The sequence below is a fragment of the Peromyscus leucopus genome, chromosome 11, assembly GCF_004664715.2.
Source record: "Peromyscus leucopus breed LL Stock chromosome 11, UCI_PerLeu_2.1, whole genome shotgun sequence".
Lineage (NCBI taxonomy): Eukaryota > Metazoa > Chordata > Mammalia > Rodentia > Cricetidae > Peromyscus > Peromyscus leucopus.
In genome coordinates, this window is record NC_051072.1 from 856,452 (window position 1) to 1,000,630 (window position 144,179).

The 144,179-nt window shown below is 39.5% G+C and overlaps 3 protein-coding genes and 1 pseudogene across 4 annotated transcripts; 3 read left to right on the plus strand and 1 right to left on the minus strand.

The window, feature by feature from the left end:
- Nucleotides 1-20,425: 20,425 nt before the first annotated feature.
- LOC114686109 (zinc finger protein 728-like) lies at nt 20,426-32,302 on the minus strand. Its single transcript, XM_037209369.1, has 4 exons — nt 32,179-32,302; nt 24,264-24,390; nt 23,654-23,749; nt 20,426-22,778 (listed from the first exon to the last, which is right to left on the minus strand). The coding sequence occupies exons 1-4, from the start codon at nt 32,182-32,184 to the stop codon at nt 22,021-22,023; spliced, it is 987 nt and encodes a 328-aa protein (XP_037065264.1). The 5' UTR covers nt 32,185-32,302; the 3' UTR covers nt 20,426-22,020.
- A 15,119-nt stretch (nt 32,303-47,421) lies between these two features.
- LOC119088705 (zinc finger protein 239-like) lies at nt 47,422-58,784 on the plus strand. Its single transcript, XM_037209368.1, has 4 exons — nt 47,422-48,574; nt 51,805-51,931; nt 52,783-52,869; nt 56,363-58,784. The coding sequence occupies exons 1-4, from the start codon at nt 48,569-48,571 to the stop codon at nt 57,244-57,246; spliced, it is 1,104 nt and encodes a 367-aa protein (XP_037065263.1). The 5' UTR covers nt 47,422-48,568; the 3' UTR covers nt 57,247-58,784.
- LOC114686113 lies at nt 52,802-81,297 on the plus strand (annotated as a pseudogene).
- A 4,706-nt stretch (nt 81,298-86,003) lies between these two features.
- On the plus strand, nt 86,004-107,929 carry LOC114686116 (zinc finger protein 420-like). Of its 2 annotated transcripts, XR_003733531.2 has the most exons (5): nt 86,025-86,155; nt 95,934-96,060; nt 99,076-99,171; nt 101,861-104,089; nt 106,503-107,929. XR_003733531.2 is itself a non-coding variant. In XM_028860747.2 (4 exons), the coding sequence occupies exons 1-4, from the start codon at nt 86,150-86,152 to the stop codon at nt 103,747-103,749; spliced, it is 2,118 nt and encodes a 705-aa protein (XP_028716580.1). In that variant the 5' UTR covers nt 86,004-86,149; the 3' UTR covers nt 103,750-104,495. The 2 variants fall into 2 exon arrangements, 1 of the variants encoding a protein (XP_028716580.1); XM_028860747.2 differs by lacking the exon at nt 106,503-107,929 and having other exon boundaries at nt 86,004-86,155; nt 101,861-104,495.
- Nucleotides 107,930-144,179: the final 36,250 nt, after the last annotated feature.

Here is a 144,179-nt window from a genome sequence, read left to right on the forward strand (position 1 = left end):
CTGAGGAGTTGACAAATGAACAAAACGTGACCTGGGAACACAGAAGAAGGCGCTACCCAGCCACTAAACCAGATCACCAGAATCATAAGTATATAATTCACCGACTGAAATCAGTTGTCCCTGAAGAAACAGCCCAATAGCACCAATTTAACCAAGAACCCCTACTAAACCAAGACTAAAAATTAGAACAAGAGAGGCACTCTCAGACACAGACACCACCTGCACCGCACAGAGGAAAAGATGAGTAGACGCCAGCGCAAAAATACAGACAACAACATAAAGACCTATATGGCACTATCAGAACCTAGTGATTCTACACCTGCAAGACCTAAACATACCATGACAGAAGAAACAGAAGAAATCAACCTGAAAATGACTTTAAGAAGATGATAGAGGCCCTTAAAGAAGAAATAAAACATTCCCTCAATGAGGAAATAAAAACTTTCCTTAAAGAGGAAATGAAAAACTACCTTAAAGAGGAAATAAAAACTTTCCTTAAAGAGGAAATGAAAAACTACCTTAAAGAGGAAATAAAAACTTCCCTTAAAGAGGAAATGAAAAACTCCATTAAAGAGGAAATAAAAAACTCCCTTAAAGAAGTGGAAGAAAAAACGAACAAAAAATGGGAAGAAATCAAATCAAGCCAAGAAAAAGCAATTAAACAGATGAAAGAAACATTCCAAGATCTGAAAAATGAATTTGAGACAATAAAGAAAACACATGCTGAGGGAATGCTGGAAATAGAAATCCTGACAAAACGAACAGGAACTACAGAAACAAGCATAACCAACCGATTGCAAGAGATGGAACAGAGAATCTCTGACACTGAAGACACGATAGAGAAAATAGATTCGTCAGTCAAAGAAAACACTAAAGACAAAAAAGTCGTAACACAAAATGTCCAGGAAATTTGGGACACCATGAAAAGACCAAACCTAAGAATAATAGGGATAGAAGAAGGAGAAGAATACCAACTCAAAGGCACAGAAAATATATTCAACAAAATCATAGAAGAAAACTTTCCTAACCTAAAGAAAGAAATACCTATGAAGATACAAGAAGCTTACAGAACACCGAATAGGCTGGATCCAAAAAAAACAGTCCCCTCGCCACATAATAATCAAAACACTAAACACACATAACAAAGAAAAAATATTAAGAGCCACAAAGGAAAAAGACCAAGTAACATATAAAGGTAAACCCATCAGAATAACACCAGACTACTCAATAGAGACTATGAAAGCTAGAAGATTATGGACAAATCTCATGCAGACACTAAGAGAGCACGGATGCCAACCCAGACTATTATACCCAGCAAAACTCTTAATCACCATAGGCAGAGTAAACAAAATATTCCAGGATAAAACCAGATTTAATCAATACCTGTCTACAAACCCAGCCCTACAGAAAGCACTAGAAGGGAAAATTCAACCCAAAGAAGCTAAACAAATCCATGAAAAATCAAGCAATAGATAATCCCACACCACAGAAGGACAACACAACACAACCACAAAAAATAACAGGAATTAAAAATCACTGGTCATTAATATCCATCAATATCAATAGTCTCAACTCACCTATAAAAAGACATAGGCTAACAGACTGGATAAGAAAACAGAACCCATCCATCTGCTGCATACAAGAAACACACCTTAACTTCAAAGATAGACACTACCTCCGAGTAAAGAGCTGGGAAAAGGCTTTCCAAGCAAATGGACCTAAGAAACAAGCTGGTGTAGCTATCCTAATATCTAGAGAAAAAGGATGTTTCAAAAGAGAAGAAGTCTTGTGGCAATGCCTCAGTGGTCCAGGTAACTACCAGAACTCGGAAATCCGCGACGGAGACTAAGGCAGCAGAGATCTAGAGTGGAGTGCTGAGTTCTGGCAAACAGCTGCATCTTTCTTCCAGTAAGTACCTGAACAGGGCTGATGTGAATTATGTACAGTCCAGATTTTAAGAATCATACTCTCTCAGGGATCTCCACAAACTAGTGGGTGTCCTCCCTCACTGCCCCTGTGAGACAGTCTCTGTACGGGAGAGGCCTCACGTGACTTTGTCTCTGGTGTTCCTCTGGGGACACCTGTGTGAGAAACTGCATGCTCCAGAACCAGCCCTCGTCTCCTTTGGCCAATGCCGGAGTGTGAAATAGTCCAACATGGGAAACAAAAGATGATCCCAATCGGGAATCGTGACATTTTTTTTCTTTTCTTTTCTTTTTTTTTTTTTTTTTTGGATGATGGTCATGTTCTGTTTTGAAATAACCTCTGTGTATTTCATTTATTTTCTTTTACCTGGCGATCTCTGAGCAGGCTTCAGATTTTGACAGTTGATGAAAGATACGACAAGCATTAATGTGTGGGTGAAAAGCTTGGTGAAATTCTGAGTGAAGTTTTAGTTAAAGTTGGTTGAACTTGGGATTGACTGGGAGGCCAAAGATTTAAAAAGCAGAAGATTCTCTCAAGATACAAGTTGTGTGATAATAGTGTGTTTTTTGTGTGTGAATGAGAATTTGTAAATGTTGAATTCTAGGCTTCGACAATCATTGTCAGTGCAGATCAAGCTGCAAGTATTTATGTTTTAAAACTTAAATTATAAAGCTAGTTACGTCTTTCTAACAACTAATTTTAATGTTTATGGGCATATTTTATCTACATTACCTTTTCAGGATGTTGAGAAAGATGCATCACAAGCACAGGCTGGAGGCTGGGGCTAGATGGTTTTGAGGAAGAGGTCTTGGTGGACTCTTTCATAGAGCAAAGGGAAGCAATGCCTTCTGGGAAATGAGCTAAGTTTTAATCTAGTCTTTAAGATTAGAAGTCAAAAACAAAAATATTAAGGAAAGGAAAACACAATTGATCTTTGAAGTATTGTTATGTGGAATTGAGTGGGACTTTTGAGGCCTTTCTTCCAGAAAACAAGGACTTGGTTGTCAGGCCTATATTAGGCCTAAACCTTGGTGCCATGTAGTTGTACTTAAATCATTTCAATGGAAAGTGTCTTAGTGATTGGAACTTCTAGTGCAGTTTGGAGTTCTTCCATTTGAAAAATGTGATATTTGCATGGGATTGTTTGAATCTTGTTTTCTAGTCCCTCCCCATCACCACCCTCATAGTCTGAAGGTAGATTTTTCTCTTGATAAAGGAACAAAAAAAGTGAACATCTTGTTTGTAAATAGGTATCTAGTAACTAGTGGTAAACTTGAAATGGTAGAATTCTTTAAAGACTAATTCTAGGTAGCCTTAAGAAAATGTATCTTAATTATTTTTAAACCTGTATTCACCTTGTTTTTTTCAAATATCTTAAGTTATATTTTCTTTTTCAGAGCTGCTTCTTATTTGGGGCTACTTTTTTTTTTAAATTGAGGTGTAATTCATAAAAGGGTATATTGTTTTGATGAGACTTTTTACAACTGTGGCTGGTTGTCTTTCTTTAGTCTTCCAAGAAGGGCCATTTTACTTTTTTAGAGTTACTTTTTAAAGTCATGAGGTCAACAACTTGGACTACTATGCATGTAAGTGCTAATGCAAATTAAAACACAAGTTGACCTCCAGCAGCAGTTCATTCTATGTTGACAGTGAGAGAACACTTTGCCTGTTAGGATACTGTTACTCGTGGACTGAAATGCTGAAGAAACCCCTCCCCCTATTTTGTTTTTTGCAAAAATCAAGGTATATCCTAGGGTTTCCTGGTTGACCTCAACAGATAAACTGAGATGATAGTCTTAGTTCAGAAATGATCTGAATGTAGATTTACAGTCTACGTGTACAGTTGGCTAAGTGAGATCGCTTTCACAGTTCTGCATGTATCCCATCAGCTCCCCATTAGTCACTGAACTCTTAAAATAGGTATTGTAACATTATCACAATGTTTTGCGCCAATTTTATAAACTTTACAGTGCAATATGTGTTCCTTTTCTGAGGCAAACCAAAGGTATATTTCTCAAGGTTCTGCTGCTAACAGCAGCGCTGATGGAGCATTTTTTATACATTTGTAATAGATAGAAATAAACCAGAAAAAAAAAGTGGTGGAGGAAAAGGTGAACACTGCAAGAACACTCAAAAGGGCTGAGAGTTGCAAATGCCAAGAATAGCTTTGCATAGTAAATGGAATAGAACAGCTCTGAACTATAGCTTACTTTTCCTGGTTTGGTCTGACAGAATGATTGAATGCTTTTGTACAAAAATCAGAGCCTTAAAAACAAGGATTTGGTGAGATTGTAAAATGGTGTGCCACTTTGGCAAAACAGTTTGGTGGTTGGTCAAAATGCAAAACATTGTTACTCTGTTACTCAACAATTCTACCCTTAGGAATATATCCTCAAACTACTGAAAATGTGCACCTATGAAACATGTACATGAAAGTTTACAGCAGTGTGTTGCTAATAGTAAAAAAGTTAAAACAACTCCAATAGCTATCAAATACTGGAGAGAAATAAAATGTGGCTTATTCATACAATAGAATATTATTAAGACATAAAAATGAATGAGAAACTGACAGATTAAATGACTTTGGTGAACCTTCATAATTTCATTAGTAGATCTTTCCATTTCTAATTTATAAATACATTTGGGGTTATAAATTATAAATGTACTGCCTCCTGTCAACATTGTATACTTCTATTTGATGATTTCTGTGTCAAACATTATATGGAAATGTTTCCAAGTATTTTCTGTATTAACTGTGAATGAATAGAACAAAATAAATTGCCTGTGATGGAAAAAAAAAAAAAGACATAGGCCTGCAGCTAGAGTTTTTCTGGTCCTGCCTGGCCCACGGTCAGGACAAATCTCTCTCACCTGCTAGTCCTGCAGCTGCTCAGACCCAACCAAGTAAACACACAGAGACTTATATTGCTTACAAACTGTATGGCTGTGGCAGGCTTCTTGTTATCTAGTTCTTCTATCTTAAATTAACCCATTTCTGTACATCTATACCTTGCCACATGGCTCGTGACTTACCAGTATCTTACATGTTGCTTGTCATGGCCACGGCTGGCAGCGTCTTCTCTGCCTCAGCCTTGTACTTCCCAGAATTCTCTTCTCTCTTTGTCCCACCTATACTTCCTGCCTGGTTACTGGCCAATCAGTGTTTTATTTATTAACCAACCAGAGCAACACATTTAACATACAGAACATCCCACAGCATAGGCCAGATGAAGGGATCAAGAAATAAAATCCATTTTTCACTTGTCTACAAGAAACACACTGAAGAGATTTCTTCTATGGACAGGTTTTCAAAATATTACCTGAAGATAGACTGAATTTCTTTGGAATCCATGACAATGTCTCCCTGTTCATTTCTGATTCTGATCATTTGGGTCTTCTTCCTTTAGGTTAGTTGGACCAAGAATCACTCAACCTTCTTTATCTCCTCAATGAACTTGCAGTGAATTTGTTGATTCTTTGAATCTTTTTTCTTTGTTTTAATTTCTGTTCTCATTTTTATTATGTCTTGCCATGGACTAGGTTTGGATTAGGTTTGTTCTTCTTTTTCCCTGTTGCGTAGCTTTATAATTAAGTCATTTGCTTGTGCTGTTTCTCATTTTTTCATGCACACAATTCATGGTATAAATTTCTCTTTTAGAAGTGATCTAAACAGGTCTCAGAGGTTTATTCTTGTTGTGTTTTCATTTTCATGCACATGTACCTTTTATATATGAATGACCAAAATTAAAAAAAATATTAAGTTAACCTATAAAGTCTCAAAACAAATGAAGAGATGGAATTGTGATAAAAGGTCTTACTTCCAGCTTAAAAAAAAAAAAAAAAAAAAAAAAAAAAAAAAAAAAAAAAAAAAAAACATGGCCAGATATTCAAAACACAATTCTCCAAGACTTTCAAAGATCTAGAGTCAATTCTTCTCCAAATATTCAAAACATATAGAAACAGAAGAAACACCAGCACACTCCTTCTGTGAAGATGGTATTGCTCTAATAACAAAACCATGTAAAGACACAACAAAAACACTGAAGGAAAACTAGACATGAGCACAGATAACTTCATCCAAAAATATGCACTGGAGAGAAAAAAACATCTTCAACAAATGTTTCTGGGAAAATGGATGTGCACTTGCAGAGACTGAAATTGGACTCGAATCCATCACCCCATAGAAAAACTATCACTAAATTGATCAAAGACCTAAATGTGAAACCTGAACACTACAACTGATAGAAGGAAACAGTCAGTACCCACATGAAACAGGTATAGGAAAGGACTTTTGGAATAGGACTCAATTTTCTCTATAGTTAAGATAAAAATTGATTAGTGGGACTTCATAAAACTAGTTAGGTACAGGTAAAGAAGCAATCAGATGAAGAGGAAACCACAGAATAGAAGAGAACCTTTGCCAGCTATATACGTGAGAGAGGAGTGAACTCCAGAATATACAAAGAACACAAAAAAGAAAGAGTCCAAACACAAAAACTAAAGAAGGATCCATTTACATAATGGGCCTGGGACCTGAACAGAGAGTTCTCAACAGAGGGCTAAAATATCAGAGATACATCTCAGAAGCTGTTCATGTGTCGAGCAACTAGGGGAATATGAATCTGAACAATTCTGAGAGTTCATCTCACCCTAGCCTGTGGTGGTATTGTGTTCGCCAAAATATTGTACACCCTAATAAACTTATCTGGGGTCAAAGAACAGAACAGCCACTAGATACAGAGGCTAGAAAATGGTGGCACTCACACCTTTAATCCTAGCATTCCAGAGGCAGAAATCCCTCTGGATTTCTGTGAGTTCAAGGCCACATTGGAAACAGCCAGGCATGGTGACACACGCCTTTAATCCCAAGAAGTGAGCCTTTAATCCCAGGGAGTGATGGCAGATAGCAGAAAGGTATATAAGGCGTGAAGACCTGGAACTAGAAGCATTTTGGCTGGTTAAGCTTTCAGGCTTTTGAGCAGCAGTTCAGCTGAGATTCATTCTGGATGAGGACTCAGAGGCTTCCAGTCTGAGGAAACAGGATCAGGTTTGAAGACTGACTTGGAAGTTCCGTATTCAAAAGCCCTTCTTATGATGTCATTGCGGTTGGAACTACATTTCCCACAAGTCAGAGTGAAGGACATCCGGGAACCCACTGAAGGTGATTTGTACAGTGCCTGGGTCCCTGCCCAACTGTGTGCAGGTGAAGTTGGAAGGAAAGGCTTGATCACAGGGACAGCCACAGGGGCTTCGGAATGTTGCAATCCTGCAATCTCAGCACCCGATGTTAGCCTGTGAGTTGAGCCTTTCACAGTAATGTTTATTACATTTGTTGTGCCCTGATCTCGACCCCCAGAGAGACCACTGAAGACGAGCATGCTGGAATGCAAAAGCAAGGTTTAATTTGGGATATCCAAAAGCATATCCAAAAGCAATACACGCCTAGGCAGGGACTTTGTCCAATACATCCAACACAGTGGAGGCTGGAGGAAGTGCCCACCTCTCTGCAAGCTCAGTTTTTAAAGACAAAAACCACAAGGTTACATCATTTAGGGTGCCAGTATGGGTGCAATTCTGATTGGCTCACTTCTAGGGGCTTTCTAGAAATCATGGCTTAATCTTACTTCTAAGGGAGTGGTTACCCACCACCATTTCTCACTGGCTGCCCTCAGGTGGGGACATTTCTGTGGTCAGTTACCCTGGAAACCAGGGAGAGGACATTCCATAGTCCGGCAGTCATTACCTCATGACTACCTTGTGACTCTGTATTTTTACACTAGTAACTCATGGCCTGTACCTAAAAAAAGATATCTCAGGCCTTAGTTTTAGGGTGAAAGCATTTTGGTCTTATTTCTAAGATGACTCATTTTGGTCTCACAGTTACGTTTGACATTCCTTATTGAATTCCCCCTCTTCCTCCCCTCCCCCCGACCCTGACATTGCTCATATTTGACATGATTTGAATGTCAATGGTATTGACCTTCGCTTGGTTTTTGAAGCAGAACACCAAGATGACTCTTCATTGAATAGAAAGGTCTTAGAAATGTGTTTTTAGGAGTATCAAATAAGCTCACTGTAGTGAAGAAGCTACATTGGAACCATGGAGGACTGAGAATGCACATCACTTCTTAGGGATATTTCTGTGCAGCTCATGCTTGTGACAAAGATACAAGCCCCATTACAAGGAAGATTTCATGTTTCCATGATAGACACTGATTCACTGGAAGCTGTTTCTGAGCAGAGACCATGGGGAGTTCATAGTAATTTCTTTATTCCAAGCAGTGTGTTCAACCTAGTGATGAAGAACAGCTTCCTCACCTTGAGAAACTATTCCACAAGCAGTGTGTCCCCCTAGACATTTGATTCACAAGTCTGTTTAGAATGAGGTCATGACTGCTCTGTCCTCCTCCCTAGTGCTGCAGTGAAGGGCGTTGTTGGCAACCTTAAGACTTAGCATTCCTGAACATAGCTAGGCTTCCAATGTGTGTGTGTGTGAGTGTGTACATGTGTCTTGGTGTTTGTGAGTGTATGCACATGTACTTGTGCCTGTTACATGGAAACATGATTGTGAAGCTGCTGATTCTTAAGGATGCAGTACTCCTTCACACCTCTTCTGCAGTGTCCATTTCTTTCTAGTGGGGTTGTTTGTTCAATTCAAGAGGAGGAGGAGCTATCATAGTGTGGGTACAAACTCAGCATTCAGGACCAGGACCCAGAGGCTGGATAGCTCAGAAACTTGGGATAGAACCAAACATGACCAGAAAAAAGTCAATGAATAATTCTTAATGATACTGTGTTATAGTAGCATAATCTTCATCAGCAACTGATGGAAGCAGATACAGACACACAGGCAAACATTAGGCAGAGCTTGGGGAATCCTGCTGAAGAGGGCAGGAAAGACTGTAGGAGCCAGAAGGGTCAAGGACACAAGAAAACACACAGAATCAACTAATCTGGGCTTATATGGGGTCACAGAGACTGAAGTGACAATCTTAAATAGAGCTGAATTGGCTACGTGTTAGTAATCAAAGCAACACTATTCAGAAGAAATGAAGAGCTTTGCACTTTGAAAAATAGGACATAACTAACTATTGTAAATATTTATACACCAAATCATAAGGTCTCCAATTTTATCTAGATAACATTGTAAGGCATGGAAAGTTCACATTGTTCAAGTACAATATTACTGGGACACTTCAATGCTGTATTGTCATTTCTAGACAGGTTCTCTTAATAATAATAAAAAAAAACAGAGAGGTAGACGGGCACGGCGGTGGAGACAAGCAGACACAGGTAGGCCTGCGGAGGCGGACCGCAGAGGTAGATGGGTCTGGCGGCGGCAGCCGACAGGGACATTCAGGCCCGGCGGCAGCCAGCAGAGACATACAGACCCAGCAGGGGCCCACAGAGGTAGACAGGCCCAGCGGTGGAGACAAGCAGACTCACGTAGGCCTGTGGCAGCGACCTGTGGAGGTAGATGGGCCCGGCGGCAGTGGCCAACAGGGACATTCAGGCCTGGCGGCAGCCTTCAGGCCCAGTGGCAGCCCACAGAGGTAGACAGGCATGGTGGAGACAAACAGACGCAGGTAATCCCGCAGAGGCAGCCTGCAGAGGTAGACGGGCCCCGGCAGCGGCAGCCGACAGGGACATACAGGCCCGGCGGCGGACTGCAGAGGTAGACAGGCCCAGGGACGGAGACAAGCAGAAGCAGCTTAGAACAGGGACGCCCCTAACCCCAACACCTGGGGAAGAAGCTATCTCCATGGGTCGGAACCAGAACGAATCTGAACACTCCGTCTGAGGACAACCCAGGGCCCAGCTGCTGATCCTGTGAAACCCAACAACTTGGAGGTGTTGGTGAGACTACCCTGCTCAGTTGAAAACCATCTGGGAGAGGATTCAGATGCCTACAGTTTAAAGTCTGAAGAAACAAGATCAGCTAAGGAGTTGACAAATGAACAAAACGTGACCTGGGAACACAGAAGAAGGTGCTACTCAGCCACTAAACCAGATCACCAGAATCATAAGTATATAATTCACCGATTGAAATCAGCTGCCCCTGAAGAAATAGCCCAATAGCACCAATTTAACCAAGAACCCCTACTAAACCAAGACTAAAAATTAGAACAAGAGAGACACTCTCAGACACAGACACCACCTGCACAGAGGAAGAGATGAATAGATGCCAGTGCAAAAATATAGGCAACAACATAAAGACCTAAACGGCAACATCAGAACCTAGTGATTCTACACCTGCAAGACCTAAACATACCATGACAGAAGAAACAGAAGAGATCAACCCTAAAAATGACTTTAAGAAGATGATAGAGGCCCTTAAAGAAGAAATAAAACATTCCCTCAAAGAGGAAATAAAAACTTTGCTTAAAGAGGAAATGAAAAACTACCTTAAAGAGGAAATAAAAACTTTCCTTAAAGAGGAAATAAAAAACTCCCTTAAAGAGGAAATAAAAACTTCCCTTAAAGAGGAAATGAAAAACTCCATTAAAGAGGAAATAAAAAACTCCCTTAAAGAAATGGAAGAAAAAACGAACAAAAAATGGGAAGAAATCAAATCAAGCCAAGAAAAAGCAATTAAACAGATGAAAGAAACAGTCCAAGATCTGAAAAAATGAATTTGAGACAATAAAGAAAACACATGCTGAGGGAATGCTGGAAATAGAAATCCTGACTAAATGAACAGGAACTACAGAAACAAGCATAACCAACCGATTGCAAGAAATGGAACAGAGAATCTCTGACACTGAAGACACGATAGAGAAAATAGATTCGTCAGTCAAAGAAAACACTAAAGACGTTTAAAAAAGTCGTAACACAAAACATCCAGGAAATTTGGGACACCATGAAAAGACCAAACCTAAGAATAATAGGGATAGAAGAAGGAGAAGAATACCAACTCAAAGGCACAGAAAATATATTCAACAAAATCATAGAAGAAAACTTTCCTAACCTAAAGAAAGAAATACCTATGAAGATACAAGAAGCTTACAGAACACTGAATAGGCTGGATCCAAAAAAAAAGTCCCCTCGCCACATAATAATCAAAACACTAAACACACAGAACAAAGAAAAAAATATTAAGAGCCGCAAAGGAAAAAGACCAAGTAACATATAAAGGCAAACCCATCAGAATAACACCAGACTACTCAATAGAGACTATGAAAGCTAGAAGATCATGGACAAACCTCATGCAGACACTAAGAGACCACGGATGCCAACCCAGACTATTATATCCAGCAAAACTCTTAATCACCATAGGCGGAGTAAACAAAATATTCCAGGATAAAACCAGATTTAATCAATACCTGTCCACAAACCCAGCCCTACAGAAAGCACTAAAAGGGAAAATTCAACCCAAAGAAGCTAAACACATCCTTGAAAAATCAAGCAATAGATAATCCCACACCAACATACACCACAGAAGGACAACACAACACAACCACAAAAAATAACAGGAATTAACAATCACTGGTCATTAATATCCATCAATATCAATGGTCTCAACTCACCTATAAAAAGACACAGGCTAACAGAATGGATAAGAAAACAGGACCCATCCATCTGCTGCATACAAGAAACACACCTTAACTCCAAAGACAGACACTACCTCCAAGTAAAGGGCTGGGAAAAGGCTTTCCAAGCAAATGGACCTAAGAAACAAGCTGGTGTAGCTATCCTAATAGCTAATAAAATAGACTTCAAACTAAAAATCAATCAAAAGAGACCTGGATGGACATTACATATTTATCACGGGAAAAAATCCACCAAGATGAAGTCTCGATTCTAAACATTTATGCTCCAAATACAAAAGCACTCACATTCATAAAAGAAACACTACTAAAGTTTAAAATGCACATCAAACCCCACACATTAGTAGTGGGAGATTTTAACACACCACTCTCACCAAAAGATAGATCTACCAGACTGAAACTTAACAAAGAAATAAAGGACCTAACAGATGTTATGACTCAAATGGACCTAATAGATATCTACAGAATATTCCATCCTAACACAAAAGAATATACCTTCTTCTCAGCACCCCATGGAACCTTCTCAAAAATTGACCACATGCTTGGACACAAAACAAATCTCAACAGATACAAAAAAAAAAAAAATGGAATAACCTCCTGTATCTTATCAGACCACCATGCCTTAAAGTTAGACCTCAATAACAACAAAAATTATAGAAAACCACAAACTCATGGAAACTGAATAATGCCCACTTGAAACATCAATGGGTCAAGGAAGAAATAAAGAAAGAAATTAAAGACTTCCTAGAATTCAATGAAAATGAAAGTACAACATACCCAAACTTATGGGACACTATGAAAGCAGTGCTAAGAGGAAAATTCATGGCTCTAAATGCACACATGAAGAAGATGGAGCAATCCCATACCAATGAATTAACAGCACAACTGAAAGCTCTAGAACAAAAAGAAACAAACTCACCCAGGAGAAATAGATGCCAGGAAATAATTAAATTGAGGGCTGAAATCAACGAAATAGAAAACAAGAGAACAATACAAAAAATCAATTAAACAAAGAGTTGGTTCTTCGAAAAAGTCAACAAGATAGACAAACCCCTAGCCAAATTAACCAAAAGGCAAAGAGAGAGCACCCAAATTCACAAAATCAGAAATGAAAAGGGAGACATAACAACAGACAATGAGGAAATCCAGAGAATATCAGATCATACTTCAAAAACCTGTACTCCACAAAAATGGGAAACCAGGAAGAAATGGACAATTTTCTGGATAAATACCACACACCAAAATTAAATCAAAACCAGATAAACCATTTAAATAGACCAATAACCCCTAAAGAAATAGAAACAGTCATCAAAACTCTCCCAACCAAAAAAAGCCCAGGACCAGATGGTTTCAGTGCAGAATTCTACCAGACTTTCAAAGAAGAACTAATACCAATGCTCTTCAAAGTGTTCCACACAATAGAACCAGAAGGAACACTACCAAACTCTTTTTATGAGGCTACAATTACCCTGATACCCAAACCACACAAAGATGCAACAAAGAAAGAGAACTACAGACCAATCTCCCTCATGAACATTGATGCAAAAATACTCAACAAAATATTGGCAAACCGAATCCAAGAATACATCAAAACAATCATCCATCACGACCAAGTAGGATTCATCCCAGGGATGCAAGGATGGTTCAACATATGAAAATCAGTCAATGTAATACACCATATAAACAAACTGAAAGAGAAAAACCACATGATCATCTCCTTAGATGCTGAAAAAGCCTTTGACAAAATCCAACACCCCTTCATGATAAAGGTCTTAGAAAGATCAGGAATACAAGGAACATTTCTAAACATAATAAAAGCAATTTATAGCAAGCCAACAGCAAACATCAAATTAAATGGAGAGAAACTCAAAGCGATACCACTAAATTCAGCAACAAGACAAGGCTGTCCACTCTCCCCATATTTATTCAATATAGTACTAGAAGTTCTAGCTAGAGCAATAAGACAACAAAAGGAGATCAAAGGGATACAAATTGGCAAGGAAGAAGTCAAACTTTCACTATTTGCAGATGATATGATAGTATACATAAGTGACCCCAAAAACTCTACCAGGGAACTCCTACAGCTGATAAACTCCTTCAGTAAAGTGGCAGGATACAAGATCAACTCAAAAAAATCAGTAGCCCTCCTATACACAAATGATAAAAGGGCTGAGAAAGAAATCAGAGAAACATCACCCTTTACAATAGCCACAAATAATATAAAATACCTTGGGATAACACTAACTAAACAAGTGAAAGACCTTTTTGATAAGAACTTTAAATCATTAAAGAAAGAAATTGAAGAAGATATCAGAAAATGGAAGGATCTCCCATGCTCATGGATAGGTAGGATTAACATAGTCAAAATGGCAATCTTACCAAAAGCAATCTACAGATTCAATGCAATCCCCATCAAAATCCCAACACAATTCTTCACAGACTTGGAAAGAAAAATACTCAACTTCATATGGAAAAACAAAAGACCCAGGATAGCTAAAAGAATCCTATAGGATAAAGCAACCCTTGGAGGCATCACCATCCCTGACCTCAAACTCTACTATAGAGCTATAGTAATAAAAACAGCTTGGTACTGGTATAAAAACCGACATACGGACCAATGGAATCGAATTGAAGACTCTGACATTAATCCATGCACATATGAACACCTGGTTTTTGACAAAGGAGCCAAAACTATACAATGGAAAAAAGAAAGTATCTTCAACAAATGGTGCTGGCATAACTGGATGTCAATATGTAAAACATTACAAATAGATCCATATCTGTCACCATGCACAAAACTCAAGTCCAAGTGGATCAAAGACCTAAACATAAATCCAGTTACACTAAACTTAATAGAAAAGAAAACAGGAAGCACTCTTGAACGCATTGGCACCGGAGACTATTTCCTAAATAAAACACCAACAGCACAGACCCTGAGCACAACAATTAATAAATGGGACCTCTCGAAACTGAGAAGCTTTTGCAGGGCAAAAGACACAGTCAATAAGACAAAAAGACAGCCAACAGATTGGGAAAAGATCTTCACCAACCCCACATCTGACAGAGGATTGATCTCTACAATATATAAAGAACTCAAGAAACTAGACATCAAAGTACTGAAGAGTCCAATTAAAAAATGGGCTAAAGAGCTAAACAGAGAATTCACAAAACAAGAAATACAAATGGTTGAAAGACATTTAAAGAAATGCTCAACATCCTTAATCATCAGAGAAATGCAAATCAAAATGACTCTGAGATACAACCTTACACCTGTTAGAATGGCTACGATCAAAAACACCAATGACAACCAATGTTGGAGAGGATGTGGAGCAACGGGAACACTCCTCCACTGTTGGTGGGAATGTAAACTTGTACAACCACTGTGGAAATCAGTATGGCGGTTTCTCAGAAAATTAGGAATCGAACTACCTCAAGACCCAGCCATTCCACTCTTGGGCATATACCCAAGGAATGCTGATTCATACCATAAAGATACATGCTCAGCTATGTTCATAGCAGCACTATTTGTAATAGCCAGAACCTGGAAACAACCTAGATGCCCATCAACGGAAGAATGGATGAAAAAAATGTGGTACATATACACAATGGAGAACTACTCAGCAGAGAAAAACAATGAAAGCATGAAATTTGCAGGCAAATGGATGGAACTAGAAAAAAATCATCCTGAGTGAGGAAACCCAAACCCAGAAAGACAGTTATGGTATGTACTCACTCATAGGTGGGTTCTAGATATAAAATAAAGAACAATCAGACCACAACCCATAGAACCATAGAGGCTATATATATATAGCATGGAGGTCCCTAGGATGACTGTGGCATATAATAAATTTCAGTTTTACTCAATTATTGAAAAAAATAGCCAAATGAATGGAAACACATGAACTATGAACCAAAGGATGAGGGGCCCCCAGCTGGATCAGGCTCTCTGAATAGGTGAGACAGTTGATTGGCTTGATCAGTTTGGGAGGCAACTAGGCAGTGGGACCAAGTCCTGTGCTCATTGCATGAGTTGGCTGTTTGAAACCTGGAGCTTATGCAGGGACACTTGGCTCAGTCTGGGAGGAAGGGACTGGACCTGCCTGGACTGAGTCTACCAGGTTGATCGCAGTCCTCGGGGGAGGACTTGTCCTGGAGGAGGTGGGAATGGAGGGTAGGCTGGGCATAAGGGGAGGGGGGAGGGGGGAGAATAGGGGAACCCATGGCTGATATGTAGAACTGAATGGTATTGTAAAATTATATATATATATATATATATATATATATATTACAAAATAAAACAAAAAACAAACAAACAAAAAAAACAGTGCAAGGAATCCACAAGATAAGTACCCCAAATAGTAACCAGACTAAAATTGTATCCACAGTTGAAAAGTCGGGAGTACACATTCTTCTCAGAGACACAGTGAACTTTCCTTAAAATAAATCACATTACATACCACAAATCAATCATTTATAAAGAGAAAAAAGCAGAAATATACTCGTAGGTCCAATTAGAGAACCCTAGGCTAAAACAGAAATGAAGACAGACTAAGCTTAGAAAATACAGAAATACTTGGTGACTAATTAATATACCTTTGAATGAACAGTGTATTTCATTTAATATCTAAGAGAAAGCAGTTCTAAGTAGAATTTTTATATGGACATTGCTTAATTTAAATATTAAGTTCTTCAGTAAGTACTCTAGTGATTCAATTCAAAGGCAGAGAAAAAAGTAAAAGCCTAACTTAAATACAGAGTTGACTAGGATTTGAAAATAATAAAATCAGGATAGAATTCATGAGGTGGAGACTTCAATAAAAATATAAAAATTAATTAGACAAATTGGTTCTTTAATAAGTTCAACAAGATTCTTCAACCTTGGCCAAACAAAAGAGAGAGAAAAAGAAACAGAAACACTGAGAGAGAACCTAAATTGATAAAACTCAGTACAAAAGGGACTGGTTAAAATGACTCCATGGAAATCCAGAAGATTCTCAGGATAAACTTTGAAATCTTATGTTCTAACAAGTTACAAAATATAGTAAAGGATAAATTTCTAAATATTCATCAACAACTAAAAACACACCCAGGAGAGAAAACAACCAGAGTGGTCCCATAACAACAACAACAAAACAGTAATTAAAGACCTCAGCACAAAGGAAGTCCAGGGCAGATGGATTTACTGCTAAATTCTATCAAACTTTCAATGCTGATCTAATAACAATACTAATAAGAACACTTCCATAGAATAGAAAGGGCACTGTCAAATTCATTCTATGGAACCAATATAACTCTACTACCATACCTGGATAGTCAGGTGTAGTGGTGCACAACTTTAATCCTAGTATTCAGGTAAGTGGGAAGATCTCTGGGAGCTCAAGGTCATTTTGTCCAACAGAAATATCCAGGCCAGCCAGAGTTACACAGAGAGATATTGTCTAAAACAAACAATAATGACAACAACCATAAACAAAATCTGGATAAGAACATACTCCTAAACAATATCCTCATTGAACATAAAAATTTAGAAACTCTCAAATTAATTTGACTTAGATCAAATTTACAACCAAGCTGCTTTAATCCCTATGACAAAAGGTTGGCTCATCTTTTGAAAATCACTGTGTATAATATACCATATTGAGAGAAGAAGAAATTACTCAGTTGTCTCAATAGTAGTAGAAAAGGCAGTTTTCACACTTCAAAATGTCTCCATCATAAACCAATAGAAAAGCAGGGGTAGATAGAGAAACTTTCAACATAATAAAGGCCATGCATGACAAGTCCATAGTCGATCCTCAGTAAATGGAAGGAAAACTGAAAACTTATCCTCTAAAATTTGGCATGAGGTGAAGTTCCCTATCTATCCTCTTATGCAATGTCATTCAAATACTACATTAAAGAAATAAGACAGCAGAAAATAACAAAAGATAGAAATGGGAAAAGGAAAAGTTAACCTATCCATGTTTGAAGATTATGGGACTCTATACTTAAAAGATCCCACACTCTCCAGTAATAAGTCATGACTCTAATGGGTACTTTCAGTAAAATAACAGTTCACAAAATCAACGTATAAAAACCATTAGCCTTGGCCAGGTGGTGGTGTCACACACCTTTAATCCCAGAACTTGGGAGGCAAAGACAGGTGGATCTCTGTGAGTGGCCTCTTTGAGGCCAGCCTGGTCTACAGATTGAATTCCAGGATGGTGGGGCTACAGAGAAAAACTCTGTCTTGGAAAAAAAAAAAACAACAAAAATCATTAGCCTGTACATACATCAACAACTAACAGGCCGAGAAAGTCACCAAAGAAACAACTGTGCTTTTATAATAGCCTCATAAGAAGGAAAAAAATACAGGAACAACTTTAACAGAGGAGGTGAAAGACTTCCATATGTATAAATAAAAATAAATAAATTACCCAGAAAGACATTATAGGAGAGAAGAATATTACATGTTCCTGGATTTGCAGACCTCATGTTGTAAAAATGACTTCATTAATACTCAAATAAAAACAAATATGTACACCAATGGACTATAAAGTTAACAAAGATAAATCGTTAAGTCAATAGATAAGAAATTTTTGACCAAGACATCAAAACCATATCCTGAATTAGAAGCTTTTAAGCAAATAGTGTTGGCAAAATTGGATATCCAGTTGTGTAAAAATGAAATGATCACCATGCAGAAAAATCAATTTGGAATGGACAGACATTTTGCATTGAAAATGCAAAAGAGTGATATATTAATTAATACCCCCCCACACACACAAACACATGAACACACAAACATCGAAAGCACACACGTAGTTTGTACATTTTGCAAAAGAAAAACATCATTCACAATCCATAAGCTTATGCTGATACTACATCTGTGTTTGTTTATGTAGATGTGTGTATAGATACATAGGTAAAAAGTAGAGGGAACACTTTTGGAAGAAAGGGAGGTAATGAGAAGGGACCAGGAGGGAGGATAATAATGGGAATAAGGAGGAAATACTATGATGCATATGTATTAAACATTGATACTTTCATTTGGCATGGAACTTCAGTAACTGCTCCTATTGCAGAGATAAAATGTGCTCACAAGAGCGACTTACAGGAGAAAGGGTTCAGATTGGACTGTGGTCCAAGGTCACTGCCTACCACAGTGAGAAAGTTAAGACTGAAGGAGATGGTCATGTTCCATCCACAGTCAGGAAGCAGAAGGACACAGAAGCATTATTGTTTTCAGGGTACTTTCTTCTTATATCACACAGGATCCCAGTCAAACAGATGCTTCCACCCATAGGCAACAGGTCTTCTGACTTCAATTAAACTAATGAAGATAAGCCCTGCAAAGGAATGACCAGTGACTTGCTTCTCACATGATTCTACATCTCACTGTGTTGACAACTGAGATTGAACCATTACTTCTTCATCCCTTGTATACATGAAACACAAACACAATTTTAAAAATATACTTTAAGTTTATTTTATAGTGTGTGTGTGTGTGTGTGTGTGTGTGTGTGTGTGTGTGTGTGTGTGTACCCATGAGTGGAGGTCAGAAGACAACCTTCAGAGGTAACCTCTCTTTCTATTATGTGGGTACTGGGAATACAAATATGGTGTACATCTTGTTGACAATAAAGTTTTCTCCCAAAGCCATCATGCTAGCTCCAGCTACAAAGCTTGAAATCATAACATCCCTTCCCTTCCCCCAATCTTACACTCATCTCAGAAGTAAACTAGGATCCAGCTAGACAGGTCCACACAGCACTTGACAATTTCAAAAGTTTAAAAGACCTCAGTGCACATCTCACGTGAGACTCAAGGCAATCTTAAGTGAGGTGCTACAACATAAAAACAAATGGCGCACTTCCTCCACACGGTGACACAGAACAAACATTCCCACTCTGTAACAGAATATTCAGAGCACAGCAAGGAAGGGTAAGATCCAAATCCAGGAGGCAAACACCACATCTGATAACTCCAGTTTTGATATCTGAGACTTCTGCTGCACTGATGACCTAGGTGACCCCCACCTTTCCAGCTTCACCCGAAACATGCATAGCCTCTCTCCTAGGCATGCTCCAATCATGGCTTGCAGCTTTCCTTAGCAGGTCCTGCTCTTCCTTCCTTCAAACTCCTGGCATCTCCACTATCTTGGGCCATGCAATAATTTGGTTTTGTAACAAGTTGCTATCCTCAGACTTGAGTGGTCTGAATGATTGTGATATCTATGACTTGTTTCTTTCTATCACATTAAACAATGTTATATTGATTCTAAGCAATACTTCATGTTTTAACATTCCACTTTGATAGTATTGGTTTCCCACATTAATTCCCTTATATTCATTATATTCACAAGGGATGACAAGACTCTGCTACACAATTTGACTTTACATGAAGCTTTCTGCTATAATTTGCCCTATGAGGTTAACATGTTGGACAAAGTTTCTGCCAGAGTTATATGTGGAAGGTCTCTATTTCACATGAATTCACTCATTGCTGTGGGATGGTCTGTATGTCAAATTGCTCTGATTGGTCAATAAATAAAACACTGATTGGCCAGTGGCCAGGCAGGAAGTATAGGCGGGACTAAAAGAGAGGAGAATTGAGAGAACAGGAAGGTGGAAGGAGACACTGCCAGCCGCCGCCATGACAAGCAGCATGTGAAGATGCCGGTAAGCCACAAGCCATGTGGCAAGGTATAGATTCATAGAAATGGATTAATATAAGATATAAGAACAGTTAGCAAGAAGCCTGCCACGGCCATACAGTCTGCAAGCAATATAAGTCTTTGTGTGTTTACTAGGTTGGGTCTGAGCTGCTGCAGGACTGGTGGATTAGAGAGATTTGTCCTGACTATGGGCCAGGCAGGAAAACTCTAGCTACAACTCGTTGTTGTTCTGGCTCTACCAACCTGGGTACCCTGCGAGCAGGGGGTGAGAAGACACAGAGTCAATGACACAGACTCTGGGAGATTGCAAGCAAGCTCGTTTATTAAATAAAGGGCTGAGGTATTTATGTATGCGCTGTTTGGCAGGCTTTGCTTCTGTGGCTATTGTGGTGTTCTTGATTTGGCCCTGGGTCTTACATCAGCAGTTGTCATCTTGGGGGTCCAGTTTCAGGCTCCTCTGGGTCAAGGCGCTATTGTGCATGTCACAGCTTTTCTTACTTGAGGCTTAGCCCATTCATCTGGCATATGGGCCTTATCTGCCTCAACTCGTCATTTATTAGAATGTTGCTTTCCAGTACATAGGCTCTGATGATCACTAGGATATAAAGAAGAGTGGAACACTGTTTCTCATTCTTTACTGCCTTAGTTTGATTTCTGTTGTTGTGATAAACACCACAACAAAAACTACTTATGGGAGAAGAGAGGTTATTTCAGTTCACTGGCTGCACTTCATCATCCATGAAAGCCACGGCAGAACACAGCAGAAATCTAAGGCAGCAAGTGAGGTGGGAACAAGAGAGGTGTGCTACTTTCTGGCTTGTGCCCTTCAGCTTCAGCTCAACCAGCATTCTGCTACTATCAGGACGAGCTGCTCAGGTGAGGGTCATCCAAAGTGCACTGGCATCATCACAATTCTTCTAGATTCTCCTATATCAGTGAGTATTCATGAAAATACCCCATTGACATAGTCACAGTCGATCAGATCCAGATTGAGACTCCATCACATTGTGTGAAATTGAGAACAGAAACAAATAGGACATCTGCATTGTAGAGCTACTCATCAATGCAGATTCCTTGGTGCTGATGGTGATTAAAAATATTTTTTATGTTTTTTCCACATCATTTGGGCATGTAGAGTTTCACTCTACTATAGTGTCTTGGGGACACTTTGAGGACACTTCTGACATGGAAGTCAGGTAAAGGGATTGCCACAATCTTAGCACTTGTAGTGTGCCTTACCAACATGAACCCTATGATTCTTAGAATAAAAAGCAGCTAAACACATGGCCATATTTTATACATTTACAGAGACTGTATCATGTGTGACTTCCTTGAGGTTCAACAGGGGCTGAATAAGCTTTTCAATATTCTTCACATTTGTAAGGCTGTTGCTCAGAATGAGTGCTTTCCTTTGTTTAAGGAATGAGGATCCTTTAAAATCATTGGCACTCCCTCCACAATTGTGCTGCTTGTCTCCAGGATAAATTCAGGTCCAGAAGCATTGATTGACTGGGAAAGCTCTTCAGCATATTCTTCACATGTGTTTAGCTGTCCTCCTCTATCGACTCTTTTGTACTGGGTAAGGTCTGAATGCTTCCAAAGGTTTTACCATATTCTCCACACTTGTAGGGCTTCTAGTCAGAATGAATTTTTTTTTATATCTTTTAGGATCCAAAGAAATATAAGACATTTTATGAACATTTTACCATTTGTATTATTTCACTGAAGTTGAACTACCTTGTGTTGAAGAATACTACAACGTTTATTAAACAGTTGGCAACACTTTTCATTCTTGTGGCATTTCTCTCCAGTATGAATTATCAAGTGTTTTGAAAGTTCTTAGCTAGTGCAAAAGACCTTGGCACATTTGTCACACTTGTGTTCTTTCTCTCACAGATGAATCCTTTGATGTTGTTTAAGACCAGAAGACTGGTGGAAGGCCTTGCCGCATTCTCCACACTTGTAACGCTTCTCTCCAGTATGAATTCTCTGGTGTTTAGAACGTGCTGTGTACGTTCTGAAGTCTTTGCCACATTCTTTACACTTGAAGGGTTTCTCTCCAGAATGAATTCTTTGATGCTCCTTAAGGTTTTTCGCACAGTAGAACAGTTTTCCACATTCCTCACACTTGTAAGGTTTCTCCCCGGTGTGAGCTAATTTGTGTTGAGAAAGGTATGACTGAGTAGAGAAGGCTTTTCCACATTCTTCACACTTGTAGGGTTTCTCTCCAGAATGGACTCTCACGTGACTAGAAAGTTGCCAGGGAGTTCTAAAGACCTTGCTACACACTTCACACTTGAAGGGTTTCTCTCCAGAATGGATTCCCAAGTGAGTAGAGAGATGTGAGGAAGACCTGAAGGCCTTGCCACACACTTCACACCTGTAGGGTTTCTCCTGAGAGTGACTTTTCTGATGTTCCTTAAGCTTTGAGGAATAATAATACATTTTGCCGCATTCTTCACATTTGTAGGATTTCTCTTCTGTATGAATTCTCAGGTGTACAGAAAGCACAGATGGAGTGCTGAAGGCCTTCCCACATGCTTCGCACTTGTAGGGCTTCACTCTCGAATGAATTCTCTGGTGTTTAATGAGGCGTGAGTTCCAATCAAAGGCTTTGCCACAGTCCGTACACGTGTAGCATTTTTTTCCTGGCAAGTAAAAGTTGAATACAAATAAAAGCTGAGCAACATTCTTTGTGTTTATAATAATTATTTTCAAACTGGAGACATTTACTCACAGTTAAATTTTTCTATATAAATGAGCTACATTCAAATTTCTACACCTGTATTCAATGGAAACTAATTAGAAATCACACTGGGTAGAAATTGTGTAACTTTGCATTGAAATAAGAAGATCATGACAACATAGAACATAGAAACTAAGCAATATTAATCAAAATCAAACATGTAAGGAAGGCATAACATCAACAATCAAGAAAACCCTGAAGAGCATTATGTTAATGAAAAAGGGTTCATTGAAAAATATAGAAATTTTATGACTAGATAAACAAAAAGTATAATAGTCAAGCTTGGAAAGCATATATATATATATATATATATATATATTATATATATATATATATATATATATATATCTCCATCCTAGATACGATTTTTAGTTTTGGAAGGTAAGAATGTTAAACTACATAAGAAGAAGACTGATTGTCCATAAAAGTAATAAATTATATACTTCAAGGATTTAAGAAAGGAAGCTTTGTATATATTTTATGAAGAGAACAAATATCTGAGAAAATTTATGAAAAAATAAGTCAAGTTCACTTAAAAATGACAATTTTGGAGGAGTTGTAAGCACAAGCTGACCTGAAGGGAGAAGAACAAAGCCTGGGAGACTCAAAGCATCACAAACATCTGACAGACATCTTCCACTGATAGCAAAAGACAGAGAGGGAGATTTTTAAAAATGATTTCCACCAGGACATCGCATCTCAACGCATATAGCAAGCCCTAGCTCTGGCAGGTCTCTGGCCTCCCTCTCTGTTCTCTGTCCCCTCATTCCTACACACCTGCTTGCGTGGCAGCAGCCTCTTGTCTCCTCACATCTGAAGGTTCTTGTCTTTGCTCTAGAAATGTGACCAGGTATGGCTTACAGGAAGTAAGACCTGTTAGTGGAAAGGGGCAACACTGTTAGTGTGCTCTCCTGGGAATAGCATGCCCTCTCCAGGATTGTGTGCAACAGGAATGAGGAGATAACACAAAGGATAGTAGAGGATTACCTCCTCATGTCTTCCGTGATAGGCACATCAGAATCCTTAGGAGGTGCTTAGGTCTGCAGATCCTGAGTTCCACCCCACTCATTTACAAGAAAAAAATATTAAAACTGAAGAGTGTGACATTCTCTACAACATGTATGCCCTTGTTCCTGCGACTTAATTTCTAACATAACCACTGATGTGGAGAATACGTGGAACAAAATAAAACAAAAAGCCAACAAAAGGCTATAAGCACAAAAGAAATGAAACAGTTCTAAGGTATAATAATAATTGCCCTAATTTCTTTAAAAGTAGCTCTATGAACCTCATTGTTGGAAGCACAAGCTCCCATGAGATATTGTACAAAGAAAGCAAATTTTATGCTGACAGTTAGTTAAGAGTTCACCACAGAAGTGATCCTCACCCAGGAACACAAGGTTGCTGAAATTCTCCAACATCACATCCCTGTATAGGTTCCACTGAGCAGGACCCAGGCATTCCCACTCCTCTGCAGAGAAATAAATGGCCACATCCCAGAATGACAGCATGTCCTGAAATAAAGAAAAAAAAAAAAGAATGAATATCACACATTGTGTTAAGACTGTCAGTAATTACATAAAGAGGCATATGTGCTTCTGCACACAAATCTAAAGGGTACCCAGATTTAGAGCTATGCAGCTGATATAGGTAAGTAATATCTCTAAAATACGTCTGATGTACTAATGTGATGTGACACAGGACTCGTGTTTAAACAGAATAAGCGGTGGAAGAGCCTAGAAACTCCTATGTAAATTATACTTTGAAGAACCACGAAGTGGAGAAAGAGTTTATCTACAAAACAGTATTCTGGGGCTGGAGAGATGGCTCAGCCGTTAAAACACTGGCGGCTCTTTCGAAAGACTTGGGGTTGGTTCTCAGAAGCCCTGTGGCTGCTCACAACTTTCTGTAATTGCAGCGCCAGAAGATCAGACAACCTTTCAGACATGCACACTAGCAAAACAACTACACACAGAAAATAATCTACTCTCTGGTGACTAAGAATTCAAGTATATGAGCCTATGAGGGCCATTCTCATTTACTTTATCACAATTATCATGGCTGCCTTGGTAAATGGATCCTAGATATGTACAAGTCTATTCAAATACCTTAGTATTTCTTACTAAGGACAAACACAAACAAGTAACATGAAATCAAATCACTGTGCTCAGTACAGATTAAAATGTCTGTTTCCAGAATAATGGAGAGTAATGTGAAAATGTACATAGAGTTGTGGTGATAAATTAGGTAACCCAATAAACTTATCTGGGTGTCAAAGAAAAGAACAACCACTGGATTAGACATGGAGGCCAGACTGTGGTGGCACACAACCTTAATCCTACCATTTGGGAGGCAGAGATCCATCTGGAACTCTGAGTTCAAGGCCACACTGGAAACAGAGCTAGGCATGGTGGCACACACCTTTAATCCCAGCAATGGGAAGCACACAGGCCTTTAATCCCAGGAAGGGACGGCAGGGTGGAGAAAGGTATATAAAGCATGAGGAAACAGGAACTAAAGCAGTTCCGCTGAGATCCTTTTGAGTGAGGACTCAGAGGATTTCAGTCTGAGGAACCAGGATCAGTTGAGGAGTTGGTAAGGTGAGGCTGGCTGTGGCTGGCTCTGCTTCTCTGATCTTTCAGCTTTTACCCCAATATCTGGTAGTGGGTTTTTTTGTTTGTTTGTTTTTTTATTAAAAGACTACCTAAGATTCGACAACATAGAGTAGTTTCTATCAATCAGAGTGAGGACGGTTTACTACTTCATTGTAGGCCTAAGGATTTTCCAGAACTCATCCTGAATTTCCTGCAGTTCTCACTCAGGAGCTGGGTCCTTCTAGAAGCCACAACTGTGTTTCCTGTGGCATTGCCAGCATGTCCCCCTCACAGATACTTTTTTCCTCCTTGCAGTGTTTCTACTTTCCTTACAGTAGGTGAACCCTTAGGGGTTTGGGGAGTTTTTGCAGGTGTCCACTTGTGTTTCTGAAACTTGAATTTTTCCTTTCTTAGACACTGAGAAGTGGGCTCTTGTAGAGAAGTAGGCTCTTCTAATACTCTCCATTGTTGTGAGTTTTTCTCTGTTCTACCTGCCAGCTCCCACATAACCATACAGAGATTTATTATCAATTATGAAAGCTCAGCCAATAGCTTAGGCTAGTTTCTAACTAGCTTTTATAATTTAAATTAACCCATTTCTATTATTTATGTGCTGCCACATGGCCTGTGGCTTGTTACCTCATCTCCTACATGACCTGCTTCCTCTGTGTTTGGCTGGCCACTCCACTTTCCTTCTTCCCAGCATCCTCTATGCCTGGAAATCCTGCCTAGCTATTGGCAATTCAGCTTTTTAAAAAACAAATCAGAGTGACATCTTGACAATGTACAAAAAAATTATTACACAACATTTCCCCCTTTTTGTGTAAATAAAAAAGGAAAGGTTTTTAACTCTAGCACAGTAAAACTATATACAGTAAGAACAATTATCAAGTAAGAATTACATTCATAATGTCCAATCCATTAATATTTGGCAAATTAAGAGAAATAATTCATTATCTACCCTCTCTTGATGAGTGTAAAGCTTTGTTCCTCATTCATTTTCTATCCTAGCTTATACTGCCAACCTGAAGTTATTGTTTTAGACTTCAAAACATTTTTAGATAAACAACTTAAGCTTTAATGCCTATCAAACTTATACACTTTACACCTCTTTTGTGAATTTCTTTTCTGAATTTAGTAACAAGGAAAACTATAACTGTAACTATTTAATCTTCAACTCCATCCAAAAAGGCTAAGACCCTCTCTAATCCCCACCCTAGTATTTTCTGTCTCTGTCTTCAGTCCTCTGAAATCTCTATGGTTAATTTTTGTCAGCTAGTAGCTAGCTCTGTCCTCTGATTCAAAGCAAATTTGATTGAAAGTTCTGGGAGCATCAGAATGTGGTGCCATTTGTAGGGAGACTTTCTGTCCTACCAGCCAGCTTCCAAATTATGACACAGAGACTTATTATTAATTATAAAAGCTCTTCTGAATGCTTAGGTTTGTTACTAACTAGCTCTTACAATTTAAATTAACCCAATTTTATGAATCTACTTTTTTGTTTCATGGTCTTATTACCCTTACTCTGTACTGCCCATGTTGCTTCTTGTCCATCTGGCTGGTAACTCCTCACGACTCCACCCTTTTTCTTCCCAGTGTCCTCTCTGCCCCCCCCCCAAATCCTGGCTAGTTATTGGCTGTTCAGCTTTTTATTAAACCAATCCAAGAGACACCTCTTCACAGTGTACAAAATTAACACTCCATTTCCACGGCATTGTGCTAGACTGGGAACTGAATGGATTTCCTTTTCAATGTTGTTTTACTAACTCATGCACATACAGCTTATTCATAGAGCCTTTCACATAAAGCTTATGCATACAAAGGAATAGAAACACTGTCACATCTTAAGATTCCATAAAAACCCAGCTACTGCCCATGGAAATGCAGGGCATTTATGCCTCCCCAGAAGATAAGATGTGCCAGAATAAACCTCAGTGAGAAACCCACAGATTGTTGGTGAGTTTCGGCACAGCAGAAAATGGTAATCTAAATAAGAGTGCATTGAAGTAAAAGAAGAAGGGGCTGGGAACACAGCTCAGTGGAGAAATTCTAGCTCAGATGTGTGAGGTTCATTTTCCAGCATGGAGAAGTGGACTGAAGGCAAATTAGAAGTACTGTGCTTACTCATGCCCCATTCACATGCACCAGCAAGGCAGGACTTGCTGGACAGTCTCCAATTTTCTGGCTTATTCCTCAAGATGTTAAGAGTAGAGCAGACATCTATTGTCTATCTCCTTTCAGGCTGACCAGGAACCTAATTCTTACCAGTCTCCCTCAGAGAGCCAATGAGAAGGGCATGGTGTCTTGCATGATGGAGTCAAGTCAATGAAAAGAGGTCACAGCCCAAGTGAAAGGTTCCTGTACTATACTAGACAAGTCCTTGAAATTCTAGCTGGACGATACTTAAAGCCCAATATCAATAAAGCGTTATAAGGACTATGAACAGTAAATATGGATACGAAATAGAAAAAAGAAAAACAAACAACAAAACTATAAATATGCTCTGATTATAAGACCTATGCTAATTGTCTGACTGAGAATTCAGACAAGTAAACCAAAAGTCATAATAATAATTGGAAATGTAATTAAGAGCATTAGAAATAAAAATGCAGTAATGTGTGACATGCACAGGATGTGGCTGAAAACACTGAACTGAATGGCAAATGATAAAGACCTAACAGCACACACTTCAGCAGAAGGAAGCCTTGGCAAACAGAAAGGCTTTTGAGTCACAAGTTCATGAAGACATTTAAGAATTCTAAAGACTTGTGGGATGGTTCAACGAAGAAGGTGCTTGAAACCATGCCTGACGACCTGAAGTGGATCCAGAAAACTCTCATAGAGCAATGAAAAAAACAATCCTCCAAATGATGTGCTCATATACAGCATGGCATGCATTTCTACACCCAGCGTGAGCCTGAGCAGACTTGCACTGACAAGCTCAAAGAGTTTAAGAACTGAAACTAGACAGTGGGCTCTGCTCCTGCCATACTCCATAGGCATGGGGTCTCAGGCCTCTACTCTGATACTCAGTGGCAAGGTGACTTTGGGACTGTCCTCTGTGTGGCTCTTGCTGACTGCACCTTTGCTGAATTACACGTGGCTGCTTATCCGTGCTATCTGATGCTCTCAATGAACTTCTGGACCTGCACCAGTGCCATCTTCCCAAGCTGCCACCACGAATAACTTCACAGCGGATGTGGGTCAACCCTGCAAAGCACCCTAACTGGAGAAGATGCCCAGTGGGAACCTGGAGCATTTCCTGTCCCTGTTCCCCATTTAGCGAGATGTCTGATTACCGTAAACTTTATAATGTGACATTCAAGGAATGTTTGTGTGGACAAACCAAAATATTCAAAAGACATATCTCATGTGAGCATGCTGCACAGCACCTCACAGCCAACTGGCCATGCACTCCACAACAGAGCAGAAGTCATAAGACACCTGTATTTCCTTTTTGTGCCTCAGAGAACTTTTTTAGAGGAGCCAGACAAGCCTGACCACCAGAAGATTATGAGACTGCAAAGAGCAAAACAGGGCTGGCTTCTTGATCAGCCTCCCACAACTATGACTTTCCATTCTAGACCTAGTGTATCTATTGATCGCAGAACACATTAGAAAGATCACGAAAAGCCAATTCACAGGTCTCTGTCCAGGATCTCGACCCACAGAAACGTGACATGAAACAGTCATTTATTCTTGTCTTAACAAATTTGGCAATACTTTGACTCACAGCAACACATTTGGTATTACTTTGACTGAGAGCATATGACTGCAACATTGAAAAGACAATGGAGATCATTGGGAAATACTGTTTTTGAAAATGGACTTTAGATTTGACAGTTTTTAAGCTTCAATTTTAGGTGTCTAAACATAAAGGTTAATTTTAACTACTCAGATGGTTAATGCCTGTTCTTAATGAAACAGTATGTGGACTTCAACCTGGAAACCACTGAGGTTTACAGACTCTTACATCTGACTTGTTTTTCCATAGCTACTACAAACAAGAAAACAACTGAATATAGGTTTTATAGTCTGTCCAGACAAACTGGCACATATTTTTCAACTCAAAATATGTCATTAAGGTTGAAAACTGTCATTTGACTCACTGACAGAAATATTTTAACTTAAAAGCAGAAAATGACTTCAACCTGTGCTTCTCAGGTTTATTCCTTACTCATTTTTGACTCTCATGAAAATCTCTCCAAATACTGATTGTGTCTTCTCTGCACGGCCTCTGTCATGGACACAGTCATCACCAGGAACTGAATGTCATCACCCAACACAAGGTCCCTTCAGAGTTTTCCAAAAACGACATGTTGAGCATGACAAGGTCACTGCCAGAGTCTATCGAAACCAGAAACTCCATTCCCATCATCACTCACACTAACATTAGGGTAACATGAAAAGAGCCTGGGAAAAGAGGGGCAGACTGCACACCGTGGGGAACTGGACTCCTCCTTGAGTAAGGGAAAGGAATCCCACTAACAGTTTGCTTTACTGGCTGGCTGGTGGCCATACCACATGTGAAGGGCAATGGTAGATGTAGTTGTCATTTACCATTTGAAGAGCTGAATCCTGTTCTGGTTGACTGTAAGAAAGCATTATGGACACAACTGAACTAAGGTGTAAGGACTTGGGGTGGCATTCAAGTTTTAAAGGAACAGGCAGGAATATAAACCCCAGAGAGCTGTATGAGGAAAGGACAAGTGCAGAGCTGGAAACGGGCAAATGGAGGATGTCTCTGATGAGAGGAGAAGCACAGACTGGAAAAATTCTGAAGAAAAGACAGCATGATGTGGTCATGACAGAAAAAAACAGCGATGAATATGCAAAGATAATTAGCATTCCCTGCAATTTCTGTGGAATAGTCAAGCAAGGCAATGAGGAGATTCCTCCCCCACAGTAAATGCACACACGCATCTAGTCACCAACACGCGATGTCATTAACAAAAGGACACTAGTGAAATCATTGTAAATTAAATTTCAAATACAGTCAATAGAATTACTCTAAGCATGTATGTAAGTTTCAAAACTTGGTAAGGTATCCGTTGGATAGCTCTCTGTCAGGTTGCTGGTGCTCAGAAGTGAGAGGAATTAGAAGTAATTACCACACCCAATAAACTATGTTTTTAAGAAAAAAAAATTTTTTAAAAAAAAAAAACACAGGATCTCATGTAGCCTAGGCTCACGTTGAATTTGCTATGAAGCAGAAAATGACTTTGAACTCCAGGCTTCCTGACTCATCCCCAAAATACAGAGATGACAGGGATGAACCACAGAATAGACTTAACTGCACCTTTCAATCATAGGTCTGTTTAGTTCAATATATATATATATTTGGGGCCAGTGGGTTATCCATGGGCATGGTGCTGTATCATCTCTACATTGTAAGGAAGCTGTTTTGATGTACAAGGCAGTGTGCTTTTCCCACTTCACAGAATGTTACTATTTCACCTACAGATTAGAAACTTCAACTATGAAGTGTGTCTTATTTTATATATAGTTGGAAACCCACTGAGAATTCTAGTAGATAGAACAAGGTGGTTTGAGCACATGTTTCCCTAAGAGTAGACTTCAGTGTCATGAGCCAGTCTGCAGCGCAAACACTTGACTTGACTGAAAGATGGCAAAATACACAAGAGCATAAAAGATACCAGGGGGAACCCCAGTGAGCCAAAGCCTTCCAAATTCATCTTTCATTGTCTCTAGCACAGCACAAAAACTTGGGCAAATCTTCCTAGAACTATCCAGGGAGCATCAGTGGACCTGGAAACCACATTTGGTGACAGAGTATGTTTGAGGGAGTCTAGACACTGCTGATAAAAAGATAAGAAGACAATATACAGCCCGCCAGAACATCACGACCGTTTCTCCCCTCCCTTTCAGAGACAGTCAAGTCCCCTCCTGGCAATCATGAGGTCCATTTCTCTCATCACATCAAGTCCTCGCTCATATCTGGAAAGTAGTCCAAATATATGACACCACACAGTCTCAGATAGAAATGGATGCAGAACTGCTCTCTAGTATCTTTTCACTTTGCAGTATAACATTGGTAATTCTGTGGACCAAGCAGAGCAAGGATCACACCACTTACAGGGTTATGCTGTGGGTACATGGGAGGGTTAGTACGGGGATTCGGGTCAGAGGGGTGTACAGAGGGTCCATTTCAAAGTAGTTGTCCTGAACACCATCATTTATTCCAAATGATTGGGACTAACATCCCTTAATCCCAAAACCCTCACAAAGCAATCTGTCTCTGTAAAATAGGGACTTTAGGAACTCCTGTCAGCTCACACCAGGGGTCCCGAGCCGGCTTTAAATACAGGAGTGGCCAGAAACCCCACGAGTCCTGAGAAATCGGACTACAGCCCTGTGAGCGAGGGTCAGTTAGGGAGCATGTTTCCCCAGCCAAGCAGGAAAGTGAGCTTCCTTCAGCTCCTCAAGCACCAGAAGCACAGGTGGACACGGGCAGCAGCAGAGCGTCCTGAGAGACTGGACACTCACAGCATGTGGCTTTGGCACGACGCCCCCTCCCCTGACAAACCCGCAGGCAAGTGCAGTGGCCCAGCCTAGGTCAGCACAGCTCCTCCAGGTCAGCTTCTCCTGCCTACCAACCAGCCCAAGTCAGCTCCCTCCCTCCGCGCTGGACCCGCCACCATGCACAGTCCCTCAGATCTGCAGGACGGCGCTGCACCCTGCACCAACCTCCATGTCAGAGATGCAAGCCCAGTACTGAGCAGGACACTCGCCTAACTTTGGGGAGAAGCTAAGTTTGAAGACTGATGCGGAAGTTCGGTATCCACAGCCCCTTCTTGTGATGTCATAGTGATCGGAACTACACTTCCCACAAGTCAGAGCGAAGGACTTCCGGGAACCCACGGAAGGTGATTTGTACAGTGCCTGGGTGGCTGTCCAGCTGTGTGCAGGTGAAATTGGAAGGGACAGCCCCAGGGGATTCGGGCTGTTGCAGTCCAGCAATCTCAGCACCCGATGTTAGCCTGTGAGCCGAGCCTTTCACAGTAATGTTTACCACGTTTCCTTGTTATTTCTGCTAAAACGTTGTGATTTTAATGCTCAGGTCTACTTATTATGAAATCTTAATTATCGCATGAAAACTTAGATTGATCTATTTTACTTAAAAATAAGGAAGCAGGAAGCTAATATAGGACTGAGCATCATCTCAAGATGTTTTTTTTTGAAACCATCCTTGGTGACCCTGCCTGTCATCCAGCGTCTCAGGCACTTAAGAACCAGAAAACAAGGCTAACAAAGACAATTTAAAGACTGTTATATCTATACACAATGTAAAGAATGGACAGGACAAGGGCTAGTTTAGGGTAAAGCATTTGGCTATAATAAAGGTGGCTTTGGTTTAATACCCAGTAATACAAAGAAATAATCCTTGTTCTCCTGTGCTGACACACAGTGCGAGTCACACATGTTCAGACTCCACAGCTGGAATAGGGTTCATATGAACACAGGAATCCGTACAGTGAAGGACATGGGTCAGAGCCACAGAGACATTTAAAATCATTGAACACAGTGAAAACTGCAGATCTCTGACGTTTACTTGCAATAACTTTCAGAATCCATCCAAGGATCTTTCCAACTGTCTGTAAATTCTTTGTCCACACTTTAACCTATTAACCTGTGTAATAAATATAAATTTTGTGTCCACAACCACCTCACCCACTTCTCCTTGGCTTTCACAAACTCAGGCAAGTACTCACCACCAGGTGTTCTCTGAGCAAATACGATCACACTGGAGTGTGCACTGACTCCTGGTCCATCCTGCATTGTAGAAGTTCCCTCTGAGTTATGTTTGACATTCCTTATTGAATTTCCCCTCTCCCCCGATCCTGACATTGCTCGTATTTGACACCGTCTTGAACATCAACGGTATCCACCTTGACCTTCTCTCCATTATGCTAAGTAGAACACTGAGATGACTCCTCCTGGAAAACAAAGGCATCAGAAACATGTCCTTAGAACCCTTGATTGTGCTCATGGTAATGAAGAAGCTACATTGGAACCATGGAGTACTGAGAATGCACATATCTTCTTAGGAATATTTATTCCTGTGTGGTCCATGCTGGAGACAAAGATACAAACCCCATCACAAGGAAGATTTCATATTTCCATGACACAATTCACAGGAAGCTGTTTCTGAGCAGAGACCATGGGAAGTTCATAGTAATTTCTTTATTCCAGGTAGTGTGTTCAACCCTTTGACTCAGAACAGCTTCCTCACCTTGAGAAACTACTCAACAAGCAGTGCATCCCCTGGACATTTGATTGACACATCTGCTTAGAATGAGGTCATGACTGCACTGTCCTCCTTGTCGGCACTTCTGAGCATGGCTAGGTTTCCATACGTGTGTGTGTGTGTGTGACTGTGTGCACATGTGTGTTTGTGTGTGTGAGTCTGTGCACATGTGTGTTTGTGTCTGTTACATGGAAACATGACTGGAAAGGTGCTGAGTCATACAGGAACTACAGATGACACAGCATTCCTTCCCACCTCCTCTGCAGTGTCCATTTCTTCCTATCTAATTCAGGAGGAGGAGGAGGAGCTACCATGGTATGGGTACAAACTGAACATGCAGGATCTAAGGGGGAGCCCATGCAGCAGGATATTAGTGACCCAGGTATAGTTGCTGAAAATTCTACTGGAAGTTGAGTTCTCAGGTCTAATGTGTTTCATTAGACCCTGCTGACAACTTTAACACCTCTAATAAAAGGTTTTGTATACATCTTGATTATTTAATTTCCTCTCATGGAAACATTGGGCATTAGATGTGATGTTTGGCAAAATCACCTTAAAGTCTGAGCTCACAGGCTAGAGAAATGGTTCAGTAGTTGAGTGTTCAACGTTCTGGCAGAGCTGTGGGTTTGTTTTCCAGCCTGCACATGGTGACTCACAAGCACGTGTAGTAGCCGTTCTAGACTGTAAGAATCTCCCCTCTGCTGTTACTCATGTACAAGATATTTGCACACAGACACACAGTCTCACACTGATAAAATGAAAGAAAAATATATAATTAAAATTTTTTAATTGGGTGTAGTGGTACATGCCTTTACTACCAGCAGTCAAGGGACAGAGGGAGTTGGCTCTCTGAATTTCAGGCCAGCCTCTAAAGAGAAAATTCCAGGAAAGCCAGGGCTACACATAGACACCTTTTCTGGAAAAAAAAAAATTTTTTTTCAAAATCTCAAGTTTGAACTTTAGAAAAGGAATTGTTGTGTGGAGGTAATACTGTTTTCTCGCTATTTAAATATACAAACAAAAAATGTTAACTACCTGCCAGTAGCTATTTACAAATATATATCCTTTCATCAGTGATAAGCAAAAGTTCAGTGAAATTGACTCAAGACCCTGTGCTCACCACACACTGGCCTAGTACCATTTCCCCCAGATACATTACACGCCCTTCATTACTGAATCCCTCACAGTGAGGCACATGAGCTGTGTAGACAGTTCCATACCTTCTCTGAAGACATACTCAACTGTGTCAGGAGGCTATATTGCAAATGGTGACTCTATAGAAGATTGGTTTCTGAATTTCAGAATATGATTTTATAATACATCCAAATACTTCCTTGTCCCTCTCCACAAAAATAAATGCTTTACTATCCACTTGTGCATATGGGGAAAGTTTTCTCCTTGCCTTCTTGAACATGTGTCTTTTGTGTGTTCACATTTCCTCTGTGGTTAATCTTGTCTACTTTGAACTGATCTACTTCTGCAGCTTATGAAGGTATCCTTGGGACCCTATGGCCAACAGAATTACATAGCTATACACAAACATGGGATCCTGTGTGCATTCTAGTTCAAAGAAACAGGATAAGGACTGAAAATCAGAGCACCCATCTCAGCTTTGTGGGTTAACAAATGTTAGTTACAGACACATTCTGTTGTAATCATGTTTATATTTCTTTTAAAATACAAGTATGTGCTGACCAAAAGCAATGTCGGGGAGGAAAGCATTTATGTGACTTACATACAGGTCATAGACCATCATTAAAGGAAACCAGGGCAGGAGCTCAAGCATTAAAGTGGAGACAACAACAGAAGCAGAAACTATGGAAGAATGTGCTTTGAGGCTTGTCCTGATCCTAAATGGCTACCTCAGTTTCCTCATTACTCAATCAAGGAATAGTTTGCCAGGGACAGAAATTCGAACAGTGATCTGAGGACTACCAAAGCAATCATTAGTTAAGGAATTAATTCAGACTCATCCACAGGCTAATCTAATAGAGGTTCATTCCTTAGTCAAAGTTCCTTCTACCCAGATTGTGGGAGCCCACAACTGACTCAGTTTCCTAGTTTAAATCTGAAGTCTATTCTGAGTCAATAGAGATCAAGCTTTCTTTCTCCACATCTATGAGAAAGTCCTGATTAGCCCACAGAGGCTCCTTTTAGGGCTGTGAGAAAGTTCTGATTAGCCCATGGGAAGGAACATACTATCTAGCTAGACACAGGCTGCTGATGCCAGCCGAAGGTACATCGAGATAGAAAATGAAACTGCCTGCTCCTTGACTCAAGGATGGGATACATAGTGGTTGAATGCCTGTGAAATAAACTCGAGGCTGTCCGGCATTGACTGGCAGACCTGTCAACTCTTTTCTATCTTCTTCATTGTCTCTACAATCTGCACACCTCTACCCAGCTACCCAGCTGACTGGTTGGCTGGCCTAACACCAGATTACCACAGTTTCTGTCAAGTCAGCAAATACGTACCAGGACACTCTCAACTTGGCAGTCCATGCTGTTAATTTTAAGCAGACCACAGAAGTTTTCATATGTTGGAGAAGGGAAGATTTATGTATTGGAGTAGAACCTTTGGAAAACCTGCACCTTGGCTGAACAAAGTCATAAATCAGTTCTTTATGCTTGTGCTGATGCTGCATTATTTTCTCCGTCTGCCAACTTTGCTGCCATGATTTGGGATGGTGATTACCAGTTTGGCAAGTTGAAAAGTTCCAGGCACATTGAATAGAATGATGAAAAACATCCTAATTAATTCTATAGATCTTAAATAAATGTGATGTGATACTCACAGGATGTTTCTAGGTTAGGTTAGTTAAGGTTGAAAGAGCTACCCTCTAAGTGGGTGGCTCAACTCAGTGGATGGACTCTTGAATTGATAACAAGGATAAAGGAGTGAGCACAATACTTCACCCCTCTCTATTTCTTGACTGTAAATCAATGTAATGAAGAATCACAAGGCCCTGTCACCATGGATTCTCTTCCATGAGAGACTTCACCCTCATAATGTCTATCATCTGAATAACCCTTTCCTTTTATTTATAATTTATTATTATTATTATTATTATTATTATTATTATTGTTTTTTCAAGACAGGATTTCTCTGTGTAAGAGGCCTAGCTGTCCTGGAACTTGCATTGTAGACCAGGCTGGCCTCAAACCCACAGAGATCCCCCCACCTCTGATTCCCAAGTGCTAGGATTAAAGGTTTGAGCCACCACGCCACAGACACAGCTTCTTAAGGTTCTTTTTTTGGGGGGGATTTTGTTACAGCAGCAAATCAAGTATCACCTTCACCTACTGAATTCTTTTTTTCAATGCAGGAACACATCTGATTCAACTATGAAATAATGAGCATTTCAAGAATATAGAGTCTGACATTTTATAAGAAGTAGTACAGTCACAAATAAATTAAAGATAAGATAAAAAGTATCAGTAACATGACAAAAAGAGACTTGCCCTTCAAATATAAAGAAAATTGAACACAAAAGTGAGTAATTGTGATATGTTAAAATAACCAAAGACACAAAGAAGCAATGCAGCAGATGCATAAAGCACATTAAAAATGCTCAGCATCCTGCCATGAAGAAAGCTCTCAGCAAAACAAGTATAAAAGGGAAATGTACCAAGTAATGGCCAGTTATAAAAAATACAATGACAATATACAAACAGGTTTTAAAACACCAAACACAAACAAATCAAATCCTTTTAGCTAACCTTACCATGAGCATAAAAAACTGCAATCTTTTCCTCATGGATCCAACAGGATTCCCAGTCTAATCTGTACTTTCCTACAAAGCATTGAAGCATGACCTAGAATTTACATGAAATAAATAAAAATAAAATGTGCCCAAATCAGGAGTAGAGAAGTAATGTTATTCCCTTTCACACATGACATTTTTCTATATGCAGTAAACACCAACATTTATAAATAATTAATGAAATCAGAAATTTCAGGATATAAAAAAAATCTACATTTGAAAATTTGAAATAATTTCAATTATTCCAGTATAGCAACATATCTCACAATGAAATCAAGGAGATAATCCCATGCATGGGAGCACCAAGAAGAATACATTCAAATAAATTAAACCAGTGTAGCTGTGTGAGTCACTTGCTACACGGGTGTGTGGGTTCACACGCATCCGTGGAATGAAGATTCAGAGGCATCTTAAGAATGACTCCAGCCTTTCACGGCTGCAGAGGGGTTCAGCCTGGAAGGACTGAAGCACTGACTCTTTGCCCAGGGCAGTTTCATTTCTCTCCAGTACAGTTTAGCCAGCTAATCTCCATATGCTCAAAACAACCTGAAAGGAGTTCCCAACAATACAATGCCAAGTGCAAATTCCTCGATTTATCAGGTACCAAGGTTTTCTGGGTTTCTTGAACCAAGTTTTGCATAGGCCTTTGTATCCTTGGGAAACTCCTAGACAGGATTCACATAGAGGGCAACAAGGGAAACAAAAGGTGTCTGCTAAACAAAGGATGGATTGGGGCCAGGTGCTACTCTCTGGAGCCAAGCCAGGTGCAGCTCAGCAGGAATGCCACTACAGCCAAGAAAGTGAGAAACTGGCAGAAATGGACATTATAAAATATTGATAAAAGCATCAAACAAGACACAAATGGATTGGAAGAATTTGGGGCTGAAATACCCTCACTGTTATCAGAGAAGTATAATAAACAGTTTTACTCAGCTGTCAACATGGGCATGGAATAATAACTGTCTAAGCAAAGTATTCCACTAGTGATATCATAGCACAGTTTATGGGACTACCAACTATTTTCTGACTGGGTTGAAAGCCACTGCAGTAGCCACTGCTCATACTTGGTAGTGTGAGTTTGCTCATAAACCTGTGCCTGGCTAGGGCAAAAACTACTACTATCATTGGTAATGGACAACGTGATGGACTGTCCCCAAGGTCATACCTACACAATAGGCTGTGGTTCTCCTTCCTTGGGATCATCAGCCACTGATCAGCAAGGGAGGAGATAAAAGGATTGGGGAACAGGGACAGCTGTGGATAAGATGGAGAGAGCCCCCCAGGCGATGACTTCAGAGAGACAAATCAACTTTCAGAGAATAGGAAATATATAGGATTGGGAAGCCTAGGGACAAACTCTAATTTGCACTAAATGGCAGATGCCTATTATAAAGGTGGGTTAGTGGCAGCATGGCCCTATGAAAATAAGCTAGAGCTTGTTACTTAATTACCATATGGTCCACAGCGGGAAGAGCATTTGCAGGGAACTATGTCAAGGGTCATCCTTGAGTTAAGTCAGGCATCCAGGCCTAGAGACATCTTCTAAATAAGGGCAGGTAAAGAGCAGTAAGCCTCTCTGGGGAGGGAGTCCTTCATGTTGCTGAGCTTGGAGAAAGCTGCCAGGTCATGATAGAGACTGCAACCTCTGACCAGCAGGGCCTCATAACACTTATCCACTTATCAAAAAAACTTCATTCTGTGGAGTGTGACCCTGATTAGTCTTATCAATAAAAATCAAGAATCAACTATCAGGGTAATAACCTGAAAGATCAGCAAAGCAGAGCAGCAGCCAATAGAGACTTCTTTCTCAGATGGAAAGGGGGCCAAGATCCTGTCTCCCCCCCACCTTATATTCCTTTCTCCCAATTATGCTAGGATTAATGGTGTGAGCCTCCCAAGTGCTGGAATTGACAGTGTGAGCCACCACTACCAGGCCTCTATGGTTAACTAGAGGCTATCTCTGCCCTCTTATCTCCAGGTAAGCTTTATTTGTCAGAACACAAACAAAATATCACACAATTCTGCAGTAGATGTGTAAACACAGAGACCTATAACTGGTCAGCATGCATAATGTAACCGACTGCTGTGTGCTTAGCTCTAAATGAGATAGCTATGTCATATCCAACACTCAAGGCTTAGCAATCCTCAAGGTAGATAAGATGGAAAGGAGTGTAAGAGCCAGGAATAGTAGGTGTATAAAGATTAGCAGTATTTGCAGGGAATGGCTAGGTTGTCACATGCATGAACTCACAGTGGCTATGACTACATTCACAAGATCTACAGAAAAAGCCGATGAAACACCTGCATGGAAAGTTGCAGTGCTTATAAAACCCCACACTGAGCTGGTGAGGTATTGGCAGTGGGTGGTAGGGAAGCTAGTGTCAGCCTGAGGAACTTCCTCCTTCAATAGGCTGTCCTACACCTCAGCTCAAAACCTTAGCAGGAGATGGATTCTGCATTTTAAGGAAAAGCTGATGGAGTTCGTGGAGAAACTGATGGTAGGAATAGGGAGTAATTTGCAAGGAAGGAATGGGGAGGATATTTGACCAAAAACACCTTTTACATCCATCTGAAATTTTGAAAAATAAAAAAACACACAAATTAAGTCCAATATAGCTTTTGAGAATGTCAAGCCTGGCCTGGCCATTGTGATTTCAGTCTACAACTTTGGCTGTTCAGAGTTCGCAGAGGGACATTATCTTACTATGAAGGAGTGACGAGGAGGCAAGAGAGAAGCTCCCTCAGCGTTTCAGGTGCTGATGGTTTCGGATCTCTGCTTCAGTATCAACCCTGGGAAGAAAAAAGGAGATTGCTCACTGGAGATGAGGTAAGAGTGGGCCAGCCTCACCTTGCATCTTCTCCTTAATTTGCCATGAGGAAAAGAGAGGAATTATGAACAGATGCCTTTTCTAATACCCCTTCCTTTCCTTCTGCATCTTAAATACAAATGAGTTGACACTTATTATCAGTTAAAGCAATAATCAGAAGAAATGGAGAAGAGCTCTACATACTGACAGACATGACATAGTTAACTACTGTAAGTTGACGGGAGCCATAAGCCTAAGTGACCCTTGACACACATGCTGCCATATTTGGGTTTCTCTCCTCTTTTCTTAGATCTAGGCCTTGCTTAAGTCTCCATAGCACCAGAACCTTTTCCCACAGATACCAGAACCTCTTCTCAGATATCAGGTGAATGAGCTGCAGTTAAGCAACTAGGCAGTTAGACAAGGGTAGATAGATAACCTTCAAAGCAATATTTCCTGCTGGCTGAACAGCCCATAATTAAGTCCCTTCCTGCTCTCAACCCCCTTTGCCTACCTATATATGCCTTGAGAGAAAAATAGAATTTTGGAGCTTGATCAAACATCCTGTCTTGCTCTCATTCTTTGTGTCTCTTGTCCCTCTCATTCGCCGGCCCTCCCTTTAGGTCCCCATTGAAGACACCACTGGCCAGGGCAGTAAGTATTTATACATCAAATCCTGAGGTCTTTGATTTTTATATGGACAACTTTGAAAGGCACAGAAGTTCACATGTTCAAGCACAGTAAACATGGGACACTTCAATATTGCATTGTCATTTCCAGATAGGCTCTCTTGATAAAAAAACAATGTGCAAGGGGCTGGAGGGATGGCTCAGTGGTTAAGAGCCCTGGCTGCTATTCCAGAGGACCCAGGTTCAATTCCCAGCACAGACATAGAAGCTCACAACTATCTGTAACTCCAGTTTTGGGAGATCTGACATCTTCACATCAATGCACATAAAATTGTTTAAAAAGTTAAATAATATGTTTTAAAATGTGCAAGGAATACCCAGAGATAATTTTCCAAACATTATGTAGACTTAATAACCACTGAATATTTCACCTGAAAAGAAGGGAATACCTATTCTCAGAGGCACAAGGAACCTTCCTTAAAATGGACTTCAGTACAGGCCACAAACCAAGCATTTATACATAGAAAAAAAAATGAAGTAAACCTGTACATCTTACTGGAGGACCTGGGGCTGAAATAGAAAAAGAGAAAACCTTTGGAAAGTGCAGAAATAATTGGTGACTAAACAATATATCTTTGAATGAATAATGGTTCATTGAATAACTCAGAGAAGGCAGTCCCAAGTGGAATTGTTATACTGAAAAGTTCCTAATGTAAATATTAGAATTATGTAGTAAGTAGCCTAATTATGTGATTCAAAGATGGGGAAAACATGGGGGCAGGGCAGCAGTGGCACATGCCTTTAGTCCTAGCCCTTGGGAGGCAGAAACATGCAGATCTCTGTGAGCCAGAGGCCAGCCTGGTCTACAGAGTGAGTCCCAGGACAGCCAGATCTACACAAAGAAAACCTGTCTTCAATAACCAAAAATCAAAGGGGGGGGGGAGAACAAAATACAAGCTAAACTTAGATACAGAGTTGATAAGATCTAATAAATAATAAAAGAAAAAGAAAAATCAGGATAGAATTGATGAAGTATAGACTTGAATATCAATACAAAGAATTAATCTGGGGCTAGAGAGATGGCTCAGAGATTAAGAGCACTAGCTGCTCTTCCAGAGGTCCTAAGTTCAATTCAGAGCAACCACATGGTGGCTCAAAACCATCTATGAGGAGATCTGGTGCCCTCTGCTGGCATGCAAGCAGAACACTGTATACATAACAAAAAAATAAATCTTTGAAAAAAGAACTGATTAAACAATTGGTTCTTATATTTGTAAGTTTAACAAGATTCTTCAATCTCTAGCCAAGCTCAATGTGGAGGGCAGGGGAGATAAAAGAAGACTAAGAGAGAATGAGAGAGAGAGAGAGAGAGAGAGAGAGAGAGAGAGAGAGAGAGAGAGAGAGAGAGAGAACCTAAATTAATAAAGCTCAGTACAAAAGAGAATGGCTAAAACAAACTCCATTGAGGAATCCAGAAGATCATCAGGATAAACTTTGAAATCTTAAGTTCCAAAAACCTAGAAAATATAGTAAAGGATAAATTTCTAAATACTTATGGCCAACTAAAAATATTCCCAGAAGATAAGACAACCAGAACAAATCCAAAACAACCACATTGAAGCAGTAATTAATAGTGTCACCACAAAGCAAAGTTCAGGGCAGATGGATTTACTGCTAAATTCTACCAAAGGTTCAACAGAGATCTCATAACAACACTAATATTACTACTTTTCAAATGCTTCCATAGAATAGAAAGGGCACTGTCAAATTCATTCTAAGGAGCCAATATAACTCTACTATTATCATAGCTGGATAACCAGATGCAGTGGTACAAAACTTTCTTCCCATAATTCAGGAGGTGGAGAGGACAGACCTCTATGAGTTTCAGACCATATTGTTCAACATAGAGACTTCCAGGCCAGTCAGAGCTACATAGAGAGAAACTTTCTAAAATAAAACAAGCAAATCCTTGATAAAGAAAAAGAAACCCATATTTCCAGAACAATATCTCTAATGTATATAAAAATTCTAAAAGCCCTCTACTAAATTCCCAATTATATCATACTTTATAACCGAGCTGCTTTTGAAGTAGAGTAAGGTAGAGAAGAGCAGTTATTACATATTGATTTATTGATTTATTGTACTGCCTATTTGCCAAGCATGACTTCATTTTCTTCCTTGAACAGAATGACCTGGAGGAATAGTTGAAGCAACCAATAGTTACTGGATGGCATTAAAGTCTTTCATGAGTTGCCCTGGCTTCACTCACCTGTGACATCTCCTCTCTTCCACACGCATTGGTGTCAGAGTGCTTTTCTGGGAAGATTCCAGCAACATTTCTTTAGGCCTCTGCGGTAGTTTGAATAGGAATGGCCCCCATAGACTCACACATTTGAATGCTTGGTCATTAGGGAGTGGTGCCACTTGAGAGAGATTAGAAAACATGGCCTTGTTTGTGGAAGTGTGTCGCTGTGAGTGGGCTTTTGTATTTCAGCACTAGCCCAGCCCAGTAGCGTTCTGTCTTCTGGCTGTCTGCTAATCCAGATGTAGAACTCTCGGCTACATCTCCAGCACCATGTCTGCCTGTGTGTGGCCATACTTCCTGCCATGATGAGAATGCACTAAACCTTTGAACATAAGTAAACCCCAATTAAAAGACTTTCTTCTTTAAGGGTTACAGTGGTCACAGTGTCTCTTCACAGCACTAAAACATTGACTAAGACAGCCCCTCATCGAAATCTTCTTCTCCGTGACTCAGTTGCACCAGAATGGCTGCTGCTTTGGCCCTTTCAGTCCCCTGAAGGTCTGTGGAACTGGGAAGTAGTTGCCTGCCCACCCACAGTGGTATTCTGTGGTCCTCGATGGCTAAGGGGTCTGTGAGACCCAGGAGTAGAGTTTATGAGTGGAAGAAGAGACGACTATGCTGGACATCTAAACCAGGTGAGAACCTGGGGGAAGGGAAGAATAGCCAGGAAGTGTTGTGGATTATTTGTTTACAATATGTGAAGATGTGTAGCTGTTTTACTTTGCATGCCTAGGACACTGGATTGGTTTAATAAAGAGTTGAACATCCTATAGCTAGGCAGGAGAAAATAGGCAGGACCTCCGAGCAGAGAAATAAACTCTAGGATGAAGAGAGGTGAAATCACCGCCAAGACAGAGAGGAAGTTCAAATTACACAATGGAGGAGAGGTAAAGAGCCATGTGGCAAAATATAGATTAATAGCAACAGGTTAATTTAAGTTATAAGAGCTAGTTGTGAACAAGCCTAAGCTAAGGCTAAGCAGCCATAATTAAGGATAAGTCTCTATATCACTTTTGGGGGGCTGGCGATCCAAAGAAAGTCCAGCAAGAGAGACCTACTATAAGGAAGAGTGGGTACAGGCTTGATCATTCCTCAGGAGACTGAATCCAAAGCCTCAATGGGATACCGAGGTGGCACTGGTCTCTAAGGAAAAGCTAGAAGGGATACTGAGGCACTGGTATTGGTCTCCGGAGAAACAGACTATGGATTTAAAAGCAGTAACAAATGAATGGTGAATGAGTGTGAATGCTTGTAATGGTCCCACAGCTTTGTGGCTATGGGATCTTATGGACCCTGACCTATGAGTCCACTGAGGTCTTTTTAACTGAACAGGCACTCACCGCTGGCAGTAAGAAGTGGCATAGCATGAGGATATGTATGTCGCCTTAAGTTGAGGCAGTTTAAATTGTGAGAAGATGAGGGTTAAGTCGGAACCCTTGATGAGAAGTGGATCTTCTCTACCTGACCCTGGGCACCACGCTGGGCTAAGCACATATAAACTTGTTGTAGAATATTATTTTAAGGTGTGTAACTTTTGTTTATGTTGCATTTGTTTAGCTCTGTGAAGCTGCGTTACTGTGCCTGTCTAAAACTCTTAGTGGTCTAATAAAGAGTTTAACCGCCAATAGCAAGGCAGGAGAGAGAAATAGAGAGGACTGGAAGGCAGAGAGGATAAATAGAAGGAGAAATCTGGAAAGAAGAAGAAAAAGCAAGAGAACAATGAGAAGAGGATGCTAGGGACCAGCCACCCAGCCAGCCATGGAATAAGAGTGAAAGTAAGATATACAGAAGTAAGAAGGCTTTGTCCTTTTTTGGTTATCTCATTCTGGCTTAGACTTGAGTACATGTTGTTCTCCATGTCCTGCTGACAAGGGTGTTGGAGATTGATTGTCCTTTGTTCATGGCTCTTTTAGAAACTGTTTATTCAGTCTCAGGAAACTGAAATTGAGGCCTGATCTCTGAGAGAAGACCGAGCAGCCTATTATATGGTGTTTGCTTGGTCCTCTCAGAAATCATGCATCTAGATTCCTCCTCCCAATTTCTCTTTCTCTGGCCAGAAGTCTGGCCTATCCTCTGTTGCCTAGCTATTGGCCATTCAGCTCTTTATTCACCAGTCACAGCAACACATCTTCACATGGTGCACAAATATCTCACGACAAAGTATTGATTTATTGACTTATTTAGTGGTTCACTTAAAGCACTGCCCGTACTACTTATTTGCCAAGCATGACTTCACTTGGTAACCTGGAAGAGAATGACCTGGAAAAATAGCTGAAACAATGGATCATTGCCCTTCATAGCCTGCTACATTGGCCTCTATAAAATTTCAGTGGCTTGCCCGCCCCGCTGTGTGGTTTTAGAGTATGACGGTACAAGTGGACCAGCATTGAAGCCTTTCAGGAGCTGTCCTGGCTTCAGTCCACCAGTGACATCTCCTCTCTTCCGCTCCCATTGATGTCAGAATGCTTATTCTAGAAAGATTCCCACAACAGTCTCATCCCTATGACACAAGGTTGGCTCCACAGTGGAAACCATTGTGCATAACACAGCCATAAAGACAAAATCATGTGAGTTTCTTGTAACTATCTCAAAGTGTAAGAAGTCAAAATGAATGTTTTATTCTGTTGTAAGTTTCGAATAAGCAGACCTGTGCGTGAAATCACAGTAAAGTGACCAAAGATAACTAATAAATGTAATCAACGTTACTGTAAGATCTCCACTCACATTCACACGTCTCCGTTTGCGAGCCAAGGATTTTGAGAGCAGCCGGACTCCCTGCGTGGCTCCCTCTAGCGGCAGAGATGGCACGTTTCACCCCTTTCCCGCCGCCACGCGCCTCCAGCGACCCCGGGGAATCTCTGTTGCACAGACTTATGGGAAATGTAGTCTCACCCGTTGTGACGTCGCAAGCCAGGCTTGGCCGGGCGGCGCCTTCCGAGTTCGTTCTGTGCACGCGCGCTTCCCCCTCACCCGGCTTCCCTCTCCGATTTGGGCTCACGTTTCTTACTCCCCTGCTGGGGTGGCATCCCTGAGTGAAGGTTGGTTGGTTCAGGGTGCAGGGCAGCCCCCCAGGCCTGAGGGGTTGATTGTGCAGGGTGAACCGGTAGGTCCATTTTGGAAGCAGTGGGCACGGGGCACACGGGAAGCAGGGGGAAGAAGCAGCTCCCCTTGGAGGTGCTGTTCGAACCCAGGCTGGGCCACTGAGCCTGGATTGAGGTCCGTGCTTGGGAGAGGGCGGTAAGGATCAGTCTGCTGCTGCTGCTGCTGCTGCTGCTTCAGGCCACCCAGGGTCTCGCGCCCTCCCTCCCTGGCAGGGCGGGTTAGCTGACTGCCGGCCCCCGAGGCTGTGCCGGGGTGGGGGGCTCACTTTCCAGCTCGCCTCGGGAAGCTTGCTGGCGCCGGCTGACTCCCTCTTACCGGGCTGCCATCAGGTTTCTCAGCCTGTCTAGAAAAGAAAGTGGAGTTTCTGGTCCCCACTGCACTTTAGAGCCGCGTCGTGCTCGTGTTCATGGAGTTGGTAAACCACCTAGTATTCATTCACGCTTTTGAAGTTTATAAACTCTTATCTCAGATTCGAGAAACCGAGGGAGGCAAGAGGCGGGGGCAGGAACAATGTAGCGGAGTTGGACTGGAGGAGAGCAGTCAGATGTCTCTGGCTTCTCTCACAAAATCTCCAAGGCACATGGACAGGGGTCGCGAGACTTCTCATGACTTCCTCTCTCTCCGTTTTGTTGTGCTAGGCTTGTGTCTAGGACCAGCTTCCATTGAAGCAGGGCGCGACAGAGACTCCGTATTCTGATTAGGGGATGAGTATGAATGCGCAGCAATTCTTAGGGAATCACGTTTTGCTCCCTGTCCGGAAAGGATTTGCTTTTCTTTCACCTAGAGAGTAACCTTTCCGGACTCAAGTGTCCTCAGATATTTCCTTTTAAGACCCCCCCCCCCTACATGAGACCATGGCGCCAGGCCTTCTGCCCTCCACCCACAGGCAGCCCACAGTGAGGACAGTGGCCTGTGCTGGGCCGAATTAAGGATGGTCCTTGCAGTTAATTCTTCCATTGGGAATCTGCACTAGTTCTTTACCCAGGGTGGTCTTGAACTCCTGATCTGCCTGCTTCCTCCACCCAACTGCTGAGATTAAAGGTGTGTGCCACCACTGCCTGGCCTCTATGGTTCACTGGTGGCTAGCTCCGCCCTCTGATCTCCAGGCAAGCTTTATTTGTCAGAACACAAACAAAATATCCCCACAGGTGTCACTTTTCATTGGCCTTGATCCACCCTCAAAATGTGTAATGCTCCTTCACTTGGAGGTCGAGGGAGACAAGTCAGAATTCAGTGCCTTGGCCAGACCCGAAACAAGCTAGAAACTGGAAGCCTGTCCCACTCAAAATCCTGAGGAAGAAGTCCAAATGTTGGAGACTGTCCTCTGAGTCACGCCTTGCTGCTCCACGTGTGAGCAGGGAGCGGGCAAGCACAGCATTGTGACTTGTTCTCCTGTCCGCCCCTCTGCTGGGAATTGAACCCAGGCCTCACACTTCTAAGAACTTGTCCCCTGAAGCTGTGTTCCCAGGCCTTGCAATTTTTTTTTCAATGTACCTGCCCTCCACCTGTCATCGTCCTGAGTGCTACAACTCGGCCACAGTTGGTGGGTTCCCCCACAAGTCTGTTCCGGCGGAGCTTGTCTTGGTCAGCACTCAACCGTGCAATTCCAGCGGGAGTATTTGGATCTTCCTGTATTTCTGAGGGATTGGCGGGGTTTTCTTCGTATTCCATTGGGTGGCTTGATCAACTTGAAATTCGTGAGTTAGGAAAAGAACATTGGAAAGAAATCCATTCAGCTCCCACTTGATGTGCAGAATGCATTGGGGTGTGCTGGGAGCAAGGATTAAGACTGAAAACAACTAAGTGTATTTTGGTTTCATTCATGTATCTGAGCTATTCATGGAATTCGTATTTTAAAGAAAATTTGCTACAGTGGACAGATGGCTGAAAATTGTAAACTATAGCTCAGAAAACATAAAAAGGGAAACGTTAATATAGAAATGAACAGCTGCCCCATTGTTATTTTTTGTTTTCTTTCATGCTCCTCCGTGGTGTCCATAGGAAGAGCCAAAGCGCCCTCCTCCCACAAATGCATGGTCGCACAGTTGCACAGTTTTCCTGTTGCCAGCCAGGAACACTTCCTGGTGCTGCTTCTCACGCAGAGCCCCGTTTTCACTCTTGCAGCAGCAGGTGAAAATATTACTCTACCTTGTCTCTAGGTGTGATAGTTCTTCGTAATAGTTTTCTTATTTGTCACAAAAGCAGATCTCAGCACTATTTTGATGCAGGTATGTTAATTTTTTTGTATTCATTTTTTTTTCTAACTAGAGGGTCATCTAAAATGGGATGGAATGCAACTTGTAAAAATGACTTGAATTTAGCTGAGTGGAGGTGGCGCACGCCTTTAATCCCAGCACTTGGGAGGCAGAGGCAGGCAGATCTCTGAGTTCAAGGCCAGCCTGGACTACAGAGCGAGATCCCAGGACAGGCACCAAAACTACACGGAGAAACCCTGGGTCGGAAAACAAAACAAACAAACAGTCCCTTGAATTTTGACAACGTCCTAAATGAGAAACGAACAAGAAGTGCTGTACATGTGTTCAGGTGCAGAGGAGGTGTTCAGGTGCACAGGAGGTGTTCAGGTGCACAGGTGTTCAGGTGCACAGGTGTTCAGGTGCACAGGTGGTGTTCAGGTGCACAGGTGTTCAGGTGCAGAGGAGGTGTTCAGGTGCAGAGGAGGTGTTCAGGTGCACAGGTGTTCAGGTGCACAGGTGTTCAGGTGCACAGGTGTTCAGGTGCACAGGAGGTGTTCAGGTGCACAGGAGGTGTTCAGGTGCACAGGTGTTCAGGTGCACAGGTGTTCAGGTGCACAGGTGGTGTTCAGGTGCACAGGAGGTGTTCAGGTGCACAGGAGGTGTTCAGGTGCACAGGAGGTGTTCAGGTGCACAGGTGTTCAGGTGCACAGGAGGTGTTCAGGTGCACAGGTGTTCAGGTGCACAGGAGGTGTTCAGGTGCACAGGTGTTCAGGTGCACAGGTGTTCAGGTGCAGAGGAGGTGTTCAGGTGCACAGGAGGTGTTCAGGTGCACAGGAGGTGTTCAGGTGCACAGGTGTTCAGGTGCACAGGTGTTCAGGTGCACAGGAGGTGTTCAGGTGCACAGGTGTTCAGGTGCACAGGTGTTCAGGTGCACAGGAGGTGTTCAGGTGCACAGGAGGTGTTCAGGTGCACAGGTGTTCAGGTGCACAGGTGGTGTTCAGGTGCACAGGAGGTGTTCAGGTGCACAGGAGGTGTTCAGGTGCACAGGAGGTGTTCAGGTGCACAGGAGGTGTTCAGGTGCACAGGTGTTCAGGTGCACAGGAGGTGTTCAGGTGCACAGGTGTTCAGGTGCACAGGTGTTCAGGTGCACAGGTGTTCAGGTGCAGAGGAGGTGTTCAGGTGCACACACAAGGGTGGGTTTCTGCCTGCTTTCATGTTCCACTGAATTTGGTTACTTTTTTTCTTTTATTTCCTTTTTTATTTATTTATTATTTATTTATTTATTTATTTATTTATTTATTTATTCATTCATTCATTCATTTATTATTTATTTATTATTTATTCATTCGTTTATTTATTTATTTATCTAATATTTATTTATTCATTCATTCATTCATTTATTTATTTATTGAGACAGGGTTTCTCCTTTAGCCTTGGCTGTCCTGGAACTCCTTAGACCAGTCTGCCCTTGAACTCAGAATCTGCCTGCCTCTGCCTCCCAAATGTTGGGATTAAAGGCGTGTGCACTACTGCCCCAGCTTTGGCTACTTTTTTTTTTTTTAAAATCATTTACTTTAAGTCAGTGTTTGTCTTTAAAACTAAGATTAATTTCTTTTCAACAACAGAAAGATAGGTTTTGTTTCTTAGTCCATTTAGCCTGTTTTGTGGTGGGAAGGTCTATTGATATTTAACGTTATTGTTGCAGAGTGTGCATGGTTGTGGCCCTTTTGTTGTGGGGCTGTTTGTGTTTGTGTTTGTGTTTGCATTCATACTTTGTGTGTGAGTAATTCGACCTCCCTTGTTTCCTTTCCACAGTCTCGTGGCTGTGTTTGTCCACTCTCCAGTCTAAAGTATTGCTGCTAGGCTCTCTTTTGGGCTGGTGTGATTGACATGAATTCTGTTAACCTATTTGTATCCCGCAAAGTTTTCTTTTCTCCTTTTAGTTGCTGAGCATAGTAGTCTAGGTTGGGATCTCTGGTCTCGTGGAACTTGGAGTGAAATATCCCAGGATCTTACAGATTTCAAAAAATTTCTGAAACTTAATGAACTTAACGTAGTCCTATGATGAAAATTTATATCTTTAAGAGTTTTTGTTAAAAATCATAAAGAACACAAATAAATAACTTCATGATACACTCAAGAATTGTGCAAAAGAGCAACAAACCAAACACAAGTCCAGTAGACAAAAATGATAAAAATCAGCATGAAGTGGTGAAGTAGAAACCAAGAAAACTATCAAAACAACCAATGAAACTCAGAGCTTGTTCTTTGGGGAGAAGGCAGACAGACTGTTGGCTCCACTAACTAAAAGGAAGAACTAGTGAAGAGGACCAGGGATAAACAGGGCCACACTACAGCGGACACCAAAGCAACCCAGTGTTCTAAGGGAGCACTCAGAACCTTTCCTCCATTCCACTGGAAAATAGAAAAGAAATGCTCACGTCTAGATTCCTCCAAATCATGTATGCCAGACTAAGAGGAGGTCAGCAGCCTGAACAGACCCTACAAATGAGGGGACTGAAGCAATAATTCAAAGCCTTCTCTCTCTCACACACAAAAACCAACAACCCTCTCCCCACCAAAAAGTAAGAAAGAAAGAAAAACAATCCCAGATGGACTCACACAAGAATTCTAACACGCTTTTAAAAGAATATCTACAGCCAGTACTTCTTAAAACATTAAAAAGGAAAAGAAGAAAGGAAGAAAAAGAAAGAAGAAAGAAAGGGGAGTACTTTCAAACTCCTACAAATTCAGTATTACTACTGAACTCCGTGCCTACTAGGAAATTCAGACAGCGCCTGTACCAGAATCTGCATTTTCATTTTATTTCACATTTATTCTGTGTGTTACCTGCTGAGAAGTAACTTCTCACACACTATGACTTTCTCCTGTGAGAAATGTGTATAAAGTGTGATGCATATTACAAGTGTGTGTATGATTTTTATCCCCTACTAGATATATTCATTTGACATTAACATTCTTAATTGTATGATAGCCATATGCACTTATAGGACCTTTTACCATTCTCTTTAGATGGGTAGTTTGTGAGATCATATGACTATATCAAAAATAAGTTAGTAATATCATTTACCCATATCAGAAGCATTTCTAGCTCTGTTTTTCCCTTAGGTAAACTTTAGAAGGGTGTTCACAAGCACATAATGCCTATTGGCATTTGTATTACTATTAATGGTTTTAATTAGCTTAACTAATGGTTTTAATTAGTTTAATGTGTGATATTTATTCATTGATCTTTATTTCAGAACATGTTGTCATTCAAGGATGTGGCCATTAATTTCTCTGCAGAGGAGTATGAATGCCTGGACTCTGCTCAGTGGAATCTGTACAGGGATGTGATGCTCGAGAATTACAGCAACCTTGTGTTCCTGGGTGAGGGTCATGTCCATAGTGAATTCCTAATTCACTATTAGCATGTAACCTCCTTTTATAGACCATCTCATGGGAGCTTGCACTTTCTAACATGGTCCATATAGGCCTGCTTTTTTGTTTGTTTTGAGACAGGGCTTCTGTGGCTATCCTGTAACACACTCAGTAGACCAGTCAAGCTAGCCTTGAACTCAGAGATCTGCCTCTTGCCTCCCAAGTGCTGGGGTTAAAGGCATGAGCCACCATGCCCAGCTCACAGGACCACTTTTCAGGCAGAATTGTTGATATAAGTAAGACAAATTTCATTTAATTTCTTCTTGTGCTTTTCATCTATTTATTTGAGTGCGTGCATTCTTCACTGTAGTTATAATGTCAGAAATTAAATGGAGTGAGGCATGCAACACACATGGAAAAGAAAATGTTTTATTCTTTTCTGATGTTATAATTTTCCTTGTAAATGACAGAAATGAAGACCTGTGATTATAAATCCCTCCTAAGGAAGTATTCTAAAATGCCTATCAGGAACAATTTGAAAAGCTAATTTTCTAGTCACTTATTTACTTATTTATTTATAATTTTTTGAGATTTATTTATTTTTTATGTATATTGTGCTCTATCTGTATGCACACCTCCATGTCAGAAGAGGGCATCAGATTCTATTATAGATGGCTGTGAGCCACCATGTGGTTGCTGGGAATTGAACTCAGGACCTCTGGAAGAGCTGCCAATGCTCTTAACCACTGAACTATCTCTCCAGCTGCCTCTACAGTCATTCATTGTATCCTTTTTTTTTCTTCCTTATAAGCATAATAATGGAATACAAATGTTAATTCTCCTCCTGTCCCTTCACACAGGCCTTTCTTTCTCCAAGCCATTACTGGTCAGATTTCTGGAGAAAAACCAAGAGCTTCGGAAGAGTCAAGCAGCAGCTGTGCGCCAAGGTGTGTAGGAATGAGGGGTCAGAGGGCAGGGTCGGGGGTCAGATCCAACAGAAAGCCAGGCTTTACCGTGTACATTGAGCTGGCATTTTCCGTTTGCTGGTAGAAATAAGTTTGTAGCTCTCCCTCTTTATGGCTTCTGTTGTCCGAGAAGGGCTTCTCTCAGCTGATTATAGTGCTTCAAGTCTCTAAGCGTTGAGCTCTGCTTATATTTTTAGTGATTGCCAAAGTACTTCATTTTGGTGAGAATCTACATTGCAGTAGACTTTTCACTATTTCCTACACCTCTGAAAAATTGCACACATTTCTAAAGATATACCTGTGAAGTCTTTGTATTCAGTAACTCATAAATACACTTAAAGATTTTTTTTTTTGAGATTATATCATTTCCTTCCTTTCCTTCTTTCCAAACCCTCCCATATACTCCCCCTTGCTCTCTTTCAAATTCATGGCCTCCTTTTTAATTATTTGTTGTTAAATGAGTGTCTGTCTGTATACTTATATTCCTAAATACACCGCCCAGTCTGTATAATGTTACTCATATGTATGTTTTCAGGACTGAACATTTGGTATTGGATAACCAATTGGTATGCTCTTCCCTGAGGAAGACTATTTCTCCTTCTCTCCACATTTCTTGGTTGCCTGTAGTTCTTTGTGCAGGGTTAAGGCCTTGTGGGCTTGCCCTGTGCACTGTGGTATGTGTGTTTGCTGTCCTTGTCTAGCTCTTTTTCAGGGAGTCAAGTTGGTGAGACGTTAAGTGTAGTTTCTCACATCACTAGGAGACACTATCCCACAGTACACTTCCTGATCCTCTGACTCTTCACGATTGTTTCAGGTCCTCTTCCACAGTGGTCCCTGAGCCGTAGGTGCAGGAGTTGTTTTGGAGATGTGTGATGAATTAGGCTCCACAGCTGTACATTTTGATTATTTGAGGTTTCCTGTAATGGTTTTTTGTGTATTGCAAAGAGAAGTGCCCTTGATGAGGGATAAGGACCGCACTTCCCTGGGGGTGTGAGGACAAACATTTAGTATGCAGTGTTAGAGATTATGCTAGTTTAGAAGAGTGGTGGCCGTAGGTTCTTCTTCAAGATCCATGATTTCATTAACCCTGGATAGTTGGCTACATTTCCCATACCAGGCATGATTTCTCTCTTATTGAGTGAGTCTTAAATTAGAGAGCTGTTGGTTACCACAGAAGTATGCTTGGCAATACTGAACCCTTAGAGTGTTGTGCCATGCTGGTCATTGTTGGGGTTCATAGGCATCAGGACTGGGTAGGACTTTTGGTTGCTCCCCTTCTTTGGATGCTTGCATGGTGCCATCTGTTACCATGAAAATTAGTCCTCAAGGAGGAAGCATCCAGGTCTTTTCCGGCTCTCAGGACTCTGGACCCTGTGTTTTTTTTTTTTTGTTTTGTTTTGTTTTGATTTTTCGAGACAGGGTTTCTCTGTGTAGCTTTGCGCCTTTCCTGGGACTCACTTGGTAGCCCAGGCTGGCCTCGAACTCACAGAGATCCGCCTGGCTCTGCCTCCTGAGTGCTGGGATTAAAGGCGTGCGCCACCACCGCCAGGCTGGACCCTGTGTTTTAAATGCATGCTGTTTTCAGCAATAGGAACTCACCTTCCACCTCTGATGAGCAACCAAAGGCGTTAATAATAGTCTGCAATATTGTGGGAGTCTCTTGGACAACCCTGACTAATTACTCAAAAGAAGCTTTCTCGTGCCTGGTGTTCAGGTTCTTTTTTATTTATTTATTTATTTTTCAGATGGTCTTTGCTCTTGGAGGGAGCATTGTCAGCTCAGATGGGAAAACTTCACTGAAATTTTATATGTATATTTATACCCAGATTTCCATGTATTACAATACATATAGTTTTAGGTAGATACTTAATAGTATGAGTCCTTATAACTTTTTAAGATAACCTTACTGTTATTTTTCCTCTTCCCTCCTTCTGTATTATCTCCCTCTCTGATTACAATTCCCCCTTCTGTCCTGTCATGTTTCTTTTTTTCTTTGATTTATTGATTTACTTATTCAGAGACAGGGCTTCTCTGTGTAGTCCTGGCTGCCCTGGATCTTACTTTGTAGGCCAGGTTCACCTTAGACTTACAGAGATCCACTTGCCTCTGCCTCCCAAGTTCTGGAATTAAAGGCATGTACCACCATGTCCGGCTCTGTCACAATTCTTTATATCATGTTAATTAAATTGCCTTATCAGAGTGCTATCTGAATCATTGTATTCATCTTCATGTTTTCTCCCAAACAGTGTGAGTGATTTAACATGCATGCCCTTTGTGGGTAGATAGTCATGTGTGAAAACTGTACAAGTTGTTAAGCATTTTGGGGATTTGAGGTTCTTTGTTCTTCATTTTGCAGTTCCATTTTCTCTATTCTAATTTTGCCGTCTAAGCTGCCTGAAATCACCTGTTTGCATGTACTCCATGCCTAAACATTTATGAAAAATCTATATTAAAGTATCTATTTCTGTGACAAACAGAATTGTATACTTCCACTCACACCTGTAAACATGGCCCTCATATTTTCATGACTTGTCTCTCTTCATTAGTTACTCAGTGACTCTTTCTCTTGTAAATAAATAGTTCTTTTTTTAAAAAAAAAATTTACCCATAGGCAATTTTATATATGCCTACAATGTATCTTTTTTTGATTTATTTATTATGTATACAGTATTCTGTCTGCATGTATCCCTGCAGGCCAGAAGAGGGCGCCAGATCTCATTACAGATGGTTGTGAGCCACCATGTGGTTGCTGGGATTGAACTCAGGACCTCTGGAAGAGCAGTCAGTGTTCTTAACCTCTGAGCCATCTCCCCAGCCCAATAAATAGTTCTTTAAAATGTGTTAATTGACAGGTGTGTTGTTAGCAAAATTTGACATTTTTCCTAATATTATCTTTCTGATATTTATACTCTTGTCATTAAAATATAATATAAAGCCTACTAAATAAATTGATGGAAGATATTATTTAATGGTGTTATGAACAGTCTATGAAAAGTTGTCTGGTTATGCAGCCTATGTTTTCTATGTTCCACAACTAAAACTTCATGCTTAGGATAAAACATTATCTGTTTCCACGTCTACCCAGTTTGGCACAATCGTCATTAACTTCCTGTTTTCCGCGTTTGGCTACTTCATAATTTTCTGTGTATACACTCACATAGTTTCTCTGTTTGTTTAATGGACTTCTTTCTGTTAGCATAATGCTTGAAAAGTTTCCATTACCACCCATGTTACAACTTTGGGAGCTATTTAAATTTGAATTATGTTCCATTATTCCTATATTCTATTTTATTTTTTTCTTCCTATTTCAATTGAAGTTGAAATGATTTCCACATACAGTGGAAATTTTAGGTGTTGAACATGTTATAGTTTCTTATTTATCCATGGAAATGAGTTATAGTCTCCATGTTAAATATAAACATTATAAATATGACAAATGTTCCTAAGCTTTTCTTCATTTCCTTTTACTCACCAGGAAAGAAACCTTATAAATGTAAAGAATGTGGCAAAGCCTTCGCTAAGAACTCATTTCTTACTTATCATCTGAGAATTCATACCGGAGAGAAACCCTACAAGTGTGATAAATGTGGCAAGGCCTTTTCAAAGCTTTTCATACTTACTAACCACCAGAAAGTTCACACTGGAGAGAAACCCTACAAGTGTGAAGTATGTGGCAAGGCCTTTACTGTGCTTTCCACACTTATTAACCACCGTAGTGTGCATACTGGAGAGAAACCCTACAAGTGTGATGTATGTGGCAAGGCCTTTTCTTTGGCTTCCACACTTATTAACCACCAGAAAATTCACACTGGAGAGAAACCCTATGAGTGTGAAGTATGTGGCAAAAAGTTTTCCAGTCCTGCAGACTTTAAAAAACACCAAAGAGTTCATACTGGAGAGAAACCTTACAAGTGTAAAGAATGTGAAAAACCCTTTAGTAGTCTTTCAGACCTTAGTAAACACAAAGTTGTTCATACTGGAGAGAAGCGTTACATCTGTGAAAAATGTGGGAAAGCCTATAGTAGGAGACACCACCTTAATCGACACAAGCAGGCTCACACTGGACAGAAATCCTATAAGTGCACAGAATGTGGCAAAATGTTTTACTATGCTTCAGGCCTTAAAAGACATCAAAGAATTCATTCTGAGGAGAGACCCTATGAGTGTGAGGAATGTGGCAAATCCTTTCCCTGTCCTTCAGATGTTACTCAACATGCGAGAACCCATAAGAGACTGAAGCAATACACCTGCGAAAAATGTGGTGAGTGCTTTACTATTCAAACAACGTTTTCCAATCTCCGTAAAATTCGTCTTGAGGGAAAACCATCTGAATGTGAAAGATGTCGAAAGAGCTTTTAAAGGCTCTTAGTAAAACACACAAAGTGTTCAAACAACTAGCCTGCCAATGTGAAAGATGTCGCAACGGTTTTGTGTGTCTTTTAGTTGTTGCTCAACCTCACACAGTTCACACCTGAGAGAAGCCCTGCTTGTGTGCAGGAAAGGGACCAGAGTTTAGCTATTCCTGTGTCTGGTGTATAAGCATCGGCAAATCCATTCCAATGAGGGAGCCCACAAAAGCAATCAATTTGGCAAGTCCTTTACCTGCTCTTTGCACCTTAAGTATCGCCCCTTCATACTGCAGAGGCACTCTCCATGTACAAGCATTGTGCCAAAGCCTTGACTAATACTTCATCTTCATCACCACCAAAGAACTGACATAGGTGAGAAACTCTGCAGATGTCCTTGTTAGCTTCAAGTGTCAACTTCACATAGCCCTATCATTATCTGAGGGACTTTCAACTAGGTATTTGACTCAATTGGATTAGCCTATAGGCATGTCTTTGGGGACATTTTCTTGATTTTTAAGTGATGTACATTAGTCTATCCAAGGATAAGGAGTGCCACCCCAGGGCAGATGTTCAAAGCTATATAAAAATTCTTGGTGAGCGCAAGCATGATGGAGCAAGGAAGTAGCTGTTCTTCTATGGCAGTGATTTTCAATCTTCCTAGACTGTGACCCTTTAATACAGTTCCACACGTTTAATTCAGTTCCATAAACGTACTTCATTGCTACTTTGTAACTGTAATTTTGCTAGTTATGCTTTGTAATGTAAATATCTGATATGCAGATGGTCTCAGGTGACCCCTGTGAAAGGATGGTCTGACCCTACAGGTTGAGAACAGCTTCTCTGGTTTCCGCTTTAGTTGCTGCTCTGACTTCCCTGGATGATGAACTATAACCTTTAAGGTGAAACAGAGCTCTCTTCCCCTAAGTTGTTGGTGGTCATGGCATTTGCCATGGGAAGAGAAATCAAAGTAAGAAAGCAGTGAATGTGGGAAGCTTTCCTTCTTCTGTCTACTTTATCTGTCACCAGACTGTACGGGAGATAATGTCACACAGCCTTTACGTTTGTTCAACCTTCACTGGCCACTGGAGCATTCCCATTGGAGAAAAGCCCTACTTATGGAAAGAATATGACAAGGACTAGAAAGGAACTTTGTAAAAGTTATGGATAGCTGTTGAACAGATTCCAATCTCCTGCAATGTTTTCAATTTATGCGTAAGAGAAACCCTGCAAATCTAAGTGTTAAGAGACATTGTTTATTCTTCATATATCAGAGAGTTTGTTTTGTTGAGAAACCATGTATATATGACACACCTCCTTCAACAAGTCCACATCTCCTAATCCTTCCTAAACAGTCCAACAACTGAGAACCAAGCGTTTAAATATATGTATGAGCCTGTGGGTCCATTTGTACTCAAACCACAACAGTAGTGGACAGTAGCCTTCAACCAGGAGCCAGATTAAACGCTCCTTAAAGATGCTCATGTACATTATCACAGCAATTGGAAAAGTTACTAATAAAAATAATAAAAGTGTCCATTCGACATTTGATATGTATGTATCAGAGTGTTTTCTTCCTACTCCCCTTTAGTTCTGCTTTGCCCCCTTATTACCCTATTCTCTTTCTAAACTGTTTTCTGCTTATACACACACACACACACACACACACACACACACACACACACACACACACACAGCCATGCACAGTCACAGATGTAGTATCAGTACAGCTTTATGTATAATGATTATTCATTATGTATAATGAATAGCACAGACATGTTTCAATGTTTCCATGTCTCTGCTATTAGTTACTATAATAATTGTAGTATTTCAGTGTTAATATCTTTCATTCAGTTTGAATTTATTTTTGTGTAGGGTAAGCAAAGTGGATCTAATTTCATTCTTCCTTTGGGAAGAATTTGGATATCTAATTTTGCCAGCAGTATTTGTTGAAAAGGCTGTCTATATTTTTGGAAATTTTGTCAAATGTTATGTGTCCTTTACCTCAATGTTTTCTGTCTGGGTGGTACTTTGCATTCCATTATTTACATGTTTGTTTTATATGAGTGCCATGTAGTCTTCATCACCAAGGCTATGTAGCATAGTTTGAAGTTGAGTAATATGATACATTTGACTCTTCTTTCTTCATAAATTGCTTGTGTGTGGTCATTTTTGTTTCCATGTAAGTTGTGTGTTTTTCTAGTTCTTTGTCACTGAGATTTTGCTGTGGATTGCATGAATGTGTAAGTTGCTTTCATTACACTAGGTGCTTTCACAAAACGGGCTCTGCAAATCCCAGAACATGTGATGTCTTTCTGTCTTATAATGCCTTCCTCTAAGTGATGCTTTTTGATATTTTCAAATTTTGCTTGTAGAAGCCCTTCACCTCTTTGGTTAGAGTCATTCCCAAATATGATTTCCTTAAAAACAAAACAAAACAAACAAACAAAAAGACTGTGGTGACTAGGTGCTATTTTTCCTAATTACTGTCTTTGCAAGTATCTTGTTGTTGTATATAAAGGCTAATGATGTTTTATGTTGATTCTGTGAACAGCTATTTTATTGATAGTATTTATCTTTGTCTTAGGGTTTTCATTGCTGTGATAAACCACCATGACCAAAAGCAAGCTGGGGAGGGAAGGGCTCATTTTGTTCTATAATTCCAGGTAACAATCCATGACTGAGTGAAGTTAGGGTAGGAGGTCAGGTGGGGCTGGAACCTGGAACTGTGGAGAAGCTTTGGAGGAGGTGCTGCTTGCTGGTTCCCTCTCTATGGCTTGTTCATCCTGCTTTCTTATAGCACCTAGGACCCCCAGACCCGTTGTGGCACCACCCACAATGAGCTGGGCCCTCCAGTGTCAATCATCAGTCAGGAAAGTGTATCACAGGCTTGCCAGCAGGTCAGCCTGGTAGGGGCATTTTCTCAGTTGAGGTTCCCTCTTCCAAAATGACTCTAACTTGTGTCAAGATGACATAAAACTAGCCAGCACCATTATATTTAGAAGTCTTTGGTGGAGTATACAAGAAGATCTTTTAGAGTACATTCGTGTCATCTGTAAACTGGCATAGTTGAATTTCTTCCTTTCTAATTTTTCCCTTTGCCTATTTCTATTTTCATCTTTCTTTAGTTAAGAATTTCATTATAGTATTGAAAATGTAGAGATATTAGGAACCTTTGTCTCATACTAGAGTTTTCATTTTTCTTCATTTATTGATGGTTGCCAATAGTTTTATCATCCATAGCTTTTTGAAGTTCATCAAATGACTTTTCTACAAGAGATGATTTCTGTTGGTCTCCTTTATGGTGTATTATATATTGATTTGCATATATTGAGCCAGCCTTCCATAAGGGGGTGGTGCCAAACATAAGATAAAGTTTGACTATAGTTAATTTTCTCTAAAAAAGTCTATATTAATTAGAGCTATTTGTCGTGTGTGTGTGTGTGTGTGTGTGTGTGTGTGTGTGTGTGTGTACTTGGAATATTAGTGTTACAGTGGCTCGTTAGAATGAGTTTGGTAGTGTGCATCTTTTTCTATTTTGTGGAAGGGTTTGAAAAGTGTTGATACTAAACTTTCTTTGAAAGTTTTAATTACTGCTTCAATCTCCTTAGTGCGAGGGTCTGTTTAGGATGTTTATATCTTCTGGCTTTATTTTCACAGGGCCATAAGTACTTATAAACATAGCTGTTTCTTCTAAACATTTCTGATGTTTTTGGAATATAGGTTTCAGAGTATCCCATGATCATCTCTTTGCTCTGATTTGTTTGGCTAGCGGATGGATACCGCAGAAACTATCATGTGACCTTTAGTAAAGGACCCTCTTTGCTTAATTCTATATGTTGTTCTTCAGTCTCTAACTTATGAATTATGCCTTGGTTTTTTATTATTTTTATTGATCACTATTTCTTGTTAACATCTGTATTTCTGTTTGGCTTCTTTTTCACCTTGGAGTTGCATCTTAGATTTTTTTTATTTGAGACCTCTTTGCTATTTAGTTAAGAACTTCTCAGTATAACTGTTCCACTTAGAACTGACTTTCGAATCCTTCAGTGCCACTGCTCATTCAAAGGTGTATCGTTTAGTCACCAATTATTTGTGCATTTTCTTAGGTTAGTCTTTGTATTCCTTTCTAGTTTCAGTACAGTGTGTTTTGATAGGATGCACAAGATTATTTCTTTTTTTCAATTTATAGTGAATTTGTTTTGTGGCATGAAATGTGGTCCATTTTAGAGAAGATATCTTATGCCAGTGAGCAAAATATGTATTCCTTATCTGTTGTGTGTCATGTTCTGTAGTTATCTTTTAAACTCAGTTGATACCTTGGAGGATCCTTTGCACCTTGTTTGGAGGACCTATCTAGGATGTGAGAATGCAATGTTGAAGTGTCCTGTTTTTATTTTCTCTGAACTGTTTGCTCTTTATGTCTTTTAATGTTATCTAGGTGGAATTGAGAACCTATTGATTTTGTGTAGAAACATTTGCATTAGTTATGTCCATTTTTATGTACGTGTAGTGACTTCATTTCTTCTGATTAGTTTTTGTTTGTCATTTCTATCAGTTCAGATTATTTTAACCAGGTTTTTGTAGCTTCATTTGCTTTATGGTTTGATGATCTGGTCCAACAGATCATACTTCAGTGATGGGGTATTGAGAGAGAGGACCAAGAGATCAGAAAATGCAGAGGAATGAAAATTGAGAAGATTGGGATGGCTGAAGAAACTCTATTTTATCCTAGGCAGGTACCTCCTAGACATTTGTCTCTGGAGGATAAGTTCCCAGTAACCCCACACACAACAAATGTACAGCCAGACTATCTGCACGTTATGATATGACTGACTGCTTTTTGGCTTCTGTGACCTGCTTATGCAGACATTCGAGGACAGATTTGAGGTGACTTTGACTACCTAACCTTGGCAGAACAGAACAGCTCTTTGGCTGCTTGTGCAGCTGCCTAAGGTCTTCTTGTGGTTTTTGCCTTTAAAAGTCCTTCCTTTATACCCACCCACCCCCCTTTCAGATGGCATCTCAAGTTTGGCTCAGTGAGTATTGTTCTGCTAGCAGCTTTAATAAATTTAACTAATTTTATAATCCAGATCAGGTCTATGGTCTTTTCCCAGGAGTCACAAACTCCGTAACAAAGATAAGAAAGTTTGAGGTCAGAAGGTCTTACACAAGCTATACCTTATTCCAAACAAGCTTATTAAGAAGTACAGCATTTTATACAGTCTTATGGAGGCTAGACTGACAAAGTCAGCAAAAACTATCATACAGTGGGACCAAGTCAGCAGGAAGCTAATCAAACCACGTGGCACAAAGGGAACACACAGTATCTCAAGAATATTACAGACTGAGCACACAGCAGCCTTGGGACTGATAGCCATTCCCTGTGGGGAGTGTTGGGGTCTCAGGATCTGAAGCCACAACTCTCCCAAGGTCCTGGCACCAAGCTTTTCCAAGCCTATTTCTGGTCTTGGAGAAGGAGCTGTGTTCCTTCTCTGTACACCAAGTTCTTAGGGAAAAGCTCCCCAGGCCCTGGCTCTGGGCCATTACTGGCTCTGCTAAGCATGTGCCTGGTTTTGAGAAGGCCAGGGCCTTTTCCATATTTGTGGCCCCTCGGTTATTCAGATTAGCACCCCACAGTTTGATTTTCCAAGATTTAGCTCTATTTGTGGATCTCTTTCCTAGCTGTTTTTCTTTTGAACTCAGTACATTAATCTCATTTATTGGGTTTGGTAAGTCCACTTGCATTCAGGGTTGGTTGTAACTGAGAATAGTTGGCTTTTGAATATGTTTTCATTTTTTCCTTGTGGGTGGCTTCTTTCCATATTGGTTCCTTTCCACATTGGCAGTCTTGGATTATGCTAGAGAAAAGTAGAGATGCCTGTAGGTTAATGAAGACTGTTCCAGTCTGACATATATCTTGTTTATTTGATAGTTGGCCTTTGATTAATGGGAAATTTCTCATTAAATACTGTGCTGGATGGTTTTATGACACAGGCTAGAGTCATCAGAGGAAGGAGCCCCAGTTGAGAAAATGCCTCCATAAGATTGGGCTGTAGGCAAGACTGTAGGGCATCTTTTTAATTAGTGATTGATGAGGGAGGCCCAGCCTATTGTGGGTGGGGCCATCGCTGGGCTGGTAGTCCTGGGTTCTCTAAGAGAGTAGACTGAGCAAGCCATGAGGAGCAAGCCAATAAACAGCACTCCTCTGTGGCCTCTGTATCAACTCCTGCCTCCAGGTTTCTGCCATATTTGAGTTCCTGTCCTTCAGTGATGGATTACATTGTGCCAGTGTAAGACCAATACACCCTTTTCTCTCTGACTTGCTATTAGTCATTGTGTTTCATCATAGTAATAGAAACCCTAATTATGGTACTATAAAATGTCTTCAATTTCTCTCCTGTTCCTTATTGTGGGTTGGTGTATTTGTTTGTGTTCAATGGTGGCATTTCTCCATGAGGCACTGGGAAAAGAGCAAAATGAGTGAGATCTAGATCTGTGCACAAGGACCGTAAACTGGAGTTCCCAGTAGGAATAACACCTACAGCTGTGTTCGATATCTGTACAACAAGAAACATCACAAATACCATTATGCTTTGGTAGCTAGGTGTGGTGGAGTTGGCTTATAATCACAGCACTTAGGCAGTAGAAGAGCCAAGGTTAGAAGTTCAGGGTTATCTTCAGCTACACAGGAAGTGTGAAATCCATTTGTGCTGTATGACACTCAGTATCAAACTAGAAAAGAGATTATAACTCTTAATGGGACATGTATTAAATTATTTATTTTTACTGATTTTATATTGCAGCATTCCTAGTTCAAAACTCTATAAAATATGTCCCCCTTCATGGATGGGGTGTCTTTGTTTATATGTGAACAAATGAATTTATGTGCTGTATGAACACTGGACTATAATGTGATTACCTAAGCCAGTTGCCCATAGAGTGATGGAGGTGTGAGTGTGTCTACCTTTTTTTTTTTTTCCTTTTAAGATTTGTCTTAATTTTATGTGTAAGATTATTTCGCTTGCATGTTTGTCTGCACTGTGTGAATACTTTGCTTCCAGAAGCCACAGTGGGCTTTGGATCCTCAGAAACTGGAGTTACAGGTGACTGTTAGCTTCTATGTTGGTGTTAGGACATGGGTGCTCTTGGCCACTGGCCCATCTCTAACTTCTTACATGTGTGGCCCAAGCTGGCCTTGGCTCCTGGTCTTTGGGCCCCCACCTCTTTAGCCCACCATAACAGTGAGCATTATTACAAATGGATATTTCTTTTTCTGCTCCTTTTAAAAAATACTATTTCTTTTATCTTTTGAGATTATGATTACATCATTTCTCACCTCTTGTTTCTCCCTCCATACTTTTCCATATATTCCTTCTTGCTCTCTTTCAAACTGATGGCCACTCTTCATGCATACACACACACACACACATACATAAACTTCTAAGTCTGTATTACCTTGTCTGTATTTATATATTTTCAAGGCTGACAGTTTGGTATTGGATAACCAAGTGGTGTGCTCATTCCTGACGAAAACTATTCCTTCTCTTAGCATTCCATAGTCGCCTATCATTCTTTCTGTAGGGTTAAGGCCTCCTGCGTGTTTTCCTATCCATGTTAGCATGTCTGTGGTACCAACTTCTGTTTTAGGATTACTATTCTGTGATGAAATACCATGACCAAAAGCAAGTTAGGGGAGAAAGTGTTTATTTGGCTTACATTTCCATATCACTGTTCATCATCAAAGGAAGTCAGGACAGGAACTCAAGTAGAGCAGGAACCTGGAAGCTGGAGCTGATTCAGAAGCCATGGAGGGGTACGGCTTACAGACATGTTCATCATGGATTGCGCAACTTGCTTTTGTATAGAACCTAGGACTACCATTTCAGGGATGGCACTACCTACAATGATCTGGGCCCTCCCCCATTGCTAATTAAGATGTCTTACATGGTCCCAGCAATACTCTACCATCCTGGGACCAACTTGTGTCATATAGGATTACTGTTTTTATGATAAACCTGACCAAAAGCAAGTTGTGGAATGTATTAGGGTTTTCTAGAGTAACAGAACATAGAGAATGAATCTTTATACATAGAAAGCGGATTTATTTATTAGAATCGGATTTATTTATTAGAATGACTTACAGGCCTCACAGTCCAGCTAATCCAACAGTGATGTGCAGTGAATGAAAAGTCCAAGAATCCAGTATTTGGCTCAGTTCATAAGGCTGGACCTCTCATCTGGTCTTCATTATATGCTGGCATCCTGAAGAAGTAAGCTCCAATGCCAGCGGAGAAATGAATGTGCTAGCAAGGTGAGAGCTACTAGGCAAAGAGCCAAAGCTTCCATCTTCCATGTCTTAATACAGCAGTGGTTTTCAGCCTTCCTGATGTTGCAACCCTTTAATACAGATCCTCATGTTGTGGTGACCCTCAACCATAAAATTATTTTTGTTGCTACTTCATAATTTTGGTACTGTTATGAATCATAATGTGAATATCTGTATTTTTCTAAGGGGGTTGCAACCCACATGTTGAGAACCACTGTTATATAGGCTTCTAGCAGAAAGTGTGGCCCAGATTAAAGGTGTATCTTCCCACCTGAATATCAAGATCAAATGTATGTATTCCTACCTCAAAGGTCTGGACTAGAAGTGGATCTATCCACTTCAAGCAAAAAAAATCCCTCACAGGTGTAATCCCTCCATTACAGTTAATGTAGTCAAGTTGACAACCATGAGTAGTAATCATAGGAATGAAAGTGTTTATTTGGTTTACATATCCTGGATTACTGTCCATTGGAGGAAGCCAGGGCAGGAACTCAAACGGTAGAATCTTGGAGGCTGGAGCTGATGCAGAGTCCAAGGATGGCTTCCTCTTACTGGTTTGCTCGCCAGGACTTGCTCAGCCTGCTTTTTTTTTTTTTTTTTTTTTTTAAATGTTTTATTATTTTTATTTTATTTTATTTTATTTTATTTTATTTTATTTTACAATACCATTCAGTTCTACATAACAGCCACAGATTCTCTTGGAAACACATGAACTATGAACCAAAGGCTGAGGGGACCCCAACTGGATCAGGCCCTCTGAATAGGTGAGACAGTTGATGGGCTTGATCTGTTTGGGAGGCATCTAGGCAGTGGTACCAGGTCAGCCTGCTTTCTTAGAGAACCCAGGACCATCAGCCCAGGGGTGGTACCAGCCACAATGGCCTGGTCCTTCCCACATCAATTATGTATTGAGAAAATACCCTCCAGGCATGCCTACAGCCTGATCTTTACAGATCCACTTTCTCACTTGAGGCCTACTCTGATGACTTTAGCTTGTGTCAAGTTGAAAAAAAAAAAAACAAACAAACAAACAAAAAAAAACTTCTGGTAATAAAACAGAGCAAAACCACCTTCTGATCTGGGAAATAATTTCATTGTGAATCGGTGTCCATGGCATAAAAATGAACACTTTCCTCTGGTGGGGTTATAGTTGAGCCCCAGACATCACCAGTACAGGGATAAACACAGCTGAGATGAACTGTGTAACTGTGGGTACACCCTTGTGTCAATCTAGCCACTTGGATATTCTCAGGACTGTATTTCTGATGCCTTTGTACTAAAGGAAGAATCGTTTCTGTGTTCTGAGATGGGGAAGTGGTAGGAAGCTTAAGAAAAAAAAAAATACCCCTTAAATACTGTCACACAGGCGCAATGCCAAGAACAGAAAAAAAGACAGTGGTCAGTCCCCACACCGCACTGATATCAACGCTGATTTTCCTCAAGAGGAGCAGAGAGCTCAGAGAATGCCCGGTGGTGAATACTTGCCTGGGTTTGAGAAGACCGGAGAGAAGTGGGTGAAGCTCTGGTACAGCTCCTACAACATTAAATTGTTTACCCAGGTGAATGGATAAAAATGTGGACAAGGGACCCACGACCGTTGAAAAGAGTCTCAAAGGGATTCTGGGGCTTATCAGTAGGTGTAATAAGAGATACGTGTTTCCTGGCCCATGCTCCAAACTGAGTTCCAGTGTACACACTAAAACCGTTTATTTATTTTTTTATTTGTAGTTATTAGGTATTAAACCAAGGCCTCTTTCGTTCTATGCAAATGCTTTATCGGTAAGTAACCCCGTCTCTATTCCTACTTTGTGATTTGGGACATAGGCTTGTGATCCTTCTGTCTCAAGACCCAGAGTAGCTCAGATTACAGAACATTTCCAGGAAACTTGGGTTCAAAAACAATCCTAAAAAGAATTTGTGGTGTGTCCCTCCCAACTTAGCTTCTTGCTCCGTTATTTTGAAGTAAAATTGAGTCAATGTGAATTTTTCCTCTTGCCATAAGATTCTAAGTACACCTGAGCTTTTAAAGTCAGGACACATTGATTAGAGCGAGAAGTAAGCCCAATACTCTTTGCCGTCAAAAGCTGGACTCACATCCCCTCAACGCCCTTTGCAAATCTGTAAATCTGGGATTTTTAAAACATCTTAATTCCAGTGAGAGTCCGTGGGTAATCAACTGTACTTCTCACTGTCTTAGGTGCGGGGCAGTCCTTCGCATAGGCTTGTGGGAAATGTAGTCTCTCATCATGACGTCAACTAGACAGGACTCTGCTGTCTGTGCTTCCGGGTTCATTCTGCATTTTTGTTTCTCCAAACTCTGCATCTTTCTCAAAGTTGGGAGAGTGTGGCTTGTGCTCGGCGTTCGACATGGAGGTTGGTCAAGGGTGCAGCGTAGCCTTGCGGGCCCGAGGGCCGGTGCGGGGTGGGCAGGTCCGGTCTGCAGAGAGCGGAGGTGGGGTGGGTGGGAGGCGGGGAGAAGCTGACTGGGACGAGCTGTGTTGACACCGGCTTGGCCAGGGTGCTGGGGAGGGATGGGGAGAGGGCGTGCGGATGGTGCCGGGAGTGAATGCTCCGTTAGGACCCGGAGGCTGCCTGAGTCAGGGACGGGAGAGCTGGCCTCCTAGTGCAAGAGCGGAGAACGTGGAAGGTCCAGGATTGCTAGAGCTGGGTGGCTTGGTCGACTGCTCGTGCCCGAGATGGTGGTGGGAGCTCACATTCCTGCTTGGCTGGGGAAGCATGCTGTTTTTACCTCTCACACTGCACTTGTCAGATTTCTCAGGACATCTAGAGCAAGTGGGGTTTTTCTGGTCCCTCCTTGTACTCTACAGCCGCCCGAGGAATCTTCGAGTTGACAAAAGTTCATAAAGCCCGTAGTTCCCGAGACAGAGAGTTCTGCGAGAGAGTTTGGTTATGGGATGTTAGTCTCATTTTTTTTTTTTCGGAATAAATTGTTATTTTTTAGGATGGCTTACTTTGGATAGAGATCTCTTATGTGTACCCTCCTTGACCTGAATCCTCACACTCACACACATATGAGGCGAAAAATCCCATGAAGGGGACACTCTAAGCTTTGCACGTTCCAACGACCCTACATTGCAGAGTGAAAAATACTAGAAAACATTACCACATCCAATTGCACCAGAGACTGCGATGTCAGAACTTTAGACTCCTTTTTTTTTTTTTCGTTTTTCGAGACAGGGTTTCTCTGTGTAGCTTTGCGCCTTTTCTGGATCTCACTCTGTAGCCCAGGCTGGCCTCGAACTCACAGAGATCCTCCTGTCTCTGCATCCCGAGTGCTGGGATTAAAGGCGTACGCCACCACCGCTCGGCTGGACTCCTTTTCTGAAAGGAGAGATTAGTTGGTGTGAGGGTTATTAATGGAGTGGCTTGAATGTCTCTGGGGAGGAGGAATAGTCGGGTACACCTGACAGGCTGTCTATATTGCTCTCTAGTCACAAACTTTTCTTCCATCCTAGCAGTGTCTAGAAACTCTGAAACCAACAACAGAGTTCTTCGTAACAGTTATTTATTCTTGGGGAGTAGGGTGCCCAACTATTTATACAGTGTCAGAAAGATCAAAAGATGAAATTGATCTGTGGTTCACTCAGTGTTTTATGATTTGTATACAGTGGGCAGCTCACCCTGTCTATTTTTGTTGTTTTTTTTTGAGACACAGTTCCAGCTGGTCCTGGAATTCACTCTGTAGACCAGGCTGGCCTTGAACTCACAGAGATCTCCCTGCCTCGGCCTCCCGAGTGCTGGGATTAAAGGCGTGTGCCATCGATGCCTGGCTTGCTTTATATTTTGCCACACTTCGACATGTGGGGAGGCACACCCCTTTAATCCCAGCACTCGGGAGGCCGAGGCAGGGGGATCTCTGTGAGTTCCAGGACAGCCAAGGCTATACAGAGAAACCCTGCCTTCCTCCCCCCCCCCCAAAAAAAAGACTTTTGCCACACTTCAGTCAAACTGAGTATTCGTGTGCTGGAGAATGACTTAACAGCATTAAAGTCTACTCCTAAGAAGCACAAGCTTGGCCGGGTGTGGTGGTGGCCCACGCCTTTTAATCCCCAGCACTCTGGAGGCAGAGGCAGGCGGATCTCTGTGAGTTCAAGGCCAGCCTAGACTACAGAGCGAGATCCAGGAAAGGCGCAAAGGTACACAGAGAAACCCTGTCTCGAAAAACCACAAAAAAAAAAAGAAGAAGCACAAGCTTTAAAACACATTGTCATAAATACTAATATTTTGTATGTATTATCTAACTAATTAAAATAAAGGAGACACTTCCTAGTTATTGTCATTAATCTGCAGGAAACTAATAATATGCCATTTTACACTGTTTAAGGTATAAAAAGAATGTTTTCTTGTACCTCAAATCTTGTTTCTTGGAAAGTAGAAGTGATACAGCAATATGCTCATTTATATTATAGGTCACACACATACACATTTAATACACACACACACACAATTTAACATGTATCAAACAGACCTGTGATTGACAAGAAAAAGCAAGTGTATTCCGTGCCATGTCCTGCCATCTCTGCATTTGGAAGGTGGGAGCAAGGTATCACTTGTTCAGGGTCACTTGCTGCTTTGTAGCAAATTCAAGGCCAGGTATGCTACATGAGCACTTGTTTCTCTAGCAGAGGAATTGTTCAGTCCCCAGCACCAACATGGGGGCTCACAGTTGTCTATAACTGTAGTTCCAGGGGAACCTCCAGCAGCACTGTGCTGTGCACCAACATTCGAGCTGGCAAACACTCATGCAGAAAAAAATAAAAATAAGTAACTTAAAAAATGAAACATCATGTGGCCTGGAGAGGTGGCTCAGGGGTTGAGAATACTTGTGTTTCTGTGTCTATGTATGCATATAATGTATAATTTTTGGTAAGTATGAAACAGTATGATTTTCTGAGGTTTTATCGAATAACCTTGGTGTTATTGGCTCTCATCCTCCCCCTTCTGCATCTGTCTTGACCTCCCTCCCTCCCCAGCTGAAGCTTCCTCCAGTTTTTCCCTTTCCCACTTCAGGCACCTCTCTCCTGCCCCAGTCCCCACCCGATCCCTTTGTCCTTTCCTCGTTTCTGTGGTTACTCCATGTGGTATCCTCACATCAGGAGATTTTTTTTTTCATCATGAAAGTATATTGGATTTTGTCCAAGGCTTCCCTCTCCATCTACTGAGATGCTCATGTGGTTTGTGTCTTTAAGTTCATTTATATGATTTATTCTATTTATTGACTTATGTATGTTGAAACAACCCTAAATATCCAGGATAAAAGCAGCTTATGCCACCAGGACCATATGCCCAGTATTGGTTCCACCGACAATGAGTTTGGTCCTCCCACATAATTCATTAATCAAGAAAATGCCCCGCAGACTGGCCCAGTGGCCCATCTGATGGTGGCATTTTCTCTCTTTCAGTTTCTTCTTTCTAAATGGTGTCAACTTGACAAAAGCTAACCAGTTGTCTGTCTCTCCTCTTGTCTGTTACTTTCTTCAAATAGTGTTGTTGGGAAGCATCTTTTTAAAATTGTTCTCCTTTGTTTCTGATTCTGATTGGTTTTTAGTTTTTAGTTTTTGTTTGTTTTTAGAGAGGATCTTCTACAGCCCAGGCTCCCTGTGAACCTCTTACTGCCTCTGCATCCCACGTAGTAGGATTGCTGGCTTATTTCCCCTTGCCTAGCTTCCTCTTCCTTTTTCCCACTTGTAGTGTTTCTTGAATCCTTTAGCCCCTCTTTGGTGGTTTGTTTGTTTGTTTGTTTGTTTGTTTATCTTGTCTGCCTTCACAGTCCTCGTGCTTGAGGAAGGCCTTCACGTTTGCTCAGGCTCCTTCCACAGGCTCTTGTCTGGGGTTGGTGTCCTGTGCACATTTGGCCATTCAGTGTGTCATTTTAAGCCTCACTGCTTTTCTTTTCCTACTACATTTCACAGTTGGTTTGTTGATGTTCCTGCTTATTTCGCAGCCATTTTCTTGATGTGTCCATCTGTATTCTCCTTCAGGTGCCATAGGTGGATTCTTCGGAAATTTGGGGGATGTTCTCTTCTTTTCTAATACAGTTTTCCTTGTTTGGGTGATGCCTTAATTCTTATTGATAAGGTCTTACTATGCAGCTATAGCTTGAATTCTATGTAGACCAGGGTAGCCTTGAACTTATAGAGATCTGCTTACCTCTGCCTGCTGGGTACTGAGATTAAAGGTGCACCACTATGCCCATGCCTTATTCTTCTTCTTGATGTGAGGAATTTATTAATAACAGTGACCTTTACTGTGCTAGAATTTCTGGAGCTTCTCAAAGCTATCCCAGGGACGTGTGTAATGGCCTTTTGTAGTGGGAATTCACTCTGCCCATGACCTTAGACTATTGGCCTGATAGAGGTGGTCCTGTATCAGTGAGTCTGTTTTCCCCATAGAACCCCTTAATAAATTTATATATATATATATACCATAACAAAGACTGTTACAGCCTTTGGCCTATGTTTTCATTGGCATTGTACCTACCATTCAATTTCCAATGCTCTTCCCATTGGCTCTTTGAGAATGGTGAGTCAGAATTCAATGTTTTGGTCAGGTCTGAAACAAGACCAGAATTGAATGTCTGATCCACTCTTAACATCCCGAGGAAGGCGCCAGAAATTTGGAGGCTATTCTCCAGTCCCTGCCTTGGTGATTTCCATGTAAGCAGGGTGTAAGCAGGTACAGCATCATGACTGTTCTGCCGTCTACTGCTTCGTGCTAGGAATGGAAGCCAGCCCTCACACAGCCGAGCAAGTGTCTCTCCAACACTTGCTTTCCCTTTTCTATTTTGTGTCCTAGTCTTTGTGCAAGCAGCGACAGCTGGCGAACTCCTCACAGAGGTTTATTTTGGCACATCCTAAGGAAAAAACAGAGACCGTGTTCATTTTAGTGCTGGAATTGTTTTCCACTCGGTTGCGCTTTCAGCCATATCTCTATGTTAATTATTATTGATTGTTGTAAAGGTTTAAAACCTGAATAATTAATATACCACCATATACTTTGAGCTCTGTTTCAAGCCTGTGCACAAACCAGAAAAACTTCTGTAGTGGTTTGAATGCAGTGGACCCATAGCATCATATACTGGAATACCTGGTCTCCATTGGTGAATGGTTTGTGAAGGATTAAGAGATGTGGCCTGGTTGGAGGAGGTGTGTTGCTGGGGGCAAGCTTGAGGTTTCTCCAGACTGGCATAATCTGCAGTTGGTTTCCCCTGCCTTCTGCTGGTTTCTCTTCAGCTGGGGCTGAAGAATGAGCTGTCATTATCAAGAGACTAGCACTGCTGACATGGATCTATTGCTTTCCTAGGACAATTGCCATTTGATAGCTGGGACTGGGAAATCAGCTGTGATTAAAAGTAGAGCAGAATCACTGAGGTACTAGCTTCTGGGAGTATTTCCTCAGTACACTGAGCTATGGTCTAGAGGGGGTCAAGACTGAATTTCACGTTGACAGCTGCACTTGGTAATGTATGAGTCTCCCACGTGGTACTGATTTTGAAAGCATGAAGAGGTAATGGAGAGCAGCTGGTTGGCAGTGTGAGAGGCCTAGAAAGGCTGTTGTTGAGAGTGCCCGCCTCCTTTGCAGTGGAGAGCCGTGAGTGACAGGGTCATGGAAACCGGATGTATGCAGACATCAAGACCAAGACCGTCCACTATGGTCAAGTCACTTCTGTCCTGGAAATGCAGGCTTGGTTCAGTCTCTTTGGAGCTGTCCACCTATGAGTGGAGTCAGTCAGATCATTTAGATAGTTATAGTTTTAGGGTTTTGAAGAACATGCGCAGTGTTTTTCCCAGTGTCTGTGCCAAATTACAGGGGCACCGAGCATCAACGTTGTTGTTATCCATGATCCTAACAGCTTCGCTTTGCACATTTCACGTGAGAGTAAATTCTGAGACTAGGCTGCAGACAGCTGAGGGAACTCTTGTGACTTTGCATTTTATTGTTACCATCAGAAAGTCTTTTGACAAGGTGTAGAAGATCCTGCAGAGAAAGGAAGGTAGAGGCTCTGCATGTGTTCATAGGCTCGCACACACATGTCCGTGCAGTCCTGTTCAGGCACGAAGAACAGAATCTTGTCTGGGATCATATAGATAGGGTTATTATCTCAGACATGGAAAGACAAGTAGCACATGATCTCAGCTATAGACAGACTCCAGAGAATTTGATGTCACTGAAGTTGAAGGTAATACGGGTATTTCCAATGGTCTAGTGACGTGAGGAAGAGATGCTCGGGAAGTATTGATCAGTGGGTGCACAATGCAGTTAGGTAGGAGCAGGATGCTTAGGGTACTGTTGCACAGAATCGTGACAGTATACAGTCCTGGAGTATGTATTTCAGAAGCCTGGAAGTCAGGCTTTTGGACATTTTAAATATAAAAGAAATTTTTTGAATAACATATTTAGAATTACTTAAAGACCATGAAAGGATATATCTAGTATTATCTAACAAAGTATATATCTAATAGTATTTAGTCATTAATATGTAAATCTCGTTTTTATAAGTTAACATAAACAGTAAGAATATTACTGCCTTCATAGATCATTTTGAACATTATATACTAAGAAAAACAGGGGAACTGAAATGTAGAAAATTTACAAATAAGAGAAAAAAATAAAAGGTTGTGTCATGTATGATAACACTAGACCTCTGAAGAGCACTACAACTGGGTCATGAGTTCAAAATCTGCCTTAGGAGCACAGCAGATGCACGAATACCTGAAGGAGAAAGAGAAATAAAAATATTAGAATTACATTTAGTGTATTTAAAATATTCAAAATGCTGTTTTTGCTGTTTCAAAATTTTTAAATGTGTAAAATCCTTGCAATTCCATTTTATCCGTGAATTCTTTATTCTGCCCTTGGCTCCTCCACCCCATGCTCTGTGGTGCGCTTTCCTAGTTTCCCCAGTGAAGTTAGTGCAAACTCCAAATCCTCAGTCCAGAGCCGCATCAGGGTCTCCATCTTCACGGTGGTTCAGTTTCCAGATAGTATATCCTAGTGAGAACGTATGGAATGTGTGGCATATAATGTAAGCATACTATGCTAAATGCATCTATTTGTGGATGCCTACATTTTACCTTTTATATTTCACAGAGTTATATTCATGTAAGTTTACTAGCTCTTAGTCATTCTCTTTTCTTTTAAGTAGGGATAATTCAGTAGATAATATGGTCTGTATGTCAAATTGTCTTTTCTATACCTTTTATAGTTTCTCACACAGAGTCTATGATTCATATAAAGTTTAGCTATGCTTACGTTAGTGCATTTCTCTTGTTTTTTATTTTACAGTAGGTGACTGAATTCAGGATATAAATATAGCTTCATTTTGAAGAATCCAATTAACATTACATATCAATCCCAGAAGCATTTCTGACTCTTTCACCTTTCAAATTAGAATTGCGACTGCAAGCTTGTTGACTTTGGTGTAATTGTCCTATTTAATTAATTTATGATATTCACTTATTTTTACTTCAGGAACTTCTGTCATTCACAGACGTGGCCATTAATTTCTCTGTAGAGGAGTGTGAATGCCTAGAGCCTGCTCAGTGGAATCTGTACAAGGAAGTGATGTTGGAGAATTACAGCAACCTTGTGTTCCTGGGTGAGGATCACGTCCACAGTGAATTATTTCCTCATCGTCAACATATAAATAACTTCCTCCATTTGTAGAATATCTCATGGGAACTTGTGCTTTTGATTGATTAGCTTTGTTTTTTTTTGTTTGTTTTTATATTCCTTTTTTCTTTTGGTTTCTTGAGACAGGGTTTCTCTGTGTAGTCCCGACTCTCCTGGAAGTTGCTCTGTAGACGAGGCTGGCCTCTGCCTGCCCAGTGCTGGGATTAAAGGCATGTGCTACCACCATCACAGCTGACTGATTAGTTTCCTATGCCCATTTTTAAAGGAAAAATTAGGGGAATTGTTAATACAGCTAAGAAACATTTTCTTTTTCCTTTTGTGCTTTTAACAGATTTGTTTTCAAAGTGTGTGTCCTGTAGTGGCAATGTTAGAAGCTCAGTGGCGTGAGGCATGTGTGTTAAAGAAAACGCCCCACCCTTCAACTGTAATACTCTTCTTTCTAATGAGGTTCGGGATCTGCAGGGTGTAAATTACTCCTAAGCTCCCTGTCTTTCATGGAATGTTTAAACACAGAATTTTCCACAATCATTTGCCTTCTCTTTCCTTATAAGCACAGAACTGGGGTTCACAGGTTAATTTACAGGAGAAAAAAGTGTGGCTGAGGATGCTAGAGTTGGCTGCTCTCTCCTGAGTCAATAGTAACATTGTTGAGATCTGCACCCTCTGTTACATAATAAATAAATAAATCTTAAGAGCTGGCAGTGGTGCACGAGAATCAGAAGAGCCACTAGATTGAGGATCATGTCTAAAGGAGCCAGAAAGCAGCTACACAGAGTGTCTCGACACTTTATTTTTTTAACAGCCGTGTTGAATTGTTCCTATATGTGCATTTTCTGGAGGCAGAGATTCAGTACTAGGATCTCAGTGTGCAATGCTTTTACATAAGCAGCATCACTCTGTGAGAACAGCCAGGACAGTGGCATGACTCAGACCTTTAATCCCAGGAAATGATGGCAGAAGCAGAAAGGTATATAAGGCGTGAAAACCAGGAACTAAAGCCTGGTTACGCTTTTAGGCTTTTGAATAGCTGTTCAGCTGACATCCATTCTGATGAGGACACAGAGGCTTCCAGTTTGAGGAAACGAGATCAGCTGAGGAATTGGTGAGGCGAGATTAGCTATGGCTGGTTCTGTTTCTCTGATCTTTCAGCGTTCACCCCAATACCTGGCTCCGGTTTGTTTTTATTAATAAGACTTTTTAAGATTCATGTTATAGCCAAGCATCTTGTTCCCTTTTCCAAACAGGTCTTGTTTTCTCTAAGCCATATCTGGTCACATTTCTGGAGCAAAATACAGAACCTTGGATTGTGAAGAGAAAAACACCAGCTGCCAGCCATCCAGGTGTGTAGGAATGAACACAGTAGAGCCCACAAGTGACAAGTCAATTGGTAACGTGTGTATTGAGTAGTTGTGTTTTGATGGAAATCTCTTACTGTCAACGGCATTTCCTGTATGATGTTTACCATAATAATCCCTCCAGGAAGCTCTGTATGTGTTTGTAGTGTTGCCAAAGTCCTTTATTTAACTTGTTTTTTTGTATCTCTGTGTAGTGTTTATCTGTATTCATATTTGCATGTGTCCGGGTGCTTGTGCACATACAGGCTCACATGTGTTTGGGGAGGATCAAAGTTGATGTTAAGACTCTTCCTTGATGGCTCTTCTGTCTTAATCATTGAGTCAGGGTCTCTGTCAAACTCAGAGCTAGTCTAGTCCGTTTGCTCTAGGAATTTCCCAGCCGTCACTTTCCAAGCCTGGAGTGACAAGCTGGACACCGTGCCCACCCCACATTTCCAAAGGTTCTGGGTGTCCAGTCTTCATACCTGTGTGGCAGGCATGCCAACCGCCGAGCCATCTTCCCAGTCCCAGTCCTTTCTTTTTGCCCGAGAGGGTCTAGGTTATTACAGACTTTGCTTTGCTTTCTATAAATCAGAAAAGGTCTAAACATTTCTAAAAGCCTTAGTACCACAGTAACACCACAGATAAGCATCTCTAACAGATAAGCATCTCTAATTTCATTAGCTCATCAGCCAAACTAGTTTCATCAGAGCTGTCATGTGTGTGCATGTGTGTACACATGACACTGCTCATTTTGAGGTCAGCTGATAAAATACAAGAGTTGATTTTTTTTTTTCCTTCTACCATGTGAGTTGTGAGGATGGAAGAAGAGGTGTTCAGGCTTGGGGTCAATGCTCTTTACCTTCTAAGCCATCTTGTTGGTCCGATAATGTATTTTTATGAGAGTTGGGTTTATTTTTATATTTTCTTTGCCACACACTAAATGACAGAAATTTAAAATGCCATGTTTTTGTAAGTATGTAGTCATAGCTGAAAACTACACATTTAGATAAGTTTTGTCTAGTAGATCTTTGATACTCCTACAAATTGTTATGGGTCCCAACCTCATTCTCTTTTTTTCTTATTTTGTAACTCTATTTTCTGTGTTTGATTTCTTTATTCTAGACTCCTTTACATTATCTGATAATATACTTAGCTGCACCCAGGATATTTTTTTCTAGATGACACTACTAGTTACTGTATTCTTTAGGACAATGTAAGATATTAAGACACCTATGCCCTAGGTCTATTAAGAGTGAAATTGTTATCATTTGCGTATAAAAATATTATTCCTGATTTCAAGGCCATTGTATTTTCTTTCTTCATTGGTTACCCAATAGTTGTTGTAGCCCTCTAAATGGGTGTTCCAAGAAATTGTGCAACTTATATATTTATTGACATACATGTTCCCCTTAGCTGAACTTATGCCACTTCTAAGTAAACTAGAAAGTTTTTCATAATTTCATTTAAAGTATTTATATTATTGTTGGCAAAATAATACTCTCTTAAATATTTCATGTATATTGTTTAAAAGTGTTATGCAGCACATCTTTACAAGATTCTATAGCTTTGAAAACTGAAACTGTATGCTCAAAAAAATTGTATTTCTTCCTCCAACTAATCTATGACAATCACCATTAGCTTCTTGTTTGACATGTGTTCCAACCTGACTTTTCATGTAAGACCAAAACTGCAATCTTTATATAATGTGCTTATAGATTAAAGCTTATAGGGCTTTATATAATGCCCTTTCAGAATTTTTTATTTAGGTGTTATATCAAGTTTGGCTATTTAAAGTAAAGTTATTTTTTGTTCCACATTGTCTTCATATTCTCAGTTCAGTGGTAGATTAGGTTCTTTACACCAATATTTTCTAAATGATGCTACTGGGAATATAGGAATATAGTCTATAATTTCCCATTTATGTGATGCTTATATTGTCAAAATATAGTCAAAATTTTAATGTATTCATATTATAAGTTGAGCAGTATAATTATAAAATATGGTGGTATGCTTTTACTGATATGTCAACCTCATTTCAACAGGATCAAAACCCCATAAATGTAAAGAATGTGGGAAGGCCTTTGATAGAAATTCAGTCCTTATTCAACACCAGAGAATTCATACTGGAGAGAGACCTTATACATGTGAAGAATGTGGGAAATCTTTTAACTACTCTTCCAGCCTTAAACAGCACCAAAGAATTCATACCGGAGAGAAACCCTACAAGTGTGAAGTATGTGGTAAAGCTTTTAGCTGTTCTTCATATCTGGGTAAGCACCAAAGAATCCACACTGGAGAGAAACGCTACAGATGTGAAGAGTGTGGTAAACCTTTTACTAACTGTTCAGGCCTCGTTGTTCACCGAAGAGTTCATACCGGAGAGAAACCCTACAAGTGTGAAGAGTGTGGCAAGGCCTTTAGTGTGCGCACAACACTCTCTAAACATCAGATAATTCATACTGGAGAGAAACCGTACAAATGTGATGAATGTGGAAAGACTTTTAATGTTCACTCAACACTTTCTAAACACCAGAGAATTCACACTGGAGAGAAACCTTATAAATGCGAAGAATGCGGCATGGCCTTTAATGTTCGCTGCATACTTTCTAAACACCAGAGGACCCACACTGGAGAGAAACCCTACAAATGTAAAGAGTGTGGCAAAGCCTTTAACTGTTCTTCCAGCCTTCATCAACACCAACAAATACACAGAGGAGAGAAACTCTACAAATGTGATGACTGTGACCAGGCCTTTAGCTGTTCTTCTTATCTGTATAAGCACCGGCGAATACATAGTGGGATGAAACCCTACAAATGCAAGGAATGTGGCAAGGCCTTTTACTGTTCTGTAAACCTTATTTACCATCAGAGAATTCATACTGGAGAGAAACCATATAAGTGTGATGAGTGTGGAAAAGCCTTTAGCATTTGCTCAACTTATATGAAACACCAGAGGATACATAGTGGAGAAAAACCCTACAAATGCAAAGAATGTGAGAAAGCCTTTAATAATTGTTATAATCTAATTCAACACCAAAGAATTCATACTGGAGAGAAACCCTACAAGTGTAAAGACTGTGGCAAAGCCTTCAATTATACTTCAAGCCTTTCTCAACATCAAAGAATTCATACCGGAGAAAAACCCTACAAATGTGAAGAATGCGGTAAGGCCTTTAATTCTTCTTCAAACCTTAAACATCATTGGAGACTTCATACTGGAGAGAAGCCCTACAAATGTGAACAATGTGGCAAAGCCTTTAAAAATTGTTCAGGCTTTACTCGGCACTACAGAACTCATATCAGAGAAAATGCAGATTAGTGCAAACACTGTCAAAAAGCCTTCAATAATTGCTTATTGATCCTTCAACATTAAAGAATTCATATGAGAGAGAAATTTTAGAAATGAAAGGAATAAGGGAAGACCTCTAATAACAGTTCAACCCTTATTCAACATCCAACATTTCTTTCATACCAGAAAAATCTTGTAGTGGTGAAGAAGATGACTGTGTTGAGCAGTCTATATTTATGCAACATCAAAAATTTACATTTTAGAGAATCCCTATAAAGGCAAGTAATGTGGGAAATCCTCATTAACCATGAGTGAATTATAATCAAACTTTATACATGCGTAATGACTTGGGAAGGAACAGTAAAATATATAAAACTGAGAAAAGCTACTGGTAAAAAGCACTGTGTAAGCAGTGTTGCAAGACTTTAGTCATTAGGTAGACCTAAGAGAATATAAGGGAATGATCATAGACAAACTTCATGAATTGTATGTATAGAATTTAACAAAGCATGAAATATTGCTTTTAATTTCTAGGGGAATTGTTGTGATAGAAAAACTCATTACAGACGTTGGGGTCATGCAGATAACTCAAATCTTTGAGGATATGAGTATGCTATAAATCCAAATTATAACATAAGCTCAATTTTGAAAAAAATGTAAAGATCACAACTGCTAGATAATTTTATCAGAAGAACATGACTGAATCCTGAGGCTTGAGAGTCTTTTTTTTTTTTTTCCCAGAGATCATACAATACATTATTGGAATATGAAGTTTAGTGACTTTTGTAAATAAAAATAAGTGGTTCTTAATGCACTTTTAATGTTGTGTATAGAATTACATTCTGCTACAGACATTAAAACAAAATCTACCTTAGTGAGGTATGATGGCTAATCTTGGCCATCCACTTGACACATCTAGGAAGAGGGAACCTCAATTAAAGGATTGTCTCTGTCAGATTGGCCTGCGAACATGACTGTTACATTTTCTTGAGTACAGTTGATTTAGGAGGTCCCAGTCCACTGTGGACAAAACCATCCCGAGGCTATATGGGCCTGGGCTGTATAAGAAAGATGACTGAAAGTGAGATGGGAGTAAGCCACTAAGTAGCATTCTTCCATGATCTTTGCTCAGGCCCCTGCCTTCAGTTCCTGCCTTGGATTTCTTCCGTGATACAGTCGTATTGTGTAAAATGAAACCCTTTCTTACCCAAGTTGCTTTTTGGTCGTGGGGTGTGTCAAAGTAACAGAGAAACAAACTAGAACATAAGGGATCTAGGTAACATTTTACTTACACACTACTGAGGATTAGTGGGATTGTCTGTTCCCAATGTTCATGTGCTTCAGGTAATTTGTAGCATATTATCTTTTATGTTATATCATTATTCATCCACCTTTCAATTACTTTCATATCATGTGTTTTATAGAAATAAAGTTACACCCTTTTTGACTCTTGTATTTTATATCAAATTCTATCAAAACTTTTACTGTAGACCCTCTTCAGCATAACAGTGTGCACACTGCTCGTGGTCATTCATATCAGCGGAACTATGTAACTGTAATATGAACTTTGGCACGAAACTAAGGGAACTTGAGAATAAAGGGATTGCTCAAATATAGGATGTCTTAGTTAGCATTTCTGTTGCTATGAAGAGACACCACAATCACAGTAATCTTAGAAAGGACAACATTTAATTGTGGTGGCTCACTAACAGTTCAGAGGTTCAGTCCATTATCATGGTACATGGTGGTGTGCAGGCAGACATGGTGCTGCAGAGGTGCAGCATGGTGCTGGAGAGGGAGCTGAGACTTCTACATCTTGCAGGCAACAGGAAATGGATGGTCTCACTGGGTGTGGCTTGAGCATATATGAGACCTCAAAGCCTGCCTTCACAGTGACACACTTCCTCCAACAAGGCTACACCTCTTAACAGTGCCACTCCCTTTGGAGGCCATTTACTTTTAAACCACCACAGAAGGTAATTTTGAAATAGTTCTCATTATCAAACAGTCAACCACATATTCTGAAACACACACATACCCCTGATCTTCACAGAGCTCATTTCTCTGAAATGATTGCTTTTCAGTCTTTTGATGCTAATTCTAGCATTATTGTTAGTCTTGCACCACATAATGCATTGTTTATAAAGAATGAAGGTTTATTTTACCAATTATGTGCTTTTAATAGTGTCTAATATTTTTTAATCATTTTCAGAAATTGCCTTTAAATTATGATACCAGAACAAATATACTAGGTTACACATCCATTTATTATTACATCTCATTTTTTTTAAACTTATTCCTCCTTTTCATTTTGGTAAGACACATCTTAATATTTGATGCTTATTGAGATACTGTGTTGAGGTGAACACAGGGAAAGCTTCATATAGATTATTGTTAGAAACAACAGAACAAAATAATCTTCCCTAGCAATAAAAAAAAACTCAGAATAGGATTCTTGCTTTTTTGAAAAAAGAAAACTGAGGAAATGGTGTGAAGAGACTTCAGAACAAACACTGAGTTTATGAGACAATGTTCCTTTTCCTAGTTGTCTTATTCTTTGGTGTTCATTTTAACCTGCAGCTGTATGTGCATCACAGCCATTGTCCTTTATAACCAATACTATGGCTCTCATTTTCTCATCTCCCCACTCAACTTCATCTCATCAGAAATTACTGTTTCTGATGTGTACTTCCAGTTACTCTAATATAAGGGTAGTTTTGTTTAGGTAGTCATGGCACCCTTCATTTCAAGGGCTTATTCCTAACTGACTCAAAGTAACTGCAGTTGTGCATGCTGTAGAATATGGTTTTGGTATATTTGTCAATTATATAATAAATAAAATTAGCAGATCTGGCTTTTCAAACATGTATGATTTTCATGGTAAAGATATTTAGGATCCTTCAGGCTACTGTGTTACTGGATTGCAAATTATGAGCTGTCAGTATCCTGTAGTGACATTGAGTGCTTCCCATGTGTATTAGCTATTCATATGTCTCATTTGGAGAAATAATTTCTGCGTAATGTCCAGTTTTGAACTGAATTATTTTAGTAATTTTTGCTATGTTGTTTGACAACTCTATCATCTGAATTAACCATTGAGTGACTCATTTTGGACAAACATTCACCACTGAATTCTAGAACAGATGGAATGCACATACTCCTACACATTGCACAGATTTTGGCTCTTTCTACCAGGTAATTGTTAGGGAAAAATTCATTAGTGAAGCCTCTCTGGAAGCCCAAAGTTATAGTTTTTCACTCTCCCCTGGTCTTCATTTCCTGTTTGCAATCTAGAATCCTACACTGCTGGTATTTTTCTTGGTAGTATGTGAAAGAATACTGCCTTCATAGCAGTCTTTATTAGGGAGTTAGGATCAAAGCATTTACATTCTGTGTTTTCAGTTTCCATTGTTTTGTTTGTGAGAGGGGTGCCACATACACCAAACTTGTTTCCGACTTGCTCTGTACCTAAGGATGACCTCAGCCCTCTGATGTCCCTGTCTACAGTACCCAAATGCTGGGATTCCCAGCATGGAAAACCACACTTGCTTTCTTTGCAAGCACCTTTAGTTCGAATTTCCTATTCGACCATAAACACTTTTCCACATATCCATTATCTGTTGGCATTTCATGCTTTAAGAATTGTCTTTACAGAATATTTGTCTATTTTTTTTAAAAAAATCCATGATATGCTCTTTCTTGTGAATTCTTTTGTAGTACTCCATCATATCCTGTATATTAAACTTCTGTATGATATCGTTGGCCAAGAATTGTCCCTACTCTTCATCTGTTATTCTCTCTATTGTTGTTTCCTTTGCTGTGCAGAAGCTTCTTAATTTCACGTGATCCCACTTGTCAATCCCAATGATCATTTCTTATCTTCCTGGAATCTGGTAACCTATCCCCATAACTTAGAAATTTAAAATCTTTGATTGTTGATTTTTCTCAGCAGGGTCAGAGATGTGGATCTAATTGTATTCCCCTCTATATGGAATCTAGGCTTCCCAGCACAAGTTATTAAAAAGGTATTTGGGGGCTGGAGAGATGGCTCAGAGGTTAAGAGCACTCAATGGCTGCTCTTCAAGAGGTCCTAAGTTCAATTCCCAGCAACCACATGGTGGTTCACAACCATGTAGAATGAGATATGATGCCCTCTTCTGGCATGCAGGCATGCATGTAGACAGAACACTACATACATAATAAATAAATAAATCTCTTTTATGAAGGTATCTTCTTCAGTATATGTTTTTGTTACCTTTGTCTGTAACCATTTGGTTTGTTTTAGATCACACACAAGTTTCTCTCTCTCTCTCTCTCTCTCTCTCTCTCTCTCTCTCTCTCTCTGTGTGTGTGTGTGTGTGTGTGTGTGTGTGTGTGTTTTAATTTTGTTTGAGACAGGGTTTATCTATGTAGCATTGGCTGTTCTCTATAGACCAGGCTGGCCTCACACTCAGAGATTTTGTCCCTCTGTCTCCCAAGTGGAGGGATCAAAAGTGTACCCCTCCACTGCTCAGCCCTTGATCTTATATTTTATTCCATTGGGGTACATGTCTGTTTCTGTGATATACCTTGCAGTTTTTGTTACTGTGGCTTTTACTTTGTCTAATGTAAGTTGAGGTTGGACATTGTGTTACTTCCAACAATGTTCTATTAGAGATTGCTTTAGTTATTCAGAGACCTTTGTGCTTCCTTGTGAATCTTTAAGTTGCTGGATTTTCTATTTCTGTGGTCACTTTCTTTGGAGGTTTTCCATCACTTCTTAACCACTTTCTAAATTTCTCAAGTGATTCTTCCATTGCTCTGTTTATCTAGTTTCCTATCTTTGGTGCATTTTAGAGATGTCTAAATAACTACTAGTCATGAAATATTTTTACATTTCTTGACTTAGGGAGTCTTCCATGTTCAACTTTGTCATTTGATCTTTTAACCTTTCTGAGAATTTGGTCAGATCTTCCTTCTTCCTTTGTTGAATATTAATGACCTCATTCATGGTTTGGTATCTGGTGATTGATTCCGGATTCCTTTGATGATAAGATTCCTCTGATCACTCATATGTTCTTGATGGGTCTTTAACATCTGTGGCCCAAACCCTGGTAGAAATGGGTTGATCCCTCCCAAATGGCCATGGCAGCCTGCCTAATCATCATCCATTTCCCCTAGGAAGAGAATGTTCTGGATCAACATCTAGTTCATTTTGTATTCTCAGGAACATAATTCCGAAGCTGCCTTGTTATTCAGTGTATAATTGCTTCTTCATCCTGAGTTGGGGGTAGTGAGAGAAGTTCGAGACAGATATCCTTGGTTTTCCGAATACTTACTGAGGAGCAATTTCAGGATCAGGGAAAATACCGGAATTGAACATCCTGGATCAAGCCTAATGTAGAGGGAAATCCTGCCAGACAGATGTCACTTGTACACTCAGGGTGCATCATCCTCCATCCTTAAAATGAATTCTCTCAGGGCAGGGCATAGCCTGAAAAATCCCTTTAAACAACATGGAATAACTCTGAGTAGGAGGTAGACTGATCTCAACACTTCTCAACAGATGGCAGATGCCCTGAACAGGGCTTAACCTTGTATCCTGTCAACTTTCCAGTGCTAAACTCCTATGTGATAGCACCTAGGTAGGGCAGTGTGATAGAACTAATTTCCCAAATTACAACCTTAAATCAGGCTTAGAGCTTCCATTCATCTGGTAAACTCTAGAGGGTTCTCCTCTGGACTCTACTCAAAAAGGAATTCCCTTTGTTCTTGCTGGATTGCCTCAATTTCCAGGTTCCCCGCTGGGAATGGCCATCCTTATTAAAAGATTTGATCTCCTGAAATGTGTCTCTGTGCATCTGTATACAGAACCTGGGAAGAATTTTTAATATTTAAAATATTCTGCAGCAAGCAAGCTTTAAATCTCAACATACAGACTCAAAGTAAGCAGTAACTCTAATAAACATTGCTGTCAAAGGTCCGACTCACATCCAAACATCTCATTTGGAGAACCCGAGATTTTAATGCCGCAGCCTGACCCCTGCGGCTGTCCATGTGCAGACATGGGTTGTTCCTCTCCATTCTCTTCGGCAAACAGTCAGACACTAACCCAGGAACTTTGCCAATTACCTTCCCAGGCTTCCCGAAACTCGCTCACACGGATTTGTGGGAAATGTAGTCTCGCCCACGGCGACGTCACAAACAAGGACTCTGGGAAGGGCGCTTCCGCGTTCCTTCTGCGCCTGTGCGTTCTGCTCTCTGGCCGTCTTCTCCAAAGTTGGGCCAGTGTCGCGGGTCCTCTTGGCGCTCTGGTAGCATCTCTGACATGGAGGTGGGTCCAGGATGTAGCGGAACCAGAGGGACGCTGCGGGGTGGGCGGGTCCGAGTTGGAGGGAGCGGTCCCGGGTTGGTGGGAGGCGGGAAGAAGCTGAGTGGGAGGTGCTGTGCTGACCTAGGCTGGGCCATTGCCCCTGGATACAGGTCGGCGCTGGGGAGAGAGGCTGATGGGGATGGTGCAGGGAGCGGCCTTTCCGCTAGGATGCAGCTTCCTTAGTCTGTCCTGCCCTTCTGGGACAGGAGAGCTGGCTCAGAAGCCCAGGAGTGGAGAAAGATGATAGGTGTAGGATTGCCCCGGTAGAGTGCATCTGCTGACAGCCTGTCTGGGAGGTGTGGAAGCATGCCATTACTAGATAACACTGTGCTGATGGCAGCTCTTCTCGTGAAATTCTTGGCTTATTTGGAGTAAGTGGAATTTCTGGGCCCTCCTGTGCTTATAGCCTGCTAGAATTTTGTCCGAGGACCCTTGGTGTATTTTAAGTGTGATAGTTGTTTCTAATTGTCAACCTGACACAACCTAGTGTCACTGGGAAGAGATCGTCAGTGACCATTTGTCTAGATAAGGTTAGCCTTAGGGATTGATTGCCTTGATTACTTAATTGATGTGGGAAAACTCCGCCCCACAGTGAGCCTCACCATTCCCAGAGTTTGGGTCCTGGACTGTGTAACAAGGAAGAAATCAAGCTGAGCCCTGGGAAGCGTGTGTGCATTCCTTCTCTCTCCATTCTTCTGCTGATGTGACTAGCCGCCTTGACATCTTGGCTGTGGTGGACTCTAGTCTAGAACTCTCAGCTTTTTGCCCCTAGAATTTTTTTTTTTGGGGGGGTATTTTATCACAGCAACTGGAAATGAGATTAAAACAGGATATTATTCCCTATCCATTATTTTAATTAAATGTTTTTTTTTTAGAATTCCATACATGATTACTGTATTTACATAATTTCAACTTTTCTTCTCCTCTTTCTGTTTCCTCTACTTCCTCTTAAATCCAAGACCTCTTCTTGTTATATTTAAACACACACACACACACACACACACACACACACACACACACACACACGTAAAGACAGCCTGGCAAGTCCGTTTGCTGTTACTTGTATGTCTTTAGTTCTGATTTCTTAGGATTGCATGATCTATCAGAGATTAATCCCTGGAATAGATCCAACACCCATTTTGACACCGGACATGCGTATGTGGCATGCACATACAAGCAGGCAAACACTTATATGCATAAAATAAAAATAAATAAAACTTTAAAAAGATTAAAATAGTTCTTGTCCACCCTTGGGTATGCTTTCTCATTCACTCTTCTCAGCCCTCTGCTTGCTCCTGCTTTCCCTCTTTTTCCTAGGTTTCCTTCACACCATCCTGTTGACAATGACTTCAGTTACTGATGAAACCAAAATATTGCTTACATTCTGACTATGTCTTAGCATTTAAGCATAAGTGCTGATTGTCTTCTCCTAACAATGTTTGTTGATGTCCAGGGGTATTTATGATCATTCTATTTAGAGATGAGAAATTCAGCTTGTTTCATTCATGGTGCAGGGGTAACACCACCGAGATCTGCTGCCAACCACCTGAGGACTTCCCTTCATCTCCACTCAAAGTTGATTCTCTGATTTTGCCATAGAAAAGAATTTCAGGATGAGCCCATATGAAGCAGAGTTGGAGTTTATTAAAAAACAGAGAGTCGGGAAGTCAGGGAAGGAATAAGGCACCTCAGAAAGCATGTGGGCGTGTGTGTGTGTGTGTGTGTGTGTGTGTGTGTGTGTGTGTGTGTGTGAACTTCTCCAAGGAGTATCTTTGCAATAGCCATATGTAGCACTTTGTTAGCTCTCAAGTTAGAACTCAAAGGGTTCCTGAGGAACCTCCATTGAGAAAATGCCTCCATGAGATCCAGCTGTGCTTATGGGAGCGGGGAACCTGATCTTTTCACCTGTTGCTGCTTTGTTACCTCAGACTAGCAGTTATTGGGTCACAGTCCCATTGCGAGTTTTTGATAAGAGAAATGTTTGGGCTTCTCTGTGCTCAGTTGGATTTGTGAATGGAAAGAGCTGTGATCCATAGGTTCTTCAGACTGTCCTTTTGCCACATAGGCACCCATTTACCATTTAGTTTCCCAATCCATGACATTCACCGCATTGTGAAGACGATGGGAAAAAAAAAAACAAAAACCAATAAATCAAGAAGCTCTTGTGGAGCTGTAACTAGTAAATCTATAAATCACCTCTTCTGGAATCACTAATCTTATTTTTGTATTGAAAATTTTGATTGAAATGACTTTTGAGGAAAAAAAATGTAATGTAACTTGAATGATTTAAGCCAATATTAACAAGAGTAGTACTTACATCAATTATTGATCTCAATTTTCTAAGCAGACTGATTCTAGTGTTTACATCTACAATGATGACCTTGACATTGGATCAGGACATCACAAAGGTTTAAATGCTATTACTGATTTTTTTTTTAAATAAAATTCTGTATGATTCTGTATGGTCTTGAGTTTAGGCCATAATAATCCAGGGTGGTTTCTGTTAATAAATTCCTGCTTGTACAAAAGGACAAGGAAATTGAGGCCAACTTAAATCAAATACCTTTAATCAAATACAGAAAATTGTCTAAATCTAATAATTTATACTGAAGTTCCACTCAAGATCAAGGATTGTTAAAGTAGTGAAGCCTGGTAAAAATATCAGACTTAAAGTTAACTCCATGAAGCTCATTTTCTTTTCTCAAAAATATGTATGTAATTAATCTATGTATAGAAAACTCCGGCTGAAAAGGGCCACAGCTTAGAACTGGTTATTCTGGCATCATTTTATCCAGGGAAACCTTGATGGCTTTGGCAGTGGTTGTTTTGTTGCTTTGGAAAAGAGAGAGGAGATGAATCACATAAGCACTAGGAAATAGAAAGTGTGTAGGACTGAACATTCTTAAACGAGACAGGCGATGATTGGAAGTGACTCACATCATCTGGTGAACTCGTGGGCCACGCTGGGGTCAGTGGTGAGAGTTTGTAGCCCCAGTATGCCCTTGCACAGCTCAATTCCACTTCGTCCCACATGGTGTAAACTGGGCTGGGCGCTGGGAGGGAACACAGGTGTTTCAACCTGTTGCTGTTTGTCTCATAGGACTGGCAGCACTTGGGTATAGCCCCGTATTTCCACTGAGGGCTTAAGGTAAAGGAATGCTGGATTCTGTCTCATAGGTGGGATTTATGGGTATAAGGAGCTGTGGTCCATGGGGTCTTCAGCTCTTTCTCCACATGCTCACCCATTTACCATTAAGTTTTCTAAATATATCACACAGAAATTCTCATGTCTAGGAATTCTTCCCTGCAGCATGTGTCTTTCTAGAGCTTGGAGTATATTTCTACAACTTTAGTTTAACCCCCTGAGCTCCCAAATGCCTAATCATCTTTTACAATAACTTAATTATCTACCCTTTCTTGTACTGCATTTTTCCAGGTCAAGAAAAATTTTAAAAGGAATGGATAAATTTCTAGACACAGATGATATGGCACAGACTAGGACGAGTGATATCACTTGGTAGAGTGTTTGCCTACCATGCATGAAGTTTTGGATTTGATTCCCAGTACTCCATAAAGTGATATTCCTCACAGAACTAGAAAAACAATCCTAACATTCATATAGAAATATAAAAGCAAATGAAAAACCAAATAGTCAAAGGAATATTTATCAGGAAGGGCAATTCTGGAAGTAGTACAATACCTGATCTCAAGTTATATTACAGAACCACGTTAACAGAACCAGCATGGTTCTGCACAAACACAGATATGTATGTAAACCAATGGAATAAGAGAGAAGACCCAGAAATAAACATATTTAAACCATTTAATTTTTTTTTGAGACAGTTTCACTGTGTGGCTGTCCTGGAACTCATTCTGTAGGCCATGATAGCCTCAAACTCACAGAGATCTGCTTGCCTCTCCATCCCAAGTGCTGGGATTAAAGGCATGTGCCGCCGCCACCACCACCCAGCTAAACCACTTAATTTTTTATGTATACTATCAGAAACATATACTGGGAAAAAGACAGCATCTTTACAGCTACTGTAAGAAAACTGGATTTCACATATAGAATAGCATAGGGAATATTCCCTTGAATGGACAGTTATGATATATGAAAATAAATGTCTTAACTATAATGAAGAGACAGCCTACAGAATGGAAAAAAAAATCACTGCTAGTGACATATCAGATGGGGTACTAAGACTAAATACATAAAAAGTAATGCAGAAATTAAGCAGACCAAAACTAAACCATTCAATCAATAAATTGTCCAATAAACAGACAGTTTTCAAAAGGACAAATGTGATGCATGATCCTACTGAGTCTTAACAATAAAAAACTGGAGTCAGATATTGAAGGTTAAAGCTGAAAGATTAGAGAAGCAGAGTAACAGCCACTAGAAACTTCTTACCTCTACAAATCCATTGAATGGAGGTGGTCGAGATCCTGTCTCCACCCACTTTATATTCTTGTCTCCACCTCCCTGGTGCTGGGATTAAAGGTGTGTGCCACCACCACCTGGCCTCTATGGTTAACAAGTGGGTAGCTCTGCCCTCTGGCCTCCAGGCAAGCTTTATTTGTCAGAACACAAACAAAATATCATACAACATTTCCCCCTTTTTGTCCAACTAAAAAGTGAAGGTTTTAACTAACATGGAAAAAACTATGTACAATAACTGTACACAAATATATACAGGCAATAATTACATTAACAATGTCTAGTCCATTAGTATTTGACAAATTCAGAGAAAATACCCATTATCTATCCTGTCTTGGTGAGTCCAAATTGTTGTATCTAATTTACTTTCTATCCTAACTTGTATTACCAACCCCAAACTATCTTTTTATGTCTTTCAACCTTATACACTTTACACCTCTTTTGTGAGTCTCTTTTCTGAATCTGGTAACAAGGACAGCTATAACTGTCTAGTCTTCAACTCCATCAGGATTCTGAGAAAGATATAATATTACCTGAGTAAACAGGAAGTGTAGAGCAAACAACTTCCAAAACTAAGAAATGACAGAAGCAACCTTGCTGCCTGGACAGTGAACCAGGGTTCTGCTGCAGCATTGGTTCATCCATCTTTGGCCTACAGGCCTAGAATATCTTACAGGCCTAGAATCTGTGAAGCAGGATTATTGAAGGACTATCCCACCATGTCTTGGCAAAGTTCTGCAGTCTCTTTTTTGTCCTCTTAATCCAGTTTGGACAGCATACTGTCAGCAGTTGAGGCAAGGGCAGTTTCTTCCTCAGTGGCTAACTTTTGCCACAAGGAAAGTAAACTTTGTATGGAATTTCTTCAGTTTCCATTATCTCTGAAGTAGATTGGTGCTGCCAGGAGCAGTCATGTCTCATTGTCATAAAAAAAAAAGAACCTTATGTTATTAAAACATTTTAAATGCCATATTCTATAAATCTCTGAAGTGTTTGAAGACCACTTGTCTATCTAAAATATATCTCTGTTTGACCTTGAAAACATATGTAACATGACTACAAGTTTGATTGTAATAGGTGACTAACTACTAACCTGCATTTCTCTATTATCCTAAATAGTTTTAATAATAAATTTTCAAAGACTAGAAGTTTATATAACATTGTTAGATGAGCTATATAGATACAATACCATGAACAAGAATAGAAACACCTACACAATATGTTCTAAAAAATTAACCTTAAATTTGTATCGATATACAAAAATTCAAGCCAATGTAAAATATTTAAAGCTATTAGTTGCCTTTTTGGTTTAAAAGCAGTTTTAATAATTACCTTTTTATATTTATTATATTTCTGTAACATATATGTATATATTAACAAAAATAATGTCAAATTTTTATCAATACACAAAAATCCAAGCCAATGTAGAATATTTAAAACTAGTAGTTGCTTTTCAAAAGTAGATTCAATAATCAACCTTTTCATTCTATTTCTATATTACCCCCTTTTTCTCTTTAGAACAAGATACCTGAATCTAATCTTCTTTGTTGAGCTTTTTTTCCTGACCATTACCAATAACAACTTGTAACCAACTACCCTAAGCAATGACAAATATCTATAACCAAGTAATTGACCAAAAACCATACACTCCCCCTCTTGAGCATCATATTCTTAAATTTACTTCCTGCTGTTTGGGGGCAACAGCATCTTTAGGGGAGCCTGGAGAAGAATTGGGATAATTGTCAAGTCTTGGGATAGCCAGCTGTGTCATGTGATGTCCAGTCTCTGTGTGATGGGAAAGTGCAGGGCTTGTCTCAAGTCCTGGCTAGAATAATAAGTCTGTGAAGCTGGTTCAATCAGCCAGCCTACCTTGAAACTGTCTTGAGCAGTTTGTAGTCCAAAGCCAATCTTTAGGTGGTGTTTGTCCGCTTAATGGTGTGATCATAATCCAGTTGGAATTGTCATTGTGGAGCTCCATCATCTTTTTGGAGACTCCAGAGATTGCTGTTAGAAATGTTTATCATTCACTGTAGAAAACTTAAACGTCATTAATATCAAAAGAGAAAGTTTAAATTTTAAGATATTAATATACCTGAAGGAAAGTTTCAAAAAGTTTCAAAAAGTCAAAATAAATTCGATGGTTAAAAGATTTGTGACAGTTATAGTTCCTTGATTTTGGTTTTCTTCTATGCCATATCAGGTGACTCTTCTGATATGAAACAGAGACTGTGAATTTTTTTTGAACAATATGTGTGGGTTTAGCAAAGGAGAGAGCCACACTCCAACTCCAAACCCAGTTTTAATTTTTAATTGAACTGGGACTACAAAAAGAACATTTGCATTATGTATCTGTAGAGAACAGCAGAAACAAACATTTGGGAAGATTTATGAAATTTAATCCTGTTGGAAATGTGATATACCAATATGTTGTTGGTTGTTTTTTGGCTCTTTTTTGGGGGCCCACCACTCAGCTCCCAAGCAAATCACTTGAAAGCTTATTCTTAATTATTAATGCCTGGCTTTAGTTCAGCTTAGTTTCTAGCCAGGTTTTCTTAGCTTAACTTATCAGTCTACCTTTTGTCTCTGGCTTTTCCTGTTCTATTACTTCTGTAAATCTTACCCTGTGGCTTGCTGTGTAGCTGGGTGGCTGGCCTCTGAGGTCCTTTTCCTTCTCTGGCTCCTAGATGCCTCCTCCCAGATTTCTCTATATATTCTCTCTGCCTGCCAGCCCTGCCTATCCTTTCTCCTGCCTTGTTATTGGCTGTTCAGCTTTTTATTAGACCATCAGGTGTTTTAGACAGGAACAGTAACACAGCTTCACAGAGTTAAACAAATGTGGCACAAACACCTTAAAATAATAGTCTACAACACCAATAGGCCAATTTATTCTTTTTCTTGGGACATTTTCTCTGGATGATTTGTCCTTTTTCTTCAGATGTCTCATTTGTCCAGTGGTCTTCAGATTCCTTAGCTGGATGCCTTCATTCTCCTGGATATATATATATATATATATATATAAAGAGAGAGAGAGAGAGAGAGAGAGAGAGGAGAGAGAGATTGATTCTTCAGGTACATAACAAAGTTAAGCAGAAAGTACACAAACTCCTATACACGCATCCATAGCTTATGCCACTCACTAGTCTCCATCAGAGTGGTAGAGGGATGCATTTGCTACAATGGCAAACCTACATATTGACATGCGCAGAAGCCCCCGATAACCCCTCTTCCTTTACAGCTAGTCCCCTTTCTTTCCCCAGGTAGTCCCCACTTCTCCTTTCACATTACATCTATTCCATCCGTTGTGTATATTAACCACATTTCCTTTGTCCAGGTGTCTGTTCATGGGCCTCCATGCTGGCTTCACACAGCGGTCAATGATAATGGTGCAGCTACAAACACGGGGGAGGGGAGAGTGGCAAGTATTGCTCCGACGCTGTCTTGAAGTCCTCGGGTGCACAGGAGAGTGGCATAACTAAGTCATTTGATTCTCCCACTTTCAGTATTTCGACAAACTTCCGTACTGAGTTCCGTTGTTGCTACCCGTGTTTACATAGCAACCAGCAGTAAATAAGATTTCCTCTTTCCCACACATCTTTGTGAATACATGTTGCCATTCATTTACTCAATCATGCTGACTGGGGTGAGAGGGAATCTTAAAGTAGTTTTAATCTGCATTTCACTGATGGTTAAAAATGCTGACTTTTTTTTAAAGTTATTTCTTGGCCATTTGCATTTCTGTTGTATATTTTGTTTGTGTTCTGACAAATAAAGCTTGCCTGGAGATCAGAGGGTAGAGCTAGTCACTAGTTAACCATACAGGCCAGGCAGTGGTGGCACACACCTGTAAACCCAGCACTAGGGAAGTGGATGCAGGAATATGAGGCTGGTGGAGACAGGATCTCCGCCCCCATTTGGTCTGAGGATTCGTAGAGGTAAGAAGTTTCTAGTGGCCACTGCTCTGTTCTCTGATCTTTCAGCTTTCACCCTCGATATCTGACTCTGGGTTTTTATTGTTAAGACTAAAAGTGTGTGTGTGTGTGTGGGGGGGAATGGCTTGAGTCTTTTCAAACCTCAAAGCCCACCCTTAGTTACACACCTCTTTTAACAAGGCCACACCTCCCGATTCTTCCCAAACAGTTCCACCAACTGGGGCCCAGGTATTCAGACGTAAGAACCTTCAGGGACCATTTTCATTCAAACCTCCACAGTTTGCCATGCTGAACACATCTGTTCAGTAATTTCTAGCCCTATGTACATAAACAGAACAGTGTCTTCATCAGCACAACATGAAACAGAAATATTTCCAAAAAGCATGATTGAGGTGGATTCCATAAAGGTAAACACTGTACCTTATAGTCTCTCAGTTATACATTCTATTTTTATAACTGGGGTACTGGGAGTTGTAGATGACACAGTGGATACTCTGAGATGATGAGATCTTGTTGATTCAGAACAACCCATGGATCAGGTTCTTCCCACAATCAGCTCCAGATTCTATGTATCTGGGTCTAACTATACTTCAGTTTAGCCTTAGGTTCTCTTCTGAATGGGAGATAGGTGACTTGCTAGCTGTGAAGGAAATAGAGACTTCTGTACAGAGCCCTCTGAGCCTTTCCACATCTCTCCAACAAATACATGAATATTTATCTAAACCAGGCAGGGTGAGAAAGGAGAGAAGAAAAATGAAATAAAAGAAAACTTTAAAATGCCATCTAATGTATTTTAATATTTAGAAAGCATTGCACTTTTATTTTTCAAATATAAATTCGTTAAAAATCTCCAGTTCCTTTTTAATCTATGAATTCTTCCCTTATTGTGCCCCCTTGCATACTCAGACAAGTGTCTTTGGTGAGCTGTCCTTTGCCTTAGCACTGAAGTGGGTACGTGTTCAGAGACTCAGCCCTTCTCCAGGAGCTACTGCCTCAGAATCTGCATTTTCATTTCATTTCATGTGTAACAGTTGAGAAGTGTCACTCTAACTCAGTGTGACTCTCTCCTGTGAGAAATGTGTACCACATCAGCACAGTACATGAAATTCATACTGTATTCATGTTCTGTTTTGTATATCATGAAGTATAATATCCAGATGGGTTTGTTAGGGCATATGCCATTGTCTTCCCTTAAATATGGGTAATGTATAAGATATTATATAAAAATATCTCATTCCGTATCCTACTACTCTTTCATCTTTCTTAAAATTAAAAATTCTGTTTCTAACCACATATTATTTATATGTTGATATTGAGCTCTTGATTATACTACTTAAGTAAATTAACATATACTGTTCATTTATTTTTATTCCAGGGACTGCTCTCCTTCAGGGATGTGGCCATTGATTTCTCTGCAGAGGAGTGTGAATGCCTGGACCTTGCTCAGTGGAATCTGTACAGGGATGTGATGCTGGAGAATTACAGCAACCTTGTATTCCTGGGTGAGGATCACTTCCATAGTGAATTTTTAATTCTCTTTAAACGTGTAACTTCCTCTATTGGTAGAATATCTCATGGGAACTTATGCTCTCTAACAATGAGCTTCAGATTTTTGCATTATAACAATTATTCCACAATTTTACACATGCATGTACATGTGTAATGTACACTGTAATGGACACGTGAATGTACATGTGTGTTTACACATGTATATTGACTATGCCCACCTTTGTCCTCTGACCCTTTCCGCAGACCCCTGTTTTCAACCCATGCAGTCTCTGTCCTACTTCCATGTATTTTTTCCTCTGGCCCACTGCATTGGTTAAAGTTGGCAACATGAGCATGAGTAAGGGGTTATTTACTTAAGCATGGCTAGCTTTTAGATAGTTCTACAGTACCAGGCATGAGTGATTCCTTACACATAATAGTCATGTCACATCTATGCCAGTGGACATATCTTTCCCAGTAGGTTGGTATTTTGTGGGTAGATTTTTTTTTTGTTGGGACATCTGCTCCCTAATAATGACATGGAGACTTATTATTAATGAAAGCTTGGCGGATAACTTAGGCTTTTTTCTAACTAGCTCCTATAACTTAAATTAACCCATTTCTAGTAACTGACTTTCGGCCTCATGCTTTTATTGCCTTGTCTCCATATAACCCGTCCTCCTGTCTCTGCATCTCCTGGCGTTTCTGCCTTTCTTCTTCTTCCCAGAGATCTTTTCTGTTCCAGAAATCCTGCCTATCCTCTTCCTGCCTGTCTAATGGCCATTCAGCTCTTTATTAAACCAATCAGATTGACACATCTTCACACTGTATAAAGGAATATTCCACAACAGTATTATAGTTTTCAGAGTTCACAGATGCTGAATTTTCTATCCAAAAAGACTTCACATCACCTCCCACTCTGAGAAATTTGGCTGGCCCAAAGAAAGCCTCCAGCTCTGTTAAAACTCGACGTATCTATGTCCTGCTGCTGGAGTATGTGATGTCTTCAGTGATTGGGTCTTATGGTCTAGTCTGTCAGGCAACCAAGAGGAATGGAGCAAGTTTGCATTGCTTTGGTGGTCTCTGGCACACCCTGAGCTAAAATTTATAGGAGGTATTCTACCCCTGTGATGCATGGCACTTAGAACAATAGTATCTATCCACCCATGCAGGGTACATTCCTTTAAACCTTTAAATTATAATTTAAATTAATTTACAGAGTAATAGGATTCTGTGTGGCTTTTTTAATCCTTGCTTTTAGCTAATCCTCTCCCCCAGATACTGGACATCCCCACCATGCACATCCATCTGAACTTAAATTTCTCCACCCCCAGTAATGCCTAACTCTACTTTCATACCATTTATGCTGTCCCACTACCTTCTGTTCAGACAGTCCCTCCTCTTCAGTGGCCCTTCTCTACCTTCCAGTCTGCTACAGGTACTCCAAAGGAAACACAGAAACCTGAAATTCAAAGCTAAGATCCACACATGAGAAGGAATGTTTGACATTTGTCTTTCTGACTCTCATTTACCTCCTCCTCCATTTACCTGCAAAATGCACAGTTTCATGTTTCTTTGTATCTGAATACAATTCTGTGGTGTGTGTATAGAACACATTTTACTCTTCACTCATCATTCTTTGGATATGTAAGTGGATTCAGTTTCCTAGCTGTTGTGAACGGAGCAGCAATGACCATGGATATGCAAGTATCTCTGTGGTAAGAGATGGAATCTTTTGAGTATATGTCCAAGAGTGATGTAGCTGGGTCATGTGGTAGTTAGCAAGTTTTACTTTCAGCATTTTGAGAATCCTCTGCCTTGATTTCCATAATGGCTGTACCAGTTTACACTCCCATGATAATTTAAAGTGTGTTCTTTTTATACATACTTGCCAAAATTTCTCATCATTTGTTTTCTTAATGATAACCTCAATTCAGGTGAGATAGAATCTCAAAGTAGTTTTAATCTTCATCTCACTGATGGCTAAAGATGACAATGGCTTGTAAAAATATCAGCTGTGGGTTTGTCGTTTTTTGAGATCACTGTTCAGCTTCAGAGCCCATTGTTTGATTGGATTGTTTGTTTTCCTGATGTTTGCTTCGTTGAGGTTTGTTATTTATAATATTTCCCACCACATGTATAGCTTCTGGATACTTTGGCCAGTTATGAGTCTCTACATCAGCTGCTACCAGCTGCAAGCCACAGCTGCTCTGATTAACATTGAGAACAGCACAAATCTATGTATAAATAAAACTATTTAGAAGTCAGTTTGACATCATTGTGCACATTGTAAAATGTCATTTTCACAATATTAAGTCTACCAATCCATAAGCATAGGAGTTTTTTTCCATCTTCCAGTATTCAATTTCTTTTTATTTTTTTCCCCTTTGGTTTCTATTCTTTAGTGATTTAAACTTTTCATTATAGAAGTCTTTTATTCCCTGGATTAGGTTTATTCCAATGTATCCTCTTTTTTGGGGAGGGGGGGTCAGGGATAGTTTTGGTGAGTAATTTCTTCCTCAGTATGTTTGATTTTGGTTGATATTTGTATCCTGCCATTTTGCTGAAAGTGTTTTTCAGCTCTGCTGAGAACTAAGAGTAATATTTCTCATTATTCCATAAAACTAGAGTAGGAAGCCTTCAAACTCCTTTTACAAAGTCAGATTCCTGCTCTTAAGGAAAACTTAAGGGAGTTGTAGGTGTAGCTGATGAAGTTAATTACAGTTCGTGTGTTTTCAACCTTGTTGTTTTGGTAGTGTGACTCCTTTTTATTTGGAATTTTAGAAATTGAGAGACATGAAATATGACACATACATCTTAAAGTAAAATATTTTACCCAGCAGCTTAATTTTTTTTTTCTTGAGGTAAAGCTCGAAGTATTGAATATATCTATCAGGAAACATTTAAAGAAATTATTTTCTGCCATCTGTTATTCTATTTCCTCTTTTCTTATTAATATAATAGTGATATATAAATGTCAGTCCTAGAGAACAACATACAATCATCACATTTACCTTTCCTCCTAACAGGTCTAGCTTTTTCTAAGCCATATTTGGTGACATTTCTCGAGCAAAGAAAAGAGCCATGGAATGTGAAGGGACCAGCCCCAGTTGCTGTATACCCAGGTATGTGGGATTGCATAGATCAGAACACACAAGTGAAAGGTCCAGAGATGCCACAGAAAGGCAGGTATCAAAAGCTGGATGGACTAGAGGGTCTGTTTCAGGGAAAAACGGTGATTCAGAATGTTCCACTTGTTATCCCTTGAAGTAGGATATTTTCTGACAGATGTTTATCATGCTTTTATTTCCTCAAATCTGTCCTTCCTCTCTAGTGATGTCTGAATGCATTTACAGTGACTTTTTTTTTTTTTTTTTTTTTTTTTTCGTTTTTTTCGAGACAGGGTTTCTCTGTGTAGCTTTGCGCCTTTCCTGGAGCTCACTTGGTAGCCCAGGCTGGCCTCGAACTCACAGAGATCCGCCTGGCTCTGCCTCCCGAGTGCTGGGATTAAAGGCGTGCGCCACCAATGCCCGGCCATTTACAGTGACTTTAGTCTGGCCTTCTGCAGGTGAGGGTCTAGATCACTATAGATCACTTGCTATTGTTTCCCGTGCCTCAGAAACTTGTACACAGTTCTAAGATTTATATGTCAAGCCTTTATAGCACAGTGTCACCACAAATAATTTCTCTAATTACATCTGCATGCTCAGTATTTAAAGTTGTTCCATCAGACTTCTTTATAAATTATTATAGTGTATTTCTGTGAATTTCTCAGCCATACACTGATTGTCAATGATTTATAATTTATGATGCATTGTTTTTGTGGTACATGATAGCAAAAAAGTTATACACAGATAAATCTTGCAGAATATTTATACACTGTGTGAAGATATATTGCTGTGATTGGTGTAATAAAGAGCTGAATGGCCAATAGCTAGGTAGGAGGTATAGACAGGTATAGACTTCCATGGACAGAGAAGACTCTGGGAACAAGAAAGGCAGAGATGCCAGGAGACACAGAGCAAGAAAGATGTGCAGGAGGAAGTAACACTTATGAGCCACATAGTAGAATGTAGATTACTATAAATGGGTTAATTTAAGTTATAAGAGCTAGTTAGAAACAAGCCTAATCTATAGACCAAGCTTTCATAATTAATAAGAATTCTCTGTGACATTATTTGGAAGTTGGCAGGACAGAGAAAGACTCATTACATAAAAGGAGGAAATGTTGTGGGATATTTTGATCATATTCTGATGCTCCCAAGACTGCCAATAAAGTTTGCTTTGAATAAGAGGGCAGAAATAGCTGTTAGCAGACCAAAGTTAGCCATAGAAGTTTTAGAGGACTGAGAAAAATAGACAGATAGACGCAGGAAGTAGTAGGGCAGGGCTTAGAGAGCATCTCTGCCCTTTTTGGGTCAAGGGAGGAGAGAGAGAAAGAGAGACAGAGACAGAGACAGAGAGACACAGAGACAGAGACAGACAGAGAGAGAGGGGGTAGGTGGGTAGGTAGGTAGGTCATCACTGGTCGCTTCTCTGCTGCCTCTCTGATCATTCATGTTCTTACTCTGATATCTGACTCCTGAGTTTTTATTGATAAATAATAGTTAGATAGGCACTTTCAGGTAGACAAGTATTTTTAGTAGCCTACCAATATTCTTTCAGAATTTTTCTGAACTTGCAATTGTATTTTCTGTGTTTTATTTTTGTATAGACTCCGTCATATCTGTTGCTAATCTTCTTAGGTATAGCTTACATTATGATTGAATGACAGTTTTTAGTAGTGGCTCTTTAGGGTAGTGTAAGATATTAAAATGTCTACAAGTCATGTGCCTAGTTCCAAATAAAATTGATGTTCTTTTTTTTCATGTATTAAATACTAGTTCTATATTTTCATGCTATGTGTATTTATTTCGTCATTGGTTACTTAATAGTTGTTTTATCTTGCTAAATGAATATTTCTGGAAGTTATTAAAATTTCATAAACAATTAATAAATATGTTGCTCTCTCTGAAACTCTGTATTTAAAGGTAAACTTGAACATCTTAAAAATCATTTAATAGCTTTTATTTTAACTGAGATTTAAAAAAATATATAACATGAAATTTACTATCTTAAATATTTGGGGCATTGTTCAATACATTCAAATCATTATGTCACAAATCTTTCAGAAATAGTAAAGCTTTCAGAACAAAAAACATAGGAAAATAATTGTGTATTTTTTTTGTCCATTCCATCTAGTCACCATTTAAATAGGTATTCTATGTTTTCTATTTTAGAATTTTCATGTATTTCTAATCAGATATCTATCTTATGTAATGGGCATATTTCATTTTGTGTACTGCCCTTAAGAGTTTTCCTTATCATAAATATTTCATTATTGCTTACCTTAAGTGTGTGTGTGTGTGTGTGTGTGTGTGTGTGTGTGTGTGTGTGTTGTATGTGTCTGCTAAGGACTTCTGATTCATATGAAAGACAGAAGACAACTTGCAGGATTCAGTTCATCTCTTCCACTATGTAGGTCCCTGGGAATCAGGTACCTTTATCCACAGAGCCATTTCATTGAGTACATATAAAATTTTGAATATTTTCTATTGTTGTTCAGTGGAAGTTTGTATTGTTTCACTGACTATATTTTTTTGAGTAATGCTATAGTGAATACAGTTATGGAGTCATGTCTATTTTCCCATTAATATGAAAATAAATTGCATTTAGAACTATATCTATGGATATAAGGATCCATATAAAAGATAAGCTTTATAATTATAACTATGTCATTAATCTTTTACTAATACTTCCACCTTTACTCAACAGAAATAAAACCTTATAAATTTAAAGAATGTGGCAAGACCTTTCCTTGGAATTCACTTCTTATCCAACATCATAAAACTCACGCTGGAGAAAAGCTTTACAAATGTGGTGAATGTGGCAAGGCCTTTAATGTTCGCTCAACACTTTATAAACACCAGAGAATTCATACTGGAGAGAAACCCTACAAATGCAAAGAATGTGGCAAAGGTTTTACATGTTCTTCAAGCCTTAACCAACACCACAGAATTCATACTGGAGAGAAACCCTACAAATGTCAATGTGGCAAAGCCTTTAATAATTCTTCAGCTCTCACTCAGCACCAAAGAATTCATACTGGAGAAAGACCATACAAGTGTGAAGAATGTGGCAAAGCCTTTAATAATTGCTCAGCCCGTACGCGACACCAAAGAATTCATACTGGAGAGAGACCCTACAGATGTGCAGCTTGTGGCAAGACCTTCAATTTTCCCACATCACTTTCTCAACATCAGAGAATTCATACTGGAGAGAAACCCTACAAATGTGAAGAATGTGGCAAAGCCTTTAACTGTTCTTCACATCTTAAACAACACCGAATTATTCATACTGGAAAGAAACCCTACAAATGTAAAGAATGTGACAAAGCTTTTAACTGTTCTTCAAGTCTTAACCAACACCGTAGAATTCACACTGGTGAGAAACGCTACATATGTGAGGAATGCGGCAAAGCCTTTAATAATTGTTCAGCTCTTACTCAACACCAAAGAATCCATAGTGGAGAGAAACCCTTCAAGTGTGAAGAATGTGGCAAAGCCTTTTATAATTGCTCGGCCCTCTCTCGACACCACAAGATTCACACTGGAGAAAAACCCTTCAAATGTGCAGATTGTGGCAAAGCTTTTATTTTTCGTTCATCACTTTCTCAGCACCAGAGAATTCACACTGGAGAGAAACCCTACAAATGCAAAGAATGTGGGAAAGCCTTTAACTGTTCTTCACACCTTAACCAACATGGAAGAATTCACAGTGGAGAGAAACCTTATAAATGTGAAGAGTGTGGCCAGACGTTTATCTGTTCATCATACCTACATAAGCATCAGAAGATTCATACTATTGAAAAACTCTATGAATGCAAAGAATGTGGTAAAACCTTTAGCTGTTCTTCATACCTTAAATATCACCAGAGATTTCATACTGGGGGGAAATCTTACACATGCAAAGAATGTGACAAAACCTTTAGGTCCTCTTCATACCTTAGGAATCATCAGAGATTTCACACTGGAGAGAAACCCTACACATGCAAAGACTGTGGCAAAGCCTTTGTTAATTCTTCAAGCCTTCTTGTACACCAAAGAATTCATACTGGAGAGAAACCATACAAGTGCAAAGACTGTGGCAAGGCTTTTAGGTGTTCTTCTTATTTTAAGTATCACCAGAGACTTCATACTGGAGAGAAACCCTATACATGCAAAGAATGTGGCAAAGCCTTTGCTAAATCTTCATGTCTTATTCTACACCAAAGAATTCATACTGGGGAAAAGCCCTACAAATGTGCGGAGTGTGGCCAGGCCTTTATCTGTTCCTCATACCTGAGGAAGCATCAGCGAATCCATACTGGTGAGAAACCTTATACATGTGAAGAATGTGGCAAAGCTTTTAGTATTTACTCAACCTTCATTCAACACCAGAGAATTCATACCGGAGAAAAACCTTACAAATGCAAGGAATGTGACAAAGCATTTAATAATCATTCAGCTCTTATAAAGCATCAAAGAATTCATACTGGAGAGAAGCCCTACACATGTAAAGAATGTAATAAAGCCTTTAATAATAGCTCAAGCCTTATTCGACATCAACGAATTCATACTGGAATTGAAACCCTAGACGTTCAAGGAATGTGGCAAGGCCTTTAATAATAATAGTTCAACTCTTAGCCTCCCAAACTCACAGTAGTAAGAAAGTAAAATGGAAAAAAAGGTGACAAATAAGTGTTTTATACATATACAAGTGTAAAAATTCATGCATGAAAGAAACCCTACAAGTTTAAATAGTGTTGCAAGTCTGTTAGTGCTTCTTCTTATCTTGATAGCAGAAGATTTGTACTGGGGAGCCCTAAAAATATATCAGGGATTTTAATGAATGTTCACTCCTCATCACTGAATTCATGCTTCATGGAAATCTTAGCACTTACTGACTTTGGAATGACCTCTGTCCAATATGTGTGAGCAAAATAGTTATGCCAGAACAAATGAGGTAAGCATAAAGAGTGTAGTGAAGCTCATACCTCAGATCTTACTGGATATGAGAATTACTGTACATGGTAAATCCTGTGAATATATAGAATAATATAAAAATAAAGTGAATACTGCTTATAAATTATGGGACATTATTTGATGTGATAGAAATAAATTATCACAGATGTCAGAATCATGCACACAGCTCAGTAAGGATATGAATTTGCTAATGAAACCATATTTACTATGTAGCTTCATGTTTGAAAACAGAAATTAGCACAACTCTCAACTGTGTTAAAAGAACAAGACTAGTTCCTGATTGATTTCAGTCTAGTTCTTCCCACAGAAAACATACAGTAGGTATAAAATAGAGGTTGTCTGTGAAGCTTACTTCTTTAAATAAACAAATTTGAATGGTTTTGTAATATAGTGTCTCTGTTTTTATTGTGTAATATATTCTATCATTGCCAATGAAATACTCCACTTTACTAAGGGAGGTGGGTGACAGGATTCAGTTCTATATTGCTGAGAATAATTTAAATAACTGGTCACTGTATCCCAGATGCCAATGTCTTTCTAATGATTTAGAGGATACTAGACCATATGTTACATATTGGTTCATCCCCTTCTTGTGGTAATTAGGAAAGAAGGAGTTTTTAGAGGATAATTTTGTTCTAGTTTTCTGAATCTTGATTTATATTACTATTTATCAAATTTTACTATATATAAGTGCCACCCTTTGACCTACAAACCCCCCTTAAAGTTTTGTTGTTTATTACACTGAAATATCCTACTCTTAAAACCAAATAAACTCTAGGAATTAGGAGAATGGAAGCACCATGTGTATGTCCATGCTTTTACATACCTGTCACTGGCCTGGCTGGTAGGAATAGATATAGTCTGAAAGAAACACTTGTTTTCCTGTCTTTGTCTTTCAAGGTATTGCAACAGTGGTCCTCAAGCAGTTAGAATTTCTCTAAGATCCTCTGGGAGGAGAAAAGCCCTGGGGCACCCACAGGAGGCACTTACCTTTTTGAGACTTAGTTTGTCTGATAGCTTTGCTGGAAAGACTAACCTTGCAGGAGAGATGGGCCGTGACTGCACTGGGCAGGGGACCACTTCTTGGCTGGACTGCTTCGTTATGTGTCCCTTTTGTCTTCTGGTTCAGCCCAGCCATTGCGTTAGGATTCTGAAGATGGACTAGCAAGTTAATGGATCTCTTTTTCCCTTTTGTAATGTGGCTGCATGGAATAAATCTTTGTGGGTTTCTTTTTTTTCCCTACTTATTTGGCTTATCATTGATGATTGACAGAACCTGGGTAGTTGAGATACAGGCTGTAAGAAGAAAGGGGAGTTATTGAAATAAAAGTTAATTCCTTGTTTGGAAACTAGATAGTACAGTACCTCAGCACTTTATACAATAAAAGGAGAGTGGCCATTCTCATATGAGGTCCTTGAGGAAGAGGTGATGTCTCTTTACTATTGATGGTGATATTAGCTGCAGTTTTTTAAATATGTAAGTGATCATAAAACATTGGAAAATTTTCTTCTCTATATTTTCTGATAGCATTGGTCAAGAAAGTGTGCTAAACGTCAGTGCCTTTTTTCACTTATTTGCACAGTCATTTGATTTTAACCTTAATTCTATTAATTCCATGAGTTAAATTAACCCTTCATGGTAGAGAACCCCCATCCTGTTGTGTGATATGTTTGAAAGATTCTTGAGTTTGGTTTACTAGTGTAGTGTTTTCTTAAAGATGCTTGTGCCTGTGTTCATGAGGGGGTAACTGTTTAAAGTTGTGCCAATCATTTTCATTCATTTAAAAAAGAAATGGCTAAATACAGTTTGAGGTCTATTAAATAAATCAAACATAATGAGGATGCTGGTAGTTATCTAGGGTATTGCCAAGTTCACTGCTTGGAATGGGCAAAGAACTGAACATCTGGTAAAGAAAGAAGATCCTGCTGTGGACACAGCAACAGTAACAGTGCTGTTGCAGGGTAGGGGAGGATCCCAATAAACAGACTCTGGCTTGGGTATTTTGTGGGGACCTTGGGTCCTTCCCTCTCCTGTAGGTCCTGTTTAGATGCCTACTCTCCTGTGTTCCTACCATTTTTCCTCAGAATGTCTTCTGGGAACAAGAAGTTATCATCTCAGGGAGCTGGCTTTCATTTTCTTTTACTGCCTACATTCTGCTAACTCTTCTTCAGGTATATTTTTGTCAATATATTCAACTTTGGTTGACATGTTTCAACTTAACCAAATTGGTTTTAAAAACCAAGAAGACAACAATGGAGTCATATCCTAAAGAGAGGATCTAATTGAGTCACTATAAAACCACCTGGACTATGGTCCCCGGACTTTTCTCACTCAGATGACTGTGTACCTCTCCAGCATCTAAGAACTTGTATTGGGTTGTTTTTAATTACAGGGGCATGGAGTTCCAAAGAGAAGAGTGAAGACACAAGAAAGGAAATATGCTAAGAACATCTAAGAGCCAAGGCTTTGCTGCCACTGGAGGACAGGTACCTGCTGAACTTCTAGAAAGCCATTCTACTTAAGCAGGAACGAATGCTCCACCCATGATCTCCTCAATCCCTGCTACCTTTCTTCCCTCCCTCACCACCATCACCACTACCACTCCCACCTACACACACACACACACACACACACACACACACACACCACCACACACACACACACACACACACACACACACACTCGTGGTCTTGTTTAAATTCTCATGTTGTAAATCAGCAATCTGCATTGTGTCATTGCTAATTAACACAACAATGCCTAATTATTAGTACCCAGTATAAAAAATTAAATATTAAGGGAAGCTCAAGTTCACAAGTACAGTAAAATTTTATGTTAAATATTTATTGAATATTTACATTGCAATTACAGAAATCCATCTAGGGGCATTATAACTATGACCCTTTTTTACTTTATTAAGTACAGTCTGCCTACAATTCAAGGAAATTACATCTTAAACTGCCTTCCACTGTAGGGTATTATTAGCTACACTGTGGAATGATATAATTGAAGAGCTTTATTCTGCTATACCCAAGATACATAATATCATATCAAAGTAAGTAAAATAGAACTTCATTTTAGTAACCACTCTTGTCACCTTTCTGTGGTTCATGTTGCTTTGGACTGGAGTTTGTAAGCAAACAGAAGACCACTCCTTTTCTCAAAGCAATCTCTCCCCAAAACCACGTATTTGCATTTATGTACCAAAACTATTGTTAATCCAAACAAGATAGCAACAAATGGGTTGTATTGACTGTCAATCACTTATACCTAGTTGACCAGTAAAGTGAAATAGCTTTTTGTCCTCTAGTCATTATCTTCCTTCCTTGACCTGCCATTGTCCCACATGACCTCCACATGTGCACCAGAGAGCATAACTGCACTGACATACACTAATGCACATGCGCACGCGTGCGCGCAACACATGCGCACCACAGACACTTCAAAAAAGAAAAAAAAATGTGAGCTGAGTGCCCACACTTTGATTAAATAAATATTTTCATCTATATTGTCTTATTCAAAGTGTTTTATTTGTCATTTCCCTCCATGATGTCTATTAGTGAATTTTTATGGTCCGCTCCCTTTGGGGGAGATTAGTAAAAGCTTTACCCAGAAGACAGCCTATTTGTAGGATGTGTCCTTAAGAAGGAAATCTGTGCTGCCCAAGCAAGCAATTTTAGGTAAGGAAGCCCCTGGCAAGAGCTCATGACACATCTCTGCATGTACCATTCATTATATTGTTTGGTATTACTGTCATCAAATGTGAATAAGCCATGCATGACACTTATTTTACAAGGTACTCAGAAAAGGAGATCACACTGTAGCTAGAGTTTTCCTGCTTTGCCCACAGTTAGGACAAATCTCTGTCACCTGCCAGTCCACACGCTCAACCAACCAAGTAAAACAGAGACTATATGCATACAAACTGTATGCCGTGCAGGTTCTTGCTAACTGTTCTTATAGCTTAAATTAATCATTTCATAATCTATACCCTGCACGTGCTGGTGCTTACTGCGTCTTCCATGCTGCTGGTCATGCGCGGCTGCAGTGACTCTCTGCGTCGCCTTCCACTTCCAATTCTCCTCTCTCCCTTCCCCCTTCCTGCTGCCACTTGCCAACCAGTGTTTTATTTATTGACCAATCAGAGCATTTGACATACAGACCGTCCACAGCATCACACTTTATAGACTTCCTGGCTCTTGTGGTTTATTGGGTCATTCTGTTTACAGTGATGTATGTTTATAATAACAACCCTAATAATTTAAAATTTTCACTGTAGACTTCAGTTTTCAACTTAAGCAGGTGAAAGGCAATTAATGTTACTGTAAGAAGTTCCAAGAGAATTAATGTTACTATAAGAAGTTCCTGAGACAATCAATTAGAAAAAAGTGGGTAGATAGCTGGCAGTTTCAGAATTTCCAGTTTATGTTCAGCTGGTCCCATTGCTTTGTACCTTTGGGGAGGTACCCTACTATGGTGGGAATGGATATCATTGAAACTACTTACCACATGGCCATGGAGGGAGAGATGGTTCAGTTTACCTATATGCTTTAAGGATATAGTCTCCCAAACCTAGAGCTCCCTCTGTGTCCATTTAAGGCTTTCATAATCTCACAATATTGCCATGGTGAAGCCCAGGCCTTTATTACACAGATGTTCACTGGGACTGTGATCCAAGGTATAGAAATCACATACTAATAAGCAGAAAGAAACTGGGCAAAATGTAAATCAGTGCCTTCCTATAATTATTAGGAGACTGAACACATGGGACAAACCACGTTGAACTTAGAGGAAGACATTTTCCGGGTCTGATAGGAGCTGAGCACTTGCCTCCTGGGAAGTTGCTATCGTATATCATGCAAGTGGGGCTCAAGATTCAGCCACAACATATTTGATTACAATCTCCCTATCCCTCCCCAACCCATTCACTCTCTCTGTTCTACTCTCCATATCTTGAGTCCACATCTAAGTGACATCATGTAGTATTTTATCTTTTTTTGTGTCAAAGACACAAAAGGTGAGGGGCATGGTTTTCATTCTCTAGGTTCACCCATAAGTTTTATGATTTTTCCTGAAGAAAATGCAAACAAATATCTATTCACCACAGAGAGGGCACTAATGGCCAAAGAAAAGATTCCATCAAAGCCACACGTGTTGAGTCAGTGGATTTGTGGGGCTACTTATAGAAGCACGGCTGACTTGAAGGCAGCCACATCACTGAGAAGCCCAGCCTAGCATGGGTAACAAAACCCTGGTACCCTCTGCCCAGCTTGCCAGCAACCTCCTCAGAGATTTCGGTCACCCAACAACTGTTCAGTGCCTTTGTCACCTCGGGGCCTCTGTGAAATTCATAACTTTAGGAGCTTTCTGAGTCACCTGAACTTCACTTCCTAAGAACTGTGAACTTCCACCCTCTCTCCAGGAGAGAGTGTTTCAATTCACTTCAGATGAAATAGTGACACAATGCAAGGTAACAGCTGTGTTCCCTCTAGCTATCTGTCTATCTTCCTTCCTTCCTTCTTCCTTCCTTCTTCTTCCTTCCTTCTTCCTTCCTTCCTTCCTTCTTCCTTCTTTCTTTCTCTATCATCTATCTATCTTTCAATCATCTATGATCTATTAATCTATCATCTTCTATCTATCTATCTATCTATCTATCTATCTATCTATCTATATATCTATCTATCACTATCTACACTACATTTGTTTTCAAAACAAATCTGTAACATCCACTCACTTATAACCAGCGGCCAAACCAAGAAGCACTGTCTCCCCAATGCTGCTAAAACAGTACTACCACACACTTTTTCTTTAAAACAGAATAAATTCTATTGTGTATGCACATGTGCACATGCGCGCGCGCACACACACACACACACACACACACACACACACACACACACACACCATTTTCCTTACCATTACTGATTACTGATGAACACTCAGGTTATTTCTGTCTGTTGGTTCTAGTGAAAATGGAAATGTAGACATCCTTTTGAGACAATGATCTTATTTATTTCTTCAGGTGTAAAGCCAGGATAGGTTTGCTGGCTTGTATGGCAGTCCTTTGTTACTTTTATTTTGAGACACCCCTGTGGTGATATTGTGTCCCCCAATATATTGTACACTCTAATAAACTTATCTGGGGTCAGAGAACAGAACAGCCATTAGATAGACATAGAGGCCAGAAAATGGTGGCCATACATCTTTAATCCTAGCATTCTGAAGGCAGAGATCCATCCGGATTTCTTTGGGTTCAAAGCCACACTGGAAACAGCCAGGCATGGTGACTCACACCTTTAATCCCAGGAAGTGATGGAAGAAAGGTATATAAGGCGTGAGGACCAGGAACTAGAGTCCTTGTTAAGCTTTTAGGCTTTTAGCAGCAGTTCAGTTGAGATCCATTCTGATGAGGACACAGAGGCTTCCAGTTTGAGGAAACGAGATTAGCTGAAGAATTGGTGAGGTTAGGTTGGCTGTGACTTGTTTTGTTTCTCTAATCTTTCAGTGTTTACCCAAATCCTTGGCTCCGAGGTTGTTTTTATTAATAAGACCATTTAAGATTCATGTTTCCCACAATGCCATTCTAATCTACATTCCCACTGGCAATGCTTAAGTGTTCTCTTCATGTTCGCAATTATTACACTTCAAATGTCTTTTATATCTTATTTTAACTTATGCATATTATTACAAGAGTGATATAAAACTGAACCTTGTATAATGAGGTTAGTTGGTTGTCCTTCACCTCAAACATTTATCATTTGCTTGTGTTGGAAATATTAAAAATGTTTTCTACTAATTTTAAAATGATTTTAATCAATCTATAGGAAGTATACTATATTGTACAGAAATGAATGAAAATTCAATACACAAGAACTTGTAGGGTACAGCTAAAGCTTAGATGTGCATTTGTAATTTAAATTAAAAAGTGATGTATCTCAATTCTGGCTTCCATCTCAAGACAATTAGGAAAATGATAGAAAATATTACAAAAAATAAGGAAATGATGAGAAGTAGATGATGAATGAAACCAAACAGAAAACAAAAGAGGGACAGCTGTGAATCAAGACCTTGTTTATGTTGCCTGCTTCTCTGGAGCTCAAGACTCAAGCCAACAGCAAGAGACAGCCTGGTAAAGATGGCAAGTGCTGCCAGTCTCCACACAGCTGACGTTTAAACAGCATTCTCAGTGGGCCTCACGACTATTTCCAGACCTTGTGTTAGCTCAGTACCAACATGCGTCAGTTCTCACGTATTTTCTCCCATATGTACAGAGTCTAGATTTAAGGTTTCTCTAGCCACATATGTGGACATTAATAGGAGAATATAAAATAAAGAGGACTGTTTGGGAAAACAGAGAAGAAATGCAAAGCAGGGCAAGAGCAGAATGGCGGTGGATATGACAAAATGCAATAGAGCATGTATATAAGAATATCATAATGAGATCAAGTATTTTGCATGCCTATTAAAAATAAATTTACCGGGCGTTGGTGGCAGCCGGCGTGGTGCGCACGCTTTAATCCAGCACTCGGAGCAGAGCCAGGTATTCCGTGAGTCGAGCACCTGGCTACAAGTGAGTTCCAGAAAGCGCAAAGCTACACAAGAAAACCTGTCTCGAAAAAAAAAAAAAAAAAAAAAAAAAAAAAAAAAAAAAAATAAATTTAAAAATTATAGGAAAGAAACTAAAAACAAAACTACTTTATAATCTAGGAAGTTCATTACTAGTGGAACTCACAGAGGAAATCAGTATGTGAAACTGTGGTGGCTAATCTTGGTTGTCAACTTGACATTTGAAATCAACTAAGACCCAACTAGCTAGACACACTTTCAAGGAATTTTGTTGATCGGATCATTTGAGGTAGGAATAGCCAACCTAAATCTGGGCCATACCTTCTGGTGGCAGCCCTCATAAAAGGACATGGAAGAAGGAGAAGAAAGGAGGAGGAGGAGGAGGAGGAGGAGGAGAAGGAGAAAAGGAGAAGGAGAAGAAGGAAGGAGAAGGAGAAAAGTAGGAGAAGAAGGAAAGGAGAAAAGGAGAAAGGAGGAGAAGTAGTAGGAAAAGGAGAAGGAGAAGAAGGAGGAGAAAAGGAGGAGGAGGAGGAGGATGAAGATTTTTACCTTTTGCCTGTCTGTCCTCACTCCTGCTGGCAAGTTTATCCATCCTTCTGCTGAGGCATTTCTTCACTCAAAACCTCCTTCAGAATTCCATCATATACTAAAGACACCCAGTCTCATGGACTGGACGATTACCAGACTCTTGGCTTTTCTGTTTTGAGACAGCCGTTGTTGGACTAGTTTAAGCCACTATGCCAGGCCCTGCCCAACCTGTTGAACAGTCCTGAATAGGGGAGTGAGGATTGAGAAATAATAGATAGGAAAAATAAAGACGTAGACGTAAAAGACAAAGACAGAGACACAGGATAGTGGGAGGACTCTGAGTCAATACTGCAGCAGCCCTGAGTTTATTTCTCACAGCCTTTCTATACCGTGTGTGTGTGTGTGTGTGTGTGTGTGTGTGTGTGTGTGTGTGTAAAAGGCCTCCCCCTTTCAAGGACACCATAGTTCAAGGTACAAATGAGTATAAACACCTCCTTAATTCTCAAGACATCTGGCAAGCACATCTTTGACCAAACATCCTGTTATTTGGCCTGGAAGAGTAAGACATCTGGTAAGGACACCTTTGGCCAAACATGCTGTTATCCAGCCTTAAAGGGTAAAGACAAGCTCGAACTCTTTGACCTTGAGTCAGGATGGAATCAAGCCACAATCTGGATGCACTGTGGGCTCTCATACCACTATAATAAATCCCATATATAGGTAGATTTCATATAGATCTGGATTTCATATAAAAATATCATGTGAAATTATACTATGTATAATTATAATAATAATGTAATATAGAAAAATGTATAGAAAACATAAAGTGTACATATTACCTAGATATAATTTCACTGCAGCAGTCCTGTTCCTCTCGAGAAGCCTAATATAGGCAGGCATAGCTGAACTCTTGCACTAACTATAGAACTGTCCACAATAGCCAGATTATTAACTCAACTAATGCCCAGGAGCCACTGACTAGATTTTTAAAACAGTGAGACACAGAATAGAATGTTATTTGGCTAAAGAAGTATGAAACTCTGTCACTTGTGAATAGGCCCAGAGAACATCGTGTTAAGGGAGATTAAGTCAGAACAAACATTGGGTTACTTCACCCATGGTTAGAATTGAAGTACTGGGTCTTGTAGAAGTTCATAGGGCATAGTGATTGCTGGCAGCTGGGGAGAATGGTGCTGAGGAGGGCAAGTGAGGATCGATTAAGAGGCATAAGTTCTCATCTTCTGTAGCATTACAACGAATATAACTAATAATAACATATATGTTTCGAAACAGGGAGCAATTTGAAAATACTTTACATTAAGATATAGTACAATTTTAAAGACAATGAACATGCTGAATTCCCTGAGTTCGTGACTGCTTAGTGTAGACATGAATCAGAACAAAAGGCTGAATTTATGTCTATGGAAATATCACATATTAATCAAAATAATTTTATGCTTTGAAGGAATGAAATAAATTTATAAAAGTCAATACACACACACACACACACACACAGAGAGAGAGAGAGAGAGAGAGAGAGAGAGAGGAGAGAGAGAGATTAATTGCTAAACATGATATGGACCAAGAATTCTTTTTCTTTTTTAGGTTTTTTTGAGACAGGATTGCTCTGTGTAACAGCCCTAGTTGTCCTGGAACTCACTTTGTGGACCAGACTAGCCTCAAACTCAGAAATTCACCCGCTTCTGTCTCCTGAGTGTTGAGATTACAGGTGTGGTGGAATGTAAATACAAAATCCCATAAGCAGTTTGAAATACGTTTCGACAGACTCCTATTGTTAGGTACGCGTTCCTCTGCAGTCTTCAGCAGTTGTTCTGAGTTACGCACTAAAACCTTAAGTCAGTAGTAATCAACCTGTAGGGCACAAACCCCCTTTGAGGGTCAGATGACCTTTTCACAGGGGTTGCCTATCAGGTGTTTGCATTGTGACTCAGAACAGCAGCAAAATTACAGTTAGGAAGAAGCAGCAAAGATGATTTTATGGTTGGAGGTCACCACAGCATGAGGAACTGTGTTAAAGGTCACTGCATTAGGAAGGCTGAGAACCACGGCCTTAAGTACAAACAATATGCTGGAATTATATAGTAGTGTTGTAACAGTTGCCTAAAATTCTAAACTTGTGGATACCTTGGATGGCTTAAAAGCATGTGAAAGGAACAGAATAAACTATTTGTGAGTGATGCTACGACTCTTAAATGTATTCTGCTAATTTAAGTGATCTCCAAAGGCAGTACATCTGTTAACTCATTTATATTTCCTCCTGGAAGAAGCTAAACAGCGGAGAGAAGAGAAACAGGCCAGTGCTTCCCGGAGGTTGAGTGGGGAGAAGAGGGATGTGCAGAAATCCTCAGCTTGATGGAACCTCTCCTCATGGGACTGTGATAAAGGATCATTGAATCCCCAGATCTACTAATGACAGAGCCAAATACAAGGTGTGGATTTCAATATAAAGCACAAAAGTCAGCTAGGGTGTTATGAAGGACCATGTGCTGCAGATTGTAAAAAATGAATAAGCCGCATTACAGTTTCACGGTGCAGTTTTCCACTGAGCAAGGGTGGGAAGACCACTGGAAAATGATATTTTGTATAGATTCTACACAAAGAATAAACACAAAAAGAATAACAGAAGCACAGTCTTCTTGTTGGTGAATTCATTTTTCTCAGGGTTAAGTCTCAACGTTTCTGAAACTTGCCTTGATGTGTATGAGAATTACACAGGTATGTAAGTTACCATAGGAAACATGGTTTTCATATTTCTTGATTTCTCATTGGCTGACAAAGTTAAGAACAATCCTACTGTGTGAAAAACAAAAACAAACCACGGGATAACTAATTTCTCCTGTCTAAGCATAACATTGTCAGTTAGCCTCTCTCCATCCCTGTCTCTCTTGCTGTCCCCACACTCGGTAACTATTATTCTCTTCACAGTGTCGGCAGGATCATCTGCAATGTTTGTGTTCCTTGCTCAGCTACTTCACTTAACCTGCTTTAATTGAAGCGGGATGAATATAAGCAACTACATGTAGCCTAGTGGCTCAGTTGTAGCTTAAGGCAGCACTAGCCGTGAGTTTAATCCTAGCACAAGAAATAACAACAGCAGCAATGCATTCTCCACCACCATCTCAAGGTAAAACAGAGGGATTTGAAGTGTGGATACTCTAGGCTGTTCAACTAAATATGTAAACAAGTCAAAACAGCACCTCTTATATGTCAGTAAAATATATAAAAAAGAGAAAAGATAGTTTTTTGGACTTGGGAACAAAGTAACCAATGGGGAAAAATGGTATACATCTGTCATGCTCATTCAAGGCAAAGATACTCTGGACTTTTAAGTATGGAGTCTGGTTTGTTTTCCATCTTGGAATTAATAGATGAGTGTGTATATCCAATTTAGGATATGTCAAACCTCTGTCTACTGAAAGGATCCAAAGTGACTGGTACCTAGGAACAGTAAGTAAAGAACCCTGGATCTTGGTGCTGATCTCCAACATAAGGTTCTTTAGAGAAAGGTCTGGTTCTAGAATTATAAACAGTACAAATAAAAAATGAAAGACTGTTACAGATTATCTGGTTGGTGCAGAACGAGGATGTTCAAGGGAAAAAAGAGGAGGTCGGATGGTGGGATGTCCAAAGGATACAAGGAGAACAAAACTTAGGAACGTAGCTGCTTTGCACATAGCCTTTGGGATAGTTTCTGCCTGTGACTTTGTGGCGCTGGTGGAATCAGGAAGCTCTATGTTTTCAAATACAAAGCCTCTAGAAATGATGAGCATCATCTTCATCCTTTTTGATGGACAGCAAGAAGCAGAGACTCTAGCTACACTACTAATGACCAATGAGACTGTGAACAGCAGCCTCAGGTCTACACATACAAGCACAGCACAGCAGGTGAAAGCTTGCATCTCTTAAGAGAAAGAAGCTGAAGTGATAATTCTTTCTTTTATTTAAAAATGTAAAAATTTAAAGTATGCTTCTTGCTGAAATGCAGTTTGCTATGAATCTGATTTGTGCCACCTTTGACACAAAGAAATCATAAAATAGACATTATCTTTGAATCTATAACAAAAGTGGATGGCAGAGAGATATGTGGTTGGTGTTGCTTGTAATTTCTAAGGCTGGCAAGGGATAGAAGATGTGCCAATCAAAAAAGACTAAAAAAAAGTGCGAGTAGGTCTGCCCACATGACAATGTCACGTGTGTGTACCTGCATACACATTTGGAATTATATTTTCTGATAAAAACCCATACATAGAAAATAAACTACATTTTTGTTTTTGCAACATTGCTTTCAAAAGACTGATATGAAATAAAATCTCCGTGATTATTCAGGAAAAAATAATTTAAAATTTATAGATCCACTCGACATTGACAAGTTGCAGAATAAAAAGAATGGAAAAAACTAAGGCAATATGGTGCCTGTGGTGGGTGTAGTTTCTTTACAGCATGCCCTTAAGAGTGTTTTATGAAATTACTCAGTATGATTTACATTTACTCATTTCCTTTTTAAATTAGAAATGAATGTTTAACAAGTTAACCCAAGACATCGTAAGTAATTTTTATGAGTATAGGAAAACATTTGAATGAAAGATTAATTTTCCTCCAGCACTTGAAAGCAATAAGATTTCTATGAGTTCCAGGGCAGCCTGGGCTACAGAGAAACACCATGTCTTTTATTTTTATTTTTACAGTTTTTTTAACTTTTGAATGCGTTAACTAGAATCCAAAGACACTGTAAGTGTTTTAGTTAAAGGTTTAAATTATTTGAAAACTAAGGTTTAACTGGAACAATACAATAGTGTGCAGCAGTGTGTCTTATCAAATGCCCCCTTCAGCTTTCAGCTGAACCACATGTTCTGTGCATGGACTTTGAGTCCCAGCTCTTTGGAGTTAAGAAGTAGTTCTGAACTGCAGTCTTGGGTAGAGACAAAGCAAAGCACCTGGAGATAATTTCCTAAACGGGGCCGCTAAATGATTGGCTGCAGCATGACATTTGCTGAAAAAAAAATACTGAAGAAATTTGAAGCAAAGTTTTGGAAACATAGACTCAATCATTTTATAAATAGGTTGACAATATGACTTATAAGTCAATCTGGAACACTTGGGAAAGGGAGACAGGATGTTGTAATTGTGCCAAGAAAATTAAAAGTGTAAATCAAGATGTGTTCTTAGAATTGATCTTCAGAAATTGGCCTGTCACCAACCCCTTGAGGTGACACATCAATGATGGCATATTTCTGTATTATCCATTGAAAATCTGTAGAATGTGTGGCACGCCTCATTTGTGTCAATTTCATACTTAATGCTACACATCTGTATAATTGAGTGTACCTTTGTCCCTTTGCCTTCGTGATGTTATTTTGAAGAAAGAAACAATTGTAAAACAAGTGCTCATTAATCCATTCTAATTTGAAATGTAGAGTTCAAACTCACATGTTCTAGGTGATTTACAAAGAGAGCAGGGATTATATAGCTAAGCCATATGCGTCCAGCCCTGGATTCCATTCCCTATACTTCCCTAAATGAAGTGTATTTTACTAAAGGATTTACAAGTAAGAGTGTTCGTCTCTTGATGGAATGCTCTGCCTCCTTAATTCTCAAACACATGTGGCTGAGCAAAGAGGCTACTGCCCCGTTTCCCACACCAATGTAATACATCCTTTAGTGCCCTTTATCAGATGTATGTACACACAAAGAAAACTTTTACCATTTTCTTGTACTTGGGGGTTAATAATTGCAACTCATCCATCTTTTGCACAAGTCTAAAGCCACAGAAGTCTCTGTGGACACCTTCCAAGCCCCATTTCCCTCCTTTTGGTGAAATCTACCATGAGATACCATATAGAGAGAGGTAAAACAATGTGTTTTAAATTATGGATGTGGGAGACACTAATGGAGGTTGTGATGCTGGTGTCCATGATCATCTCAGAAATGAACGGGAAGAGTGCCTCTAGTGTCTGGAGTCAGTTCAGTTTTCAAGTAACTTTTATGAGGATAGACCCCTATGGAGCCTTGCAAGTGATTATCCGTCTTGAACCTCACTTTGTGATCATCTGTAAATGAAGACAAAACTATCTGCCTTGGAGAATGCCCCATATGCCTGGCACACAAATACCACAGGGAGGCCAACTCTTCAAAACAAACCTTCTGGGACACTGACAGGAGGCTTCTAAGTGGGTTCCACACTGACTAACATAGTCTGTCCAATGACCCCAGGGAAGGTCGAATCAGGCCTGAAAGTTTGGAAGGGATTATTCATTTTTACCATGCCATATCATCATAATGGCTTGTCATGCTTAGTTCACGTTATGACCCAGATCAAAGTTCATGATTCATAAATGTAGCCTTAATCTGATGTTTGCGCCAATGAATACAGTGACACATTTGGAAGCACAGCTCACCAATTCTTGGTCACTGTTTGGAATTCATAGCCATTTTTCATCTTTGTGTTAATGTCCTAGGATTTTTCTGGATCCATATATTTCGCTCCCAATCCCTGCCCATTTGCTTGTTCTGTCACCTCTATGGCCACTTATGAAACGTCTTCATCAGCAAATGGCACTGGACAAAAGAACACCAAGAAGATATCCTTTACAACTTTGGGGTCACTTGTTGTGTGGACTATGCTAGGGGGGGCTCGCAATGTCCCACCATAATACCTCATCACCATGAGTAGAATTGATTTCTTTTTGTGCTAAGCACATAGAGAGTTATTTCCCTGTAAGTAAATTAACTTTAAACACTTGAAAATTAATGGCCATTATTTTTTCCTTTTATTTCATTTTACAATTTTTTCCTTTTATTTTATAAAAATTTACTTATTTATTATGTATATGTTCTGTCTGCATGTATGCCTGCTGGCCAGAAGAGGGCACCAGATCTCATTACAGATGGTTGTGAGCCACCATGTGGTTGCTGGGAATTGAACTCAGGACCTCTGGAAGAGCAACTTTATTTTTAAACCACCAGAGTCTATTTCATGCTCAGTACATATCTTCAAACTATTTCAAACCAGGAGAACTTAAGAAGGTTTAAGTCTACCTTATTAAAAAATCTAATAGCTCATAACATGATCACACTGAAGTTAAAAAATACTTTAAATAGGTGATAAGTAAGTGGATAAGATTATCTCAACATGAGATTGGAACTCTCAGAAGAGAGAGAGTTCACTTTGACTTGGACAATTTTGGACAGGCTAATAACAGTTTTTCTGTCAATAGAAAACCAATTAGTATAATTTAATATAGAAAAGCCAGGGTTCTTGTTGAGCTGTTAAAGATGTGTGAAACTATTTTTCTAAGTTCTGATTGACTTCTTTTTTTCATTGTGCAAATAAGTGTGGCACTCATTCTGCACTTCGATGCTCAGCTTCACATTCTAGCTTGGGAACTCCTCTTTTCTCAAGTGCCATATTGCACATCTCCACTTTATGTTAGTGATTGTTCTTCAATGATTCTCACAGAGTCATTTAAAGAAGATTATCAACTAATTAAAATTGTGGGGCTTAGAACAGTGTAGGTACATACCTAAAAATGTGCATTCACTCCTAACTGAAGTTCCTACACAGAGAAAAAAACATCTGATTTTGAGTTGCAAATTATGACTAAATATCTGGTTTTGCATTTGTGCTTCCTTTAGTGGAGTATTGGACAACCTTATTTCCCTAAATCAGCAACTGATTGAAAGAGGTGAAAACAGGGGTTATGATATCTGTGAGAATACGATTTGCTGAATTTTCCACCATTAATTTTTTTAAAAAAAGTCCTAATGTGTTATTTTCTTTAAGTAATGGAGCATTATTCCTCTTATATAACGACATATTTCTCAAAATAACTTATTTCTCATCTTAAAATTAACTCTTGACTATGTTTACTGATCAAAATTAGATAACAGGTGTACAAATAATAAGATGTCACTCTGAACCTCAAGTACAATAAAGCAACTGTTAGCTCATTCTGTATTAATCTTCTGTTATGACAAAATATAGGAGATAATCAACTTACAAGAATAAAAGATTTTTGAGGGGAAAATTTGTGTAGTAGAGGTGGGAAGTAAGGTGCCCAGATTTGGGGAAATGACAAAATCATGGACCTGGAAATTCAGATGTTGAAGTATACATCTCTGTCAGTAAGAGATCCATGCAATTGGGGCAGGGATTTCAGCCAAATTATCCCATTGAGGAATAAGATGAGAGACTACAAATTTGTTCCTCAAAGAAAATTAATGTATCCTAGTCTGGTTGGATAAATCCCCCAAAATAGATATCTCAAGGCAACAGAAATTTATTTTTCATTTGTAAAAACTAGAAGTTCTAGGCAGATTCAAAGTCCAATAAAGGCTTCCTTTGAGGCCTCTAAATGGTTTCTTCTGTTCCCCACATGTTGGAAGGAGCAAGAGTCTCTCTGGCACTTTTCTTAGAGGGTGTTAATTCCATTTATGAGAATTCCACTTTCACGAGCAAATCACCTATCCAGGGTCTTGGCTCCCAATTTCATTGTCATGGAGGTTAAGATTTCAAAATATAACTTGGGTGGATGTGATCTAACAGTATTTTAGCAGAGGATTTCAACTAAGTAACAACAAAATGGAGATTTTCACTTGGATTTTGATGCAAATAATAACTTATAATCATAGATAGTCCATGAGACTCTGTATGTTTGTTCATGCATCCATGCATGTGTTTATGCTGGTATCTTTTTCGTGGTTACTAAGCTCTATGTCATGGAATACACCGCATAGATTACATACCGCCACCAATGCCATTCAATGCACTTGATTGCCAGATACAATAGTCACAAATACCCAAACATATATTTTAGACTTTCTCCTTTAATAAACATTTATTTTAAATATTAATAAAAACAATGGATTACTATTTTTACTCTATAGTCACAATACTGTATATAATATGAAAGAAGGTGACTGAACAGAGCTATGTGACCTAAATATTTGATGACTATGTTTTAGCTTTCCCGCTCACATTCAGGTTTCATGTAGACATCTGGTTTGAACACAGACTCCCAAATGTACCCACAAAGGGGCTTCAGAAATCCTTGGGAGGAAAACAAAATCTTCATTAGTCACATAACCAATAGTTTCAATTCTCCTGCATTTATAGCCACTGACTTCAGAATAAAAATACTTGTTTGCATCTTGGGTGAGTTATTTACTCTGTGTGTACATTACACAGCTTGCTTTGCTTTCCTCTGCCTTGGGGTGTGTTCTGCAAAAGGGAGCAAGTGGTGTGTTAGCTCTGAGTCAGTACAGATAGAGCCTAAAGCAGTGGCTGGAAAGTTACAAACGCTCTCCCAGAGTTGTGTGCCATCATCATCATTATTTCCAATAATGGAGTAATAATTAAAAAAAAAACAATGAACAGGAAACAGTAGTTATTAAATAATGGTTATAAGATTAGTGAATTAGCAGGAGTTCTATAATATTTCTTTATTATTTTTGTTAAAGAAAAATCAATTAGTCTTATTGGGTTACTTTGCTAGGACTGCCACAATAAAGTACTGCAGGTTTAAGCTACAAAAATGAATTATGTCATAACTCTGCACCCCAGGGATCCAAAGTAAATATGTCTGCAGGGTTGGATCCATTGGGGAGGAGGGTGTGACAGTGTATGTGTTCCAAGTTTTTTTCTAGCTCTCGATGGTTTGCTGGCATTCATGGTATTTCACGACTTCCTTAGAGCAACATCTTATTTTTGCATTCATCTTTGATAGTCTCTTCATTGTATCTTTTCCTTTTATATAAAAAAAGAATCTCCAAATATGATTATGTTCTGAGGTGCAGTGTTTAGGGCTTTACCATGTAAAATTTTAAGAAGAATTTACAAAAGACTTTTTTTTTAAAAAAAAAAATCAAGCATATATTTGCATATGGGAGGTTGTCCATTTGAGTGTAGGAGCTTCTGGAGTCCCGGAGAGACTGGAGTTACCAGCAGCTGTGAGCTGGCTTCTTTGTAAGAACAACAAGTGTTCTTAACCACTGAGCCATCCCTCCTCCCTGAGCATGTGAATTTACAAGGGATACAGTTTTATCCATAAAAACTGAGTCTGTACAATTACATTTTTGCTCTAATAATCTCACTACCCACATTTTTCCTAGGACGTTTATGTCATATAAAATTTGTTCTTCACAGTATGCTTTCCTCCACTAACCCTCAATGTAGAGGTGTTTGCTTCCCCTGTATTATGGGGTTTTGTTATTTTTAACTTAAAATTGTTAGTCTCCACCACAGCAGCAGCCTGCCTCTGCCGCCAAAGCAGCTATGTTACGTCATCATTTGTTGCCAGGTGCCTTTCACCGTCAGCTATGCGACATGTGAACCCCTTAGAAGTGCTCGCTAGAACACAGCTCGCTCTCTTCTCGCTAGAACACAGCTTGCTCTCTCATCTCTTCTCTTGCTCTCCTCTTCCCTCTCTTTTCTCTCCTGCCTCTTCTTTCCTCGGCTGCCTCCTGCTTCATCTTGTCCGCCACCTCTCACATCCCCACTCCAACACAGCCTTTCGCTCTCCCCCTCCCCTAACACGCCTCTCACACTAACTCTCTTGCACGTGGCACACCTTGGCGGGTACCCACTTCACCTTTCTGTTTTCTTTATCCTTTCAAAAATACCATAATATTCTTTGGTAAGTAGTTCAAAAACTGCTAGAAAAAAAATGAATATGGAGATCAAGTGTAAACTCAATTATTCATGTCACCATTATTCCAAATATAAATAATATAGTCTTGTAATTAAATTATAAAATAGTTATTCAGTGATGATTCTAGTTGACAATTTAAAAAATGTAATTTTTAAATGCATTAATGTCTTAAAGTAATTATTGACTTATATTAGCCAGTGCTCTTCTGAGATACAGATCAGTAGGTTGTGTGCACATAAACATACATACATACATAAAAATATATATACAATTTTATTTTCAAAAATTGCCTCAGACATTTTGGGGAAATGAAAGGTATGAATCCTCAAGATAAATCAGATGAATGCACACAGAGAAACTGAGGTTGCATTCTCAAGTCTGAATGCAGTCTACAAGCAGAATTCTTTTGTGAGACCAAAATGAGCCATCTTAGAAATAAGACCAAATGCTTTCACCCAAAAACTAAGGCCTAAGATTTCCCCTTTTAGGAATAGGCCATTAGTTACTGAAACCAGTCAGTTCAGATTCCAGAAACCAGGAAGTATAAAAGTACAAAGTCACAAGGTAGTCAGGAGGTAATGGCTGCCAGACTATGGAATGTCCTCTCCCTGGCCCCCTAGGCAACTGCTTGACCATAGAATGTCCCAACCCTAGTTTCCATAGTGACTGTGTAATCACCAGATGCCCCCATCTGGGGGCAGCCAATGAAAAATGGTGGTGGGCAACTACTTCCTTAGAAGGAAAACTGAATTGTGATTTCTGGAATTACTAGACACAAGCCAATCAGAATTTTACCCATACTAGAACCCCTAAATGATGTAACCTTGTGACTTTTCCCTTTAAAAACTGAGCTTGCAGACAGGTGGATGCTTCCTCCAGCCTCCACTGCATTGGATGTATTGGACGAAGTCCCTGCCTAGGCTTGAATTGCTTTTGGATATCCAGAATTAAACCTTGCTTTTGCATTCCGGCATGCTTGTCTTTGGTGGTCTCTCTGGGGGTCACGATCTGGGCACAACACTTTCTTTCCTGGTGAATATCAGTCATTTCTCTTAATGCTGTCAGTGATCGGATGAGGCCTACCTAGATTATGATTGATAACATAATTTTTTTTTATTTTTTATTTTTTTTGGTTTTTCGAGACAGGGTTTCTCTGTGTAGCTTTGCGCCTTTCCTGGAACTCGCTTTGGAGACCAGGCTGGCCTTGAACTCACAGAGATCCACCTGCCTCTGCCTCCTGAGTGCTGGGATTAAAGGCGTGCGCCACCACTGCCCAGCGATAACATAAATTATTAAGCCTACTGATTTAAATGTTAATATATTTAAAATCTCCACTGATTAGCATCTAGGCTGGTGTTTGATGAAATGCTGAGTTTTATGGCTAGCCACCCAGGAAACTAGGAAACTATTTAAGAGAGTCTTCGAAACTGTGATAAAGACGCTGAAGTGTAGCTCTTCACAGTTGATGATGACTTCTGGTAGGGGTAGAGGTTGGGGAAGAACTCGGGTTTCTTTTTTTCTCTTTTAATTTTTTTATTCATTTTACATACCAACCACAGTTTCCCCTCCCTCCTGTCTTACTGCTCCCTCCTATCTGCCCCCCACGCCACCCTCATCCACTCCCCAGAAAGCATAGCCTCCCACGGGGAGTTAGTGAAGCCTGGCACATCAAGTTGGGGTAAAACAAAGCCTCCTGCTCCTGCATCAATGCTGAGCAAGGCATCCCACCATAAAGAATGGGCTCCAAAAATCCAGCTCATGCACCAGGGGTAGATCCTAGTCCCATTGCCAGGGACCCCATAAACAGATCAAGCCACACAACTGTCATCCACATGCAGAGGGTCTAGTTAGGTCCTATGTAGGCTCCCCAGCTGTTGATCCAGAGTCTAGAGTGGGATCCTATGTGCTCAGGTCAGCTGTCTCTGTAGGTGTCCCCATCATGATCTTGACCCCCTTGCTCATGTAATCCCTCCTCTCTCTCTCTCTCCAACTGGACTTCCAGAGCTTGGCCCAGGCTTGGCTGTGGATCTCTGCATCTGCTTCCCTCAGTTACTGGATGAAGGTTCTATGATGACAATTAGGGTATTCTCCAATATGATTACAGGAGAAGGCCTGTTCAGGCACCCTCACCACTATTGCTGAGGGACTCAGTGTCCTTTAAGGAGCTAGCGACTGGGAGTCTGACCATGCTCCAATAAATATACAGGCAACACAAATTGGAGTTGGTGATTTTGTTTGTTTGTTTGTTGGTTGGTTGGTTGGTTTTGGAGGTAGGGGAAGGGCACGAGGGTGGGATGGTGGACCTGGGAGGAATGAGAAGCAAATGTGATCGGGATGCAATGTATAACATTCAAAATAATTGATAAAAGTATTATGTTGTGGGAAAAAGATGATTGGGCTGAGATGAAAAATTGCTTATAAATTGCTAGTGTATTGCTAGAAGAATTTTTAGGACCATGCCAAGAAGGAAAAAGTGCAGGAAAATATTGGGGTTTGAAGGATGCATGCATACTGTTGTGATGTTCTGTTGGAGCCCTAAACTATGGACCATTCTGATTTCTGCAGAAGTTACCAAAAGGCATATAGCATGCAGAGAAGCTTTATCTTCTAAATTAAGTTAATTTGACCGTTTTAGACAATTAAGGCCTCAGTGGCTAGCAAGGGCTTTAAAACCATTTGATGACCTGTGAGCCACCAAGATATCCACCATGACGCTTCAAAACTTGCCCTTTCCAGTGTCTTGACCATTCAAAGCCAAGAGAAGAGGGTTTGTAAAAGATAGAGAATAGTCAAGAGGACACAGTGGTATCACAGTGTTGTACCTGGCAACTTTAAGTTACCGGTGACCCTAGGAAGAGACGCTCTTTCAGAAGGGTTAAAAGGTTCATAATAAATACTCCCCAATGTTTCCAAAGTGTAGCCAAACTAAGCCAAATTCATGTATTTAGTGTACACTACATGTCAGGTACTCTTAAATTGCTAAGGGATGTTCATTGGTAAACGAACAAATGTAATAAAACGACATATCAGATGGTGGCTGACTTTACTTTCCAATGAGAAAGTACAAAAAAAAAAAAAAAACAAAGCAGACAATAACCAATGAAAAAATATAGACAGTAAATATGTAACAAAGCATGTTCAATAACAGTGTAAGGACAAGTATGATAAGCAAGAGAAAGCATGTAAGTGAAGAAGCTGAAGAAAGAAAAAGAAGAAGAAAAGAGAGAGAGAGAAGAGAGAAGAAGCAGAGAGAGAGAGAGAGTAGAGATGAAAAAAAAAAAAAAAAAAAAAAGAAAAAAAAAAAAAAAAAAAAAAAAAAAAAAAAAAAAAAAAAAAAAAAAAAAAAAAAAGAAAAGAAAGAAAAAAAAAAAGAAAGAAAGAGAAAAAAAAAGAGAGAGAGAGCACAAAAGTAGAGGGAACTGAGGAGGGCTTGGTAAGAGGAGACAGGAGTGCAATTCTGCATCCCGAAGGACCAACCACTCCTTTCTTTGGCAGAGTTGTTAAGTAGCGAAGGAGTGTATGACACTATGTGAAAATAATAAACACAGTTGAAGATCAAAAACGGAAAACAGTGAAGATGCCACCTATTTCATGTGAAACAAAAATCAGATCCGTCAGAACTGTTGATCACATTACCAGAAAGGAAAGGATAAAAGAAACTTTTAAACATTCGAAAACATTTTTTCTGAGGCTTACACACACACACACACACACACACACACACACACACACACACATACACACAAACACACACACACACACACACTCACATACACACACACTCACATGCTCGCACCTCTTTTGTAGGGTACATTTCTATTGAGCAGGATCATAAATCCTAAACAAAAAGAACCTCTTCTTTGGCCCATGTAACTTGACATTAAATGTGTTCCTTCTCTCTCTATGTGTTTGTGACCCACTCCGAAGAGCCCTGTGGCCTGAGGGTCCCTCAGCTGAGAGGCATCCTCAGTACATCAGTATCTTCTGGGGCTTTTACATCTTGAAAAACTTGTAGAGCCCTTGACTAGTTCACAGGGCATGCACATCTACACCTGCTTTATAAGGCACCCTCATGCAAACATAAATGCTAAGATTGACAGAAAAGGTATTCAGTTCTGGGGAACTTAAGCTGCCAAACATATTTTAATTATATTGGAACTCCATGGGATATTCCCTTCATAATATACTGGTTTGGATTATTTTGTTAGATGTTACACAGTGCATCTAGTCAGTTACATATTAATAAAACTTTACTGGTCATCATCAAAGCCATTCTTTTTGATAAGGAGGTGTTTATGAAATTCATGTTTCATGATGCTAGAAATGTATGTTTTGAGTTTTTATGTGTTAATATTATTGATGGTAGTTTTGGTTGATGGGATGTCTAATTTTTTAAATATACTTCTAGACAAGTGTGAAATAGCCTGTGAAATATATAAACATGCCTGATCATAAATGGATTTCTCACCACTGCAGGTATATGTTTCATGTTTATGTTATAGGCAAGGAACTAGAGCTGACAAAGTCACTTTCCTTCTCTGAGTGCTCAGATGTAGCCACAACAGCAGATGGAACACGAGTGTGAATTATGACTTACTGCTTTGCTACTGTGGGAAGAACTTAGCTGAAAGTCTGTGCTACCTAAGTATAGGGCCTATAAAACAGTGTTTCATTCTTCCTAAAAGACTGAGGAATGAAAAACATATCTAACTTTTAATCAAACTTGCAAAATAATATTTAATGAATCTTTAATCTTGTACTTATATCTGAGTTGTATTTTGAACACTTAAAGTCATCGCCAGAGTTAGTTGTATCATTTATAATGCTGAAATTTAAATATATAAGAAAATACGATTAATGTGAATAAAATAGTGAATGAAGTATCTGGAAATGTGACTTATTGTTGGATGAAACATGAGTTTGTCAGTCTTTGAACTATGACTTTAACCAATTGTGATCAGTAACTGAAGGATATAAAATTAGGGAGGTGACAGCATGTAGAGCTCTTACAAGCAATCAGAGTAGCTATAAACGTGGCTGTGGAAATAGTGAATGAGAAAGGATTTTGATATTTAGAACAGCTAAGTTAAAGATTTGGCTTGGTTCACTACAAATAACAGGCAAACAAATGCCAGACTTAAAACTGACAGCCATCATCTCCAAGTACCTTCACTTTGTCTCTGTTCAGACTTCACTGTGTCAGGAGTCCCTGAATATCAGTGAAACTGTCCTTGGTTTTGCTTGGGACACCCATGATCTGCCTTAGAAGTGAGGTCAAGAAAATAGCTATTGCCTGGGTGATTTTGACATTCAGAGGCTGTTGATAAGCCTCTAACTCTCATCTACTGCTATATTAAGCTCTAGGCTCTCATATCTTAGGTGGTCCAGCTTCTGTCCTCATGCCTTGGAATAACCAGTGTTGAGCCCAATGCTGACTCGTAGTGAATACAGAGTGTGGAGAAGACAGTTACACTCACCCCTGGAGTTTGGTGATTGTTTATTGTCACAATGTAGATCAGTGTTACACAGATTCCATTATGTCTAAGTAGAATAGTCATGCGGTACTCCAGTGTGCTTTGTTGTGTTACCCTGTTACAGTTTCCTTAGAGCACTCATATTTGTTTTACTTTCTTATCATCACCTCTGTCTGAATTTATGCACAGAATAAAACTTAACCAGCCCAGGCCCAAAGAATAATATCTACCATTTCTATTTGCAATTTATCAGAAACAAATAAATACTTCATTATGTTTATATGATTTTCAGGGTGACTGTGTATTATTTAATAATGGTTTCACATTTAAAACATGAAAACATGAAATATTTAGCAGAACCATGTTATTAAAATAATTGATTTTGTAGAATGACTCTAGTACCTTATAAGACACACTATATTAGGAAGTCACCCATCTGAACAGATAGACTCTTTATTACACTAAGCTCTTAAGACCCCATGAAAAGTTCACACAGAGAAAAGAATTGGGAATCTCTATCTATATAATAATAGAGTTATTATATTATCCAGTTTTTTAAATTCTTTACTTCATCATAAATTTCTCCTTCTTTTGGGTGTGTTTTTTCTTTTTCTTTTCTATTAGTTCTTTGGGAGTATTTTGACCAAAAATATTTTGGAAACACAAATTGATCTTGAAGATTTGCTTTTCAAAAAAAAAAAAAAAAAAAAAAGACCAAAAGTTGAGTGGACATTCACATTATTTTAAGTTACTACAAATTTTTTTTAATTTTCACAAGAAATTTAGTAATATTGAATTAAAAAGTCGCTGTGAAAGAAACAGAAGAGAAGAATTCAAGGGGTAACTGACATCTTTACTACTCATAGGATTAGCAAGACCTGAGACAAGTCTACAGGGTTTATGCCATTCATGGTGACAGATGAGCAGTTTTGGTGGGAAATGATAAGAAGGATGCGGAGGAAGAATGGAGTCCTTAATCACCAGCATGCAGTAATTTGATTAGTCTTAATTTGAGTTTAAGATATACAAATAGATTATCTAAAATAATCTGCATAAATTTAGTACTGGGTAATGGAACAATGAAATAAATAGTGTGGTGGTTAATACTGTCAACTTGACAGGGTCTGGAATCACCTCAGACACACACCTTCAGGCTTGGTTATGAGAGAGATAGCTGATGCTCGTCAGATTACGTTACTCTCCAGGTTTTGCCTGCGAGAGGTTATCTAGATTATAGGTTAATTGACTGTGAATATGTACAGCATCCTTCTGCGGGTTGGGTTCCTGCACATAATAAAAAGGGAAATGCTGAGCACAGACACAATCTCTTTCTACTGTCCTGGAACTGTGGATTGTGATTTCTGCTAGACCAAATTTTTGTTTTGCTGTGTTTGGTTCTCTGTGTCATCCTCACCCGATGGGCTCTGTCCTCTGGAGGCTCTACAACAAAACCATCCACCCTTCTCAAGCTTCTCTGTCCGGTATATTGTCACAGCCATGAGACAAGTAGCAAATACAAGTAGCAAGAAAGAAATATTGAAGAAAACTAGGCAATGGCAATATAATTTTTAAAGCTAATAAATAGAAGTTTATGATTTTTGAAATGGCCCTTGAAAACGTCATCATCAAAATGAGAGATAAAATTCTAGGTAATAGAAATTTGTTTTAAATCTAAAATAATATTGTGTAGCACTTAATATGATATATTAGCTCTTAGCATGCTTGTCTACGTCTGTGATATAAGAGAAAAATCAGGGTGTGGAGTCAGGATGCAAGCCCTTCAGCTCCTTCAAGAGATGGTAGAGAATACTGATTGGAAGCATGCATGAGAACCGGGAAGCAGACCACACCACACTGAAAACACTCCCCAACACGCAATTCAGCGGCTGTGACTTGGCATGCACCCTGACTTTCCCAACCATAATGGACAGAATAATGGAAGTCTGTAACCCACAAGAGCTGTATGATAAGTCATCTTGTAAACAAGTATTGGAAGAGCTCTTAGTATGCAGAGAACTCTGTCCAGTGCACTAACAACATGTTATATATTTTTAATTATGCTTTTTTTTCACATTTTACCCCTCCCCTAAAATGTAGACTAAATAAAATTAACGGTATTTATAAGACACTTCAGTCATTATTTTAACTCTGAGATATTAGAAAATCCCCTATTTTAGGTCTACAGGCATTAAGGGGCACTCCTAACATGAATGATATAAACTATGTCCACTCATCCTGAGCTGATGATAGTTTCAATACTCAGGCATCTGCTGACTTCCTTGTCTCTCCTAGGCCCCCAGGCCTAGGCATTTATAAGTCCCTTCTATTCTGTGTTCTATGTATTCATCTATTAGCCTGTAAGACCTTTATTTGAAACAATTGTTCTCAGAGCTCATGATATGTTAGAGTGGCTTATTATATCAAAACCATAAAAATATGATTTGTGTGTGTTTAAAATACATTGATCAGTATATATTTTTCATTAATACATATATTAATTTAACCTATATAGGAGCATTATCTTAAATGCTTATAAAAGACTTGCTATATATGATAGTAAGTCAATTCTTACTTACTGCTAACATTTCTCATGGAAAAGTATTTCATAGCCTAAAGGCAATGAAAAAACAAGTTTTTAAAAAAGTATTTTTTTGATATTACACAATTTCCTTCTCTTTCCTTTTTCTGTACCCTTCCATATATTTCCCCCTTGCTCTTTTGCCAAATCATGGCCTTTTTTTCTTTAATTTAATTTCTTTAGTTACACACACAAATACATACATATGCACACTATATATATGTTATATATATCTCCATATATTATATATATATATATATTCCTAAATGCATATGCTCAGTCTATATAATATTGAATGCATATTTTTTCAGGGCTGACCATTTGGTGTTGGAGAACCAATCAGTGTGCTAATCCCTTGGAAGATTGTTACTCAGCATTCCTTATTGCCTATGGTGATATTTTAATTGTACTGAAATGTGATTTTATTTGTATGTTAATAAATAAAGTTGCCTGGGGGTCAGAGCTAATAGTAAGCCATAGCAGAGCTGGGCGTTTGTGGCACACACCTTTAATTCCAGCACTTGGTAGTCAGAGCTAGGTAGATCTCTGTGTGGTCAAGGATACAGCCAGCATTGGAGACACATGCCTTTAATCTCAATACCATGGAAGACCTGGAGGGCTGTACATACAGGCAGTGACGAGGCAGTCATGTGGTTGGGTTTACAACCAATAAGAAAGTAGAACAGAAAGACTATATAAAGACAAACAGACAGGAAGTAGGTCTCTTTCGTAGAGGTCTCTTGGCTGAAGAGGCTAGCTGCAGCAGGCGGGTAAGGCTCTTAGCTCTGATCTCTTGGCTTCTTTGCATTGGTTCTGTGTTTCTTATTTAATAAGATGGTTGGTTACATCTACAATTGCCTGTAGTTTTTTGTGTAGGGTTGAGGTTGCCTGGGGTCTCAACATCCATCCATGTTAGCATCTCTATTGGTACTGTTATTGTTTAACTCTTGCTTAGACAGTTATGTTGGTGAAATTCTGAGGCGACACAATCTCACAGCAAACTCCCTGATTCTTTGGCTCTTAAAATCATTCTAATCTTTACACAATGTTCCCTGTGACGTAGGTGTGGGAATGTTTTGTAGTTGCAACCATTAGGACTGGACCCCATAACTGTTCATTTTAATTGGTTGTGGCTTTCTGTAATGGTCTCCAACTGTTGCAAAGAGAAGTTTCTTTGATGAGGCGAGAGGACTATACTAACCTGTGAGTGTAAGGACAAATATTTAGAATGTACTTAGGGATTATGCTGGTTTGGTAAAGTGGTGGTTGTAGGTTCTCCTACAAGATCCAGACTTTACTAGCCCTGGATAGTTGGATAGGTTCTGGTGCCAGCATGATTTCCCTCTTATTGAGTGGGTCTTAAGCCATGTTCATTGCTGCTCTACAATAATTAGGCAATGGACACAACCTGTGTTATGAGGAGCCCTCCAGACATGACCACTCCGATACAGTCTACAGCTGATTGAAGGTCTTTATCTTAACTGGCTAGGACTATATTCAGGTATTTGGACCTAGATGTAGAACCTGTCCAGAGAACAGGGATTTTGAAGGCAGAAACCACATCCTAGCATCTTGCTAGGCAGACACAGGGAGAACCTCTACAATCAATCAATTTAACAGAAGCTAAGAGAAGTGGTTTGTGGGATGGGGAGGTTTGCACAAGCAGGCTGTTTAATAGAAGCTAAGTTACTTAGGGCATCTTGACCTTGGGTTCCTAGAGTAAAGTTGGTAATTTTCCATGAGATTCTCCACAAAGGAGATCAAATTTAGCTAAACCTGAAATGGTCTCATCAAGATTACAAGATGGAGGAACCTCTCCACTGTTCTTCTCTGTCACTCCTAAATATCCTTCAACTGACAAATGGATAATGAAAATGAGGTCCATATACAGCTGAAGAAAAAATGAAATAATAAAATTTACAGGTAAAAGGATGGAACTAGGAAAGATCCAATGGAGTACAGCAATTCAGACCCAGAAAGACAAACGTCACATGTTTTCTCTCATCTGAAGCTCCTAGCTCCAAATCTTCAGATGTGAGTACATATCTTGTAATAACTGCAGAAACCAGGAAAGTAAAAATGGAGTATTGCTGAGCAATACAGAAGAGAATAGCAGGAATCCAGGAAATGGGAAAAATGGGGTAGGGCTCTAATTAGGGAGTTGGGAGAGAAGCACAGAATGAGGGCACAATAATAGGATGTTTGAAAAGGTCATGAGGAATCCATTGTTAACTATATACCTAATATATGTACAACAGGCCAGGTACAGTGGTGCATGCATACCTTTAATTCCAACACTTGAACAGAGGCAGACAGATCTCTGTGAGCTTAGAGCTAGGCTATTCTAATGTAGAGCATTTCAGGGTAGCCAGGGCTACATAGAGAGATTCTGTCTTGTAATAAACAAAATAAAACTATAATACATGTAAGTCATGTATTTCATTAAAACCATGTATGTGTTTAAATGAAATTTTCTCATTGGGGCTAACAAGCTCCCTCTAAGAGCCAAACAAACGCTGTCTAATAAAAATTCCAACAGCAGGCATGAGAAGTCCTCTTTTGAGTTGTTGGTCAGGGTTGTCTAAGAGACTCATCAAATACTGCAAACTATTGCTATTGCCCTTGGTTGCTTCTGAGAGGTGGAAGGTGAATCATTATTGCTGAGGATACCATGTCCCTGAGTTGGAACTTACTTAAAGATCCCCTCCCTAATGACTAGGTACTATGCAAACTTCCAAAGGAGGGAATCAATTATGACAACCACCAATTATGACAGCTCTGAACTATAGCAATGACCAACAGGAAAAATAACCCTAAGGGTGAAGTAGTGGCACTCATACTTTGGCAGAAAATAATGTTTTTAATAGCCCTTAGATTTTTCATGGCTACTTATTATGACACACGCACACCCTCACACATCTATCTATCTATCTATCTATCTATCTATCTATCTATCTATCTATCTATCTATAAATTATATATATATATATATAAATTTTTTGAGTCAGGGTTCCTCTGTGTGGCCCTGGCTGTCCTGGAACTTGCTCTGTTGATCAGACTGGCCTCAAACTCAGAGATCCACCTACCTCTGCCTCTCAAGTGCTGGGATTAAAGCATGCACTACCACTGCCTGACATTAAGATATATTTTAGACTAGTCTACTATTCAAATATTTTATCAAAGGGAGAAAATGCAACTATGGATGAATCTGAATCATCTATTTTGGCATATATTATTCAGTGTTTGTGTACATAATCTCTTAGCTAAAGAGGTAAAAACCCAATTCAGATACTATAAGGTAGATGAGCTACTTATAATTTCCTGTTTGCCCACAGCAGGGCTCCTTTTGAAGGAAACTAAGAGTATTAAGTTCTATGTAAATACTGTATTGAAAATATGCCACTGATGTCAAGAACAAGCCTGGAATAAACAGTGATTTCAGTGTTAGAAACAAGTAGTTTGATGTTCATACCAAACCCTTGGCTCTGCCCTAGGGCATGAATACACTCATAAATATCCAACATAGTAAGTCTGAGACAATAGGAAAACGAGGCAAACCATTCCGCAGCACAGAGTGACAGATGTTGCTGACACTAAGAAAGTGCCTTGGCTTTACAAATGACAGCCTGTAACCCTACTGATATCTTCCCTATATATAACAATTTAGTGAGGGTTCCAGTTATAGAATTATCTCAACATTCTGACACAATCTAATGTGGAGCACATTTCTTTTTAAAGACAATCTTCTCAAGCCCTCAAGTCATATAAGAAATTCATTGTAGACTGCTTTTGCTAAGTCATTCCATGGTTCCCAGTGTGTGCTGATGCTATCATTGTGTTCCTGCAGGTTTTGGATAAATGACATTGACATGAACGTTGTCTATTGAATGGTCAGATGAGGTACCATTGTTTTCATTTGCTTATGAAGAAACTCAAGTTGAAGGCTTAAGCATCTTTCCTAAGTTTGTGTGAATAATAAGTGTTACAGCTGAACATCATGCTAGGTTTGTTTTTTTTTCAGCCAGTGGTCTATGAACAATAAGTTTATTTTTAAAAAAGTTTTTTATATAGGTATAATAGTAACATACACGCAAATCAAAACACATAAGGTACCCTTATGAATGTGCTTCCAGGCTTAACAATGGGGAGGTGTGTTATCCCTGTTAGGATGTCTCTTTCCTCATGTTTCAACCCCAAGAGAAACTAATATTATTCTTGTCACGTTCTTCTGTCTTTTCTTGACATAATTGAAAGGTATCTGACATTTACTGGGCAAAATACAGGTATAGCACAGAGAACTTTCTTCTGGCCACGTGAGAACAATTTGTGGACTTAATGTCCCATCATTCCTGAATGCCTTAGTATATATTTCTTTAATAGAAGAAAGGGGTGACTCCTAAGTGCTATGCAACCATCAAAATTATGAAAGTATAATTAATACACTATTTCAATCTAATGGCTAACTTTCATTCTGCCTTACAAATTATTAAAATGATGCCTTTTATAGTGACAGTGGTGACTGTGACTTCAAATGCCACACTGCATGTAGGTTGTCTTTTTTTCCTGTTGGTTCTCAGTGTTTTCTTAGCTTTCATTATGACTTAAAAAAATCAGGACTTGGAGTCTATTCTAAGGGTTCTCAGTTTGTGTTTATGTTTCCTCATGACTAACTAACTTTGGCAGACAGATCACAAAGTGATCTCTTTGTTCATAATACATTCCATTAGGCAGGGAGTGACTTCAGTTACTTCTAATACTGGCCACATTAATTTTGATAATACGATTAAAATGGTATCCCCAAGGATTCTGCTGTATAGTTATTTCTTCTCCCTTATAATCAATGCCATTTTGTGTGGAATGTCTTCAAAGTTATGTATCCAGAATATTTCCCATGACACTTTGTTAACTATATTAATACAGACACTGATAGCTTCTTTATGTCATCTATTATAATCCATCACTGATGATTTTGATGTTTAAATTGTTCTAGATTTGGCCTAGGGGGATTCATTCATGTTGAAGCTGCTATCTTCTTAACATGTTTCCAATCTTATTTTAGCTCTTCTTCTATTAATTTTTGGCCCAAAGTTATGTTTAAAATTCTTCTCATACTGGGGTCTTAAACCTGCCCAGATACTAGCATTTATCCCACAAGCCCTAGCTGCTTTTTCTAGAGAATGATATCATAAACAGTAGACTCACTGTTCCCAGGTTATCTCAATGAGCAGAGCTGAGAATGTGGAAATGCCTTCTTCTTGAAGATCAGGTTTGAATATGACGAGCGGGAATATGTCCACACCCCTCTGAATTAATTCTGGACACCTCTCTACATTTACTCAGTCTCGTTTATGGACATTATTCCATCCCACCTAGATGTTCAAGGCAAGAAAATAGGCCGCTTCTTCATCTCAGAGGCAGAGTCCTTAACCCTGATCTTACAGAAGACTTGGATGTCCCTCACAAATTAATGCAGAGTGGACTATCTTGAATTTCATGCTGCAGGCAAGAATCTTCTGTAATACTTATTTACTTCATGTTAATGATGCATCCATTCAGATCTATGAGTCCATGCAAATTTAATTATCTTTCTTTTGAATATACATGTTTGGTTTGTTTTCTGTCTCCTTTGTAGAATGTGTCACATCATGTGTGTGTTTGTATACAGTTTTATGGTATTTGTAAATGTGTATGTATATATATATATATATATATACATATATATATGTATATATATATTCAATCATTCCTGTGTGTGTATACCTGTGCAATTCTATAGTGTGTTCCTCACTGTAGAATGAAGTGTTAAATGATCTTATTAATAAAAACCCAGAGCCAAATATTGGAGTAAAAAGTTGAGAGATCAGAAAAGCAGAAAGAAGCCAGGACACCCACTTAGAGATCCTCTGACAAAGAGACCTATTTCCTGTATACCCACACCTATATGCCTTTCTGTTCTGCCATCTTATTTCCTCTCTCCACCCAGCTACATAACTTCCTCTTCCTGCCCAGCTCTGTCACTTCCTGTCTGTCTGTACAGACCTCTAGACCTTTACGGTTAACTAGTGTTGGACCTTAAGGCATGATCCACTACACCTGGCTCTGTTTCCAGTGTGGCCTTGAACGCACAGAGATTCAGACAGATCCTTGCCTCCGGAGTGATAGGATTAAAGGCATGTGCTACCACTACCTGACCTCTATGTTTACTATAGTGGCTGGCTTTTTCCTCTGATTCTCAGATAAACTTTATTGGGGGGACACAGATAAAATATCACTACACTCCACAGTTGAGTTTCTAGGTCATTAGTAACACTAACATTTATATTTATAAGAGTTAGTATCATGTATTTTTAAAAATACCTCTTCCAACTTAGATTCTTAGTCAATTCTGTATAAAAGTCTCCATTAATTCCTCCAGTTACCAGAAGTCTTGGCAGTATCAGGTTATCTGTTTATAAATATAGGTGCTAAAACATCTAATTATTGACTTAATCAGCATGTTCCATCCTCGTGGGCATATTTAGGGTTCTTTTTTGTATTATGATAGAAACATTTTGTTTATTTCAGACATATCTTGGCTGTTCTTAGTTCTTGTTCCTCAATATACAGTTTAGTATTAACTTTAGCATAGCCTTTCAGCTTTCATGGAGAACAGTTTTAGAAGTTTGATTGTTATATTGAATCAATAAATCAATTTTCATAAATTGAAGTCCTGATCATTTCACAACTTTCTGTCCTGGAGCAACTTATTGCTCTCCACTTATATAGATTTTTAAATGTCTTTCAATAAATTTTTACATTTTAATGTTGGTTTATATATCTTTGGTTAATTTTATTCTTAGATATAAAATATTTCTCATTGATTTTAAATTATGTCTTTCAAGAAGTTACATGTTCTAAATCATAATTACTAGCGAACACAAACATAACTGTTTTTCTCTGTATTATTCTTGTGTACCTAGTAAACTTGTTACATGTGCTCATAAATTCTAATGTTTTATAGGAAAAAGTCTATAAATCTGAGTTGTATTTCTTGTTTTCCATTCTTCATGCTCCTTATTTTTTGGTTTTCATCATCTAACATCATGAAGTACTTTGTTTTTAGATAACAACGCCACTGAGTAGCAATAGGGAGTATGCCTAACTTTTTATTTTCCCTTTTGAAATTCTTTGATAATTTCATATATGTATATAATGAAATTTAACCTTCTAGATGAAAAGTCAACACATACTCACTACTAAATACCTACTGACTTCAGGAAGAAACAATAATGCTAGCTTTAATATAATAAAGGCTCAATCATAACAAAAATATCACAAATCAAAATTAGTATAAGATAGTAATAGAAGTACTAAGAAGAAAATAAAACACTTTAAATGCCTGTGTTAGAAAAGGCTGTTAGAGTTGTAAGTATGTGTCTTAAGTCAAACTGAAAATCAGTAGAGCCAAAGAAAAACTGAAGAAATTGAAGACAAGAGCAAATAGCAATGAAATAAAGAACTAAGATATTGTTAATAGGAAGAATGAATATATCCAAAAGAATATTTATTTAAAGTTTAAAGAAACATACCAAAGGCTATAGACATTAGAAAAAAGGAAAAGTCCAAAAAATAATATTAAGTTTGATATATTCAGCAAGAAAATAAACAATTACTTAAAATAATTTTCAATGACATTGTCATTTCAATGACAATGCTATAAAACACATTTATATTAAGAAATGAGAAATTGGAGGTTAATTAGAGGAACTTTTTTGGCAAAACTTTATTGTGGTGGAGGTCTCCAGGGTAACGGTTAGTCTGCTAGGAGGATACACAGATCTCAGGGTATCACCATGCTCCTGTCTATTGTTGTCAACAGTCAGGAGAAGGAAGAGGTACATGGAGGAAATTTCAGGGGAAGACAGGAAGAACTTCCAAGGCCTCTTTCCCCATCACAGAGAACATATTTATTCCCTCTAGAAATAAGCAAGGATGATGCACAGGAGGTTTGGAGTACCACAGAATTGTCTCAGATTATTCCATAAGGAAAAATGCAGCCCAGACAGTGTCCAGGTACATTCTACCCCAACTACTAACAGCAAGTCACTCAAATCTACAAACTCTCTATAATTATTATCTCTGCATCAGCATATGAGGGGCAGTTTTCTTAAAGTCCACAATAACTAAATCAAAGGATTTTCTTGCTCTGCAAGCTGATTATTTGTAACAGCATTCATAAATGTCGTTCTTACCTTCACAAACTAAAAATGAAATAATATCAATAGATAAGACTTGTTCTTTCTTGGAAAAGAATTGTAAATTATAACACAGCTGCTATCACTCCTAGAACAGAAATGCACCTATTTGTCTAGGTTAGTGAACCGGGGTTTGTTGAGGTTGCTTTCAGGAGGGCGAGCGACTCACAGGAAGCTGTATCGCTGTAAAGTCCACCTGCCTTAGCTAGGTTTTTATTGCTGTGAAGAAACATCAGGACCACAGCAACGCTTACGAAGGAAACATGTCATTGAGGTGGCAGCTTACAGTTTCAGAGGTTCAGTCCGTTATCATCATGACAGGGAGCATGGCGGTGTGCAGGCAGACATGGTGCTGGAGCAGCTGAGAGTGCTACATCTTGCAGGCAACAGAAGTCAACTGACTGTCACACTGAGGGAAGCTTGAGCAAAAGAGACCTTGTAGCCTGCCCCCCACATGCCATACTTCCTCCAACAAGGTCACACCTTCTAATAGTGCTACTTCCTTTGGGGGCCATTTTCTTTCAAACCACCACACCCCAACATGGGCATTAGTTCAGGAGCGCTGCATTCTTGGGGCTCCCAGTATGACTTGCTAGTAGCTTCCACCCAAGAGCCTCCCTTCCCCTGCAGTTGTTTAAGCTTTTAGCACTTTGGGGAGAGGCCTTGTGAAGTTTATAGCTTTTTCAGTTTCCCAAGACCTATAAATTTAATTAGATTTTTGAATCTTGTGAGCCACTCTCCTCTCTACAGGCGGAAGTGGTTCAATTTGAAAAAAATAACTATGCAACCATTTAATAATTTTTTTACTTTCACCTCATTTTATGGCCTTGTATATAAGGTCTTTCTTCTGAGACAATGTAGCTGCCCCTCTCTTTGAAAATAAGCTCCATTCTCTCAAAATTCTGGGTATTCAAAAGTTTTGCTAGTGTAGCCTATGCTTACTAATATTTAGTATATTGCAAACTGAAAAAGGAAAACTGTAATGTAATTATTTTGCTCCAGAAATTAATATTAATAAATTAGTCATTTATTAATATAAATATATCATTTTAAAATAACTTTTTCCAAAACAAAGAAAAAGATATTGCATTGATTATACTTTTTCTCTAAATCCAAAGAGTGGCTTAATAGAAGATCTGCGCTTGTATTTTATGTTTTATTGTATCACACATGTTTGAGTGTCTGTAAAACTCAGTTGTACATTCGTGAGAAAGAGGAGAGAAGAGAATGATTCCTTAACATTATCATGAAGATAGTTTTAACCAAACTGTTGACCTCTTCCTCAAGAAATGTGCTAATGTATTGATAACTGCTGATCTGACCTAATGTGAACACCTTTGTATAGAAGCCCTTCGGGACCTATACTAATTATGAATTTCATAATATTCTACTTGATAATATGATTCTACATTGAATTTTTATGTTTTCTTTTCTTTTTATGATATTTCTTCCTTTTTGTCCTTTTTAGGAGTGATGTTTTAAAAATTATGTTCTTAGTAATTTTAGGATTATATATGTATATGTATCTGTGTATTTAATAACAATTAGTGAAAAAACAGGCCATAAATTTGAAGAGTGAGGAGGGGTGTATGGGAGAGTTTGAAGGGATAAATGTTGTAATTAAATTATAAATTAAATAATTTAAAAGAATTATGTTTTTGCATGTATCATCTTTCTTCCATACAACGGATTAGAAAATCCTACAATCTATTTCTATGAATTAATCTATTAAATAATAAACACAATATTGAGTTTATTTCCCCAATATAAGAATCATAGATAATATTAAATCAATTTTCCTCTCCCTAATGTTCATGCCATTGTTGTTTGTCATTCTTAACCTCTCTAGTTCTTTCTATATTATATCATATTATATATATATATATGTGTGTGTGTGTAGTATGAAAATTTACACATAGTGTATTTACCAATCATAATTTTTCTAATTGAGGCTGCCCTTTTTGGACCATTTTCTTTTTATGGGACATCTTTTATAATTTCTCTTGTTGAAGAAACTATGATTATTTTTAAATGTGTTAATTTTTGTTCTTCATTTGAGAAATACAATTTCACATTACCTACTTTTAGGTTTTGATCATATTAATTCAGTGCTTTGACAATATTATTTTACAGGTTTCTGTAGTCGGTTAATGCTGTTGACAACTGTCTAGGCATAGTTCCTTTATTGATCAATGATTTTCTCTGTACACATTTAAGATATTTCTACATTGGGTGCTCTAATTTTACTGCGGCATATTGCTTATGGATTTGCTTTTCTGTATTCTTCTTTTTTAAAAAAATTTAATTTAACTTTATTTTATGTACATTGGTATTTTGCCATGGGTGTTGGGTCCCCTGAAACTGGAGTTACAGACAGTTATGAGCTGCCATGTGGGTGCTGGGGAATTGAACCCGCGTCCTCTGGAAGAGCAGTCAGTGCTCTTAACCACTGAGCCATTTCTCCAGCCCCTCTGTATTCTTCTTATTTCCACTATATTCATATTTCCATCAGTCCTCAAGTTATATTAGTTGTTTCTTTAAAACAATGAAATTGTCATAGTTGACTACGTGATGCTATTGTGTTCGTGCAAAGGTATGATTCATTACAGAAAACGGTGAACTTTCAATGCAGAAACTATTACTATGAGTTCTGATGTTCTGCCACTTCACACCACTGCTCATTATACACAGGTCTCCTTAATTACATGGCCAGTGTCTAATGTTCCACAAGCCTCCATGTCACTTTGCATGAAAATAGCAATCTTGCTTGATGTGTGTGTTTGGAATACTCTTGTCTGCCTCTACTAATGACTAAAGAAAAGACACGTTCACTTGAATATTGATTAACTTTCCAGGCTTTGGCTAAATAGCTGCCTTTTAAAATCCCAAAACCACTTACAAAGTAGCTGTTAAGAGAGCTCAGGAACCTTCGTTCTTTAACTATTTTCCTTTATCCTTAGACGGGATTCTCGTTGACAGCCATCAGCACCAAGCTGGTCCTTGAAGGTCTTCTGTTGTGTATGTTCCCATCTGTTGCCCATGGTTTTCATCAGCGGTTGCCACATATGTTAAAGGCTGTATTTTAGAAAGCAACACCGAGCCTTTCCTGAGAGATCTTAGATTGGAACAGAGTATACTATTTTAGTAAAAATTAGTATATAATTTGGTCACTCTCAGGATAGATGGTGTATCAGTTACTTTTAAATTGCTGGACTAAAACACCATGATGGAGAAAATTTAAAGAAGGAAGGGCTTATTTGGGCTTACAGTTCTAGAAAGACGAGAGTCCATCACTATCACAGGGAAGTGACGTGGTGGCAGGCCGGGTGGCTGGAGCAGGAAACTGAGAGCTCACATCTTGGACTAAAGCCACAGAGCATAGAGAGTGAGTTGGGAAAGGCCTGAGTCTTTAAACTCCCCAAACCTGCCCCAGTGACACACTTCCTACTGAGGGCCGTACCCTCTAAAGCTCCCAAAGAGTACCGCCAGCTTGGAACTAAGGGTTCAAACACCTAGCATTATGGGAGACATCTCATTCAAACAGCCAGATTCAGCTCCCTGGCTACCAAAGGCCTGAGGCTATATCATAATGCAAAGTGCATTTTGTCCAGCTTCAAAAGTCCCCAAAGTCTTTCACAGCCTGGACATTGTTTTAAAGTTCAAAGTGTCTTCTGAGACTCAAGGTAATCTCTTAATTGTAATCCCTTGTAAGATCAAAAAGGAAATTGCACACTACCAACATTTAATGGTGTTGTGAAATATTTGTTTATACTGTGTGAAGATGAATGATTGTGATTGGTTTAATAAAAAGCCAAATGTCCAAGAGGGATAGGTGGGCCTTTGTAGCTAGAGTTTTTCTGGTCTTGCCTGGGCCATGGTCAGGACAAATCTCTCACCCACCAGTCCCACGGCCACTCAGACCCAACCAAGTAAACACACAGATACTTATATTGCTTACAAACTGTATGGCCGTGGCAGGCTTCTTGTTATATAGTTCTTATATCTTAAATTAATCCATTTCTATTAATCCATAAGTTGCCACATGGCTTGTGGCTTACCAGTACTTTACATCTCACTTTCCATGGCGCCGGCTGGCAGCATCTCTCCCTCTGCCTTCCACTTCCCAGCATTCTCCTCTCTCCTTGTCCTGCCTATGCTTCCTGCCTGGCTACTGGCCAATCAGTGTTTTATTTATTAACCAATCAGGACAACACATTTAACATACAGAACATCCCACAGTAGGCCTTCTGGGAAAAAGAAGCTCTGGAGAAATCTAGGCATGTAAGGGAGACTCCAAGTCAGCCATACAGAATGAAAGAATGGTAAGAAGCTATGTGGCAGAATGTAGATTAATAAAAGCAGGTTAATTTAAGTTATAAGAACTAGTTGGGGAGAAGCCTAAGCTAAAGGCCAAACTTTCATAATTAATGAGAAGTCTTCCTGTCATATTTGGGAGAGATGGTGGTCCCACAAAGGGAAGTCCAACTAAATTTCAGAAAGATCGCTACACATGGCATATGATATATATTACCACTCCAAAAGAGAAGAATGAGAGCATAGTGAGGAAATAAGACCAAAACAAAGCAGAGAAAACCGCAAACCCTGTAGCACCGTGTCTGATGTCAAAGAGCTTAGAGGGGCCCGCCCTTTCAACACACTCCCCTCTCTAGAGCTGGCCTCACTCCCTGCATTCAGTTCTTCTTAGCAGATATCTGAGACTCTGGCATCTGCAGCATCTTGAGGTCTCCACTGAAGCCTGGTCTTTTTCACAGCTTTACATAACAGCCTTTCAGGTCCTCTGGCCCTCTCAGGGATTTCATGCAGGGATTCTCCTGTCACAGGTTGACTGGTCTCAGTGACTCTGAAACTGTGAAAGAAGATTCCATGACCCCCTTACTCTGTCATTCCAGACTATAAAGCAAGCACTATGTGGACAATACTGTCATGTTTACAACCAGCTTGGGGTGGACCCTGGCCCCTTGAATCACATTAACAGCATCTATTGATTGCAGCTTTCCAGGGACA

Bases quoted from the DNA above. Each gene is read 5' to 3' on its own strand.
- LOC114686109 (XM_037209369.1), bottom strand. The intron at 23,750-24,263 runs GTGAGGATCACT...TTCCACTAACAG, and splicing joins CAGCAACCTTGTGTTCCTGG to GTCTTACTTCCTGTAAGCCA. The intron at 22,779-23,653 runs GTGTGTAGGAAT...TTTACTTGCCAG, and splicing joins GGCTGCTGCCACGCAAGCAG to GAAAAAAATGCTACACGTGT.
- LOC119088705 (XM_037209368.1), top strand. The intron at 51,932-52,782 runs GTGAGGGTCATG...CCCTTCACACAG, and splicing joins CAGCAACCTTGTGTTCCTGG to GCCTTTCTTTCTCCAAGCCA. The intron at 52,870-56,362 runs GTGTGTAGGAAT...TTTACTCACCAG, and splicing joins AGCAGCAGCTGTGCGCCAAG to GAAAGAAACCTTATAAATGT.
- LOC114686116 (XM_028860747.2), top strand. The intron at 96,061-99,075 runs GTGAGGATCACT...TCCTCCTAACAG, and splicing joins CAGCAACCTTGTATTCCTGG to GTCTAGCTTTTTCTAAGCCA. The intron at 99,172-101,860 runs GTATGTGGGATT...TTTACTCAACAG, and splicing joins CCCAGTTGCTGTATACCCAG to AAATAAAACCTTATAAATTT.